At 38.4% G+C, this 144,179-nt stretch overlaps 1 protein-coding gene and 1 pseudogene across 3 annotated transcripts; one reads left to right on the forward strand and one right to left on the reverse strand.

Annotated features, from left to right (window-relative positions):
* Positions 1-3,544: 3,544 nt before the first annotated feature.
* Positions 3,545-106,079, reverse strand: YAF2 (YY1 associated factor 2). Of its 3 annotated transcripts, none has more exons than XM_058307820.2 (5): positions 105,844-106,057; positions 105,322-105,447; positions 81,537-81,608; positions 5,721-5,873; positions 3,545-4,949 (listed from the first exon to the last, which is right to left on the reverse strand). In XM_058307820.2, the coding sequence occupies exons 1-5, from the start codon at positions 105,867-105,869 to the stop codon at positions 4,712-4,714; spliced, it is 615 nt and encodes a 204-aa protein (XP_058163803.1). In that variant the 5' UTR covers positions 105,870-106,057; the 3' UTR covers positions 3,545-4,711. The 3 variants fall into 3 exon arrangements, with proteins under 3 accessions (XP_058163803.1, XP_071074880.1, XP_058163804.1); XM_071218779.1 differs by having other exon boundaries at positions 81,537-81,669; positions 105,844-106,053; XM_058307821.2 differs by lacking the exon at positions 81,537-81,608 and having other exon boundaries at positions 105,844-106,079.
* A 22,949-nt stretch (positions 106,080-129,028) lies between these two features.
* LOC101421724 (gephyrin pseudogene) lies at positions 129,029-129,914 on the forward strand (annotated as a pseudogene).
* Positions 129,915-144,179: the final 14,265 nt, after the last annotated feature.

A 144,179-nucleotide genomic window follows, 5' to 3' on the forward strand; every position in this document is an offset into this window, starting at 1 on the left:
ATATGGAAAAATATAGAAGATCAAGAATAAAAATAATATAGACACGCAGGTCATAGAGCCCTACACATTTATTAAAATTTAGCCCAAAAACTAGTTCTGAGATTTCTTATCACTAAAGCAATAATTGAGGACAATTAATGGTTTGCACTGTCCATAGGGAAAAGTCAAATCGGTTTCTCAGTTGAAGTAAATCTTTCCTAAAATGGGTCTAAACAAAATGTCTCATTTGGATCTTCAAAGAGGGGATATTGAGTGATGTTATATATTGTTTCCTGGATATCTTCCAAAAAAGCAATGGCAGACCTCATTTCTTAGCTTAAAAAAAAAAAAATAACATAGAAAATTTATTTCACATTACCTGACTTAGATCCTGAAAATTTACAAATTTAAGCTGGCATAATCAATTGGTAACTGGCTAAAACTATTGGTGACACCCAACATCATCACCTGCAGTACCAAGATCAGGTCTTAACATTTTCATTGTGGACTTGGAGTGCATGTCTAGGCCTTATGTGAGTTTCTGAAAAAAAGGGGGGCAAGCACTTCCTTTATTCTGCTACATTTGTATCTTAAGCAAATTTATACTATTGCAGTGATCACATTGTAATTATGTATTTATAGATTTTTCCTCTTCAGTTATGAAAGCCTGGAGGGTAGGGTCTACATATTTGGCCTCTTTGTAACCAATCCCTAGTAGAGTGCCTGATCCACAAAAGATACTCAGTAAATAGCCATTGAAGTGTATAATACTGATGTAAAGAAAACCTAGATCAGGTAAATAATACTAATGAAAAGCAAACCTAGAACAGAAAAATTACTAGTCTACAACTCACAATGATGAAAAAAACTATTCAGAACACGAAACCTGTCCCAGAGCTCTACTTGATTTTTTTTCTCTGGAAACATCTGGTCTTACCATGGCATTTCATATACTCCAAAACTGGCCCATTCCATAAAGGCAGAAATGTATGCACTGGCTAAATACGAACCCCAATCAAAACATTAAAAACATAACATTCAAATTATCAGGCTACTGGAATTGCGCATTTTGGAAAGTGTAATGTTTATATAACTCAAGGTAAAACTTCTCCATAACAGTTTCTTAAAGGAATTAGTTTTGATGAAAATCATTCTGATTACTCATATTGCTGCCCTAGTAAGTTTACTAAAACACAACTTGAACTTTAATGATGGAGCATTATTATCATCTTGCATGTTTTAAAAATGTCATCAGGGTCTAACTTCTATTTGCTCTCACTCTTCATTCCTAGTGATTTTTCTTTATCATCTAGATTACATCGCAATGCCCCCATTTCTCATTTTTTTCTTTTTCCTGCCTCCTCTTCCCTCATTTTCTTACTTTCTTTGCCTTTCTTGCCTTTAATATTATTGGGGCTTATTTATCATCGCTCTCAATAACCAGTAAAAGGCATTCTTTTCTTTTGCTTTCACAAAACAGTCAGTCACATTCTGTATTCTGTAACTTTTGTCTTTCGATTCTGCTCAACTATTTTTGGAACTAATGACTTTTCTGCACTTTATTTTTTCTACATTGGTTGTTTCAGACAATCAAGGAGGGAAGGGGTGCCAACAGTCAAAACAAAGCATTATTTTATGGTCATCCTCTCTCTACACACACACTGTTTACAGTTCATTTTCAAAGTACTGTACAAAACAGAAGTTTCTATCAGACTTACAAAATAGCTCAGTTCCTACATCAGGTCTTTGAAAGCTTCCAGAAGAGATGTTACAGACCAAGAAAAAAAGTAAAATAAGGACTTTGGTGAGAACAAAAACTCCTTGACCATTTCCCAGTAATACATTTAATATGCACAAACTACATTCCTTTAGGCAATAAGGATTTTAATATAAAGGAAAACATGTTAAAGCTGAAGTTTTTCTTTTTTTTAATGTTCACCTGTCTACTGTCATTGCTATAATTTTAGGAAAGCATTTAATAAAAATAAAACTTTTAAGTTAAACCAACTATTTCTATTGTATGATACAAAAGTCTTAAGAATATGTATTCTTGTATGCCTCAAATTATAATTTCACTCTTACTTATATCAAAATAAGGTAGTAAACTCTGAAAAACATCCAGATTTTTTTTTTCTTTCTTTTTCTTTTGGTATGGAATTTAGTTAAAAGAACAAACAGTTAAAATGGCAGGATAAATTCATGAAACAGAGCCAAAAGTGTAACCCTTGCCCAGGCCCTGAATCTTCTTGCATATTTTAACATTAGGTGTAAGTATGTATGGAATTTGGGTCTGTCTTCCTAGGGGAAGTGTATTTGAGGTAAAGTGAAATGAAGGCAGGTGAAGATAAAATTGTGATTAATGAAAGGAAAACAAGATTTCAAACAAGTTAGCTCATTTTTCCTGTCTAATTATAGGATAGCTGGTCTGGGATCAAAGAGAACATTTGATGTAGAAAATTCAGTGCAAACTAATTAATAAAACACTATTCTTTTAGGTTATCAAGAGGGCATGGAAATTTTTGTTAGAAAAACACTTTCGTAGTTTTGTAATGGATTTTACCTATAATGACAGTACAGGCTCACATTTATTAAGCATCCAGTACGTGCTGAGCAATTCTTAAGAATTTTACACAGATTGATATTTAATCCTCCCAATAACCCAACAAGTTAAAATGATTATCACTGTCCATTTTATAGATGGGAAATAAGCTTGAGTAATTAACTCAAGCTTATGTTCTACAGCAGGGATTCAAACACCAGATGTCAGTTAGCAATCTTAATCTTTATGCTATACTGTCTTACACCCTAAAGAAAGATGAGTATGCCCCATTCAGGTAAAATCCCACTTTCTATCAAATGTTTCTCTCTGGCAATACATCCTAAAGTACTCAATCATAATCAGAAGACCTATAGGGCCTTCAAATTATAGTTTTGACTTAAAAATTAGAATATTTTCCCTATTACAATTAATATTTGTAATTTTTACTATTTCCAAAAATGAATAAAACATTTGAAATGTAAAGAGAAGACAAAAAATTTCATGTTTTAAAAGAATGTAACTTAATCAGTTACATATTCCTTTGAAAGTATCTTAAATAAAACACAAATTTTAATTTTTCATTTAATAACACTAAAGAATGAGGTATATAAATGTTTTAATCACAGACTTTTACTATATGCAATTAATTGTATTTCACAACTAGCATCTTACAAAAATGACAGTACCATTATGCCTGTAAAAAGTACTGCAATTAAACAGAAAATTACATTACCACATGAAACCACCAAATATCACAACTGTCAGGGTCTACAGTTTTTGTTTTTTTTGTTTTTTTCTTTTGCCTTCAAATGCTATCATGATGTCTTTTATGTGATATTTTGTATCCAAGTTATATTTTTAAGTGCATTGACATTTCAGAAGTCACCTATAAATGGACAGATATTAAGCAAATGGCTAAGAAAAAGCAGGAGACCCTAAGAGAATTTAAGAAGCACTGTGTGGTTTCTAGATTGGATTTTTAAATACAACATAAAACACATTAGTTTTAAACAAAAATGCAAAATCTGAAGTCATAAAAATATTTTATTGGTAATTTTACATAACAGTGAGTGGGGCTGTAAATACTTTTATTTCAGGATACTGATAAATGCATAAACTGACAGTTGTGTCTGAAAATAGGGCACTATGATTTTTCATAAGGATTGTTATATTTAATAAGAGGCCAATTAAACTGATTTAAGATTAGTTATTTCACAGTTCTGTGCAACAGTCTGTATTCCCATTATTGTATTTATTAGATTCATACTTCTATGAATCCTGAATAATTTGGGGGCAAGGAAACAATGATAACACTATTATTAAATTAAAGCTTTTTCAAAATTGCAGCTTTCAAAATATAGCAGGTTGCTTTTCTCTTCTGTTTTTGCCAAATGCTTATAATTATTTGAATTTTAATGTATTATAATAATACAGAAAATACCAGTGTTCAATGACAATAGCACTAAACCTGAATTATAAAGCTAAATAATCAATGCTTTATTTACTAGTCTGCTAGTAAACATTACAATAAATGAATGTCTTTAAAAATAAGCACAAAAAAGAAAAGAAAAAAAAAAAAACGAATAAAACCAGGAACATAATTCAGGAACAATAATTTAGTAAAATGTGTCCAAAACATTGGCAAAGGTTCATACAAATTCTTTATTTAATAACAATTTTCTATTTAACCACACCAAGTACCAGCAGGTGTATTTAAGAGGATAACAATTAAGAAAATCCTGTTGCAGCAATAACTGATTACGTTGATCTTTGACTTGTATACATATAACTATTTGTTTCACAATTCTCAAATAATACATATTTAGGCAGCTTGAACTATGTTATAAAAATTTTAATTCGTTACATGCCAATAGTAGAGAATTCAAGAATTATGTGTTAGAATTCACTAAACTAAAAGTGAAAATAGACTTACCAATAACACTGCATAACGAATAGTTCAACCACATTTTCATGGCACCTTTAAATGTAGAGCCCAAAATATTAAATCTGGAAATGTTTGGTAGGCATAGACTACAATAAACTCTAGTGACTTCTAACAAATTTCTATTTTATGTAAAACTCAAATTATGGATTGTGCATGAATGTTTGTCATGAAAATGTGGTACTTCTTGGCATAATCTGTGTATTTGCATGGTATGACATAAGTGACTAAGAAACTGGAGAAAATAAGCTTCAATGAGATTCTCCATTCAGTGATGAGGCTTCTCCTCTCGGTGAAGATGACCTGGACATTCCCCGCTCAGTGTTATCAGAGCTAGAGCCACTCTGACTGTGTTGATCTGCAGAAGCAGCACTAGATGCAGGTGGTGACTTTGTTTTCTCCTTAAAGTCTGTAATAATGACTGTCAGATCGCCAACGGTAACTTCCAAATGCTGAGCACTACTCCGATCCACATTTTTCAATCTTGGCCTAAACACAAAAGATGATAAAATTTTAAGCTAGCTTTTCCCTCTACCAAATTAGCATAAAATGAATGATAAATTAGGTAAAAGTAACAAAATGAATACAGCTATGTTTAAGCTCTAGATTCATGTATAACTAGCCACAAAAATATAATTGTTCCCAATCATTAACACTGATCAACTAATCAATCACTCATGACAAAAAACTATGGTACTCTGGAAGTAGTGGACTCTTAACTGTGCTGTTATAGCAATCTGATAATTTTGCACACAGCTTCTCAGTTTTATTAAATAAAATTTAGAACAGCAATAGAACAGTTGCTCCACAGAGGACAAAGAGAAAGCTAACAGAAGCTAAGGCCGAGCTATGTACAGGTCTGTTACTCCACTGGGGTGCACTGATGAGGGCATCATAACTGTCTGTCTGTTCTGACTGACACAGGACCCTTTTGATTGGTTAAAGCTCATACAAATACCTGTTACATATTTTGAATATCACTCCTTGCAATATGAATTTAAAAAAAGGTAGCTCTAGCACTAATGCTTTTAGTCTAATAAAAAAAAAAGTATCCTCACATTTAAGCTTATATGCCTGGCCTCTGTGTTTAATTTCTAATATAACTTTCAGACTCAGAAAAAAACTTTCATGATACTTTATCATAAAGGAAATGAAATATTTTACTTCTACTTTGTATATGCGTATATAAATGGTAAAAGAGAATGTTAAATGGTTAATTTTATTATTTCAAAAATACCATAAAACACTCTTCAAATTTACCTGGTTTTCTTATGGCTGTTCTTTTTGCTAGTTGTTTCCTTTTCACTTTTTTCTTTCTCTACTTTATCTTTTTTCTCTTTCTTTGACTGTGTAGGGGGCACAAACTGCTGAGTAACCTGCTGTGCAACCAACTGGGAGACAGGTCGAGGTTTCCTGTGTGCATGTTAAAAAAAAGTTTTTATTATTAGAAATTAAAAATATGTTCTTTATGAGAATAGCTGATATTATGGGAAAATAAATGTATATTACGATGAATTTCAAGTAAAAATTTCCTCATATATAAGGTAAATCAGATGAACAATTTAGCAGATAAATATATATTATTATCTTTCCTGTTATAACAAAAATAGAACAAACTATGATGAGTTAAAATTTATAGCCCAAGATACATGGTCAAACCATTAGAATATCTGTTATATAAATCAACTTGAGAAATTATTAAAAATGTATATCAAACAATGCTCATAGGGAAACATGTATAAATATGGAATTTAAAAACTGAAACTTTACACTGAAATAACATTTATTTCATCCCTTCTCCTACAGAGAAGTAAATATCTATTTGTTTTTTCCTTTAGTACCTTTCATTTATTTATTTAATAAATATTTATTGAGTGTCGAAATTTCTCAATCGTTATTGCTCAAATCCTTGAAGATTTTTCTCTTCCTAGCCAAAATCTCACTGTATATTTTTGACCTTGGAGACCTGCTCAGTCCTTTGGCACTTGTCTACCTACTTACTTGTTCATTCAAAAACTTTGAGATCCTAACACAGGAACTGTACCAGAGTACCTGAAACACTGCGGGGTGCCAACCTCCGGTGCTAGTTCAAGCTGTCACTCACTGTGCTGACCCAGAAGCCAAGGGCCCCTCCATCTCTATGGTGGACCTTGACATGATGTCAAGAATCTACGTAAGTAATCTTTAATGTCTTCAAGGAAGAGAAAAAGGGGACTAGAGGGAGTGACAGGGGAAGGAGGGAGAAAATGAGAGCAAGATAAAAATAAATTCTAACAGAAGGTCTATAAGCAATGGTAACTTTATTGCCTTGAAAATTCTGACCCTATTTTAGTTAGTAAAATTTTTTAAAATTTATTTTTGTTTTTGTTCCTCTAAAGCTAGCCAAAATAGAAAATAATGAAGAAATATTAAGCAATTGAAGATTCAATGCTGCATGGCTGGGAGGAAACAGGAAACATGGTATGCAAAACATGGACAATGAATGTTCTAAGACATACAGAGTCTATACTGGAAGGATATCCAGGAAGGATGTCAAATACACAGTTTAAAAAGCAGGACAGAAACAAACACGGTTAGAGATGTAGATTAAGAGTTACACAAATGAAAGTGATATTGAAAGCAAGGTAATTTAATAGCTGAGCTTGTTAAGGAAATGACATTTTTAAAAAAGAAAAGGATTAAAACAGGATTATGGATTAAGCCAGTTCTCAAATTTAAAGATTCATCACAATCACATGGAGGACTTTTTTTTTTTTTCCTTTTCATTTTCCTGGAGGGCTTATTAAGCTCATATAGCCCTGTCTCCCAGAGTTTGGAATTCTGTAGAACTATGGGTGGAGTCCAAGAATTTGTATTTTCTTACAAATTTTCAGGTTATGCTGAAGCCTCTGGCCCAGAGGCTTGAAAAGAAGCTTGAAGAAGTACAATATATTTGGTGAATATTGGCATTACTGTAGCATAAAGTATGAGATAGAGTTTGGGGAATGGCACAGAAATGACAAAAATCAAGGCAGGTCAGATAGTATGGGGACAGATAATGAAAAGCTGAAAGACTGATTTACTCTTATATGCTGGGAGACCACTGAAGAAATTCAGACTTGAATTTTACAAAGATTACTGGCAGCAGCCTGAAGGGGAAAGATACTACAGTCAGGAAGCTGTCTTTAGGAAGTTACTTTACTAGAACTGGCTTAACAAGGAGGTAAGGCTTAAAATGTACAGAGTTCCTATTTAGAACGATGGAAATGTTTTGGTAATGGACGCTGGTGATGGTAGCACAACACTGAATATAATTAACAGCACTATTGAAATATATATCTGAATGTGGTTAAAAGGGGAAATGTTAGGCTGTATATATAGTAATAAAATAAAAATATTTTTTAAAAATTCCATGGAATTGGACTTCACAGTGAATCCTATGTTAAACTATGATCTAACAGAACTAATAGTACAATTATAAAAATGTGCTTTCATCAACTGTAACAAATGTACTACACTAATACAAGGTGTTAATAATAGGGGGGAAAAACAACAACCAAAAAATAAAATAAGAATAGCTAAAAATAAAATAAAATAAAATAAAAATAATAGGGCAGTATATGGGAATCCTGTACTCTATGCATGATTGTTCTGTAAACAATAAAAAAATAGAACTGGCAAGAAATAAAAACAACTTGCACTAAATAAGGAAGCAGCAGTGCAATTATTTAAGACAGGCTGAAGAAAGAGAATCAAGCTGTGCTTTCCTCACTTTTCAGTCAATAAATATTCCTTACGCAAAACACGTCAAACTCCTTGCCCTCGTGTAGCTAACATTCCGTCGGTGGAATCAAACAAAAACAAACAAAATAACTATACACAGTGTTAGATGTTGAGAAGTGCTGTGGGAAATAAAGCTTGTAAGGAACACAGCAAGTGTTGGGGAGGGGTTGCAATTTTCATTTATCTGTCTCCTCCACTATGACAGGATGGTATCAACTTTATGCATCACTGTATATAGCTAGTACATATCACAATACTAAAAAATCACAAGCTACTCAATGAATATCTGTTGAAGAAGAAAAGGATATTGTTTAATTGGCAAGACAGTATTTAAGAAAAGGGGCATTGCCACCACACTTACTCATTAGCCAGGATCACTCACTCACTACAGAGGAGTAAACAAGCAGTAAAAAAGCAAGAAATGCAAGAATTAAGAATATGGAAAGAGAAATAAAGCTTGAAAGTGTGATAGGATTGAAAAAAGACTTGGGTTATTGGAGTAAGAATCACTCCAAAATAGAAAAATCAAAACAACTGAAGTGTAGTCATCATTTTGTCTCACAAAATATCACAATCTGAGTATCTTCCTTCCATAACATTATATGATTTTGGCAATTTCATTTATTACATTTTGTACTGTGTCACTCCTTCCATCCAAAATTTAATGCAAAATGAATTTACAAAAATGTAAGTGATTTCAACTGAATTACAATAAAATTATAAACATTAGAATAAATCTACATTATTTTTAACCTAGAGTAGAAATCCTGAAGTTTCTAGAATTGTAGTTATTTAGCAGTCTATAGTACTAAATATATGTAAATTTTGTTTATATTGTCTTTATTTAATGCTGCCTTTAAAGTAAAATTTAGTATTTACAAAGGCTTTTACGGGGTTCATTAATGACTTCAGTATACCATTCTATTATTCCACAGGATCTGAAAAGCTCCATCAAGGAGTCTCACACCATGAAAATTTTCAATCACACCGCTACATGCCCAGTATTAGTCTCCTGGTTGGTATCCATTCATTATGTGGCAATGTTCCTCAATATCTCACTCCCAGTTTTATGTGAGAGAAAACCTTAATTCCCCAATTGCATTAGTCTTAAAATCCAGCTGCTGTCAAGTATTTTTTCAAATTTAGCAGATTTTAGCTCTCTAAAACTTCCTTGGAATCATATCCCCTTTGCATCAGGCATAGCACTTTGAAAATAAAAGCACAGTAGGGAAGCGGACTTGGCCCAGTGGTTAGGGCGTCCGTCTACCACATGGGAGGTCCACGGTTCAAACCCCGGGCCTCCTTGACCTGTGTGGAGCTGGCCCACGAGCAGTGCTGATGCGCACAAGGAGTGCCCTGCCACACAAGGGTGTCTTCCGCGTAGGGGAGCCCCACGCGCAAGGAGTGCGCCCCATAAAGAGAGCCGCCCAGCGTGAAAGAAAGTGCAGTTTGCCCAAGAATGGCACTGCCCACACAGAGAGCTGACACAACAAGATGACTCAACAAAAAGAAACACAGATTCCCGTGCCGCTGACAATAAACAGAAGCAGACAAAGAAGACGACGCAGCAAATAGACACAAACAGGGTGAGGGGGAGGGAGAGAAATAAATAAATAAATAAATCTTTTTTTTAGAAAAGGCATAGCAGTAGAGCATGATTTCCTTCATAAAAACTGTAAGGTTGAGTAAATAAATTAATAATTTATTTTAAAAATAGTTATTATAGATCTAGGATTCTTCTTAAGTGCTATACTCTTAGTGGTAAGAACAAAATAATAAATTCTCTCTCAACAAATGCTCAATAAACACTCCCCTCTTATGGGAGGAAAAACCAACAACTAGTTGAACGTATGAGAAGAGAGACTGGAATCAGGAGATAAGCTAGAAGACTACCACATCAAACTAGATATGAAATAGTAGTTATATATATATATATATATATATATATATATATATATACACACACACACACACACACATATATCTATGCAAAAGTTTAATCATGGTAATGAAACTGAAACAGTGACTCTGATGACAGATGAGAAGGATAATAAAACCTGATATGTACATGGACATAGAGGGAGATCCAAACTAGGAGGATAACTGAGAAAAATGGGGTGATTTGCAAGGGCAGTGGCAAAAAGCCAAAACAGGACAGAGTGATGAACTTGGTATAGAGACATGTTGGATGTGTACATTTTGTAAAACATAAGCTTATCCATAGGGCAAGGAGAAATATGAGACTAAGTCTGATAAGCAATCATGTAATTGCTGTTAACTAGAGTTATTCATTGTTGATTTTATTTTTTAAGATTTATTTATTTCTATCCCCCTCCCTCCATTGTCTGCTCTCTGTGTCCATTAGCTGTGTGTTCTTCTGTGTCTGCTTGTATTCTCATTAGGCAGCTCTGGGAACCAACCCTGGGACCTTCCAGAGTGAGAGAAAGGTGATCATTCTCTTGTGCCACCTCAGCTCCCTGGTCTGCTGCATCTCTTATCATCTCTCCTTTGTATCTCTTTTTGTTGTGTCATCTTGCTGCACCAGCTCTCAATGTGGGCCAGCACTCCTGAGCAGGGCAGCACTCCTGCACAGGCCACCACTCGGCGTAGGCCAACTCGCCATACAGGCCAGCTTGCCTTCACCAGGAGGCCCTGGGCATCAAACCCTGGACCTCCTATATGGTAGATGGGAACCCAATTGCTTGAGCCACATTCACTTCCCATGTTGATTGTATTTTTAAGAAAACTTTATTTTTTTCTGTTCTTCAGTACATCGCTCTCATTTTTTATCCTATACAACTATCCCATTCTTTCATTCTTCTTTTAATGATAAGGGTTGATTTTCACCTCAAGATTATGATTTTCTTCCTCAAGGCTAGGATGCTTTAATCTACTGCAATTTTTTAAAGAAAAGAAGCACAAAATATAAATATGTAGCCACTTCTTGATATCTCTTCAGTTACGGTCTATAAAGTTGCTGTGAACACTGAATACTGAAGAAGCATTCCTAGAGGAAATCCAGGGTTAGGTTTCTCCAAGCGCCTCTGGTCACTGCATTTTCATCAACCAATCAATGTATAGCCTTGTTTTATGTGTGTGGCAGTTTAAAGAGACTTCCTTCAATACATACTTTTGACTCATGACTTAAGGAAGCTTACCTAGCACATGGATTTTCTCCCTAAGGCATATCAGAGCCTCCCTTCCTCAACTTAGTATCTTTTATTATTCATGGTGGGCCCCAAACTACACTAGATAGTTCATGCTAATGACATGACTCAGGATAAGGTTTGGGCCACAGCCTCAGTCCTTAAGAGCAGGAACTAGAAAACAAGATCTTGGGAAAATGGTGGAGTAGGAAGTTCCAGGAATCAGTTCCAACACCAGAACAACTATTAAAGAGACAGGTACTGTCTGAAGACTACTGTTAAACTCTGAATTCTAGAAGAACACTGCAGCATCCAGGGCAGAATAATTTAGCAACTGCTAAATTACAGTAAATACCAAAGAATTTCCTTTTCCCTACAAGAGCTACCATTGCCCCATCTCTCAGCCTTCTGGCAGGCAGCAATAAATTGCTCATCTTCAGCCCTAGCGCAGCTTGCTGGTGCCAAGACGGGATATAAAGACCTAGTTCCCCAGGAACTAGAGGTATGTGGTCCAATCACTGACCACTGCTTTTGATTAGATACTTGAGACACTGGGGACTGTTCTTTGAGGGCAGCCATTTTTCCAACCCGCCCTGGGCAAAACTGGCAGAAGAGACCTAAAGGCACTACCCTTCCTCAAAACCACATAAAAGAGTTAAAGGACTGCATTTACTAGGGAAGTGCTAAATCAAGAAAACATAGCTTCAAAGATCCTTCGGAGATGCTTCTAGAACCCTTGCTGGCCCTTCCACTTCCATAAGCCCAACAGGGCCACGCAGAGCCAGCTGACCCTCCCTTTGGGGGTCCTTGGCCTCCGGCCAGCTGGGAAATACTGACCCGAAAAACTCTTCTCCAACCTCCCCCAATTCCCAGAATTTTCCCTCCAAGGAAAAGCAATTTGGGACAGCAAAAGCCTATAGAAAACAACTGTGAGTAGGGCAGTCAGAGGCTGAGCTTTAAGTCCTGTGGTGGAAAACAAGAGTAGAGGAGAGAGAGTAGAGAAGGCATTCAACTCCTAGAGAGTCCTAGAGAGCAGAGGAGGCATTCAACTCCTATAAACAGTGGAACTCTAAGGCACAGCAGGAAGCACTAGTCCAGGACAAGACACAGGCCCAGGAAAGACAGGAAATACCCTGCATTTTGTACTCGATTTGGCTGACCTTCTTGAAAGGAGAGCTGAATCCTGAAGAACACCTCACAATGCAAAATCAACTTGTAAAGACCATGAAACTGTGTTTTTTTTTTTTTACACTGGTTTGATTTTGTTAGCTCCCAGCACTCAAAATGTCTGTCACATCACAAGACGGCTATAAACTCAAGACACAGACACTTTAAGAATTAATCCCGGAGTTACATTTTAAAATGAACAGTATGAAAAGATTATAAGAAAAGCAAAGAAATGGGACAGTATGGACCACTGAGAGGAAGAAGATAAAAAAACAGAAAACATCAACAAAGACCAGACTATGGACAGATTAGACAAAGGCTCAAAAAAAAAAAAAGATCAAATGTTCAAGGAAGATGAAAGAAAATATAGAGAACTAAAGTATACCAGAAAAAAAATGAATGACTATAAGAATGACTATAAAAGCTAACATTTTAAAAAGGAACCAAAAAGAACTACGAGAGCTGAAGACCAAAATAACTGGAATGAATATTTCCAGGGTGGTTTCAACTGCAGACTAGAGGTGGCAGAAATAAAACCAGTGAACTTGAAGATAAGAAAACTGAAATGAGTCAAGCTCAAAACCAGAAAGGAAAAACGGCCTCGGAGACTTGTGGGATATCAAGCATACCAATATCAGAGTGCCATTACATTATACATTATATATTAGAAGAATGCCAAAGGGAGAAGCAGCAGCAGAAGAAATATTCAAAGAAACAGTGACAGAAAGCTTCTCAAACTTAGCAAAAGACATGACTATGCACATCCAAGGAGCCCAGAGAACATCCAACAGGATAAACTTGAAGAGAAATACAACTAGAAACATGGTTGTAGATCCAAATGTCCAATGCAAAGGAGAGAGTTCTGAAAGATGCCAGAGAAAAGCATGTATTATGTACAAAAGAGTACCATATTACATTAAGTGCCAATTCTCATTAGAAACCATGGAGGCAAGGAGGCAGTGAGTTGAAACACTTAAAAGTACTGGGAGAAAACAAATGCTAATCAAGAATTTTAAGTCTGGTGAGACTTTCTTTAAAAAATGAAGTAGAGCCACCCAAACATGGCCACTGCCAACCACCAATGCCTAGTACACAAGACTGGAAATGACAACTCAGAATATTCCTAAGGAAGAACTAACCTGTGATATGGAAATGGAAGGAGTTATGAAGAGGGGTCCCCATTTCTCCCCTCTAGGCAACAATTGGGACTCTGAGAACTGGAAAGGACGTTTGAGGCAAACGGGAGAAGTCAAAGGCTCAGGAAACAATTTGTGGATATTCTGGATTGGTGGAGCACCTGAGTGTGAGTTTAGACCTTCCACCATCTCAGTGAGTTCCTGTAAAAAAGTTTTCATATACACAACTCAGATGTTAAAAAAGTTTAGATTATAAACCAACCTTATACACTTGTCAGAAAAGTTATGCAGCGAAGAGAACTGGAGAAAGTAATGCCTATAGAGAAGCCGTCAGCCATTCCATGGAAGTTGTTCAACTTGGGAAAAATCAAACTTAAGTGAAAACCCTATAAATACCTTGAAAATGTTAAATCTTTTAACCATTTTACTTCCCTTGGTTAAAAAAAAAATGAAAAGAAGCAACAAACTGTATGAAGGTAAAGACTTTGGGGACATCTTTACCATGTTTTCATTAAAACAGGAGTCATTCTTCTGGAGAGAAACATAAATGTACTGAACATGTAAATGCTTCAAATGGAACTCTTCACTTGTTTTGCATCACCGAACTCACACTGAAGAGAAACTGTACACCTGTAACCAGTGTAGTTCCTCCAGGAACCACAACCTGACTGTGCGTCAGAGAATCCACACTGGAGAGAAACCCTAAAAATGCAATAAAGGTAGGAGAGCCTTCAATGATGGCTCAGCTCTGAAGCAGCACGAGAGAACTCACACTGAGGAAAAACCTTACAAATGTCTAGAACGTGGAAAAAGCTTCAACTGAAATTCATCCCTCATTCTGCATCAAAGAAGTCTTTCAGGGGAAAAACCATCCAGATGTCATGAGTGTGAGAAACTCTTCACTGACATCTCTCATCTCACTGTGTGTGGAAAGGCCTTCCGAGATGGCTCATACCTCACCCAGCATAAATGGACTCACTGGAAAGAAGTGCTTTGCATGTGTAGAATGTGGTAAATTCTTTAACTGAAACTCTCACCTCATGGTATATCAGAAAAAAAGTCCATTCTGGGGACTTTACATTCTCTGAATGTAAAGAGTGTGGGAAAACTTTTATTGAAAGTACTTACCATATTAGGCACCAGAAAAGTCATACTGGTGAGAAGCCCTATGGCTGCAACCAGTGTCAGAAACTTTTCAGAAACATCTCTGGCCACATTTCGCATCAGAGGACTCACAATGGAGTGAAGCCCTATGAACGTAATCAGTGTGGCAAAGATTCCAAGGATAGTTCTTGTCTGACCAAACATCAGAAAATTCACACTTAAGAGGCCCCATACTAGTGTCCAGAACGTCAAAAGCCTTCCAAGCAGAACTCTCACCTGGTGATACACTAGAGAATCCCTAACAGACAGGCCTAGCCACTGTCCTCAATGTGGGGAAATGTGCAGGCAGAACTCATCCCTCATCTGACACCTAAGAACATATTCCAGAGAGAAACTCGTGGAAACCTAATGAACTGGACCATACTCTCCTAACTTGTCATAAACCTACATGAAGACGGCATGTCTTCAGCTTTACCTCCTCTACAGTCAGTAGAAAAGAAATTCTTATGCTCTCTAGTAAATTGATGAATGTGACACATTGCTTAGGCACACTGTTAAATCTATACAGTAGGATTAGGAAAATCCTGGAGAAAAACACAGGATGGTAATAAGGGTGGAAAAGGCTTCAGGGATGATTTATCCTATGCCAAACAGATAGTGCACACACTGGAATAAAATGAACATGAGGAAGGTACCTCCTTGGAGACACCTACCCACTTCTGCATCCAAGTGCTTAAACTGGAAAAAAAAAAACTAACATGTGAATGTCTTCAGTAAGACAGTCATATTAAGAATCCTTTAACAGGGAGTTTCCATCCTATTGTACATAAGCAAATTCTTTCTAGAATCTAACCTTACAAGAAATGTAAGTCGGGAAGAAAAGCTTTTGGCAAGAGCAATTACTGTCTTTTCTATATCAGTGAAAGCAAACTGATGAGAAATCCCACAGCAACAGAGATTTTGCTGTCTGAATGTATTTGTGGACAAAGTGTCTGCCTGTGTTATAGGCCTGCCAGAATGCAGAGCAGTCATTTCAGAAGAACAAGTGGACAAGGAAGTTGCTTGTGAATAACCAGTGAAGTCATCCCTCTATAAAGAAAGACTAAAATAGGTTTGTACTAAGACAGAAAGGACTGCTGCCAAGAATATAACATGTTACTTTAGTTGTTGAAAGAAAAAAATATCAAGTCATTATGTTTACATTATCATCCCCTCTTTGCTGTTCCTTTAGGACACTTCTAATTTTTCTGGTGCAGCCACTCTGAAACAGTTAAAAAGATTTTGTTGCCACATTGAAAATACTTTATATTATGGCAGGCAACAAAAAGAAGGCACAAAATACAAGGTTTTGCTACCATGCCAGGCACGTAAAGATGTGTTCACATGTGTATGTAGACCAGAAGTGGATGATGGAGAAATTAATGTCATGGTTTCCTTAGGCATCTGGAATTGTATGTGTTTTTTCACTCTTTTGGAAACCAGACATTATTGCTACAATAAGTTGATGATGAATAAAAAAGTAAAGCAAAAAAAAAAAGTAAGAGATTGACATTCCCATATAAACAAAAGCTGATCATCACTAGACATGTCCTATAACCAATGCTAAACAGAGTTCTTCAGACTAAAAGGAAAGGATACTAGACAGTAGATCAAGAAATGAAGACCTACGGTAAAGGTAATCATATGGGTGATGATAAATGCCAGAACTATTCTCTTGTATTTTTTAGTAGGTAACTCTACTTCTTACAGGTACTAAAATGCAAATGGATAAAAAAATAATAAATCTTTAGCTTAGAATGTATAATGTACAAAAATATAATTTGTAAAAGTAAAAAAAAGTTTGATGGAACAGCTATGTATAGGAACAGTCCACATGTATGCATTGAATTTAAGTTGTTATCAAATCAAAATGGCTGTTACATATTCACGATGTTGAATTGTAACCTCTTGATAACACAATAAGGGAAAATACAAAAAGCAAATAAATATGAAAGAAGGTATTTAACAGAAGAATTGCAGGTCAAGAAAGACTTGTAGAGACTAAAGAACAGAATGTCAAAACAAAGCCCTGCATTATCAGTGATAACATTAAATATAAATGGATTAAACTCTTCATTTAAAAGCCAAAGATTGGGAGAACAGACCAAAAAAGCACAAACTATATACATTCTTTAAAAGAAATGCTCCTAAGTTCATAAGTAGGTTGAAAGTGAAAGGATGGAAAAAATACTCAAGGAGTAACCAAAGAGAGCTGGGGTAGCTATACTAACATCAGATAAAATAGATTTTTTTCTCCCCCTCCCCACTATTTTTGCTGTCTATGACCATTCACTGTGTGATCGTCTGTATCTTTTTCTCTTTTTTCTTCTCTTCTCGTTTTTCTTCTCTAGGATTCACCGGGATTCAATACTGGGGACCTCTGATGTGGACAAAGGTTCCCTGTCACTTGCAACACCTCAGTCCCTGGTTTCTGCTGCACTTCACTTTAACTCTCCCCTTAGCCTCTCCTTTGTTGTATAATCATCTTGCTGCATGACTCACTTGCTTGGGCACTGGCTCACCACACAGGCACTCACTCACGGCACGGGCACTGGCTCTCCAAACAGGCACGATTCCCTTTTTCTTTTTTTACTAGGAGGTCCCAGTGATCGAACCGAGGCCCACATGGTAGGCAGAAGTCCTATCACTTGAGCCACTGCCACTTTCAGGATAGATTTTAAATCAAAACTGTTACAAGGGATAATGAAAATCATGATATAAAGGGATCAGTCAGCAAGGACATATAGTCGTTATAAATAAATGTGCACCTGAAAGCAGAGCCCCAAAATATATGAAGGAAATAACGAAAGGTTTGAAGGGAGAAAACAGTTCTACATTAATAATAAGAGACTTTAATATTACACTTTCCATGGGGGTTAGAACATCTAGCCAGAAGATCAATAATGAAATAGAAGACTTGAACAATACTCTAAAGTAAACCAATTAGACCTAACAGTCATATATAGAACACTTCATTCAACTGCAGCAGAATACAAATTCTTCTCTATTGCACATGGATCATTCTCCATGATAGATGCTATGTTAAGTCACAAGACAAGTTTTAACATATTCAAAAGTCCTGAAATCATACAATGTCTTCTCCAACCACAAAGGAACAAACTAGAAATTAATAACAGAAGCAGAAATGAAAAATGCACCAATTTATGGAAATAGAACAATGTATGCAAAAAACAACAACACAACAACACAATAACAATGGGTCAAAGAAGCAATCACAAGAGGCAAATAAAAATGAAAACACAACATAAAACATATGGGGTGCAGCAAAGGCAGTGCTAAGAGAGAATTTATAGCTCTAAATGCTTACAACAAAAAAGAAGACAGCAAGAGTCCTAACCTCATAACTGGAGGATCTAGGAAAAAAAGAGCAAACTAAACCCAAAATAAAGTAAGGAAATAACAAATATTATAGCAGAGATAAATGAAACAGAGAATAAGAAATAAGTGTGAGAATCAACAAAACTGAAAGTTGGTTCTTTGAAAAGATAAATAAAATTGAAAAACCTTTCGCTAGAATGATAAGTAAAAAAGGAAAGTGGACACAAATAACTAAAATCAGCAATGAAAAAAAGGGACATTACTACCACCCCCACAAAAATAAAAAAGGATTTACAACTTACAAGAGGTTACTATGAACAACTGTACACCAACGAATTAGATAACCTAGATGAAATGGACAAATTCCTAGAAAGACATGAACTACTTACACTGACTCAAGAAGAAAGAGATCTCAACTAACCAATAACTAGTCAAGATACTGAATATGTGTTTAGTTTGCCAAAGGGCTACCAATGCAAAATACCAGAAATGCGTGGGCTTTTATAACGGGGATTTATTTGGGGGTAAAAGCTTACAGTTCCAAGGTTGTGAAATGTCCACATTAGGGCATCAGCAGAGATGCTTTGTCACCAAAGTCAGCTGCCATGACGTGAAACAAGATGGCCCCTGCCAAGATCTCCCAGAGTTCAACGGAGGGTAACCAGGCACAGGGCTGCCTCTTTCTGAGCCTCCTCTGTTAGTGCTCCACTTTCCTCCCAGAGTTCAGCTACAAGCTATCGGGCTCATGGCTTGTCTCTCTCCGGGCCTCAGCTCTTTAAGCCTCTCTGGGGCTTCTCTCTTTACAGCTCAGCTGTGAGCGAAACTGAAGTTCTTTCTCTCACATTGCAGGATCAATATGGCATAGACTTAACCTGAGTCACGCCTCACTAACAGAGTCCAATTGAAAGTCTCACACCCACAAGAATGAATTAGTTCACAACATAATCTTTCTCTTTAGAGATTCATAAAATAACTTCAAACTGCCACAATCAGTAATCAAAAGTCTCCCAACAAAGAAAAGCCCTAGATGGCTTCACAGGGAGAATTTTACCAAACATTTCCAGAAGAATTACCATCAACACTGCTCAAACTCTCCCAAAAAAATTAAGAGGAGGAAACATTCCCTACTCATTCCATGAGGCCATCACCCTCATACCAAAGCCAGATAAAGATACCAAGAGAAAATAAAATTACAGACCATTTTCTCTTTTGAATATGGAAGCAAAAATCTTCAACAAAATACAACAAACCAAATGCAACAGCACAGTAAAAAAGAATTATACACCATAATCAAGAAGAATTTATTCCAGGTATGAAAAGGAGAAACAACCTCAACAATGGGAGAAAATATTTGGAACTGACGTATCGGATAAGAGTTTAATATCCAGAATATATAAATAAATCCTGCAACCTCACAAAAAGACTGACAACCCAACTAACAAATGGGCAAAAGGTTTAAATAGACATTTCTCCAAAGAAGATATACACATGGCCAGAAAGCACATCACCAGCCATTAGGAAATGTACATCAAAACCACAATGAGATACTATTTAATATCCACCAATTGAATGCCTACCATTTTTTTTTAATGGAAAATTACAAGTTCTAGAGAAGACATAAAGAAGTAGGAACACTCAGTCATTGCTGGTGTAATGTAATGTGGTACAGTCCCAGTGGAAGTCAGTTTTGCAGTTCCTCAGAGTGTAAAATATAGTATCACCATATGACCTGGCAATCCCACCTTCTGGGTATATACCCTAAAGAACTGAAAGCAGGGATTTGAAAGAGTCAGAATTGCACTGTACTGGTATGAGAAGTTATTCCAATGGTGTATGTGTGCGTGTGTGTGTATCTTGATAATTGCAATAAAGTCCTCTGGTGTTCTTTATGGGCTGAATGAGCTTTAAAAAGATCTCACTGAAACTAGGAGGAAAATAGTTTGTGATCACCTTTCTATGGTGTCATAAAATTACTCAACCTCACCATGCCCTACTGCAAAACAAAAACAAAAACAAAAAAAAACCCTCCTATCTATAGGACTCTTTTCTACTTCATGAGAAGGACCTGGAGGACAATGGGGGAATTTTAGAGGCAAGAGATAAGTACAGGAAATAAGGGGCAAGGTGTCACTTAGAGAGTGTACCTTTTTATGTACTTTACGTTCAGGGATTTATCATTCATGGTTTTGCCAATACACTTGTAATGCCAAAGGTTCTAGAATAAAGAGGACAGCTGAAATGAGGCCTAATTAGTATATCAGCACTGTCTAGCATATTTCAGCTGCACTCTGTTGTCATCTACTTATTCATCTTAAGAAATGTCATCTTGTGAGATACAGTATTCACAAATATGGAGGCCCCCATAAGTCTCTGTGTAACTTCATAAATAGCCCAAATTGACTGTATAAAATTTGGCAGATCTGTTGATTTACTGCAACAAGAAAAAGGTAACTGTTTCAACAGTTAATAGACATTTATCTTCTATTCATCAGGACAAAATATTTTTAGGAGCCTTTGATCTTCCATATAGGTAGGGGGCTGGTACCTGAGGACTTGATATATGAAGTTTCTCACCTTGTCTCTGCCCACTAACCCCTAAACAAAAATTTGATGTACTAATAAATATAATAATAATAATGCTTTAAAACTTGATCAGCCTCATCACAATTTAGCTTTGTCAAGTTGGGCAGGTAAAATCAACCAATAAATAAGTAAAGATATAAAAACAATCACAGATTATTTTCTAAAAAGTATCACGCATAGTTTACAAAGAAGTCATCTATTCAGTGACACTAAAACATATGGTAAAATAAAGTAATGCAGTGAATCACGACGACTTATAAAGGGCTGAAATAAAAGCCCAAAAATTTACCAAGGCAAAATTTTGTAAGAAACAATCCTATATGACAAACTGATTGAGCACGTACAAGGGTCAGGCACTAGGTAAGGTGGGAGTGGTCAGTCATGAAAGGGAGACAGAGTCCCAGCCCTCATGAAGTTTACTTAGCAGACAGAAACCACAGGAAAGTAAACTAACTAAATAAAAGTAACTGACGTGAAAAGTGCGAAGAAGAAAAAACTGCTTACTGGGATAAAGAAGACAGAGGGAGGACTTAATACAGACATGATAGAAAGACCTTTATAGACCATGTTCAAACTCTTAAAATACCAGGAAAATAACAGCCATCACCATGAGCCTCTTTAGTCTTTTTAAAAATTATAAGCAATTTTATGAATTTACAGAAGAATAAGGGAATAATGAAACAACTTTATTAGAAATTCATGAGGACTTTACATAGCAAACCCATAATAACCCAGTTTTGAAAGTATATAGTCCTGAAATGGACAGGGTTTTGTTTTGTTTTAAAGAGGTACCAGAGTTTGAACCTAGGACCTCACACATGGGAAGTAGGCACTCAACTACTGAGCTACATCTGCTCCCTTATTGAGAGTGGTTTTTTCATTTGTTTTTGTTTTCAGGACGTATTGGGGATCAAATCTAGTACCTCATACATGGGAAGTGGGTGTTCAATCAAGTGACCTACATCTACTCCCGGACAGTTTTTTAATGTAACTAATGCCTCACCACTGCCATACCTAAACTTAGAAACATATCCATCTTGTAAATACTTCCTGATCTCAAATACATCTCTCATAGATTTTGGCTTATCTTTATTTCTGCTTCTTTCACTTGCATCAAAAAATATTATTTTTTGCTAACCTAGACAACTCATAATTTTGTTGAAAAGAAAGCAGCCATTTTATTTGCTCCAAAATTGCTATTTTCATTATTAGATTAGGTATACACACCTACCTTCAGCATCTGTTTGTTCACTTACCAACTGTATCAAGAAAATTCTGGTGTCAAACATCACAGAAAATGAAAAAATACTGTAGCATGTTCTTTTAGCACAAGGTGGTCCAGGTTTTTGTTGCAAAATATGTGATGAAATTTTTCTGTTGAATGACTACTTACATGAAAAACTATTTCTTTTTGTCTTTCACGCATTCTTGAGTTTGAAAAAATTCATCTAGGATACTGTCATTTGAAAACCCAGGGCCAGAGATTTCCCTTGCACAATTTCAACATTATTATTAGAATCTAGAATGATACTATTCTTCTCTTTGCATACATCATCTGATTCATCTAATAACTGAAACATCTTCTTTGACATTATGATGAAAACGAAAACTTCAGAATTCTCAACTGTGTTCAATGAAACCTTAAAGAAAAGACTAGTGTTTTGACTTTTTTACTTTCTTGAAAGATGACATAATAGCAATAATTATTTCACAATTGCATCATCCTTTTAGAAGACTCCATAATTTTTCTGTTTTCTTACTATTTGGGGTACTTCTTTTAACATACCAGGGAATAACTGATTAGTAATGATGATATAAGACTAGGATGATGAAACAAAATCTATTTCAAGATATGGGAAAATAAAATCAACTAAGATCCCATTATATATGTCAGACTTATAAAAGGACTCAATAGACCCACATGATAATTGCAAAACATAAGTAAATTTTTTCTTTGTTCCTTAGAAGACCGCAAAGAGAGAGTAAAAGTCATGAAATATCATTCTGTATAAATAATTAAGAAATGTTCAATAAATACACTCAAAAACTAAAATTGGGTCCTGCATAAGAACAAAAAATGATCTGTGGGAGCAGATGTGGCTCAAGTGGTTGGGCCCCTGCCTCTCACATGGGAGGTCCTGGGTTTGGTTCCAGGTGCCTCCTAAGAAGAACAAAAACAAACAACGAGCAATACAAACAAAAAGCCAACTCAGGGAAACCAATGTGGTTCAGTAGTTGAGCGCCAGCTTCCTATATACAAGGTCCTGGGTTCAATCTCCAGCCCCCAGTACCTCAAAAAAAAATTTTTTTTAATCTGTGAATCAATATACAAGAATAATACACATATTTTTAACTAATTCTTTTAAGTGCTGTCATATTAAAATAACCAATTTTGGTTCTTAGCACAATGTTGAACAATATAACAGCACAAAGCAGAAGGTGAATGAATATTTTTTGTAGATTCCTAATTTCCCTTTTTTTAAATCTCATTATCTGATCATTTTAATTCTCTTCCAATATCAGAAAATTCGTCAGGAAGAAAGAAGTTTCCAAGACTACCAAAGAAAAAATCTGCAATAAGAAGTCATTCCCTTCGGAAGAGGATTTGGCCCGACGGATAGGGCATCTGCCTTCCACATGGGCGGGCCATGGTTCAAACTCTGGGCCTCCTGACCCGTATGATGAGCTGGCCCATGCACAGTGCTGATGTGTGCAAGGAGTGCCCTGCCACACAGGGTGTCGCCCGCGTGGGGGAGCCCCACACACAAGGAGTGTGCCCCACAAGGAGAGCTGCCCAGCACGAAAAAAGTGCAGCCTGCCCAGGAATGGCGCCACACCCACAGAGAGTTGACGCAGCAAGATGAGGCAACAAAAAAAAAACAGATTCCCGGTGCCGCTGACAAGAATACAAGTGGACACAGAAGAACACACAGTGATTGGACAGATAGAGCAGACAACTGGGGTGAGGTGAAGTAAAGAAGTTTAAAAAAAAAAGCCATTCCCTTTTTCTCAACCTACCCCCATATATTTTGACATTTTGTAGCTATAAGGCAGACCTTCCCTCATAACTCTCAATTTCAATTTTTAATGGCTTCCTCACTTCTTTGGGTTTTTTTTTAAAACCTCTTTTGCCCCCTTGAATTTCCTCCCAGTATGAATTTTCATAAGTTGGTACAGCCAAATCATCTCCTGGTTTGTCTATGAACTTTGAGCTCTGCCTACCTCCCACAGTTATTGGAAGGATCAAATAAAATAATGTGTTAAAAAATACAATGTAAACTTTAAAATATGTAAAATGTTATAATAATATGAATTATGAATAATCTGTAAGTATATCTTGATAGCATAATATTGCTAAATCTGAGATTATATTTTACAGTTTGTCTCACACAAATCTCACAACAGTCCTAACAATCTTTCCCATGACTTCTATCTCAGGGACAGAAAGACAGAAATTGTATGTCTTGTAATTTAAGCAGGGTGATTCAATTTGAAGGGGCTTGATTTCTTCCTTATATTATTTTCAAAAAGTGATTATTCTTACATTGTCAAAAAAAATTTTTTTTAATCTAACCTGGCTCTCAGTTACCTTTCCCCAAACCAAAAAGAAAAAATCCCTGAAACATATTCTGTCCTTTAAAATATATAATTTAATGAGATTATTCAGTTCATAAACTATCTTTCCCAAAGTGGGGGCTATAAACAATATCTACTATACAAACTCTAGACCAAGAAAATACTCATAAATGTACATGTCATTTGGTTGAGATCATCTGCCCAAGTTTAAAAAAAGTTTTATAATTAAAATTTTAATTAGAATTTTAATTTAGTAAGTTTTATTACCTTTTAAAATCTTGTAAATAGTGTTTTTCAGGTTTTTTCCCCCTTATGAAAGCATTCCTTTCCCAAGGTAAAAGAATATACCAAAGCCTTTCTCGTTTAAGAAAATACAAAAAACCCTCTTAGACTCTCCAAGCTATTTGTCTTATCTTCTCTTCTCTCTCAGCATCTTGATAACACCACCTACTCTCAGTTATCTTCATGTTTTTCATTTTTACATTTTTTCTAAATCTTTGTCTACCAATATAACCAAACTAAGGCCATCAAGTATGCCAAAATCAAAGGACACCTTTCTGTCCTCATCTTATTTGACCTCTGTGTGATCAAGACTAACATTCTCTTGTACCATAGCTTACTACTCTTCCTCCTTCATTCTCCAGTAAGTAGCCCCTTCTCTTACACTACACTGACTCCTTTTAAGCTTAGCATTTCCTCTTCCAGCCCCTTAAATGTTGGAATACTCTCAAGGCTCTGTCCTAAACCCCTTCTCTTCTCATATAACACTCTCATAGGGTAATTTCATCTAAGCCCATGGCTTTATATTTCCTAATACATCACTGTATCCCAAGCCTTTTACTTAAACTCAGTTTAGTATAGACATCTGCCTACTAAATCCATCTTCTCAGAAAATGCAGATGGTGGCTTGAACTCTACATGTCTATGAATTGAATTCATATATTGCCCCTACAAACCAATTATCTTCAAAGAACCATTTCCAAACTTGGCTCAGAGAAAAACCTAAAAAGTCTGCACTATCCTTATCATCAACCACAGTAAAAGTATAAATTCTTAAGATGTGTTGTCTGACTCCCTTACCCTCCAAACTAAACTTCAAACTAAACCTCCACATTATCAGCAAAGTGATCTTTCTTTTAAAAAAAAAAATCTGCTTATGTCATTCTCTTTCTTAAAATTCTTCAATACTACCTCTATTAGCTATCTGATAAATTACTTGGCATGATGGACACCCCCTTGGAATTCTATCAACTCTAAATACAGCCAAACTGAACTAATAGCCATTCCCCAAACACATTATGCTTTCTCCCAGCCTCTTGCTTTTATAGGTGCTGTTGTTATAGAATAAAATATATATTATGCTATACCTGAATACATGGCTATAAATTCCTGGGGAATTGTTTTTCCTCTTTGTAACATTTGTAGCAAGCTCAGAACCTAATAGTAGGCTTCAGTAAATGTTTGTTGAATGAAATAACCCTTCTCATCTGAATCTTCAATCTGTCCCTCTTAAAAAACTATATATATATATATATATAATTCTTTGCCCTCTCTTAAAACATGCTCACTTATCTCTTATGTCATGATGATAACGATAACAAAGAAGAATGCCTGACATTTGTGTTGGTTTCTGTTCAATTCTCTGCTTCAGAGAACAAATCTCTAAGGGTTTCATCTGTTTCCCCCCTGTAGAAAACTTCTATTATATATATCACTAATACTGCCTTTTCCTAAAATTTAGTTCTGTAGCTCCACCTGTAAAATCATTTTTATCCATCTTCAGCAAGGATAAAATCATATTCCTTGATTTCCCCTATATCAGCTCTAAATGGTGAGGAGGTGGGAGAGAGGACTAAAGGCAATATCGTGCTTAGGAGTTTAGTTTTAACCATAATATTCTAACATTGCAGAAGAATAAACATAATACTTGCATAATTAAAATTAATTTTAAAAATAAGATTAAGTGATTTTCCATAGTTCTTAAGAGTTGAAAAGCAAAAGAGCCAGAACTAGGTTTACTACTCCGGACCCTTTTCTCTGTAAAAATCTCTTGGGAGTGGATGTAGCTGAAGTGGCTGAGCACCTGCTTCCCATTTACAAGGTCCCAGGTTCAGTCCCAAGTATCTCCTAAAAATAAACATACAAGAAAAACAACTCTCATTGGGAAGTGAATGTACCTCTGTGGTTAGGCCTGCTTTCCAAGTACAAGGTCCTGGGTTCAATACCTGGTACCTCCTAAAAAAAAAAATCTCTTACCTGATGTGCTTCCCAGCTTTCCCTATACACTAGTGCCAAATAAATCCTTCTAATGCACTGCTGGAGAACCTGAAATATCTCCCATTTCCTATAGTACACAGTTCACCCTTAAGTACAAATGTTCAATATGCTGATTCCCAGGCCTTATTCCAATAAAAAGGAAATCAAATCAATGAGAGCAGGGTCTGGGAATTTGCAAGTTCCCTAAATGACTCTTAAAAATAAATAATTAAAAAAAAAAAAAAAAGGAAACAGAGTATTTAGGGCCCTCCACTAACCAGCATCTAACTGCATTTCTAGTATTAATCCTATCCATCTTTCTGCTATAGCTAAGCTAGTTGTTTCTTGTTCCTCCAATGCACCATGTACCTTCTGTATTTGCTTTGGTTGTACACTACTGAGATAATCTGAATTCACACAGATAAGAAGTTATAAATGACAATCTTTTAACTGTTCATCTCGAATCTTGGAAAGCTATTCGATTACAATTTAGAAGCCTGAAGGAAAAATAGAGGGCCTTTTTGATTTAAGGTTGAAACTTATTAGCAGTAGTTAATAACCACTCACATTCCTTATCATAAAAAGGAGACAAGAGTCATAAAAAATTCCAATATTTTCATGATTTGAAATGTTTTATAGCCATCCACTACAGTCCACCTGGCTATGAGACCACAATGAGAGCATGTGCTGGCATATGTCATCTCAGCTATCAGGCTCTAAAACTTAAATGGGAAAATACCACACCTTACATATTTTTGCATCCACAGAAACTAGTACAGTAGATCTTACATGTATTAGATGCTCACTAAACTTCTCTTGGTACTGATGATCATTATAAAATACAGTTAAATATAATGCATAAAGACAGCTTTTGATCGGTTGAACACTGATTTGACTAAATGCCAACTTCCAGGGATTTGCTTTCTTGAAGAGAAAAAACGAACTGCTGATGTAACCTGCTTTTGAGTCATTTCTTTTTTAGAAAGATGGAATGGGTACGCATGTCTATGAACGTGTCTGCCTTTCCGTAAAAACTGATTACTAAATTAAAGGATAAAAGAGGTTTTTCTAAGTGATTTCACCACCTACAAATAATGAAATACTCTTCTCTCATATCAGTATTATTTGACTTAACAGCAAAATTCAAATATTACCTATGGCAGTGGTATTCAAAATGTTTTGTTTTTTGCGGTGTTTTTGGTTGTTTTAGCAGCAGAATCATCATGCTAACAAAAATTGTACATGGAATCTCGATATATAAAACTGGAAAAACAACAACTTCTATCTGAAGTTGAAGTACAGACTCCTGAGCCCCTATTTGCTCAGTCAGTTCTCATCCTGGCATCATCTAGTTGCCCCTGAAATATGGTTCTGAGTAATACAATCTGAAAAGAGCTAACCCAAGGTTTCTACACTATACAACGTTCTCTTCTTGTCACTTAAATTTAAGTGTGCTTACAACTGCAAGGTAGAATTATCCTACACCATTTCAAGAAACAGTGCTGGAGTATTCAGGAGATCTTTCACTCCAAAGTGTGTGTGTGTATTTTTAAAATTTTCAACATCAAACACCTCTGGAGAAGACCAGAACACAATATTTCATAAACTCTAGGGAAGTGGTGGGAGATTTGACTCCTTGGCAGCTACTAAGATAGTACTTGTAAGCACAGAAAAATTACATTACTTACATCAGCTTTATAAAAACTGGGTTAGACTGTTCAGCAATGAATTATCTGAAAATTCCCTCAAATCATTAAACATCACAGTTATGTCATCCTCAACATCCTTCTTCTTAGCCAGGTACACATCGTATCCTTTCAATTCTTCTTGCTTATTATTGGAACTGTTCCTCCTACACTACTACAGCCTAACCCAACAGTAAGTAGTTTCCTATGCTATCAACTTGACTCCTTGCCTTCTCCCCTCCAATTCAAGAGTATTCTTCCTTACATTTATTTAACAAATATGTACTAAGTACCCACTATGTGCCAACTACTGTTCTAAAAACTGAATAAACTTACTTTTATTACATATTTGTTTTAAAATTGAAACTAATACATTGAGCATTCGTTTTAAATAATGAGCACAGTCCCTGTAGGTAATGGAGTGACCCTGATTCTTATTTCAGAGAAAACAGAAGCTATTAGCTTAATATTCTACTAGCTTTCTTCCGTACCCAAATACTCAAACTTCCCTATCTATATTAAGTCTAACCCTCTAACCACTGAATCCCTTCTCTCTTTTTTTTTTTAAGATTTATTTATTTCTCCCCCCCCCTTCCTCCCCCCTTGTCTGTTCTCTGTGTCTATTTGCTGCATCTTCTTCGTCCACTTCTGTTTGTTGTCAGCAGCACGGGAATCTGTGTTTTCTTTTTGCTGCATCATCTTGTTTATCAGCTCTCCGTGTGTGCGGCACCATTCCTGGGCAGGCTGCATTTTCTGTCGCGCTGGGCGGATCTCCTTACGGGCGCACTCCTTGCGCATGGGGCTCCCCTACGCGGGGGACACCCCTGCGTGGCAGGGCACTCCTTGGGCACATCAGCACTGCGCATGGGCCAGGTGCACATGGGTCAAGGGGGCCCGGGGTTTGAACTGCAGACCTCCCATGTGGTAGGCGGTCGCCCTAACCACTCGGCCAAGTCTGCTTCTCTGAACCCCTTCTCCAAGACACCACTTCTTTCTCTTGCCTTCAACAATAATTCTTTCTCTACTGGATTTTCCTGCATACAAACACATTATAATACTTCTTATTTTAAAAAAGAAAAAAACATTCCCTGAGTCCATAACCCTTTCTAGCCAATGTCCCATTTCTCTCTATTCTCTTTTACAACTAGAGGCCTCAAAAAAGTTGTCTATACTCATTCACTACACCTTTTTTTTTCTGCAATTCTCTCATGGGCTTCTGTCCCAGTCATCCTACCAAAATTGTTTCTTTCAAGGTCACCAACAATCACTTCACCATATCGAGGGGTCAACTGTCAGGCCTCTCTTTACTCTTTCCCACCTTGAAAAGCCTTTTTCATTTAGCCTCCAGGGAGCCACACTCTTCTGATTTTCCTCCTGCTTCACTGGCTAGTCTTTCAAAAGTCTCATTTGCTGGTTCCTTCCTCTCTTAACAACTTAGAAACTTTGGAGTGTCCCAGGACCCAGTCTTTTGATATCTCTTTTATCTATACAAACCTTCTAGAACAGTAGAGACCACTAACCAAGGGCACCAAGAACCTGGGAGCCTGTTAGAAATACAAATTACCAGGCTTCACAGCAAACCTAGGCAATCAGAATCTCTCAGGGCAGGGTCCAGGAACATGTGTTTTAAAAAGCTTCCCAAATGATTTGTTCTAGGTGACCTCACTCGGTCCTTGATTTAAAATAACCATCTGCACAATGGTTCTCAACACTAGCTCTATGTTAGTATCCACCTTGGAAGATTTTTTTTTTTTTTTGGCTTCCAGAATAATTTATTGGGTAATTCAGAGTAATTTGTCAGCCACATTTTCCCTCACTCTGGGCTTTAAAATCTAAGATAAACAGCATTGATATGACTATAAATTGGTGCAGGCAACATAAAATTTAAATTAGTATGAGTGTGTGTATATATATATATATATTTTTTTTCTTTCCATAAGTTTATCATCCTCACTTATCAAAGAATTTAAAAATCAGAACAATAGACATTATACTATTTCATGCTCCTTTTGGGAGGTCTTTTGGCCTCAGGTCTGTAACTGACTTATCTGAGAAATAAGCGGTACACTCTAAAAAATCATTTGGAAAACATTAAGCTAATAAAAGGAAATTAAGACTGAGGCCTACTTGAAGTGACAGTTAAAACAAGTAAAAAAAATGCATGGCTTGTTTCACATGTTATTTTACATCAGTTTATTTTAATTCTAAAATTGATTTTTCAACATTGCTACATGGGAATTTAAAATGATTTCCAAAGATGGGAAGATTGATAGCATATATCTATCTGGTTAGAGACAATGTCTTTACAGGGAGTCTAGTAGCTTTCTCTTGATAAAATGAACCCAGTATTTGTGTTTTTTCCTTTAGGCTATAAACAAGGAAAAATAGCAGGAAAGATGCAATATAAGAAAGTAGTAAATTATCATGTTTAATCTATCAGTCTCAGTGAGATGAACCAAAGGATGTTTCTAAGATCAGAGATTTATAGCAGCCACAACCCAATAGAAGGATTTAGGAATCATGACAAACTAACATGAGCTAACATGGCATCCTTGACCACATTTACACCTGGGAAGCTTTTTATAATTACCTATGTCTAGGGGAAAAAAGTTAAATTCAGCTAAATTGTTTAACTACAAAAAGACTTTTTAAAATGAATAGTTAAGATAAAAATTAATTTTAAAATGGAAACTAATACATTTAATATTAATTTTAAATAATGACAGCAGTCCCTGGAGAATATTTTCTGTGCACAAAAGGACACACACACATATACACAAAATCCCTATGCTGAAACATGGAAAAAATATGATTCAAATGACCTAGCCATTCTATCCCAATGTATTTATACAGAAAGAAGTACATGTCCATGCAGTGACTTGTCAACAAATGTTCACAGCAGCTTTATTTGTAATAGCCAAAAACTGAAAACAACCCAAATTTCCACCAAAAGGTAAATGGGTAGAGATATTGTGGTATATCCATACAATGGAGTAATACTCAGCAATAAAAAGGAATAAACTATTAATATATACAACAGAAGATTATCAAAACAATTATGCTGATTTAAAAAGCCACACAAGGGAAGTGGATTTGGCTCAACACATTGAGCGTCCACCCACCACATGGGAGGTCCAGGGTTCAAACCCAGGGCCTCCTGACCCATGTGGAGCTGGCCCACATGCAGTGCTGATGCACGCAAAGAGTGCCATGTCATGCAGGGGTGTCCCCCGCATAGGGGCGCCCCATGCACAAGGAGTGCACCCCATAAGGAGAGCTGCCCAGCGTGAAAAAAGTGCAGCCTGCCCAGAAGCGGCACCACACCCATGGAAGGTGACACAGCAAGATGACACAACAAAAAAAGAGACACAGATTCCAGATGCCGCTGACAAGAATACAAGTAGACAAAGAAGATACACAGTGAATGGACACAAAGAGCAGACAAATGGGTGGGGAGGGGGGGGCGGAAAGGGGAGAGAAATAAATAAAAAATAAATCTTAAAAAAAAAAAAAAGCCACACAAAACAGCAGATACCGTATGATTCCATTTGTAAAACTCTAGAAAATGCAAAAACTAATATATACTGAAAGCAGATCAGTAGTTGCCTATAAAACAAGGAGAGGAAGTGAGGAACACAGGAGGGAGGAATGGGAATGGAGCAAAGAAATTTCTGGGGATGTTGCATATGTTCACTATCTTGATGGTGGCAATTACCTAGTTACATGCATAAGAGAAAACTCAAATAATATACTTTAATTATGTGCAGGTTATTACGTCAATTATACCTCATAAAGCTATCTAAAAAAATGTTTAACTTATCACCTATTTGCTAATAAAATTAAAACAGGAATGCCTGGGCTCCACTCCCAAGTTAAATCAGAATCTGTAGGGGTGGAGCCCAGGCTCAGAAATTTTCTCTAAGTTCCCAAACTCACTGTAACGTGCACCAAGGCTGAGAACAAGTGATCTATACACTGAAACTCCCAAATTTACATCACCAGACCTGACGTCCTCCCTAAACTCCAGACTTATTTAACCAAGTGTCTACTTATCATTTCTACTTGGGTGTCTATTAGCACCTGAAACTAACTTAATTTGTTTAGCAGCATATCTTGATTCCTCTCTTCTCCCCACCTTCCATTCTTCAACAGTCTTCATATCAGTAAATAGCACTCCATTCCTCCAGCTGCTTAGATGGAACACTCAGAAAAAGCATTCATTCTCTCTGTCTCTCATATGCATATCTTATTCACCACAAATCCTTTCCACACTACCATCAAAATCTATCTAGGATTGGATGATTTCTCATCACCTCCACTGATGCCAGCCTTGTAATAACCTCATAACTAGTATCCCTGATTCCTTAAATGCTTTGCTACAGACTATTCTCCCACAAACCTTCCAAACATATATTATCACTGCTCTACTTAAAACCATCCAATGGATTCCTCTTCTCCACTCAAACTCCTTTCCTTGTACATTCTGGCAACCTGGGTTACATGGCACTCAAGAATAAAATCCATTATTCTTACTCTAGTCCACAGGCCCCTATATGATTTAGCCTCTCTCCCCACATCATCTTCTACACTCTCCCCTCTGGAATCCAACTTCAATCTCACTGGCCCCCTTATACTCCTACCTGGCAGTGTCCATTGCTGTACCTGAGCCTAATCACTCCCTCACTTCTGGGCCTCTGCTCAAATGCCAATTATCAGGGAAGTCTTTCCTAACTGAAATAAAATAGCACTCTCCTCTTTGACCCCATGCCCATACTACCCATTACTTTGTTCCCTGAATTCTTTAAAGTACTTATCCCTACCTCTTGCATTATATATTATTAGTTTACTGTATGTCACCCCCCCACACCATAATAGAATTTAAGCTCCATTCACACCCTAAGTTTTAGCAGGAACTTTTTTGTTTTTTTTGTTGTTGTTAACTCCTATTTTGCCAATGCCTATATTTCTGGCATAAAAAAACATACTTAATAAATGTTTTTTAATGGATTGGTAAATGTTAAACCCTCTTACTCAAAATTTTCCAGGCACTTTATATTATCCTATAGCAGCTGTTTTCAGCCATGGTTGCATATTAATATCATAGGGAGTCATTTAAAAATTATAATACTTGGGGCCCGCCCAGACCAAATGAATAAAATTCCCCAAGAGTGAAGCCTGATAAATTAATAGTTACTCGGTTGCTCCTACAGTGCAGTCACTAGCCTATGGAATCAAGATGAAATTGCTCAGTAAATTGTCAAATCTCTCTAAATGAGATTAAAGGAACAGGACTTGATCAGGTTCTGTCAGGTGGTGCAAATAACTGCCTTTCACCTTTCTTTCCTAATGCCCCTCAACACCAATCTTTTCCTAATAGCCTTCCATATCTACTCTCATCAATATTTATCTCTCCCCTGGCTCTAAAACCCAAAGCACAGGTGGACTATGACAGGAAATCATAGTAAATACACAACTGTATCCTGAAGTATAGTTTACTAACATATTTAAACTACTTACATCTCTTTATCCCCCACATAAAGTGTTATGCACATAGTAGATGCTAAATAAATATAGGTTGAATGAAAATTGCTGCTCATGTAATTATTTGCCTTTTCAATTTCATATTCATATTGAATTTCAATTTCATATTATGATCTTTTCATTAAGAACTACTTAAATCAGTGGTTTCTAACACTGACTTCGCATGGAATTATCTAAGGAGCTTTTTGGGAAAAAAAAATACCGTTGTGTAACCCCACTTGGGGACTCTGATTATTTAGCCTGGGACAAGGCTCATGCATCCTTTGAAGATTTGGATTTTAAGTTTCCAAGGTGATTTAAATGTATAATGAGTTGAGAACCAATGACTGAAATACATCAAATCTGCATGCTCTAACTTTTCTATATATTAATACAAGGACTGACAGTATTAAAAAATGTTATTTGATTAAAGGCTACAGAAAATTACACTCATTTTCCTTGCCTTCTTTTCATGATATGGATGAATGCATAGTCTACTTACTAATCAAAACCTGCTTATTTTTAACTAACAATTTCCATTCTTACAGCCTATATTTATGGAGGACTAACTAATTCAAGGTATCTTTCCTAAGTCCCTCTCCTTTGCTTCATTCATCAGCTCATTCACTAAATGTTCCGTTCAGGTAGGCAGCATTCTAAGACCGCCCCCAATAAGCCCTCCCTTGGTATTCTTGCCCTTGTGTAACTGCCTCCCTTTGAGTGTGCTAGACCTAGTTACGTGTTTCTTCTAACAAACAGAATGCAGCAAAATTGACTGGATGCCACTTCCAAAATTAGGTTAGAGAAAGACTCTAAAGAGCTCCCATCTCGTCTGCTCTTTCTTACCTTGTTGTAAGCTGACCCAAAGAGAGGCTCGCGTGGCAAGGAACTGTAAGAGACCAGCAGTTAACAGGCAGTGAGGAACTGAAGCCCTCACTGCCTGGACTTAAGCCCGCCAGCAGCCACCTGAGCAAGCCTTGACATAGTGCCTCCCCCAGTGGCACCTGAGAGGACTGCAGCCCTGAGCAAAATGCTGTACACAGCCCTGTGGGAGATCTGGAGTCAGGGCACCCAGCTACACTGCACCAGGATTCCTAACCCACAGAAAATGAAAAAAATTAATGCTTTTTGTTTTAAGAAGCTGTTAGGGTAATTTTGTTTTACAGCAATGGATTAATACATTTACTTATTATGTCTATTATATTCCAGGTATTAAGATGCCAGTCTTCATTAGAGAAAATGTGGTACCCCTGTTAGAGGATGGTGTCTTTAATAGACCTAGTTGTAGTCCACTGCATCTTGATGTGGTACACAGAAGTTAGGGTCCTCACACAGCTCACCACTGCACTGCAACTATTCACCTTGAGAACAGCTGCACCTTCAGTGTAGGGTAAGCTGTCCTTTTCTTGAGGTTACTGAAAGTAACACTTGATTTGCCCTTTACTTAACATACTCATACAGCTCTTCTCTTTGGTATTTCTTTTCATTCCTTTGTAATGGTCACCTTGATTCTCTGCTGTCAGGTATTCCTGTCACAAAGTTCACTTCGTGCTATCTCTCCTTACTCGTTGCCCTATTCCTTTCCTCTACTTCTTGGCCTGTTGTATGTAAGACATTGGTTTTCAGAGTCATCACCAGCCAACAATGCTGCCCTTTACATTTTACCTCTCCTTTACCTTTTACCATGAACACCTGTTACTGTCTGTGTAATCAGATCTTTGTTTCTTTTAATAACTGCTCTTGAAACAGCTTAATTCAATATTCTTAAAACATGGTCTATGGACTACTAGTGGACTCTGTCTTTCAAGTGGTCCAAAGCAGCCCGGTGTTATTCATAAATTTAAAAGGTAACATTATTTATGGTTTTTCACAAAATACCAATATCATTGTATAATGTATATACAAATTCATGAAAGTTGTTTTACCTTCTAAAAATGAGATGAAAATAATCCTGGAAATGTCACACAATTCAGAGTATTGATGTAAAAGAAAAATAAACACTAACAGGATTTCAGTGGAAGATAGACTGTCAATCAGCATGAACAGGGTTAAATGAATTTGCAATTGTGATAACTATGCAGTTCCTGGGAAACAAAACTGAAAATATGAAGTATACTGGTAAATATCAGATAAATGTGTTTTACTTTATTTTTTTATCTCACGTATCTGTTAGAAAATTGCTTTTTTGTTTCTTTTTTTTTTTTAATGTATCAGCCTATTTTTGCCTCTAGGGACCACTCTGTTATCTGGTATAATCCTTTGTCAAACAGTGGTATGAAGTATCAAAGCTTTCAAATAATTTTCAAAATATAGTACCGCCCTGGTAAACCAAGTAAGTTTTTACAAAACAAGGACAAAATATGGTCTTCTGTTTAAAAAAAAATAACCAGAGAGAAGTCTAAAACTAAAAGGCATCACAGAGCTGTACTTAAAATAGCAAAAAAAATTATGAAGAGAAGCTTGCAAAAGAAGTAATAAAGTTAATGATATGTTTGAAGAGAAAGCAGACAAGACAAAATTCTTTCAATAAATGATGTTGTAGGGCATTGTATGATATTAATAGCATACAGTGTAGGAGGGTTAATACCACCACATGTGAATGATAGCATATATTTTTGCTTCATAGCGCAGCAAAACCATGGATGTGGGAAAAAAAAAGCAATCAGCTCCTCTTATATAACTGTCAAGAACCTATTTGAAAGAGAAGTGCTCAAGGTTTGTTGTTTGGTTTATCATTAAAATCCCAAGTCACAGCAAAGTGGCTTTTTTTTTTTTTTTTTTTTTTACAGTAGAGTGAAACTGTACCCAAAACTGTGAACTATGATGTCAACTAGAGAAGGTAGGTTGGGATCAGTATTGCTAGAATATCACTATTTGTATACATGCTAAAGTATAAAAGAGGTTGCAACCGACTGCCTACAGTCCTCAGTATATACCGGCAATCAAAAATATTCCTGATTTTGATTCACTGTGATAAAAAATGGTGATAAATATCTCTTTAAGATTCTATATGAAGAAAGGATTATTGGATATATTGAATTTCCCACCTTAATATGAACTTGCTGTTGCAAGAAAAAGTGTTAACATTTCTTCATTACACTAGTAACATCTGAAATGACTTTTATGATTTTTAGAGACCAGCTCAAGCAATATGCCTAGCTGAACACTATGTCTAGGATTTTGAATAACATAAATATATTGATGTGGAGCCCAATACAATAAAATGAATTTTTAGTTAAAAAAAAAGTCAAATTACGGTACATAAGGTTTGGTCACCAAGAGATTGACTTCCACTAAGAGTAACTACAGAGTTAATTACTATTACAGTTGCAAATATTTGAAATATTCAAACCACTGAAATATTTAAATATTCAAACCCTATTTAAAACATTCAAACTTTTAAAATTTTAGTGGGAATGTAAAAGCAGAAGAAATAGTTTTCAGTAAGAAATTATAATTTTGGGGTCATATTCAATCTGAATATCCAGAACAATCTGAACAAGCCACCAAAATTGCTATTTACAGCAACCAATAATTTTTTAATAGCAGTTTTATTGAGATATAATTCACACAATACAATTTATCCATCTAAACTATACAATTAATGATTTTTAATACATTCACAAAGTTGTACAACCATCAGGACAATCAGTTTTAGAATAGCCTCATCATCACAAAAAAAAACCCTATACCCATTAGGAATCATTCCTCATTTCCTCCCAAACTCTCCAGCCTATGCTTTGTCTTCTCCTGTTAGGGATAATTCATATAAACAAAATCATACAAGATGACTGGTTTCTTCTACTTTGCACAATACTCAAAGGTTTCATCTATGTTTTAATATGCATTAGTTGATATATCACATTTTATTTATCCATTCACCAGCTGATGGACATTTAGATTGTTTCCACATTTTGGCTATAATGAATAATTATGCGATGAACTTTCACATACAATTTTTGTGTGAACATATATTTTCATTTTTCCTATGTGTATTACGTGGGAGTGGAACTGTTGGGTCATATAGTAACTATGTTAACATTCTAAGGAACTGACAAACTGTTTATCAAAGTAGTTGTACCATTTTATATTTCCACCACCAATGACCAAGGGTTTCAATTTCTTAACATTCTCACCAACATGTTATTATCTGTCCTTTCATACATACATCCTAGTATCTTGTGGTGTTTTTATTTGATTTTTTATTAAAGAAATTGTAAGTTTACCAAAAAAAAAAAAATCATGCATAAAATGTAGAATTCCCATATACCACTTATCCATATACCACTCTGCCGAAGGCACGCAGATGCAAAATACCAGAAATCTGTTGGCTTTTATAAAGGGTATTTATTTGGGGTAAAAGCTTACAGTTACAAGGCCCTAAAGAGTCTAACTCAAGTTTGCTTTTTTACCAGTCAGGGGCCACATGCTGAAGGAAGCTGGTGGCTGGTTTCTGCTTAGCCTCTCCTTCCTGGGCTTCCTCTTCCTCTTGAGGCTCCGTGGCCCGGCTTCTTCCGTCTCAGCTGCAGGCTGCACGGGCTCACCTCTCAGCCTTCCTCCATCAGTCTGGATCCTCTTAGCTGCAGGCTATGGGCCAAACGGCTCCTCTCTCCTCAGGACGCCAGGATCAAACATGACAGAGCTCTCTGTCTTCCTGCGTGTCTTCTTGAGTGAGTGCCCGTTTATATCAGCCCTCCAAGAGGGTAGGGACTCAGTCTGAGCGATGCTCTACTGACACGGTCGAATCAAAAGCTCTGAACTGATTTTATCAAGTAAATTAAATCCTTTTAATTTAATACAATCAAAGGGTATCACATCCTTTACAAACATAACCTTTCTCTTTTTGGATACACAGACATAATCTCAAACTGTCACAACCACCCTATTAACACACCATGCATTAGGGAGCTACATTTGTCACACAATAATAAGAAATATTATTCTTATAATTGTACTAGTAAACTATAGTCCATGGTTTATGTTAGGGTTCACTGTGTTGTACAGTCCTATGAATAGTTTCAAAAATTTTTTTCTAGTAACATATATAAAATCCTTTCAACCACACTCAAATATATATTTCAGTGCTATCAAATATATTCATGGAGAGGAGATGTAGGTCAGTGGTTGAGGGCCTGCTTTCCATGTATGAGGTCCCAGGTTCAATCTCCAGTGCCTCCTAATACACACACACACACACACACACACACACAATGTTGTGCTACCACTGCCACCATTTATTACCAAAACAATTTAAGTATTACCCCCCCGGTTCCCACCCTGGCCCCTATATTCTAGTTTTTTGACTCTATGCATTTGCTTATTCTAATTAATTCACATCAGTGAGACCATACACAGTTATTTGTGCATTTGTGATTGTTTTCTTTCAATTACCATGATGTCTTCAACGGTCATCCATACTTTCTCATGTATCACAACTTCATTCCATATTATGACTAAATAATATCCCACTGGATGTACAGAAAACACTTTGTTTATCTGTTTATCTTTTGAGGGACACCTGAGTTGCTTCCATCTTCTGGCAATTGTGAATAATGCCGCTATGAGTGTTGGCGTGCAAATATCTGCTCAAGTTCCTGCTTTCGATTCTTTCGGGTATATACCTACAAGTAGATTACCAGGTCATATGGAAATTCTATGCTCAATGTTCTTAGGAACTGCCAAGCTGTCTTCCACAGTAATTGCACAATTTTACATTCCCCAAAACAATGAATGAGTGTTCCTATTTCTCCACATTCTCTCCAACACATATAATTTCCATTTAAAAAATAGTAACTATTCTAGTAGGTGTGAGGTGGTATCTCATTGTGGTTTTGATTTGTATTCCCTTAATGACTAATGACATTGAATGTCTTTTCATGTGCTCTTTGGCCTACTGTGTATCTTCCTTGGAAAAACGTCTGTTCACATCTTTTGCCTGTTTCTTAGTTTGGCTGTCTGCCTTTTTGTTAAGTTGAAGGATTTCTTTAAATATTTTGGATCTTAAACACTTATTAAATATGTCATTTCCAAATATTTTCTCCCATGGTATAGGCTATAATTTTACTTTCATGATAAAGTCCTTTGATGCACAAGTTAATTGTGATGAGGTCCCATTATCTTTTTTTTTTCTTTTGTTCTTTGTGCTTTGAATGTAAAGTACAAGAAACTAATGCCTAACAAAAGATCCTGAAGATGTTTCCATATGGTTTTTTTTCTAGGAATTTTAGAGTGCTGGTTTTTTATACACAGGTCTTTGATCCATTTTGATTGATTTTTAAAATATGGTGTGACGTAGGGATTCACTTTCATTCTTTTGGATGTGGATGGCCACGTTTACCACTACCATTATTGAAGAAACTATTTATTCTCAATTGAGTGGACTTGGCACCCTTGTCAAAAATCAACTGGTAGGGAGCAGATGTGGCTCAAGCAGTTGAGCACCTGCTTCCCACATGGGAGGTCCCAGAATCGGTTCCCAATGCCTCCAAAACACAAAAACAAAAAACAGCAAGCAAACAAAAAATTCAACTGAGGGAGCCAATGTGGTTCAGTCGTTGAGTGCCAGCTTCCCACTTACAAGGTCCCAGGTTCAATCCCTGGTCCCAGTACTTCACACACACACAAAAATCAGCTGGTGTGGAACAGGTGGAGCTCAGTGGTTGAGTGCATGCTTCAGATGTATCCCTGGTACCTCCTAGAAAAAAAAATCAGTTGGCCATAATTTTGAGGGCTGACTAAGTGTCCATCAGCAAGGAATGGATAAACAAAACGGGATATATACATACAATAGAATACTATGCTTCTGTCAGAAGAAATGAAGCTGTGCTTTCTTTTATCATTTTTTTCTTAAGGAGATACCAGGGACTGAACTCAGGACCTCATACACGGGCAGCAGATACTCATTTACTGAGCTACACCCGCTCCCCCCTTAAGCTGTGTTTTCTTGTTTGAGCACTTGCTAGTAAATGCAGTTCTTTAACTGTTTTCTGTAGGTATGAGGAAGGATAGCATCTTTAAGATTCCGCTGCCACTTCTGTCTGAGGTGGATTAAAACAATGACCACCCTCAGAGCCAGGCCCCTGGTGATCTGAAGTAGCTGATCAAAAGCAGTGATCAGTAACTGGACCACATACCTCTAGGTTCCGAGGGAATTAGTTCTCTATATATCCTACCCAGGCACTGAGCAAGCTGCACTAGGCAACCTGCACCAGGCACTAGGGCTGAGGATCTCCCTGCTGTCTGTGGCGAGTCTAAGGGATGGGCAAGAGTAATGAAATTCACTGGTTTTCATCCAATTTATCATCACTTCCTCCTGCCCTTCCCTTGATGCTGACACAGTGTTCTACTAAGTTTTAAAATAGTTAACTCAGACAATTCCTGCCTGTTTTGACAGTTGTTCTAGTAGAGGGAACAATTCCTGGAGGTTCCTACTCCACCATCTTCCCACAAACCTCCCAATCTATGATTTTAAGTTAGCACAGTAAGTAGAAGAAACTATGAGCAGAAAAAGAAACATATTGTAGAGGAAACTTGAGCTCTTGAACCGTACAGAGAACCTGGTAAACAACAGCTCTTTCACAGATGTAGTTCATTATTTTTAAAAATTGATAGTTATTTTAATAATATTTTGTTATTACTTTAGATATTTTTTTAAAGATTTTATTCTCCCTCCTTCCCCCTCCCCCTTTTCCCAGTTGCCTGTTCTCTGTGTCCTTTTGCTGTATGTTCTTTTTTTGTCCGTTTCTGTCGTTGTCAGCAGCACGGGAATCTGTGTCTCTTTTTGTTGCATCATCTTGCTGTGTCAGCTCTCCGTGTGTGCGGTGCCATTCTTAGACAGGCTGCACTTTCTTTCGCACTGGGTGGCTCTCCTTACGGGGCGCACTCCTTGCATGTGGGGCTCCCCTATGCAGGGGACACCCCTGCGTGGCAGGGCACTCTTTGCGCACATCAGCACTGCACGTGGGCCAGCTGCACACAGGTCAAGGAGGCCCCGGGGTTTGAACCACGGACCTCCCATGTGGTAGACAGATGTCCTAACCACTGGGCCAAGTCTACTTCCCAAGATAATGTTTTAATTTACCAAAATCCAGTGTGGTATGCTTAGATCCTTCATGTTTCAAGGAAACCAAAAGATCAAAATTCAGTGGTATAATGTTTAAGAGCTTGGCTCTGAAGTAAAACTGCCTCGATTCTAATTCTACTCCAACACTTACTTAAAATCTTAGTTCTCATTTATAACAACTGTGAGGAGAAAAAAAGATACGGCATGAAAATACTTAGTCATTTTCAAACAAAATGACAATGCTATACTATAAAGATCCAACTTGGAAAAAACTGTGAGTTATTTGGTTTCTCCATTTCATCTTTGTGTATCCCAATATCAGAGCAGGATCAGGCACTGCAGTTTCTATTTCTCACTAAGCTCTCTGCGCAGTGCTAGCCTCCAATGAACGCCATACCTCTCAGCATTCACGCCCTACGCAGCCCTCCCTCACACACTGAAAACTGCTGACTTTCATAACCAGGAGGACATCACAGAAACGATGGAGTGGGACTTCTGAGACTAGTCACAAAAGACACTGTGACTTCCATCTTGCTCGCTCCCGGATCACTCCTATCTGGAGGAAGCTAACTGCTGTATTCTCAGGAAATTTAAGAGAAGCCCTACGGAAGAGTATACATGACAAGGAACTGAGGCCTGCCAACAACACTGGTAGGAGTGCGCCATCTCGGAAATACACCGGCTGAGTCAAGCCTTCAGGTGGCTTCAGCCTCATTTGACATATTAATTGCAGCCTCATGAGAGACCCCAAGAGCCGAACTATCCAGCTAAGCTGCTCCCGAATTACTTACCCAGAGAAACAGTGAGAAAATCAATGCTTGGGGTGATTTATTACATAGGAAGAAATTTAATAATCTACTACAGAATGGTTATCAAAAATCCACATGAAAAGACAATGGTTTCTAATGTGGGAAAGGAAAATGTGGACAATGAATGAGAAAAGAGCTAAACAAAGTAAATATAACGTATCAGTGCAAAGTGTTCAAAAATCTTTAGGCCACTGCAGTAGTTTGATATTGTTTATGAATTCCAGAAAAATATATTTGATTATGTTTGTAAACTATCTGTTCCTTGGGCATGATACCCTTTGACTGTATTAGATTCAGCTGAGATGACTGACTTTGATTAAATTATGTTAAGATTAGGGCTTTGATTTTACCACATCACTGGGCAACTCAGTTTGAGTCCCTGGCAGCATGGTGGGCTATATAAATGAATACTCAATCAAGAACAAAGAAGCAGATATGCAAGAAGATAGGAAAGGAGCTTCATAGACATGGAAGAAGATCCTGCAGGCCCAGGAAGAGAGATGAGCCATTCACCTGATAGTTTGCAGCTAAAGAGAACAGAGCAGCTGAACCCTATACCAGCCTACAGCTGAGAGAGAAAGAAGCTGGGCCCACAGAGCCTTAAAAAAAAAAGGGTAAACCCTAGCAGACTTTGCCCGCCATCTTGCTTCAACACATGGCAACAGACTTTGGATAAGAAAGTACCTCTTATGGTACCTTGAATTGGACTCTTTAGGGCCTTGTAACTGTAAGCTTCTACCCCAAATAAATACCCTTTATAAAAACCAACAAATTTCTGGTACTTTGCACCAGTACCCCTTTGGCTGACTAATACAGCCACCATTATTTCTAGATTTCTAAAATCATTTTAATTTTCCTCTTTGTGCTTAATATTTTTTCAAACTTTTAACAATACATTTTACTTTTTTAACAATAAAAAAAATTTTTAATAAAAAAACTGAGCATGCACATGTATAAATTCTATTATGCAACAATCTACTGGAAAATAACTGCAAATGAATGGCTGAGATTGTTACTTACTTTAAAGTTCTGACTAACACACAAGGCACTACGCTGAATGCAAATGCAGGGGGAGGGGTGCAGGGGCAGGATTAAAGATGAGTTTCCCAACTACAAAGAACCTCAAATGAGTAGATCTAATAACAGCCTAGAACACAGTATACTCTCAACAGATATTTATTGAATAAATGAGACAGAAAATGCTAAAAGAACACAACTACAACAGGGACAGTCAGAATGACGGGAGAAAACATGTCTTCTTGAAGAGCTGGTACTTAAACAGAGTCCTGAGTAATGTGCAGAATTCCAACAGGTGGAGCTGAAAAGGAGGATAATAAAGCCAGCTCCATAAGCAGTCACAGTGAACAAGATGATCATGAGATTTCCAGAGCATTTTCAGAAAACATGTAAGGGAAGCAGATGTGGCTCAAGCAATTGGGCTCCCGTCTACCATATAGGAAGACCAGGATTTGAAACCCAGGGCCTCCTGGTGAAGGCAAGCTGGCCCATGTGGCAAGCTGGCCCACAAGGAGTGCTGGCTTGAGCAGAGTACTGCCCCACACAGGAGTACTGGCCCATGCAGGAGTGCTGGCCCACGCAGAAAGTTGGCGCAGCAAGATGACACAAGAAGAGACACAGAGGAGAGATAATAAGAGACGCAGCAGATCAGGGAGCTGAGGTGGCACAAGAGAATGATCACCTCTCTCCTACTCCAGAAGGTCCCAGAATAGGTTCCCAGAGCCACCTAATGAGAATACAAGCAGACACAGAAGAACACACAGCGAATGAACACAGAGAGCAGATAATTTGGGGGGGGGGGGGAGGGATAAATTTTTAAAATCTTAAAAAAAAAAAAGTAGTAAGTAATCCAGTAGAACTGTAATACTGAGATATAATAAGTGACAAATCTGGAAAAGCAAGTTGGAACCAAGACAATGGATTGATATATTAAGTGGTCTACAGTCTGGATTCATTCAGAAAGAACAGGGGCTATCATAAGTTCAATATTTATGTTTGTAAAGAAATTTCATCCAGAAATCTGAATGGATTTGGGGGGGCTGAGACAGAAGGGAAGAATAAAAAATTACTTTAAAGTTTAAGGCTGAAAAAGAAAAATTAAAAAATAAAGTTTAAGGCTGGGTGCCTGAGAGTATGATTCAACAAAAGCAGAAACATTGTTACAGTATGCCATTTGGCCTTGTGTATGTGTATATAACTGTGTATGGAGGAGACTGTATGTGTTTGCACACACATACACACACACATAAAATCTATGTATAATCCAATGTTTCAAATGTGGTACTGCATATTATTATGCATTACAAAATATATATAACATTTTTACAGCCTTAGAAATGTTACAATCCTGTTTCCTGATTATGTTTCATTCAATAATGAACGACTATAGTATATCCCGTCTATATTTAATTTTGAAATGTACTCTATATTTAATTTTTAAAGGGTAAACACAAATCTTGATCAAAACATCCTCAATTTTAATATATTGTAAAAGGCCATAGCAATTTACTTTTATCATTTTCTTCACTGTTATTTTTCTATTTAACACATTTGAAACTCTATAATGTCTTTAATCAGAGATTTAATTCAAATTTAAAGTATACTCTTCTAAAGATAGCTATGAAGATTAAAAAATATTTAGCTCAAAAATATCAATCACTGCTATTCTAGTTTATTTCCTGTTGATTAGACTACATATCCATTAATTTTTCACAGTGTCAAAAGAAATCAACGTAAGGGGGCAATGCAACAGCGGACAAATTAAACTTATTAATATTGTAGCAAAGGAAGAACATCTAACATTGATATAAAGATAGAGGTTACCAGAGGTTCTCAGGGGAGGAGAAGGAAGTAATAGATGGAACACAAGGAATTTTAGGGCACTGAAAATAAGTGTCAACCACAAAGTAAACTATAGACCTTATTAGCAGCAATGCTACAATATTTATTCATCAACTGTAACAAATGTACTATACCACACAACTGTTAAGAGTTTATTTATAGGGGAAGATGTGGGATAGGAAGAGGGTGAGATATATGGGAATCTCTTAAACTTTTTTTTTTAATCGATTTTGTAATAATATTACATTAAAAATATATATATATGAGGTCCCTTTGAACCCTACCACCCCCACCCCGCCTCTCCCCCCCCAGCAACACTCCTTCCCATCATCATGACATATCCATTGCATTTGGCAAGTACATCTTTGGGCACGTCATGGTCAATGGTCCACATCATGGCCCATACTCTCCCCCATTCCATCCAGTGGGCCCTGTGAGGATTTACAATGTCCGGTGATTGCCCCTGAAGCACCATCCAGGGCAGCTCCATGTCCCAAAGACGCCTCCACCTCTCATCTCTTCCTGCCTTTCCCCATACCCATCAGCCATCATGTCCACTTTTCTCAATCCAATGCCACCTTTTAGGAATCTCTTAAACTTTCGACATAACTTTTCTGTAATCTGAAACTCTTTAAAAATAAAGTTTATGCTTGCTATGTCAAGTTTAGTGCTAATCAGTTAAATTATATTAAATTATATATGTTTTATTATATCACAAGTTAACACTGACCAACTTGGGTTGTATAGATATAAACTAAATTCATTTAGAATGCATGGGTCATATGATAAATTCCAAAATAATTGAAAAAGGAAAGCTAAGGCTTAATAATAACATCATATATTTTAAAACATGTAAAACAAATATGAGACAGAGAGGTTTATCTAAAATCAGAAAAATATGGGGAAGGAATTCTGTTGACGGACAGAAGAGTCCTCATTTAGGAAAGACAAATGCTCCTCTACCCTCAGATTTACTCAACCAACACAAGTTAACTCCCAGTCTCTCTTTCCAAAGAGAGGAACTATTTCAGGAGCCTTTATACTTAATGAGCCTAAGGAATTTAAGTCAAATTTACCTTCTAGAAGAGCCAATAAAGAAAGAGTAGTGATTTTAGTGAATTCCCTGCCTCCCATCCCACCCCCATCTGGTCTATGCCAGCTAAAAATTACTTTAGGACACAGAGGTAAAACCCACAAATGCATAACTGAACTGACAAAATCAATAAACACATAAGAGCAGTAGGTCAACCAACTAGCAGGCAAAAATGACCACTTCAGATCTTTGCTTTTTCATAAAAGAGAAGTATAAAGAATGGAAGTATATTAGGCTCTCCATGTGAGAAAAATAAAAAAGAAACCTGAGACAACAAACTTCACAATCTTACACAAGATCCCTCCTAACATTATGTGCCAATAAATGGAAGCTAAATGCAGATAAGGCCACAAATAAATACAGTTTACTAAAAACACCAGTACTGACTTATAGGCCAATACCAACTACAAACACAACCCAGTTTTTGTTTAAATAAATTGTACAAAAGAGCTTTAAGAGAGAATTCTATTAAGTTATCATGTTAACTATATTTGGCAATTCACTACCAAGTAATTTCAGTGCAAATAAAAAATACTGTCACATTAATTATGAAAATTAAATACAGTTGAGTTGAACACATACGATTTGTACATTTTCTTATGTTAATTATACCTTAATTTTAAAAGTTAAACACAGCAAGACTTCAGTTTATCAACAACAGCTGAGAATGAAATATTTACATAAAAGTGATTTTATAGGTAATTTATATACAAATGAAATCATCTTATTTTTGTTTCTAAAATGTATTACATGCTTCACTGCCTTAGTAAACAGTATAACATATAAACCCTATTAGTTGTGGGGTTTTTTAAAGATTTTTTTTCTGCTCCCGCCCTGTTGTTTCTTTGCTGTCGGTGTCCATTCGTTGTGTGATCTTCCGTATCTATTTCTCTTTTTTTGTCTTCTCCTTCTCATCTTTCTCCTCTAGGATTTCCTGGGATTCAATCCCGATATGGACAGAGGTTCCCTGTCAATTGCACCACCTCAGTTCCTCGTCTCTGCTGCGCTTCACCTTGACTCTCCCCTTCGTTGCATCATCATCTTGCTGTGTGACTCACTTGCGCAGACACTGGATCACCGCGTGGGCACTAACTCACTGCGCAGGCACTCACATGGGCACTTGGCTGACCATGCGGGCACTTGGCTCACCGCACAGGCATGCTTTCTCTTCTTCTTTTTCACCTGGAGGTCCCAGGGATCGAACCCAGGTCCTCCCATATGACAGGCGGCAGCCATATCACCTGAGCCACATCCACTTCCCAAAACCTATTAGTTTTTCAGGGTATCTTACATATGCCAAAGATGCTAAGCTCCCTACATTCAGTAACTCATTTAACTGCAAATTCCTTTTTACATGACCAGGAAACCGAGGCTCGGGAAACGGACTTGGCCCAGTGGTTAGGGCATCTGCCTACCACATGGGAGGTCCGCGGTTCAAACCCCGGGCTTCCTTGACCCATGTGTAGCTGGCCCATGCACACTGCTGATGCGTGCAAGGAGTGCCATGCCACGCAGGGGTGTCCCCCACGTAGGGGAGCCCCACGCGCAAGGAGACAACCGGGGGGAGGGGAGAGAAATAAATACATAAAAATCTTTAAAAAAAAAAAAAAAAGGGAAACTGAGGCTTAAATTGTTAAAGACACCTGCCAGGGTCACATTCCAAGTCACACTCAATTCCAGGTCTGCCCAATTCCAAAGCCCATACTTTCCATGTCACAACACTGAGATTTCTTGATGACTAAGAGCCATAATATGAAACCTTATACAACAGGCTCTCTGGAACCATTAAGATGTATTAAGCCATCTGCCCTTATCTGAAACGGCAGTTCCATAATGTTGTGTCACTCTATCTAGTGATTATTTCATCTCCTGTCTTGTTGTCAATTTCCACTTCTCAGTAATCTGCTTTTGGCAACATTAGTGATCCAACTCATAACTCCAAATCCCCAGCTGCTTTTAATTTTACATCTACCATAACCAAAGAAGAACTGAAAGTTGCCAAGAATAAGATCTTATCAAATTAGTAATCATGCTTCATAAATTAATTGTTTTATATTCTGTATCACTGTTCAAGACGACAACGGGGAAGACTGAGTACAACAGAAGAGTGCGGCGTGCAGCACACTCAGGAGCTTGTGGGGGAAGGGGGAAGGGACGACTGAGGAGCTCCCTGGTCCCTTTACAATCAGAGGAGCGCTGCTCCTGCCCACCACTTGGTGCTCCAAACAAAATTCTGTAAAAAAAATGTTTAATGTGAAAACTATTAAACTAGCCAAAAACAATGTAACACTCTATGAGGTACTAGATATAGACTGGGTGCTACTGGAGAATGGCTAAAAAATACAACACGCCAATACATATTGGGAAAATGGGGTGTATGGGAAAAAATAGACCAATTCTAAGCTATGGACCATAGTTAGTTGTTATAGTCTGATCATGTTCTTTCATAACCTATAACAAATGTTCCACAACAATATAAGGTATTGGTGGAGGAGTGATGTATGGAAATTCTGCACATTATACATGATTGTTTTGTAAATTCACAACTTCTCTAATAAAAATACATATTAAAATACATAAAGAAAAAATTTTAAAGCAGGCTAATGACTGTAGCTAATAGGGACAAAAATATATATTTAAAAGGTTAATTTTTTCAAAAAAAAATTCAACATGCCAGATAGTTCTTGAAAGCACAGTTAACTAAATGCCCAGAAGAAAGCACCAGAGGTTATCCAAAAGGTCTGGGGGGTTATTTCTATGTCATGTTCTCAAATTTCCATTAACTTCTAGAACATCTAGAACCAAATTAAGTAATAATTATAAGAAAATTTCCTTGCCTTGTTCCTAATATTAATTTCACTTAACTTTAATTATGTTAAGATTTTACTAAAGACATTTCTCAATAATGCTCAATTTTATTTCAAAATCCTAAAATGATCACATAACTTTTCCTCCTTCATGTTCTAATATGCTAAATTTCATTAAAAGCATTCCAACACATCTTTGCAGTCCTAAATTCTATTTAGTCATTAGTATATTTTATTTTTAATACACTACTGGATTCCAGCATCAGTATCCTTAGATAACTTCTCAGCAACCATAAGTGGCAGGGTCTCCTATTAATTTATAAAACTAATAGGAAGACTGATTTCTTCCTTATTTATTTCTCTGGGTCAGTTTAGGTATCAATGAAATTATCTGTTTGAGATTTGAAAGAAATCACTTGTACCATCTGGACTTGGTAAGCTCAAGTATCTACAGAGACGAGATAATATAAAAGAAAAAATAATATAAATGAATATGGTGTAGAAAACCCAGGAAGAGGGAATCGGACATGCTCAACCAATAGAGCGTCCGTCTACCATATGGAGGGTCCAGGGTTCGACCCCCAGGGCCTCCTGACCCATGTGGTGAGCTGGTCCATGTGCAGTGCTGCAGCAGCAAGGAGTGCCGTACCACGCCCCCTGCGCAGGGGTGCTCCACACGCAAGGAGTACACCATACAAGTTGAGCCACCCTGTGCGAAAAAAGCGCAGTCTGCCCAGGAGTGGCGCTGTACACACGGAGAGCTGACGCAGCAAGATGACACACACAAAAAAAAAGAGGAAAAAAAGAAAGAAAAGAAAACCCAGGAGTCAATGGGGAGTGCTGAAAAATCAGCAAAGCCCAAAATCCAATAGAAATTGGGCAAATTGTTGCAATGAATAAATGTGGCTTGGTGTTGCTACATTTTCAATTTTTAAAAAGAAGCTGGAAATTGAAAATATCAAAAGAAATCACCTCATTTTTTTAAAAAAGATATGTTTTATTTATTTAACTCCCTGTCCGCCCCATTGTATGCTCTCTGTGTCCATTAGCTGTGTTTGCTCTTCTGCGTCCTCTTGCATTATCTGGTGGCACTGGGAAACTACATCTCTTTTTTGTTGCGTCATCTTGCTACGTCAGCTCTCCGTGTTTGTGGTGCCACTCCTGGGTGGGCTGCACTCCTTGCGCGTGGGGCACCCCTACGCGGGGGACACCCCTGTGTGGCACAGCACTCCTTGTGCGCATCAGCACTCCACGTGGGCCAGCTCCACACACAGGCCAGGAGGCCCTGGGTTTGAACCCTGGACCTCCTATGTGATAGGCAGATGCTCTCTCAGTTGAGCCACATCTGCTTCCCTACTTCTTTTTAATAATGGCAATTCAATCCCTTTTAAATATGGTGCAGGTCAACATGAGGGAATCAAAGAAAACAAGATTATGAGCCAAACTGGTGCTACCGGTCACCAGTTTCCAGTCTCTGGTCTGGGAACTCAAAGACTAAGTTGAAGAGTTTGAACTTGGACCTGAAGGCAGTGGCTAGTTACTGGAGATATTAAGAAGGATGACAAGTAACCACCACTTGATAAGGCACAATATTTGTCTCATTCACTGCTATATCCCCAAAGTACTTGGAAAGTACTGGACACTTAGTTGGTCTCAGTAAATATGTGGTGATGAAGTTACAACTGGAAATATTAGAAAAATTAGTGTCATGGCAATAAATAGGAAAAATTGGAGGATATAATACTAGAAAACTAATAGTTTTCCTTTACACCAACTAGTCTAGTCTTCTACCAGTTTTCAGTTTTGCTCACAGTAAGCTGCTACTATAAGCTGCCTAGAGTCCCTTCTTTGTCTACAAAGCTGCTTTTAACTGAAAATTTGGGCAAATGCAATAGTGACAGTTAACAACTATCAACTTTTATCTGGCTAGGGGCAACAAAATTAAAAGGATAAGTGATATGAGATTAGAGAATGAGAATATTTTTTGCTTCATTTCAATACCAAGCTAGATCCACCAATGATAATTCCACATCCTACCCTAAGGCCATATACTGTTAGTAAAACTGTACCTTGAAATCAGGGATACACAGCAGTAAAACGCTGTACTAACTGTGCTGTGCAATATCCACCAAAAATAATGGGCATGTCTGGGTAACAGGACTGGGAAGGAGATGGTAGGAGGTTTGATACTCTGGTACAATGGGAAGTAGGGTAGCAAAGAGGTAGGGTAAGAAGAACTGGGAAACTAAGAACAAGTATGGAAAATTAAACAGTAATCAACACAAAGAAAACAGGGAGCACAGGAAATCTCAGAATCTGGACATTTACACATTCAGAGCCTAACTAATCTCATTTTATTTGAGCAAAGCTGGGCACTGTTGGATATAAATTTTAGAATTCCAGGGGCGGCGGACTTGGCCCAGTGGTTAGGGCATCCGTCTACCACATGGGAGGTCCGTGGTTCAAACCGCAGGCCTCCTTGACCCATGTGCAACCATGTGCAGCTGGCCCACGCGCAGTGCTGATGAGCGCAAGGAGTGCCTTGCCACCCAGGGGTGTCCCCACGTAGCGGAGCCTCACGCGCAAGGAGTGCACCCGGTAAGAAGAGCCACCCAGCGTGAGAGTGCAGCCTGCCCAGGAATGGTGCCGCACACACGGAAAGTTGACACAACAAGATGATGCAACAAAAAGAAACAGATTCCCGTGCCGCTGACAACAACAGAAGTGGACAAAGAAGACACAGCAAAAGACACAGAGAACAGACAACTGGGGTAGTGGGGATGGGGGGAAAAATAAATAATGTTTTTTAAAAAAAAATAAATTTTAGAATTCTGATGGTCTTAGGAGACAGGGATAACCAATATTAGAGGTTATAAATTCATTTATTGAGAAAAATCTTCATAAATTTCCCTCATCTAGGAAAGATGAAGACAATAGGCTATCAAAATGTTGTTAGGCATTGTACCTTAGATATAGACCTACTTTACAATATGTTCATTCTTGGATAACAGCTACTAAGGAAAGAAGAGATATACAGATTGACTTGAAAACCTCTAAGTAATTCCCATGAAGTGAGATGTGGATCTCACTTTATAAAAAGGAAATCATCACATAAGGATCCCTTCCGGTTCAGAGCAATGACTTGAAAGCAAGAAAGAAAAGATTTATTACCCAGCAGGACTAGAAGAAGGAGAGGACAATAATGCATAATTCTACCAACTCTAGCCTATATAAAAGGTCTGAATCTAAACTACAGAAGCTGATCTTCTGCTGAAAAGCTTATAGGTAGAAAATGTGACACTTCATCTAAAGAAATTAAGTAACCCTAGACATCAGGGAGCACCATAGGACTAAATGTACTGTCAAATTTAGGAATGAATAATAGGGTTTCAAGTTACCAATGACAAAGAGTAAAGCTGAACATCTATGAACAGAAATAAAAGAAAAAGAGATACTCAAAGCAGCTTTAATGAGAAGTAACAAGAATTATACAAAATCAAATGTTGTTTAGTTGCTCTAAATCAGCACTGTTCAATACTGTAGGCACATGTGACCTCCAAGCACTTGTAGTGGGTCTAGTCCAAATTGAGATGTGCTATATGTGTAAAATACACACCAGATTTAGAAGGCTTAATATGAGTAAAAGATTGTAAATATCTCATTAATAATTGAATGGATAACATTTTAGATATATTGGGTTAAATAAAATATAATCTCAATTTTGGTGATAGTATTGATGGTAGTACAACACGGTAAATTTAATTAATGCCACTGAATTGCATACTGCTTATAAATGGTTAAAATGGCAAAGTTTATGTTATATATATGTCACCACAATTTTTAAAAATGTAACATTAAGACACATGCCCCAATCAAGATGGCAGAGTGAGACTCTTCACGGTTCCATCTCCCCATTAAAGCTTCTAACAACCACCGAGAAGTGAAGATAAATCTTGCTCAAAGCTCCAGAAAAAGAGTTAAAGGACTGCAGGAACAAAATGAGAGCCACATTGTTTTAAAAAGACGTAAGACTTAAAAGCGGTAGGCTCTTGCAGTGCCTGGGCTCATCCCCCCCCACCCCTGCCTCATGCTCCCGGCGCAGACGCCTGGCATCATGTATGTCTGGCCTAGTCTGCTTGGTGGTGGCCTGAGAGACTCACTATCCAGAACATTCCCCGTGTGTAGAAGGCAATTCACAGAGCTCTCCAACAGAAAGCTGTGGGAGGGCAGTCAAGTGGTGTGCCTGGGGCAAGGGAGCGCTGGCTGCAGCATGCAGTAGAACAGAGTGCAGTGCCCAGGACTGTGAGTAAACTCTTTCCTAGGCAAGTGGGGAAATTCATATCTGTGTAAATGGGGAAATCCCTAGAGCCAGACATGCATGCCCAAGACAAGATATCTGCACAGAAGGAGGCCTCTATATTTTGGCCTGGAGCTATAGTCCAAACTCATTATATGGCTAAACCCTGACAGAGAGGAAGTACACAAGCCAATATGCAGACTGGGAAAGGTGTTCCCTTTTTTCTCTCCCTCTTCTTTTTTTTTTTCCCCAACTGTTAACTCCTGATTATTCAAGGGAAGTTTTTATTACATATACTGGATACAATCTTAAGGAACAGATGCCTCAGCATCTAAATTCCAATGGTAACACAATAAAATATCAAAATGTCCAGGTTTCAACAAAAGATTATAAAACATATAAACAGGAACCATCAACAAGGAGAACCTCACACTTACCAAGGAATTTTTTTAAAATGGTCCTTAAATATGCTGCTCAAAGAGCTAAAGGAAAGCATAGACAAAGAACTAAAGGAAGTCAGGAAAACAGATGAACACAAACAGAATATCAATAGAGAGTTAAAAATTATGAAATGGACCAAATGGAGCTGAAAACCACAAAAAAAGAAATTTAAAATTCACTGCAGGGGTTCAATAGCAGATTGGAGGTAGCAAAAGAATCAGAAAACTTTTGAATATAAGATAACTGAAATCATCCAGTGTGAAGAGGACAAGGAAGAAAGGAGAAAAGAGTGCAGAGCCTGAGAAATCTGTGGGATACTATTAAGCATACCAACATATGCAATGTGAGAATCCCAGAAGAGAGAAAAAGGGGTAGAGAGACTATTCAAAGAAACAATGGCTGAAAACTTCCCAAATTTAACAAAAAGCATGACTGTATCCACACAATATGCTCAAAAAATTCCAAACAGAATTCCCAAATAAATTCATGCTGTGGCAAATTGTAATCAACTGCTGAACGCCAAAGAAAAAGAAAGAATTCTTCGGAAGCAGATGTGGCTCAGGAGACTGGGCTCCTGACTACCACATGGGAAGTCACTGGTTCAGATCCTGGTGCCTCCTGAGAAAGACAGCAAGCCGGCTCAACGGGCAGGCGCAGCAAGCTGATGGAACAAGATGACACAACCAGAGACACAGGGAGGAAAAATCATAATGAGAGATACAACAAAGCAGGGAGTGGAGGTGGCTCAAGCCATTAGGTACCTTCCTGTCACATCAGAAGTCCTGGGTTCGGCTTCCAGTGCCTCCAGTGCCTCAGTTCATCCAAGGAAGATGAACAGACACAGCAAGTGAAAAACAACAAGGGGTGGGAAGAAAGAAAATAAATCTTTTAAAAAAAGAGAGAGAATTCTCAAAGTCACAAGAGAAGTAATGTGTCATGTACAAGGGAGCCTTGATAAGATTAAGAGCCAATTTTCATCAAGAAACTGTGGAGGCAAGAAGGCAGGGGGATGACATATTTGAAGAACTGAAAGCAAAACCGCCAACCAAGAATTCTGTATCCACCAAAGCTGTCTTTTAAAATCGAGGGAGGAAACAGATGTGGCTCAAGTGATTGGGCTCCCATCTACAATATGAGGTCCAGGGTTTGAATCCCAGGGCCACCTGGTAAAAGGCAAGCTGGACCACATGCTGAGCTGGCCCATGTAAGAGTGCTGGTCCACACAGAGAGCTGGCACAGCAAGATGATGGAACAAAAAGTGACACAGAGGAGAGACAATAAAAGATGCAGCAGACCAGGGAGCTGAGGTGGAGCAAGAAATTTAGCGCCTCTCTCCCACTCCAGAAGATCCCAGGGTCGGTTCCTGGTGCCACCTAAAGAGAAGACAAGCAGACAGAAGAACACACAGAGAGCAGACAGCAAGTGCAAAACAATGAGGGAGAGGGAAAAAATAAATAAATCTTAAAAAATAAAATAAAATTGAGGAAGAGATTAAGACACAAATAAACAAATGTTGAGGAAGTTGGTCACCACCGCACCAGCCCTCCAAGAGATGCTAAAGACCGTTCTACAGGTGAAAGGAAATTTCAATAGACAGGAAGAACTAAAGGTTTCCAGGGAGGTTATGTAAATACAAATGTCAGTACCATAGTATTCTTAGTTTATAACTTCACTCTTTATATCCTACAGGATCTAAAAGGCAAACACTTCAAACGTAATGATAAATCAGTGGTTTTGGACTCAAAATGTACAAACGTGATTTGTGACATAAACTACATAAAGGTCGAGGGATGGAGGGGTACAGGAACATAATTTGTGTGTATTACTGAAATGAAGTTTGTATCTAAGCAAATGAGACAGTTATAGATTTAGGATGCTGAATTTAAGCACTATGGTAACTACAATGAAATTATGAGAGAATATGCAAACTCACAGAGATAGAAAATAGAGTACAAAATGCCAGGGGTAGGTGGCAGAGGAAATGGGGAGCTAATGCATAATAAGTACAGGGTTTCTGTTTGGGGAGATAGGCAAGTTTTACTAATGAAAGGTAGTAAGCGTCCTGACATATTGTGAATGTGATTTATCTCACTGAATGGTATGCTTGGGAATGGTTGAGATGGAAAAGATTAGGTTGTATATATGCTCCTACAGCTAATAAAAAAAAATTTTAAGAGAGCAACCAAAGAAACAATGAAAATTAAACGCAACATGTGATTCTTGATGGGATCTAGCAAGGGAAGAGTAAAGGCTCAAAGGGACATTATTGGGGCATATGAAGAAATTAGAATACAGACTATAAGCTTTATATCAATGTTAAATTTCTTGAATTTGATAACTCCACTTCAGCTGCCCCAGGAGCTACTCTGTGGCTGGAATTTGAAGGTCCGCGTCCCCAAATCAGGGGAGGAGGTGGCGGTTGGCCACCGATTTCAGCTACTGATAAGTAAATTTAGCTGGCTAAAGTATAACCCTAAGAACAGCTAGAGTATGAACCTGTCCAAGTGGGAAAGAGGTGAGTAGCCTCCATTTTGACCCCACCCCCAGCATGAGGGCAAGCTGGGCAGACTAAAAACCACAGTGACGGAAAGAACTGGTTTCTATCACCCAGATGGGCCGGTAGCTAGAGCCTAGGTTTCAGCCCGCCTCTACGAGGGAGGAGCTGGCAGGCCCTGCACCAACCTAGGTAACTGCAGGTACCTCTGGCTGGGAAAGACTGAATAATCGGAAATCTACCAAGGCAACTGTGGTCATCTTGGACCCACACTGCATAGATCACACCTGCAACTCCATCCCCACCCCAGGCAGGGAGAAAGGGGCACAAAGCTTCATCAGTCTCTCTGGGCAACTAAGGTTTAGGCCTGCATGACTTGGATTATTCCACACAGCTGTGACCTGGGGCAATGAGGGCAGCTTGAGCCTCCAAAGCTTATAGCACCAACTACATCCTTAGTTCCTACTGCACAACCAGCAAGGGAGATATGGCAGGATGTCCCAAACTAAAGAGAAAAACTGTACCCAGAATAAATATTCTAGTATGCCAGATGCCAAAGACACCAACAAAAAATTACAATCCACACCAAGAAACAGGAAGATATGGCCCAGTTATAGGAAAAAGATAAGCCTCCAGATGACAGAAAGGAGTTGAGACAACTAATCATAGATGTTCAAACAAATCTCCTTAAAAAATTCAATGAGATGGCCAAAGAGACAAGGATATTAAGAAGACATTAGAGGGAAGTGGATTTGGCTCAATGGATAGAGCATCCACCTACCATATGGGAGGTCCAGGATTCAAACCCAGGGCCTCCTGACCCGTGTAGTGAGCTGGCCCACACGCAGTGCTGATGCATGCAAGGAGTACCGTGCCACACAGGGGTGTCCTCTGTGTAGGGGAGCCCCACGCGCAAGGAACATGCCCTGTAAGGAGGGCCGCCTCACGTGAAAAAAGTGCAGCCTGCCCAGGAGTGGTGCCACACACATGGAGAGCTGACACAGCAAGATGATGCAACAAAGAGAGACACAGATTCCCGGTGCCGCTGACAAGAATACAAGCGGACACAGAAGAACACACAGCGAATGGACACAGAGAGCAGACAACTGGGGAGGGGGAAGGGAAGAGAAATAAATAAAAAATAATCTAAATTAAAAAAAGAAGACATTGAATGAGCACAAAGAAGAACTTTAAGGCATACATAGAAAAATAGCAGATCTTATGGGAATCAAAGGTGCAATAAATGAAATTTAAAAAAAAAACTGGAATATATAATAGCCTATTTGAGGAGGTAGAAAAAAGAACTGATGAGCTTAAAGAAATGGCCTGCGAAAGTGAACATACTAAAAGAGCAGATGAAGAAAAGAAGAAAAAAACTGAACAAGGTCTTAGGAACTAAATGACAGCAAAAGACATGTAAACATACATGTAATATATGAGAAGGGAAAGATGGGAAAATGAGAAGAACGAATATTTGAAGAAATAATGGTAGAAAATCTCCCAACCATATTGATGGACAAAGATATCCATGTCCAAGAAGCACAACGTACTCCCATCCCAAAAATTCTGAATAGACCAACTCCAAGACACATACTAATCAGAATGTCAAATGCCAAAGACAAAGAGAGAATTCTGAGAAAAGCAAGAGAAAAGTGATGCATACATATAAGGGGAACCCAATAAGATTAAGTACTGATTTCTCACCAGAAACCATGGAAGCAAGAAGACACTGGTCTAATATATTTAAGATACTACAAGAGAAAATCTTCCACCAGCTAAGAATCTTCTAACTGGCAAGACTGTCTTTCAAAAATTAAAAAATGAGGGTGAGTTTAGAATATTCATCGATAAACAGAAACAGAGAATTTCTGACCAGGAGACCAGATTTTCAGGGAATTCTAAAGGGTGTGATAGAACCTGAAAAGACAGGACAGGCCTAGAAGAGAGTCTAGAAATGAAGATTATATCAATAAAAGTAACCAAAGAGTCAAAAGAGTGGTGAAAATAGAATATGACAGATAAAACTCAAATAGTCAGGAATAAACTTAAGCAACGATGTAAAGCACATGTAGTCAGAAAACTGCAACTCAATGTTAAAGAAATTTAAAAAGGCCATAACTGGAAGAACATTCCATGCTCAAGGATCGGAATATTAAAAATCATTAAGATGTCAATTCTACTCAAATTGATATACAGATTCAGTGCAATCCTGATAAAAAAAAGTCCACCGGCATTTTTTTTTTAATTGAAAACACAATTATCAAATTCATTTGGAAGGGTAAGGAGTCCTGAATAGCCAGAAACATCTTAAAAAGGAAAAGCAAACTCTCTTCTCTAGACTTTAAATTATATTACCAAGCTATAGTGGTAAAAACAGCATAGTACTGGCATAAACACAGACACTTAGACCAATGGAACCAAACTAATGGTTCAGAAATAGACTTTTACATGTATGGTCAAGTGATTTGTGACTAGCCTGTCAAACCCACTCAGCTCGGGCAAAACAGTCCATTCAACAAATGATGCTGAAAGAACTGGATATCCAAAGCCAAAAGAAGGAAAATGGACCTCTCTCTCACACTTTACCCAAAAATTAACTCAAAATGTATCAAAAACCTAAAAATAAAAGAACCATAAAGCTTCTAGAAGAAACTGTAGGAAAATATCTTCAAGACCTGGTGGCAGGGAAGCGTACTTGGCCCAGTGGTTACGGTGTCCATCTACCACATAGGAGGTTCGCAGTTCAAACCCTGGACCTCCTTGACTCATGTGGAGCTGGCCCATGAGCAGTGCTGATGCACGCAAGGAGTGCCCTGCCACGCAGGGGTGTCCCCACGTAGGGGTGCCCCACGCGCAAGGAGTGCACCCCGTAAGGAGAGCCGCCCAGGGCGAAAGAAAGTGCAGCCTGCCCAGGAATGGCGCCACACACACGGAGAGCTGACACAGCAACAGAAAGAAACACAGATTTCCAGTCCCACTGACAACAACAGAGGCGGACAAAAAGAATAACACGCAGCAAATGGACACAGAGAACAGACAACCGGGGGGGGGGGGGGGGAGGAGGGGAGAGAAATAGATAAAAAAAAATAAAATAAATCTTTAAAAAAAAAAGACCTGGTGCAGCATTCTTAAAGTAGGTGAGGAGGACTGAGATGGACTACTGATGTTTAATGTATATGTAAGTTTTAATTAGCTTTACTGTAGAAGTGTGGAAATGTATACCGTGGTGGTAACACATATTAACAGCTAGTTTATAAATGGGGATGTGGCTGAAAATGGTAGTCTAGGGAGGTAAATGCCAACTGGCAGAATGCTAGAGAATAATCTAGAAACCGAAAAGGACAGAAAACCAAGAGGTAGATGACAATTGTAGTTGATGGTACAAATGCGAGAGTGTCCTTTGTTAGTTAGAGCAAATTTACATCACTATTGCAGGGTGGTGGGACTATGGAGGAGCATGGGAAAGATACCACTGGAGTGACCTATGGACTGTGTATAATATAATATTCTTCCATCTATGCTAAAGATGTACTGTGTTGATAATGGAACAGTGTGGAAAATGTGTGCCAAATATATACTATGGACATGATAACAATCAGATGATATTATATTATTTGTAACAAATGTTCCACCACAGTGTGGTATGTTGAGAGAGTGGTGTTGCTTGGGAATTTTGCACATATGCATGATTGCTTTATAATTTTCCAACTTCTGTCATAAAAAAATATATTTAAAAATAATAATAAGGTGGGTTGGGGGATAAACACACCACATGTAAGATAAGGATTATGATGAGTAGTTAAGATTTTGACAATATTCTTTCATAATTTGTAACAAATGTCTCATGACAATGCAAAGTGTTGGTGGAGGGTTGATGTAGGGTACCCCTGTATGATGTTATGCAGGTTTGCTTTGTAAGTTCACAACTTTTACGATACACTTATTGTTTATGTATATTCAAATATAAATGATATAAAGATAATAATAATAGGGTGGGTTGGGTGAAAAATCCTTTGGTTAGTAGCAAGATTTTGACAATGCTCATTAATCATTAGATAAAGATTTTTAACAACAATGCAAGGTATTGGTGGTAGGGTGAGGTACGAGGGTCCTGTATGTTATATGTATTTGTTTTGTAAGTTCACAACTACTACTATACACTTATTGTTTATGTATGAGTGATATACTTCAATAAATTAAAAAAAAAAAAAAAGCTGGCACAAAGGCTGAATCTCTCTCTCACCCTTAGACCCCTATCTGGCTTTCTTCTGCTCTGCTTAGATCACTATGCAATTAAACCTGAGGATTTATAATCTATAATTGGAAATTGTAGTCTGTAAATCAGTCCTCTTGATCGCTTTTCAGCCCCTTCCTCTCTACCTGGGACCGATGAGCTGTTATTTTCTCCCATTTCTCCTCCCTCCCTACCTTAATAAATTACTGGCCGAACTCACCCAACATGCTCTTGAAATTCATTTCTGCAGCATAGCCAAGAACCTAGATAAAATTCGGTTACACAACTTTCACTATGATGTATTTATCCATTCTTGCCAATTTTCAGATACTTAAATTTGCCTCTCTGTGAAGATTATCATGTAACGCCCACTTGCCACCAAGGAAAACACCCCTCTCTTGCTAGGATGAAAAGAAAAAATAGCACTACTTGTTATGAGAGACCACGACAGAATTTGAAAGGTACTGCTCTCATATTATGAACACTAATACCATCTGGAAACAGTCCACAACCCTCCTGGAAACTTTAAGAGAGAGTGATTTTAGCACACTAAGAATACCACAAAATACAGCACATAAACACTTTTTAAAAGAGAGCACTGGCAAAGACGGTAAAACTGAGAAAAACAACTGTACTATCCCAATATTAGAAAACTACAATTTAAAAAAATGTCCTGGACTCAGCACAATGAAAATAAAATGGATTTTTCAGACCTAAAATTCCCTACAGATTAAAATATTACTCAATTCAGATTTCTTTGGAATAAAACAGTTTCCAGTCAACAGTGAACTGTATGTAGCCTTTGGCAAGTGAACCAATGGAAGCAATCCTAGATAGGGTAAGGAATTGGGTTGAGGTGCTAGTTAATTTTGACAGTAAAGAGTGAAAATGTGTCTTTGTTATTCACTTAAACATCTAGGATTCTACTAAGGATAAGGCATTATCCTAAATTTTGGAGATACAATGGTGAATAAGCAAGAATTATTCTATGGTAGTTTTGTAAAAGTACAGGTAGTGGTACCACCATCAGTATTTCGTTTCCTGTTTCCCACAACCCAAATCAAGACATTTCCCTTTTCCTGTTTGTATTTAGAGGAAAAGATGTGGAATGGAGAACCAGAAGAAAAGAGATCTACACATAGCACACTGAATTAAACTTATTTTTCCTCTTTTCCTATAAAACTCCAACCTCCTTAAACAGAGAAACAAACCTCTTCACCTCTGTATCTCATAGCTCCAGCACCTAAACCAATGTCCAGGACTTTGCTGCTCATATCTCTGAACAAGACAATACTCATTGTGCTAGGGCCACTGATTTCTTTTTACAAGCCACTATCAAGAATTAGTGAAGATAAAACAATAAGGGTTAATTCTTTTCAGAGTTTCTTTTTGGAAAAATAAGTATATACAAAATAGAGGTATTTTAAAAGCTATAAAAGTGATATACATAATCTTTAAAGGAAAAGAAATTCAGTTATCCAAACTTTTCACCACCATTACCAAACTTCCCTTACCTACTATTCAGGTCCAGAGGCAGCAACTGCCAGGAATTCAGTATAAGATGACACTATACACAGCATTCTGCAACTAACTTTTCTTTACATTCAGGAAGTTTCTCCATATTTATGGACATCAAAATGCAGCATGGCATAGTGGACTCTGGAGCCACATGACTGGGATTGAAATCTAGCTCTGAATCCCAGGTCTGTTGCTTACTAATTACAGATAGGTCATTTATACGCTCTGTGCTTTAGTACCACTGTCATTTAAGATGGAGATAATGGCAGTACCTATTTCTGAGTTCTTATGAGGATTAAAAAAACATTCACAGCACGCTTAGAACAATTCATGATCATAGTAAATACGATGTATTTTTTAAATAACATCTTACATTATTGTGTATATTTGTTACAACTGATGAAAAAATACTGAAGCATTGCTATAAACCAAGGTCTATAGGTTTACTTTAAGGTTACATTTTTCACTGTACAGTTTTATAGGATTTAAAAAATCCTTAACTGGGTGGGCCTTTCAGGTCCTTGGCCACCTTGCAAGACAAAATTCACGGAAGTGCCAGTTTAAACAAGCAAGCAGTGTTTATTGCAAAGTGAAAGTAAAAGTGACAGTACACACCCAAGACGGGAGTGAAGGCGTGTTCGAGAATGAGGCTACAATGTATTTAATTTTAAAAAATAATAATTAAAAATAATAATTACCAATGATGATAACTAAACATAGATTTACATAGTTCTCCATATATGATTAATCTATACTTTATTTATCCTTGCCTTATTGATAGGCATAGCTTTTTTTCCCCCAATGAATATCCTTACACAAATCTCCTGGGACAAACATGCAAGTTTCTTTATACTAATAGTAATCGCTGAATACTAGGGTATGCACATTTTCACTTGTATAACCTTTATCATATTCTGAGCGTTTGTAATTTGATGGGTGAAAATTCATGACTTGTAATTTTAAACTGTATTTCTCTACAAATGAGACCAAGCATCTTTTCAGTTCATTAGCCAGTCCAATTTCCAGTTTCCTTTGCTGCAAAGTGCCTATTTATATCCACTGCCCATTTCATTTGTACTGTTTCTTTTTCTTTTGTTCTCTACATACTCTGGAAACAAATCCACTACATAGTACAAACACTGCACATATTTCCTCCCAGCCACTTATTTTTTAGTTGATTTTATTTATAACTTAATGAATGAAAGCCATCTCCTCAGTCTAGCTTAATTTTCCCTAGCTATAAAATGATTATTTCATCTCCTTGGTCTGTTTGTCAAGGGAAAGCAATAGACAAGCTAAAATAAACTGTATATGAAGATGCATTATTATGTTTTCCCAAATACATACATGAAAGAACTTTTCTCCTTGAAAGAAAGACCCCAAGGCCTCCATTATACCTTTATTTGAATGTAATATTTTGGGACAAATTTCCAGAAGGGCCAAAATTTCCCAATTTATCTGAGGTCATAATAAATATCAACGAAGTAATATTTGGGATTTCAGTTTCTCACTCTTGTCATTAAGACTCACTGCCTCCCAACATCAGTATTTATAGAGCATTTAGTGTACCAGGCACAATAGAACACGTAGAAAACATTGTCCCTGCTCTTGAGGAGCTTACATTCTAAAAGAAAAAAATATACCTCTTTTAACATGGTATTTTTGTTTGGTGTTTTCTGCAAAGTACTCAGGAAATAGTCTATAGGGTGAAATTTGGGTATAACTTAGCCCTGTGGTTATTCAGAGAACAGAGGAAGAGGAAGGATTTAAAGGCAGACAATGACAGACCTTTCAAGAAAGGTAAGACTTAAAGGGAGATAGCTAAACACAATCTTATCAGCTAAGGAGAGATGAGTTGCAGTTACCAGGATGAGGGAAACAGTTTGTGGGATGCAAACAAAGGAAGTAGGATAGTATCTCAGATATTGATTGCACCAGAAAGATCCTCTGGCCTTTTTCCAATGCACGGCCACCAAATAGGAATGGTTGGGGACAAGAAAGGAGAAGGTCAAAAAAAGGAAGGTAATCCTGTACACCTGACAAATAGAAAGAATAAAGGATCTAAATCAAAGGCAGGCTACGAGAGTATCAAGAAATTCTTAAAAACAAAAAGTAGAAGCATAAAATTTACAGTTAATGCTACCCAACATCATGATGGGCCAAGAACATTGTGACTTGTGACTTCCTAAGTTAGAAAATGCCATATCAAAAATTTAAATAGAACACATTACTTTACTTTCATTGACAGCCCCCTCCCCCAACAGAAACTAATTTTTGGAGGGGCAGGGGGAGAAAAAAGGTAGGAAAGGAAAAAGGGACATGGTTGGGAACAGTAGTTACATGAGTAGTATTTTTGTTGTTATGATAAACTTTTGTATTTAAACTTGCTAAAAGCCCATTAGCTGCCAAAAGGGAATAAAAAATAAATTTCCAAATATATACAATTTGTCTTAGAGAAGTTTCAGAACCAAAAGACCAATTTACAAGAAAAGCCGTAGAGAAAGTAATTGAAAAGTCCATTCATAAAACTTTTATTCTACCTACAGCAACTTAATACATGTTCCTAACAATTATCCTTGGATTGTTCATGAAAATTTCATAAAACATTAAACAAAGTTAGCCATCATCAAGTTATTTCCCTGTTAAACTATTTTTACAGCACACACCTGTTAGTTAGGCAAGTATCCAAAAAGAAAAGTATACCACAAAAGCAAAAGACCTAAAAATAAGTTAATATATTTTTGTTGTTGTTGTTTTGTTTTAATGCTGTGCTCAAGAAGTAATGGATATCAAGTAACTCATTTTTTACTGCATCGTTTCTTGTACATTTGTTCTTAGGTTGTCTAAAACATTTAAATACCAATAAAATGAGTGTAGCAAAAATAAGGAAAGCAAAGATAACTTTACAAATAATGGAATGTGAACGTTTCTGCCCCTCTCCAGAGTAAACTGGAGCTGTAGTCTGAAGTGTACAATTGTGTATTCCAGACACACGTGTATTCCACACAAATGTGTATTCCACACAAATGTGTATTCCATAGACACACATAGTTCAACATGTAATATCCATGGGATATGTTTCTACCACAGCCTCGAAAGTGCTCCAAACCTTAAAGTACCTACAATAACTACACTGCAACTGGAACCAATTATCCCCTTTACTCCCACCAGGAAAATCCAGTATGTAGGCAGTTTTCCTTGCTTAGACCTGGAAGCAGTTTTAACACTGGTCCTTGTAAAGCTACAATGTATCCAAAGTACTAAACCAAACATTTACAACTTGTATAAAAATTTCACACCCCCATATTGGCCACCTCGAAATGAAAACAGCTAATTCCCTAAATGTTAACTGACTCTATTCTTCTAGTATTAAACATAAAAACCATATGGGAAATACACAAAGTCCAATAGAAGTAACATAAACCTGTCATAAATTATACACAAGAAACTATTTGTGGGACAACATGGATGACAAATGGACTACTGTAAATTTTAGAATGAGGCAGACAAAAGCTGGAAGGTCAGGTAACTTTCCCCTCCTTCTCCTGCTTCAGATTCATCCCCTTGGGCATCTAATGCCCACAATGTCAAGTGATCTCTCCATAATTTCATTATTAGCATACTGTCTTCTATGATTCTTCACTTAATACATCAAGTTCAGCAATGGCGTCATCAAAAGTTGTCTTTGCAAGAGAGGAAGACTTTCTCTGGGGAGTTCAGGATCTCAAAATAGAACCCAGAAATGTTAACGACATGCCCAATATGATAGGATGCGTTCACTGCATCTTCTTTTTGCTGATTTCAAATGCTTCTTGGTATGCTTATTGTGACTTATCCACAGTCCCTTCCTCCTCATCATCACCAGTAGCAGCCTCAGCCAAATAACGATAGTAGTCTACTTGCATTTTTAAATAGAAGACTTTGCTCTCTGTTTGTGAGGCATTGGGGGATCGAGAACTTTTTCAAGAGACGTACATCATTGCAGGTATCTCTGGGCTCAGGCTCAATTTTCTCTTAAGAGCCATTTGCTGTTTCTTCTCAGCACCTCCCGTCTTTTGCTCAATACTTGAGATGACCCTCCAAGATGACCTACAAGCTCCTTCAACATTTTTATAAGCAACATTTTTATAAGAGAGAAGATTCCTCTTTTCAAGATAATTCAGCTCCTTCCTCAGTTACAGACTTCATGCAGAAATTATCCTTGATGGTATTCTTTTTATTGGCTTGTTAAAGAAGCCCCTCCATATCATAAAATTACATATTCTTCAATATTCTTAAGTTTATTTTTCATGTTTAATGTTTAATTCAACTGGAAATTATTTTTGTGTATAGTTTGAAGTAGAGATCCAGTTTCCCCCTCCATATAGAAAAACAATTCAGCAGTCCACTCTTTCTTTCCCTCCTTACAGGAAATGCCATCTCTAGCATTTTCTAACTTCCTATATATGCATGGATCCATTTGTGAACTCTCTATTCTGTTACATTAATTTGTTCTCATACTAATACTACACTGCTTCATATATATATATATAATTGAAGTATAGCTTACATAAAGTATACAAATGCTATGTGTAACATTTGGTGAATGTTTAAATATAGTCCTCATGTGACCCAACCTAGATCTATATAAAAATCTCTCATGCCCCAAAAGGTTCCCTCATTTGCCTTCCCAATCAGTAAGATTAACCACTATTTTGAGTGCTATCAACACAGATTAGTTTTATCTGCTTTTGAGCTTCCTATAAATGCAATCATACAACATGTAATTTTTTATGCCTTACTTCTCTTGCTCAACATTGTATATGGGAGATTAATTCATGTTATTAGGTCTTGCTGCTTTTTTTCCCATTCCATTATAAATATTCCATTTTAAATACCATAGGTGAAATCCAACAGGTTGAGTTCCTCCTTGTTCTTTTAGAACAACCTCAGTTATTCTTACACCTTTAGCTGTGGACATGAAAGTCATTTTCACACACAAACACAAAATCCTACTGGGATTTTTGTCTGGGACTACATATAATTCAGAGAAGTAACTTTTGGGTAATACCACAAATATAATACATCCTTTTTATTCACATTTAATTTTATGTCTGTCATTAAAATGCTCTAATTTTCTCCTTACAGGTCTTCTATTTTTGGTCGGGTTTATCCATGGTACTTTACAGAATTGTTGTAATGGGAATCTTTTTTATTTTCTAACTGGTTATTGCCAATTAGAATATTGATCTCGTATGTGGTAACTCTTATTTCTCTCTTATTAACACAAATCATCTGTTGATTTTTTTTTCCCAGGAGAATATTCATTCTACTTGGTACTATTTCATACCAACTAAGATAATTAAAAACAAAAAGACAGGTGATAATGGTTGGTGAGGATACTGAGAAACTGGAAACCTCAAACACTGCTGGTGGGAATGGAAAATTGCAAACAGTCTGGCAGTTTCTCAAAAGTTAAACATAGATTCATTCATCTATGCCAAAGATGTACTGTGTTGATACTGGGAGAGTATGGAAAAAGTGTGCCAAATGTATGCTATGGACCATGGTTGGTGTAATAGTCTGATGATATTATCCCATAACCTGTAACAAATGTTCTACCACAGAGTGGTATGTTGACAGAGGGGTGTTGTATGGGAATTCTGCACATGTGCATGACTGTTTTTGTAAGTTCACAACCTCTGTAATAAAAACATATTTTAAAAAATAATAATAGGGTGGCTTGGGGGGAAAATACACCAAATGGAAGATAGCAGTAATATTTTGACAATATGCTTTCATAATTTATAACAAATGTCTCACAATAATGCAAGGTGTTGGTGGTGGGTTGATTTATGGGACCCCTGTATGATGTTATACATGTTTGCTTTGAAAGTTCACAACCTTCACTATATACTTATTGTTTATGTATGTTCATATATGAATGATATAAACTAATAGGGGAGTGGAGGGAAAATACACCAAATGTAAGATACTTTGGTTAGTGGTCATGAACCAGCTAGTAAGACAGGGAATCAATAGATGGATCTGGAACCTGGCAAGAAGTCCACATGGACATCAGTAACCCCAGGATGGACATCAGTAATGCCCTCCACAAGATTCTGCCATTCACAACCAAGACTTCCTCTGGAAGCCAGGAGAAGCCCTGGGTATTTCCCAAGGGCTCTATCATCAAACCCACAAGAGGAATTGATGGGTGGGGTAATCATCAAAACAGTAAACAGCTGGCATTCCTCCCCACCATTAGCAAAGGGGTGGGATAATTAACAGTTCAGAAAGCAGCCTGAGAGGTCTGAACACGCACTCTCTCGCCTTTGGACCCCGCCTCAGGCTGCCTTCTCCCCCGTGTGGATCACTACCCAAGTAAAACCTGGGCATTTATAACCTATAATGAAATAATGGAATCTGTAAATCAGCCCGCTTGACCACTTTTCAGCCCCTTCCTCTCTACCTGGGACCCATGATCTGTTATTTTCTCCCATTTCTTGTCCTTCCCTGCCTGAATTAATTACTGGCCTAACTCACCCAACATGCTCTTGAAATTAATTTCTGCAGCATAGTCAAGAACCTAGATAAAATCCAGTAAAGGTAATATTTTGAAGCTGCTATTTCATTATTAGTTAAAAGTGTTTCACAACAATAGAAGGTATTGGTGGTAGGGTGAGGTATTGAGAGTCCTGTAAGATGTTATGTATGTTTGTTTTTTGTAAGTTCACAACTATTACTATACAACTATTGTTTATGTAGGTTTTCTATATGGATGATATACTTCAAGAAATTTACTTTAAAAAGTTAAACATAGAGCTATTATATCACACAGAAATTCTACTTGTAGGTTTATACCAAAGAGAAATAAAAGATCCATACAAAAGCTTATCTACAAATGTTCACAGCAGCATTATTCATAGTAACCCAAATATCCATTAACAGATGAATGCATAAACCAAATTTGGTGCACACATACAATGGATTATTATTTAGCAATATGAAGTACTGATAAGTATGAAAACATGGATAAACCTTAAAAACTCTATACTAAAGTTCAGAAGCAAGACACCCTCTACACCTGTACAGTACAGGAGTTAGGATCAGTGAATTCTAAGATCCCTTCTAAGTCTAAGACTCTTCTTCTACTCTTCTCCAGAAAAATAGCTAGAGGATAGGCTGAAACAATCTGGAAAAGGATCTAGGGTTTAGGACAGAGGCAAAGGCTAGACACCACCCTGAGGAGAAAGGGACAAACTAGGGGAATCATGACTTCAGAACCAGGAGCTGAGACCAGCGGCGGCTGCTGCCTGCACCCTCCCCCACAGTAAGGGCACTTTAGAACTCTCAGGCCTCTGGGCCTGCACTACAGACAGACAGACAAACGGGGCTTCAGGGCTCTGCCACCCCAGAGAACAGGAGAGAAAGGGACACAGCCCAAGGCTGACTCAGCTTCTGACTCACAAATTTGGTCTGCTGTGTCCTGGAGTCCTTCCAGAGAGGGGCATGCCACTGTTGGCCTTGGAGCCCACAAGGGGTTAAAGATATACAACCCTCCTGATCTCCTTCTTTACTAACTGGGACTGATTGTTAAGGACTCAAAGGCAAGTGGAAATATACTCTACCCCAGAAAGGAGAGGGGGCTGTCAGAGAAGGCTGGTGAACCATCTCTGAGAAAGGCTGAATTACAAGGCTCTTAAGCTCCAGGCTCTATCACATTGATCCAGTATGTGTTGCAACAAATAACACTCCTACCAACCACTGAACTGAGAGCTGCCAAAGAACGCCATCTGCTGGAAGACCAAGGAAGTGCATGTAAGAAAACTAAATTTGAGTGAGAAAGGCTTTTCTGGCCTTTATTGCTTCTCTCCCCAAGGCCCTAGGAAGTGGTTTGCAACCAATTACCTGGTCCACAGTCCAGTTTTGAGCAACTAGCAGGGACAATCCTAACAATCCAGGTCGAGCCAAGAATCCAAGAGCAGTGGAACACATAGCCTCCTGCCACTAATTCCCTACAAAAGAGAAATTGAGCATCTGTGTAAACTACATGCTAATCAGATGCCTAGACACCAGCAAAAAAATGACAAGCCAGACCAAGAAAATGGAAGACATGGCCCAAGAAAAGGAATATATCAGAGTCACAGAAGAGATGTAAGAACTGATTAGAGAGATGAGCTCAAATTTCCAAAATCAAATTAATGTTTTGAAAGTCAGTATGGTGAAAAGATAAAAAAGACATCAAGAAAACACTGAGCAAGTACAAAGAAGAATTTGATATCCTTAATAGAAAAGTAACAGAGCTCATGGGAATGAAAGACACAATAGGTGAGATCAAAAACATATTACAGGCATACAACAGCAGACTCGAAATGACAGAAGAAAGAATAAGTGACACCAAAGACAGAACAGCTAAAATTGAAGAGAAAAGAACAGAGGGAGAAAAGAATGGAAAAAGCTGAATAGGGGCTCAGAGAATTGAATGACAACATGAAACGCAACATACGTGTGATGCAAGTTCCAGGAGAAGAGAAAGGAAAAGTGGCAGAAAGAGTATTTGAGGAAATAATAGCTAAAAATTTCCCAACTCTCATGAAAAAAATGATCTTACATGTCTAAGGAAGCACAACGTACCCCAACCAGAATAATCTGAGCAGACCTACTCCAAGACACACAACTCAGAATGTCAACTGTCAAAAATAAAGGGAAAATTCTCAGAGGAGCAAGGGAGAAGCAAACCATCACATACAAGGGATGCCCAGTGAGACTTAATAACAGATTTCTCTTCAGAAACCATGGGGAAAAGAAGACTGGTATGATACAATTAGGATACTGAAAGAGAAAATCTGCCAGCCAAGAATTCTTTATCCAGCAAAACTATACTTCAATATGAAAATAACCATAAAATATTCACAAACAAATGGAAACTAAGAGAGTTTTCAAAAACCAATCCACCTTCGCAGGAAATACTAAAGGAATCCTTAGAATCTGAAATAAAAAGACAGAAGAGGTCTGGAGGAGAGTATTGAAGAAAGAAAAGACAAAGGATAACCAAAGGAATAAAAAGAGGCAAAAATATGATACAAAATATGAAAACCTAAGAATAAGACAGACAAAAATATGGTACAAAATATGAAAACCCAAGAATAAAATGGTGAAAGTAAATAATGCATTTACAGAAATATCACTGAATATGAATGGATTAAACTCCCCAATCAAAAGATACAGGTTGACAGAATAAATTAAAAAACATGAGCTATCCATATGCTGCTTACAAGAAACTCACCTTAAACCCAGGGATATAAACTGGCTGAAAGTGAAAGGCTGGAAGACGATACTTCATGCAAATAATAACTAAAAAAGACCAGGGGGAGCTATATTAACATTAGACAAAACATACTTTAAGTGCATAATAGTTATAAGAGATACAGAAGGCCATTATAAATTTAAAAAGGTACAATCTACTGGGAAAATATAATAGTCATCAATATCTATGCACCTATCCAGGATGCCCCAAAATAATGAGGCAAACTCTGGCAAAACTGAAGGGAGAAATAAACATCTCTATAATAATTGTTGGAGACTTCAATACCTCACTCACATCATTAGATAAAACAACTAGGCAGAAGATCAACAAGGAAACAAAGAACTTGAACAAAATGATAGAAGAATTAGACCTAACAGACATACTTTCACAGCATCCAAGCTCAGCAGGTTATACATTGTTCTCAAGCGTCCAAGGATCTTTCTCCAGGATATACCTCATGTTAGGGCCCAATGCAGCTCTCAATGAATATGAAAAGATTGAAAGCACCTTCTCAGATCATAATGGAATGAAACTGGAAATCAATAATAGACAGGAAAAAAGTAAATATGTGAAGGCTGAACAACACAATCCTAAATAATCAGTGGGTCAAAGAAGAAATTGCAAGTGTAATCAGTAAATACATTGAGACAAATGAAAAGGAAAACACAACTTATCAAAATTTATGGGATACGGCAAAGGCAGTCTTGAGAGGGAAATTTATAGCCCTAAATGCCAATATTAAAAAAGAAGAGCAAAACTCAAAGATTTAACTGAAATAAAGAAACTAGAATAACAGTAAACCAATCCCAAAGCAAGCAGAAGGAAAGAAATGATAAAGATTAGAGCAGAAATAAATGAAATTGAGAACAAAAACACAACAGAGGAAATAAACAAAATCAAAAGCTGGTTCTTTGAAAAGATCAATAAAATTGACAACCCCCTAGCTAGATTAACAAAGAAAAAAGAGAGATGATGCAAATAAATACAACCATAAATGAATGGGGGAAGTAGCTACTGACTCCACAGAAATAAAAAGGATCATAAGAGTATATTATGAGAAACTATATGCCTACAAACTAGACAACCTAGATGAAATGGACAAATTCCTAGAAATACACAAACAACCTACACTGACACTACAAGAAATACAAGAACTTAATAAACCAATCACATTTTTTAAAAGATTATTTATTTCCCTCTCCTTCCCCCCCACACCAGTTGTCTGTTCTCTGTGTCTATTTGCTACATCTTCTTTGTCCGCTTCTGTTGTTGTCAGCGGCATGGGAATCTGTGTTTCTTTTTCTTGCGTCATTTTGTTGTGTCAGCTCTCCGTGTGTGCGGCGCCACTCTTGGGCAGGCTGCACTTTCTTTCACGCTGGGCGGCTCTCCTTACGGGGTGCACTCCTTGCACGTGGGGCTCCCCTACACGGGGGACACCCCTGCGTGGCAGGGCAATCCTTGTGCACATCAGCATTGCACGTGGGCCAGCTGCACATGGGTCAAGGAGGACTGGGGTTTGAACTGCAGACCTCACGTGTAGTAGGCGGATGCCCTATCCACTGGGTCAAGTCCTCTTCCCCCAATCACATTTAAAGAGACTGAATCTGTCATCAAAAATCTCCCAGCAATGAAAAGTCTAGAACAAGATGGCTTCACAGGTGAATTCCACCAAGCGTTTTGGAAAGAATTAACACCAATCTTGCTTAAACTCTTCAAAAAAATTGAATAGGAGGGAAAATTAACCAACACATTTTATGAAGCCAACATCACCTTAATACCAAAGCCAGATAAAGATACTACAAAAAAAGAAAATTACAGAACAATCTCTCCAGTGCACTGAACTGCAAAATTCTCAACTGAATACTTTCAAATAGAATCCAACAGCATATCAAAAGACTTATACATCACAACCAAATGGGATTTATTCCTGTTATTCAAGGCTGGTTCAACATAAGAAAATCAATTAACGTAATAAACCACATTAACAAAATGAAGAGAAAAAAACACATGATCATATCAATTGACGCAGAAAAAGCATTTGACAAAATCCAGCACTGTTTTTTTGATAAAACACACTTCAAAAGATAGGAATAGAAGGAAAATTCCTCAGTCTGATAAAAGGCAAGTATGAAAAACCACAGCCAACATCATACTCAATGGGGAAAGGTTGAAAGCTTTCCCTCTAAGACAAGAAATAAGACAAGGATGCCCACTGTGACCACTGTTATTCAATATTGTACTAGAAGTTCTACCTAGGGCAATTAGACAAAGAAAAATAAATTAAACACATCCAAATAGGAAAAGAGAAAGTAAAACTGTCTGCAGATAACATGATCCTGTATTTAGAAAATTCTGAAGTTATCTCTGATAAAGCTACTTGAGCTAATGAGTTCAGCAAAGTGGCAGGATACAAAATCAACATGCAAAAATCAGTAATGTTTTGTACACTAGTACTGAACAATCTGAGGAGGAAAAGTTCATTTACGATAGCAATAAAAAGACTAAAATACCTAGGAATTAATTTAAACAAAAATTACAGGACCTATATGCAGAATACTACAAAACAATGCTAAAAGAAATTTAAAAATACCTGAACAAATGGAAAGATTCTGTGTTCATGGATTATAACAATAAATATCGTGACGATGTCAATCTTACCGAAACTGATTTATAGATTCAACGCAATATCAATCAAAATTCCAACAGCCTACTTGACAGAATTAGAAATGGCAATTACCAAATTCATTTGGAAGGGAAAGTACACCCGGATAGCCAAAAGCATTTTTAAAAAGAGAAGCAATGTGAGAGCAATTTCACTGCCTGAAATTGAAACATATTACAAAGCTAGTCATCAAAACAGCATGGTACTGGCATAAAGATAGACACATCAATCGAGTCCAGAAATAAACCCTCACCTATATGTTCAACTGTTTTTTTGACAAACCTACCAAGTTAATGTTAACAGTCAAAACAGTCTCTTCAACAAATAGTGCTGGAAGAACTGGATATCTATAACCAAAGAATGAAAGAGGACCCCTATCTCATTCCCTATACAAGAATCAACTCAAAATGGATCAAAGACCTACATAAAAGTCAGGATCATAAAACTACTAGAAGAAAATGCAGGGAAACCTCTTCAAGACCTTGTAGGAGGTAGTGGTTTCTTGCACCTTACACCCAAAGCATGCACAACAAAAGAAAAAATAAATGGGATCTCCTCAAAATTAAACACACTTGCACCTCACAGGACTTTATCAAAAGGGTGAAAAGGCAGCCGACTCAATGGGAGAAAATACTCGGAAATCACATGACAGATAAGGGTATATATCCAGGATATATAAAGAGATGTTACAACTCAACAATAAAAAGACAAATGACCCAATTAAAAATTGGCAAAAGACTTGCATAGACATTTGTCGAAAGAAGAAATACAGATGGCAAAAAAATACGAGGAAATGTTCAACATCACTAATAATTAGGGAAATGCAAATCAAAACTACAATGAGATATCATTCACCTATCAGAATGGCCACTATTAAAAAGATGGAGAGGGAAGTGATGTAATAGGGCCTCCACCGACCATATGGGAGGACCCAGGTTCAATCCCTGGGGCCTCCTGGTGAAAAAAGAAGAGAAAGCATGCCTGCACAGCAAGCCAGTGCCTTCGCAGTGAACCAAGAGCCTGTGTGCAGCAAGCTGAGTGCCCACGTGGGTGCCCCAGTGGCAAGCTAAGTGTCCAAATGGTGAGCCAAGTGTTCGTGTGAGTGCCCGCGTGGCGAGGTAAATGCCCACATGGCAAGCTGAGTGCCCGCATGAGTGCCGGCGTGGTGAGCCACTGCCCGCGCAGTGAGCCAGTGCCCACGCAAGTGAGTCATGCAGCAAGATGATGACACAACAAGAGCGAGACGATGGGAGAGTCAAGGTGAAGTGCAGCAGAGACCAGGAACTGAGGTGGCACAGCTGACTGGGAACCTCTCTCTACATCAGAGATCCAATCCTGGTGAATCCTAGAGGAGAAAGATGAGAAGCAAAAAAAAAAAAAAAAAAAAAAGAAACAAAAGAAATAGATACAGAAGATAGCACAGCAGAATGGACACAGAAACATAGATAGCAAAAACAGCAGTGTGAGGGTAGGGGGAAAGGAAAAAAAAAAGGAACTCCAAGTGTTGGAGAGGATGTGGAGAGACAGGAACACTTACTCACTGTTGGTAGGAATGCAGAATGGTATGGCCACTGCAGAGGACTGTTTGGCACTTCCTAAAGAAGTTGAATATAGACTTGCCACATGACTCTGCAGTACCACTATGGGGTATACCCCAGAAAACTTGAGAGCAGTGACATGAACAGGCATCTGCATACCAATGTTCATAGTGGCATTATTCACAACTGCCAAAAGTTAGAAACAACCAAGGTGTCCAGCAAATAATGAGTGGAAAAACAAATTGTATGTTTATTCACAGGATGGAATACTATGCAGCTGTAAGAAGAAATAAAATTGTAAAGCATATGACAACATGGATCAACCTGGAGGACATTATGTTGACACAAAAGGACAAAATACTATATGACTGCATTACTATGAACAAAATATATTGTATAACACTGTATGATTTTAAAAAGAGTATTCAATACATTTAATTGAGAAATGTTTTTAATTCAAATGTTTTTTCTTTTTTAATTGTTGTTTATATTCTTAATTATTAAATGTACAAAGTATTGTTTAAAAAAATGACCACATATTATATAATTCCATTTATATGAAATGCCCAGAAGAGGTAAATCAATAGAAACATAAAAAGTCGATTAGTGGCTGCCTAGAGCAGAAGCGTTTGGGGAGAATAGGGAGTGACTGAAGGTAATGGGGGCAGGATTTCTTTTGGAGGTGATGAAAATATTCTAAAATTGACAGTGGTGATGGTTACGTGATTGCAAATATACTTAAAAATACTGTAGAGGGGAAGCGGACTTGGCCCAATGGATAGGGCATCCGCCTACCACATGGGAGGTCCGCGGTTCAAACCCAAGGCCCCCTTGACCCGTGTGGAGCTGGCCCATGCGCAGTGCTGATGTGCGCAAGGAGTGCCGTGCCACGCAGGGGTGTCCCCCACGTAGGGGAGCCCCATGCGCAAGGAGTGCACCCGTAAGGAGAGCCGCCCAGCACAAAAGAAAGTGCAGCCTGCCCAGGAATGGCGCCGCACACATGGAGAACTGACACAACAAGATGACGCAACAAAAAAGAAATGCAGATTCCCAGTACCACTGATAAGGATAGAAGTGGTCACAGAAGAGCACACAGCGAATGGACACAGAGAGCAGACAACTGGGGGTGTGGGGTAGGGAGAGAAATAAATAAAAACAAATAAATCTTAAAAAAAAAAAACTGTAGAGTATACTTTAAATCAGTAAACTGTATGGAATGTGAATTATATCTCAATAAAGTTATTTTTTTTAACTCTTCTTTTTGTGAAAATTTACTACAGCTTCAATTTCTTTAATGGTTTTGGTTTCTTCAGATTCTCTTTTTCTTCTATAGTCAATTTTGCTAATATTTTTTTCCTAGGAAACACAATCTCACCAAGTTAAATTTATAAATATAAATTAGTGACAAGCCCTTGTAATTTTAAAAATCATTATTATATTTGTATATATTTGTCCCCTTTTAAATTATTTGGCATCATCTCTGTTTTCCTTGATGAGTACTACCAAAACTTGATCAACTGAAAAGAATCATCTTTGATTGGGTTGATCATCTCTAATGGCTTTTATATTTTTTATTTCCTATTCACTAAATTCTTTTTCAATTTTATTTCCAGTCTCTTCCTTTTTCCCTTGGTTTTACTTTCTTTTTTGTTTTTTTTTTAGTTTAATACCTGGCTCATTTATTTTCAATCTTTCAAGCTAATACAGCCACATAAGGTTTATAAATTTATCGCTAAGTACCACTTTTGCTGCATCCCTCTCATCTGAGACAATGTTTTAGTTGTAACTCAGTTCTAATTATTTAGAATACTCAATTTTTTTAATTCTTGAAAATTCTTAGTCATTATTTCTTCCATATTATTTCTCCACCATTCTCTGTATTCTCTCTTCTGGATCTCCAATTAGACATTATGTTGGAGTTTCTCAATCTATCCTCTAGGTATCTTGCTTTGCTTTCTTACTTTTTCCCATTAGATTTCATTTACTGTTTTATTGGTCAGATATTCCTAAAGACAAGAGTTTCTCAAAATCAAGCAATGCTTTTCTAAGATACTCAAACCTCAAACAGGTAAATTTAAGGAGATGGTAAAGTTTTAGTAATAGAAAGTGACAGCAGTACTGCAATATTGTGACTATGATGAATCCCACTGAATGGAAGTCTTGGAAGTGGTTATGATGGGAAAGTTTAGATTGTATACATGTTTCCACAATTTAAAAAAAAAAAAAAAAAGCAAGTAAAGAGTCTATGAATATTAAATGCACCACATAATCCTCGCTGGGATCAAACAAGGGAGGAGAAAAGGCTCCAAGGGAAATTACTGGAACATATGAAAAAACTGAAATATGGACTTCAAGATTTATATCAAAATGTTAAATTTCTTAAACTTGATATGACACTTAAGGTGGCCACATAATTGAATATCCTTGTTATTAAGAAAACATACATGGAAATGTATGTGTAAGCATGCTAAAGACATGCTTCAGAATATTACAGCAATACCATAATATTCTTGCATTAACAACAAAGAAGGTACTATATCAATACTAAGAGTCAATAATGGGGGGATATGGGATTTTTACTATTGGAGTGTGTTAGTCAGCCAAAGGGGTGCTGATGCAGACTATCAGAAATTGGTGGTTTTTATAAAGGGTATTTATTTGGGGTAGGAGCTTACAGATACCAGGCCATAAAGCGTAAGTTACTTCCCTCACCAAAGGCTATTTCACGGGCTGGAACAAGATGGCTGCCGACATCTGCGAGGGTTCAGGATTCTTGGTTTCCTCCCTTCCTGGGGCATAATCTCTTTCCTCTGTGTGCTTACTTCCTCAGGGCTCCAGCTTAAGGCTTCAGCATCAAACTCCAGAATGAAAACTCCAACATTAAGAAGCCTTAACTCTGTCCTTTACCATGCCTTTTTTCCGGCACAAGAGGTTTACATAATTACTTAATCAAGTAAACCTACGAATCCAATATAATCTAATACACCCAGAGGAAAAGATCAGTTTACAAACATAATCCAGTATTTCTTTTTGGAATCCATCAATAATATCAAACTGCTACATGGGATAAGAAAAATGTTCTAAAGGTGACTGAGGCAATGATAGCACAACTCTGACAAAACTGAGAACCACCAAGTACACACTTTGGATGGAATGTACAAGGCATGGATGGGACTGTATAACACAGTGAACCACATGGTGGATGATGGACTGTGGTTAACAGTGCAAATATGAGAGCCTTCTCTCATGAACTACGACAAATGTATAATACTAAAATATAGTGTTAATAATAGGGTAGTTTATGGGGAAAAAACCACCAAACATAAGCTTTGACCATAGTTAGCAGTAATATTTTGATGATGTTCTTTCACAATGTGTAACAAATGTTTCACAACAATGCAAAATATTGGCGGTGGAGTGATGTATGGGAATTCTGCACATTACGCCTGATTGTTTTGAAAGGTCACAATTTCTCTTAACAAAAAAAGGAATATTTAAAAACTGTAATATAGATTGTAAGCTTTATATCAAATGTTAAAGTTCTTGAACTTGATAACACTTAAGGTGGTTACATAAATGAATATCCTTGTTTTTAAGAAACGTACATGAAAACATGTATATAAAATGTTCAAGGAGCATAATATATACAGCCTACAGTCAAGTGCTCAGAAATGGATTGATAAAATAGACTGACAGCTAGAGACACAGACTGATTGACAGAATGTTAGAGAAAATTAGGCAAAATATTAAAACTGGTAGATCTGGGTATCTGAAGGGAGAGGGTATACCAGAGTTCTCTGTATGGGGTTTCATTATGTTTGTAACTGACCTAAAAAAAGTTTAAAAAAAGAGTACACTGGATTTCCAGCTTTTCTAACACTATACATCTGTCTTAATATGAAGTCATTCTAATTAACACTCTCAAAACTATACACTCTAACATTATATGTCTAACATGAAGCCGTTCTAATTAAAATACACTCTCTTTTATTATGTGCCACAGAGGGTGGTATTATACTAAACAATTATAATTTCACTATACATTTTAAAGAGGGAAAAAGGATGTTATTTATAAAGGAAAAAAATACAATCCAAATAGAATTATTGAGCCAAATCCTGTCTTATAATGGAAAAACAAGTACAGTCACGCATCTACATTAAAAACAAATTGTTTTCTTGGTATGATTTAATCTCAGTCACTGATGTTAGGAACTGAATTAGGTCAAAACTATAAAACCCTATCTCTGCTCGGAAAGAGCTTACGCAACCCTGTTTAGGAATTTTATATAGGAGAAAACAAAGGTACAAAGCTAGAATTTAAGAGCTAAACTGTGTCATAGATATGTTACTTCTACAAACACAGAAACTCTTAAGATCAGTCTACACTTAAACTCTAGAGTGTTTACCATTTGCCACTAGGCACTATGCTAAGTGCATGCCATGAATTAATTCAATCCTTGCAACAATACCATAACAAAGATTCCAGCATAAAAGGACTTCTGAAAAGGGTAGAATTTAGCCTCAGTCTTAAAGTATAGAAAAGAAGACAAAGGCAGTTCAAGAAAACAGAAAAGCACAAGTTAAAGCATAAATCTGACAACTACCCAGGTAAAATGGAAACAAAGTTTCAAATTAAAATTAAGGCTGGACAAATAGGATGGGATTAGATGACAAGAGGACTTAATTGCCTCGCAATTAAATTAAAATTTTATAATATAGGGACAGTAGGACAACACTAAATGCTCTTTATGTGCTAAAAATGCCCATTTAAAAGTAGTTACCTGGTAACAATGCTGAATGAAAGAAAAACAAGAAGCAAGGAACTCTACATGCCAGTTCAATAAATTAGCAGTACCTAAGAGACCAGAGCTCAGATTGAACCAATTCTGCCACCCTTTCATATTAATAAACCCATCCATTCCACATAAGTGGTAAATATAATTGCAATACACCTAAATTATTTTTCAAACATATCTTTAAGAAGTTAAAAGTATACTGAAAACTGTATCATTAAGGCAAGTTAATTTAGAACTATTCTCATTATTCACTACTGTGTCAAAAGATATTGACCTAATTTGACATGTGCATACATTTTATAGTAAAAGTATTTACTTTAATAAAAACATCATAAAAAATAAACAAATTTATAAAATAATTCAATACACAGCTTCCCTACATTGTTTTAGAATTATTACACTGTTTACCAAAAATCAATTAACATTAAATTTTTAGAAACAGCTATTATTTCAATTACATAAAACTTTAAAATTAATGTCAAACTTTTACTCATAAACACATTAATCATTTAGGTATTTATCACCCAAACAACAAATGAGATAATCCATATCAAACTTATAAAAAGAAGCTATCTCAAACAGCTTCCTTTGGTTGTAATGAAACAATCTCCTTCCAAAATGAAGATATTTGAGAAAAAAAATCTCAAGTTTGTGCAAACTAGCTTACTTACCAGTAACTTGAGTTATCCTATTGGGTCTTTTGCCCCACAGATCCACCTCTCTTGCCCTTCTGTCCAGCATCAGAATCTTCCTGATGGGCATCCACTGGAACTGAGGGGGCATGCAGTACAGACGTATACGTAAGAAAGTTGGGGGGAAGGGATTTGAGAGATGCTAGAGACATGCTTCAGTGCACTTGCTTACCTTCCTGAAATTGGAAATTTCAACGATTCCTTGGTCCTCGAGGCATTCACAATAACTTCAAAGAATGTGGATCTGTGGAGATTACCCAATAGGAGAACTCCAGTTACTGGTAAGTGATCCAGCTTTTTCTTCTCTATTAGAATAAGAAGATTATTTAGTTTTGAGATTATTATTCATGTAGAACTACAAGGGAAAGGGTTGTAAATTCAGCAGATAACTATATATACATACACCAAAACAATTACAGAAAACAATTTGCTAACTATAATGTCAACAGAAACTTCTAGCATTATCAAAAACACAAGGATAAGAAAATGATTTGAATGGTTTCATTTTTAAATTTCCACGATAATGGCAGCTATATTTTAACATACAAAAATAAGAGCTGTAAGACTCTTCTTCCTTTCCAATGAACAATATCATTTTTTAATATTAGTACAAAGGTAATTAGTTGATCAAAATCTGCCATTTCTTAACTAGCCATTGTCATTACATTAACCAGATTTTGGTATAGAAGCCAGCATTACCCAATGGGTAACAATCTGTAAGAGAAAAAAAAACTATCAATACAATTCCCTTTTATCACTCAATAAGTCTTTAAAAAGACCATTTATCACCTATAACAATATACATATATACATATATATACATATATATATACATAAGAGTATGCCAGGCTAATGATAAACAATAATACTGATTTTAACTTAAATACTTATACAAAGGAGTATAATACAGTAATAATTTTGATAAATTGTTGTATTTTAAAAGTAATCATCAAAAAATGGAACTGTCATTTTTAAAAAAGAAGCTATTTCTAATCAAAAGAGGAAATTTTAAAAACCTCCTCAAAAGAATTTTATCTTCAAGCTCACATGGAGAAATTCTTTTACCTTTAACTCAATACATATTTCATCAGGTACATGTTCATTTTAATTTGCTACAGCAGACTTCAAACACTCGTTCCTATTGAAGATATAGATATGTCTCAGTATTACCCCTTCCTTTACCATTATGCTCCTAAACACTCATCCCATACCTTTGAGAAGCTGACAGTTTCATGGTTCTTCATTCCATGGAAACAAATTAGAGAAAGTGTACTGCTTTTCCTTTAAGAGTTAATAGGATAAAAAGGACTATAAAATCTTTATTCAATGAAAAAATTTAAATTGAATATGAAATTCTACTGAAATTCTTGCATTTCAATCTTGTTATGAGATAATAATTCTATTTAGTGAAAGTTGGCAACAAATACATCAAGATTTCTGCAAAACTCCTATTTAAGATACAAACTGCCTTGGGTAAATTATATCCATTTTTCTACAAATCTGAGTTTTAAAGTATAATAGGAATAAATGCTTTAGTGTTTTTTAAATGACCCATTCATTGAAACAGGAGTACTCCACAGGCCTCTATTTCTAAATATAATACAGAGAGATAAATACCCAAAAAGGGTCATATACAAACATTAATTTTTATTTATTGAAGAAGAAGTAACCATATGGCACAAAGGTCTTACATGTTTGTACAGATAAAATAGGTAACAGAGCAACAAACAAAATATTTTACTCTAACACTATATACTAGTATAAAAGATTTAAGAACTAAATAATAATTTCCAATTTTAATTGATAACAAACGCATTTTCCATTTAGACTCAGGTCTAATCAACTTAAATAGAATCAAATACATTTTTAAAATACTGTAAAATATCTTTAAAATATTTTATGGTAACCAAAGGGTCATTTAGAACCTAGCATTGAAAGCTATGATTTGTTGTTGTTTTATCATGCCATAAACTCAACTAAGATGGATTTTACCAGAATAGTTTTAAAAAGAAATTCCAGGGACTGGGATGCTTTACTCCAAAAAATCCTGTGAGAACTCTAATTATAATCCCCATCCACAGAAAGATGCTCCTTAGTAATTAAGAGCCAAATAAGCATTTTACTAATGAAAACTTCTCTATAAAATCAATTTCATGTTACGAAAAGACTACTCGAAAACATTGGTTTTAAGTAACTTTCACTTCCACTAACAGACCCTGTTTTGGACATTATATTTAAAAAGAACTTAAATCACAACTGGTTTTGATAATACCTAATACACTATTTTCTAACTTTAATTTAAATTTAAAATTATAATGCTACGTATTATGGTGTGGAAAGTTGTTCTTTGTGGTAAATCTTAGACCTGGAATCCTGTAACAGTGCAATAAATTTTAATACTATATATAAACACAAATATACACACACAAGTGAATGTTAGTTTATATATAAAATATTATTTTATATATAAAAACAGCTAGCTGAATATCAATTAACTGGGATTACTATCCTCAATGATAATTTTAAAGATAAAATTCAAAATTCAAAATCAAGAATTAAACAAAACTAGTCAAAGTAAGGTCAAAGTCAATCATAAACTACTTGCTCTATAAACTGATCATAGGAAAGTTGAGGTTAAGTATAGAATCTTGAATTATCAGCTTTTTCTAACTATGCCTTCCCTCTAACTATCATCCAATAGGATAGGGCTCTAGAGGGCACGGGAGTTTTGTTCTTGTTTTTTTTTATTTTTTATTTTTTTAATTGTTCTTTTAAAAAGATACATAAATCACAAAAAATGTTACATTAAAGACAGGACTTTTAAATAGAAATTATGAGATTGGCAGTTTGTCTTTTATTTATACATGTCACAAAATTTCATTGAGAGTCTATTATGTCTTCTTTTCCTCCTCATCTCCATAGTATACTTCACTGTTCTCAGAGCCTTCAATTTTACAATAACTACCACCTCATTTCCTAAACAAAATAGTTCCCTCAGTTTTATCTACTACTTCCCCTATACCATCCCGTAAAGAAACAAACAAGCAAACAAAAACAATGCTAGTTTCCTGTTAACCCAAAATCGTGTAAAATCAAAATGGCAAAAATAATATTAAACTGTAAAGTAGGATTAATACTTCACTGGGCAGTTGTAAAGATTAAGTGAGTTAATGAAAGTAAAGTGCTTGGAAACAGTGCTCAGAATCTAACCATATAGCAAACTGTTAAAAAATTACTCAGAACGGGATTATTCTCAAGTGACTGACTGTACAGTTTTAGAGGGAGCTAAACTAAGGACTAAAACAACTATAAAGAAATTCTAAATTCCATTCAGATTTTGACTATATTAATAGTGGTACCATTGTTTTGAAAACTAGATCTATATTGTATGATAAAGTAAATATGCAATTTGTATTAATGATATTGGGAATCTCAGTTTCCAGCACAAAAGTAACGAGCTAAAAGAACGTGTTCATATTATCAAATTACAAATACCATGATATACTTGTGACTTAAAAAAAATATATGGATATGTGATTTGGAAATAGTTAAAACATACTGGACAGTAGTTAGAACATAAAACACTCTTAATATCATCACACCAATACATGAATTATACCTGCTAATAGTACAAAATCAGCCACTATATCAAATTTACTTTAAAAAAGGAAGCTACTCAGACGTTTAAACGTTGCCAGAAATGTTTACAAGCATTGTTTTCTATGTCCCAATACCCGACTTTTACAGTTAGAATTTCAGAACTGCGACTGCTGACAAATTCTAAAATGAAAATAAGAAAAATAGTATATATTCATGTTCTTGGTATTTTATATTTAAGGTAATACTCAAACTGTTCTAAAGGGAGAGGGGTGCTGAGCAGGTGGACTCTAGTTCCCTACAACCCCTGCCTTAACCAAAATAACTTGTTAATCTATTTTACATTTTGGATTTCCCCAATAAGCTTCCCTTTGAAAAAATAATTCTGCGAGAACAAAAACAAAATAGTTTTAAACCATTTGACTAAAGAATGGTGTGGTAGGCAGCCTCTGAGCTGGTCCCCAGTGATCCCCAACTCCTGGTATTCATTTACTTTTCTCTAATCCCGTGCCCTTCCTGCATTTAGTGCTCACTTCTAAGGAACAGAACTAGGCAAAAATAAAGGGAGGTCATTTCTGAAATTAGATTATAAGAAGACTTTGGCTTTCATCTTAGGGACTCTCTCTCATGCTCACTCTCTCCCTAGGATCCCTTTTCTCTGAGAGAAGCAAGCTACCATGTTGTCAGCAGCCTTACGGAGAGGCCCATACAGCAAGAAACTGATGTCTCTAGCCCACAGCCACCAAAGGACGTGAGGCATGCCAGCAATCATGTGAGGAACTTGAAAACAGGTGTTCCAAGGCCTGCTGAAAAACACATAAGGGATCTGGAAGCAGATCCTCTATCAGATGAGCCCTGAAATGACTGCAGTTAAAGCCAACTCCTTGACTGCAGTCTCAAAAGAGAAACGGAAGTGGATATGGCTCAGGCGGTTGCGCGCCTGCCTCCCACATGGGAGGTTCCAGGTTCAGTTCCGAGTGCCTCCTGAAAAAAAACAAAAACAAACAACAAGCAAATCAAGCAAAAACACAGGGAAGTCAATGTGGCTCAGTGGTTGAGTGCCAGTCCCACATACAAGGTCCCAGGTTCAATTCCCCACACCCCAGTACCTCAAAAAAAAAAAAAAAAAGAGAGAGAGAGGGAGAGAGAACCTGAGTCAAAATCATACAGCTGCGTTGTTCTAAGTTCCTGACTCACAGAAAACATAAGATAATAAGCATTTGTTGTTTTCAGCCACTAATTTGTTGGGTAATCTGTTACACAGCAATGAATAACTAAGCTAGGTAGCTTCACAAAGTAATTAGCACTGAGCTAAAAGTGTCAAAGGAATGCCTAAAAAAGGATCTCATATTAAAATAGTACCTTGATGGGGAACCAGTTCTGAATTGGGTGATCAGTGTTTCAATCCAAAAATTCAACCTTGAAGAAGGAGGAATAAAGGCAGAGGGATCACTTCTCTCCCAGAAAAAATAGCTGAGGACAGGCAGAGACTGTCTGGAGGGCTGCTCTGGGGTCAGGACACCAGGGGAAGGTGAGACACCACCCAGAAGAGAGCGCAAGGAAGGAAGGAGTCTCAGCTGGCTGAAAAATCCTATGAGGAGAGCTGCAAAAGCAGCAGAGAGCACCCTTCCCCCCCACCTACGGAGCAAACAGCAGCGTGCAGACTGCAGCGCCTGTGGACTGCAGTGGCTGTGGACTGAAGGGGCTGCAGGGGTCCTCTTCCCCAAGGAAGGGGAGAGGAAGGGACAAAGGCTACAGAAAATTCAGATTTGGACAGCAAACTTGGTCTCAACAAACCAATGAAAAACAAAGAAAGCAAATCAGTCATCAAAAATCTTCCAACAAAGAACAGTCCAGGATCAGATGGCTTCACAGGTGGATCCTACTAAACGTTTTGAGAAGAATTAATACCAATCCTATTTCAACTCTTCCAAAAAATTGAAGAGGAGGGAAAATTCCCCATCACATTTTATGAAGCCACCAAAGCCAGAAAAAATACTACAAGAAAAGAAAATTACATACCAATCTCTCTAATGAACATAAATGCAAAACTTCTCGACAAAATACTTGCAAATAGAATCCAACCACATGTAAAGACAATTACACATCATAATCAAGTAGGTTTTAACCCTGGTATGCAAGGGTGTTGAATGTTCAACATAAGAAAATCAATTAACATAATACACTACATTAACAAATCAAAAGGAAAAACTTACGTGATCATCTTGACTGATGCAGAAAAGACATCTGGCAAAATCTAGCATTCTTTCTTGATAAAAATGCTTCAAAAGATAGGTATAGAAGGAAAGTTCCTCAACATAATAAAGGGCATATATGAAAATCCCAGAGCCAACATCATACTCAATGCAGAGAGGCTGAAAGCTTTCCCTCTAAGATCAGGAACAGGACAAGGATGCCACTGTCTCCACTGTTAATTCAATATTGTGCTAGAGGTTCTAAGCAATTAGGCAAGAAAAAGAAATAAAAGGCATTCAAATAGCAAAAGAGGAAATAAAACTCTCACTATGTGTAGATGAAATGATTCTGTATTTAGAAAATTCCAAAATATCTACAACAAAGCTACTTGAGCTAATAAAATGAGTTCAGCAAAGTGGCAGGATACAAGATCAACACACAAAATCAAGTAGCAATTCTATATACTAGTCATGAGCAAGTTGAGGAGAAAAATCAAGAAAAAAAAATCCATTTACAATAGCAACAAAAAGACTCAGAGCTTGGAATTAATTTAACCAGGAATGTAAAGATGTGTATTCAGAAAACTACAAAACACTGCAAAAGAAATCAAAGACAAACAAATGGAGGACATTCCATGTTCATGGATTAGAGACTAAACATTGTGAAGATGTCAATTCTACCCAAATTAATTTATAGATTCCATGCAATACCAATCAAAATACCAACAGGGTACTTTAAAGCAATAGAAAAGTCAATTATCAAATTTATTTGGAAGGGAAACAGGTCCCCAGTAGTCAAAAACTTCCTATAGAAGAAGAAAAGAGTTGGAAGACTCACGCTTCCTAACCCAAGTGTACTATAAACCTACAGTGCCAAAACAGTATGTATTGGCATAACAATAGACACAATGATCAATGGAATGAAATTCAGAGTTCAGAAATAAACCCTCCACCTCTATGGTCAACTGATTTTCGATAAGCCTACCCAAGTCCACTTTTCTGGGACAGAAAAGTCTCTTCAAAAAATGATGCTGGGAGAACTGCATATCCATAACCAAAAGAATGAAAGAGGACCCGTATTTTACTCCCAATACAAGAACCAACTTAAAATGGATCAAAGACTTAAACATAAAAACCAGGACCATAAAACTAGAAGATAACGTAGGGAAACATTTACAAGAAATTTAGTTAGCGGGGGTCTCTTAAACTTTATGCCCAAAGCACGAGCAACAACAGAAACAATAGTTAAAGGGGACCTCCTCAAAAGTAAACACTTCTGCACCTAAAAGGACTTTGTGAAGAGAGTAAAAGGGCAGCCTACTCAATGGGAGAAAGTATTTGGACAAAGGTCTAATATCCATGATATAAAAAGAGATACTACAACTCAACAATAAAAATACAATACAAAGGACCCAGTTAAAAAATGGGCAGAAGACCTGAACAGACATTTTTCAAAATAAGAAATACAAACAGAGAAAAAACACATAAAATAATGCTCAACATCACTAGCTATTAGGAAAATGCAAATCAAAGCAAAGATATCATTTCTCACCTACTAGAATGGCCGCTATTAGCAAAACACAAAACTCCAACTGCTGGAGAGGATATGGAGATACAGGAACACTTATTCACTACCGGTGGAAATGTAGAATGGTACAGCTACTGTGGAAATCTGTTTAGCGGTTCCTAAGGAAGTTAGATATAGACGTACCATGTGACCTGGAAATACTATTAGGTATATACCCAGAAGAACTGAGAGCCGTGACACGAACCAATATCTGCACACCAATATTCATAGAGACGTCATTCAAAATTGTCAAAGACAGAAACAACCCAGGTATCTATCAACTGACGAATGGATAAACAAACTGTGGTATATACGCATGATGGAATATCATTCAGCTGTAAGAAGAAATGAAATCATGAAGCATATGACAAAGTGGATGAACCTGGAGGACATTATGTTGAGTGAAGCAAGCCAGGCATAAAAGGACAAATATTGTATGACTTCACTATTTTAAACTAAATATAATGAGCAAACTTATGGAGTTAATAGCTAGAATGTGAGTCACCAGAGAGAAGAATGTGTTAGAGAATGGAAAGTTGAGGCTTAATCTGTGCAGAATTGGTGAAAATGGGGGAATGGATGTAGCTAAGAGGTTGAGCACCTGCTTCCTATGTATGAGGTCCTGGGTTCAATCCCTAAAAAAGTAAAATTAAAATTAAAAAATTATTGGTAAAAAGTTGTTGGTAATGTTTTGGAAATGAATAGAAGTGGTGAAAGCACATCATAGTATTTGTAATTAGTAGCACTATGGGTATGACAGTGGTTTGTTTTTTGTCAGTTTTTTTTGAGTACTGAAAATGCTCTAACATCGAAGTGATGAATGCACAACTCAGTTATACAAAATGCACTTTAGATAAATTATATGGTTTATGAACAAAAAAATAATAAGTTGGATAGAGGGAAGAATACACCAAATGTTAAGGTACAGACTATAGTTAGTAGTAGTAATACTTTGACTACGCTCTTTCACCATTTGTTACAGATGTTTCACATGACAATGCAAGGTATTTGTGGTGGGGAGATGTATGGGTGCCCTGTATGATGCTATGCATGTTTGTTTTGTAAGTTCACAACTTCTACTATACACTTGTTTATGTATGTTCATGTATGAGTGATATACTTTAAAAAGTTGTTTTTAAAATGAAAAAAAAAAAAACCTCAATTTAGACAAAGCAATTGTCTTCTTTAAGACAAGACTCAAAGCCTGAATTATACTAACCAAATTTACCAAACTGATTAATCAATCAGATGTCACCATTGATGGCATTCCCTTCCCAGTATCAACACACCTGAACAAAGCCGACATGCAGCATAATTTCAGGAGCTACCAGCCACACAAGTCTAAGTGCATAGCAGCCCTGGAAATTGGATGATGTAGCCAGTCTATAAATTACTTTGAAAAATATTGGATGGTATTAAGATATAATTGATCTAGAGATGCAGAAATCTAATTTACTCCAACTCCAGAATAAAATACCATTCTAGTAACCTCCAAATAGCATCTCTTTCTCTCCCACTACTACCTCTTGCACTATGCTAAAACACTGACCAACTGTCCAGTGCTGTAATCCTGTGCAGTTTATCTTTTATTTTGTGTTCTAGTCATTCTTCCTAAGGACACCATATTCACATTAGTTGATCTTCAGCAATTTTTGGTCTTCCTAATTTGACCTGACATATACCTAGTTCCTTAATTAAAGCATCACATTTGTAAGACATATATTAGAATTGGATATTTCTGTAGACAGTTAATATCATGTACTCTTAAGTTTCTAGTTCAAGAAAACATCTTCCTGATCCTAGCCCAGAATGTGAGAAGCATTATATGTAAGTCCCTTACTTAATAACTACAGTATCCAAATTAATATACCAAAAAAACACAGAACAGCAGCTAACAACACTCTCAAAGCCAACAATTATGCCCACACAATAAGAGAGTCATGACCTTTACCCTGTTATTATGTTGTTGTTCTCATCTTCTCTATTATATTAAAACTAATCTGACCAGTTTCTAAAGCCCTGCATTAGTTTTCAGATCATGTGAATAGTCATCTCTAAAATATAAGCACACATTTTCCATGTAACACTGATTTTATAAAACAATGACAAATTTTTCTAACATAATACATTTCAATATCGTCTCGAGTCAACAGTGATAAAGTTATTATGGCAGTCGAAGACTAGCTCTAAATGTCTCTCTCTCCTTCCTAAAGGGAAAGTTATTCCCTTTTTTTTTTTAATTTCCAATGAGTGAATTTTAAATTCTAATTTAATTTAAATTCTAATTCTTCTACTATCTTTGCACTATGTTCCATGTTAATCATCCTCCTTTAAAATAATTAATTTCACTATCACTTCAAAAATGTATTCATAGGTTTCCTTTTGCACTTAGAATAAAATCTAAGTATATTTATAATGAAATGACTATAACATGATACGGTGTTTGCCTACTGCTCCAGTCTCCTCTGAATTCTCTTACCTCATACCTTCACACACACTAGATAGTCTTTGCTCAGTATAAAACAAATGCTTTTCTATTGAAAGGGCTTCAAGCTTATACTTAATAGGAAGTCTTTTGTGAACATCTTCTCATCCTTCAGCTTTCAGCTTAAATGCCAGCTCCTTAGAGACACCTCCTCTGGTGACATATTTCAATTTTACTCCCCTTATTTTTCTTAATCACAATCTACAATTATGTCATTATTCAGTACTCATAACACCTGAACTCTAAGCATCATAAATTCAGATAACTACCACTTTATAGAACAAATACAGTTTTATCAAAAGTGCTGTAATTTGCTTGGTTAGTAGATCAATAAAGAGCACTCTGGGGAAGCAGAGTTGGCCCAGCGGTTAGTACGTCTGTCTACCACATGGGAGGTCCGCGGTTCAAACCCGGGGCCTTCTTGACCTGTGTGGAGCTGGCCCTCGCACAGTGCTGATGCGCACAAGGAGTGCCTGTGCCATGCAGGGGTGTCCCCACTTAGGGGAGCCCCACGCGCAAGGAGTGCGCCCCGTAAGGAGAGCCGCCCAGCCCGCCCAGAACGACAGAAAGTGCAGCCTGCCCAAGAATGGCGCCACACACACGGAGAGCTGACACAACGAGATGACGCAACAAAAAGAAACAGATTCCTGTGCCACTGACAACAGAAGAGGACAAAGAAGAACACGCAGCCAATGGACAGAGAGAACAGACAACCGGGGTAGGGGAAGGGATAAATAAATAAATCTTTTAAAAAATAAAGAGCACTCTGATTGATTCCTCCTAAAAAGAGAAGATAGGGACGGACTTTTTTTTTTAAGATTTATTTATTTATTTATTTCTCTCTCCTTCTCCCCTCCCCCCCCCCACCCCAGTTGTCTGTTCTCTGTGTCTATTTGCTGCGTCTTCTTTGTCCGCTTCTGTTGTCGTCAGCAGCACGGGAGTCTGTGTTTCTCTTTGTTGCGTCATCTTGTTGTGTCAGCTCTCCGTGTGTGCGGCACCATTCCTGGGCAGGCTGCACTTTCTTTCGCGCTGGGCGGCTCTGCTTATGGGGTGCACTCCTTGCACATGGGGTTCCCCTACGCGGGGGACACCCCTGCGTGGCACGGCACTCCTTGCGCGCATCAGCACCACGTGTGGGCCAGCTGCACACGGGTCAAGGAGGCCTGGGGTTTGAACCGCGGACCTCCATGTGGTAGGCGGACGTCCTAACCACTGGGTCAAGTCCGCTTCCCAAGGGACGGACTTCTTAACTTTGCAATTTTCAAAGAGTCTTCCAAGTTATTATACATTTACTTGCCCCTTAAAAAAACTGAGACTGAAATGGACCCCATGTTTATATTATATTCTTTTAAATTCTATAGCTACAATCAAGAACCACCTTTAGAAGTACAGCTTTAATGATGATAGACATTATTTGATAATAGTAGCACTATTCCTCAGGAAAGAAAGCTATTTGCTAACATAATTTTACTCATCTTCCTACCTACCAATATTAATCTCCTTTATTTAACCCACAGATAAAACTCAGAAATATAACTATCTTGAAAAGCTTAGTGCAGGCATTACACAGGATTATTCCCTTATTATAACTTAAAATATGAATTATAATGTCACACTTGTTAAAACAAAAATTACATGGGACTTGAGGGAAAAAAAAGGATTCTGTCTGATGAAGTGAAGGCGATGTGACAAAGCTGACCGCACTCTCTCCTTTCAGAAACACCTTCTTACCTTTGTTTCTGCAAGATTATACTCTCCTGGGTTTCTTATTCCCCATTGTTTTGGGTTTTTTTCTTTTTCTCTCCATTTCATTTTTTGGGAGGGATGCTCTTCTACCACCACAAAATAACAGTGATATTTCTCAGGGTTCCTACTTAGGCTCTTTTATCACACCATGCAGTGAATTCTCTCCCTGATTTATCTTACCTGCTCCCATGGTTTCAGCACAATCATATATGCTGACTACCAAATACGGATTTAAAGCCCTGCTCTCTTTCCTAGCCTTAGCCCCACATATCCAACTGCATATTAGATATCGCCTTTGGACAGGCACCTGAAATTCAACAAATCTAAAAGTAAACTATCACCTTTCCCCAAATCTAACCTTCTTTCTGTTCATGATCTCAGGGAGAAGTAACCACCATTCATATCTAGCTGCTTAATTAAGCCATTATCCTGGGATTCTTCCCCCTCTACAAATCAACTTCTCACCACCCACACCCATACTCCATCAACCACGAAGTTCTCCTAAAGTATGTAGGATCCATTCATTTACCTTTCACACTGACGTTACTCTTTTTCAGGCGACTACTATCTTTGGCCTACACTATTGCAATGGCTCCCACTACACATTCTGACTTAGTTAAGATTCAACAAACAAGTAAGCATGATCTAAACTGGAATAAAATGCTATCAACTGGTATCAATCATGGCTAAGCAAAACATTTTCAATGCTGCTGAAAAAGTAGAACAGGCAAGTAACTTAGTTTGACTTAAACTCTCTTAGCAAGTAAAATGGGCATAATTAAACATACCCATCTAAATCACAGGTCACAAAATGAAATGAAATTATATGGAAGTTCTTTAAACAAAAAAAATGGAATACAGATTAAAGTAGCAGCAGAATTAAATGATAAAGGGCCTTTGCAGTTCAGTTACGCATTATCAGCACCTATGCAAGATATTGGAAATCATTACCCTTATTACAATTAATATTATTAACTAACATTAATCATACTTTCATTATGTGCCATACACTATGTCAAATTCTTTACATCATTTATCACATTTAATCCTCACCAGAAAGTCCTACAGTCATAATGGCTATAAGTGGTATGATGGGAATTTAAACTAAAAATGTGACTCCAAGATCAAAGGTCCTGCGCTCAAGGAGACTACAGTCCAGTGAAGGAGAACCAAAAAAAGAAGTATTTCCAATATACTATGTAAACAGAATTAACACAACTTGCATAAAATGCTTTAAGAGTATTTAGAAGGGCATTTATTCTGGTCTACGGAAAAACAATGCTTATTGAGAGAGATGATGCCTGAGCAATCAAAAAGAACAAGGAAGAAACTATGTTCAGGAGTAGGGGTAGGGTAGAGGTAGGAGGAGGGAGCACGGTAAAAGAAACAGCATTATATGCTCAATGGCCTGAAATAACCACATCCATGCTCTCCGACAATCCGAACTTTGAAAACACTTACTCTTCAACTATGGCAACAGTAAAGTGATGCTTTAACTGTTCAATTCTTAAATCTATATTTTCACAGCTTGCTACCACACTACCAAAGTATTTCCTAGAAGTTAAAATTTTTACTGGTAAATCCCAAATGTTTATGTGATAGTCCACATCAGGTTACTAAAGAAAAACAAAAACATATACATAGAGAGAAAGAGAATATGGTCAAAGATAGAGCACATGTTCAAAAGTGAGCAAGAGAAAAAGAATATATGAAGGAATCCCAGAAGCACTTGGTGGAAATGTTATTTTCAGTAGAAATCACTTATTCTTCTTATGCTTTGGTTTTGTCAGCTACCCCACTGGAACCCCACATTCAATAGTAGTTGTTATACCCCGATATGGAAAACTATTCCTTGATCACCACCAGTGTATTTGTTTTAGCTTTAACATTTTTTGAGGACTACTATGTGCCAGGCACTGTGCCGAGTACTTTATGAGGATTTATCAAACATAAACTTTACAACAACCCTATGAGGTGGTATTATTATCTCCATTTTATAAATGAAAAAACTGAGGCTTAGAGAAATTTTGTGGCTTTCACAAGGTCACACAAAAGGTGGCAGAACCTGTATTTAAACCTAAGCATTTGAGCTCCAAAGTTCAAGCTCTTAACTACTAAACAACATAACGGCAGGGAACTCTTAAAATTAAAGTTTTTTGCACTTTTGCTTTCTATAATCATCCTGAATACACATAAAAATGTAAAACAAAGTTGTGAAAATAAAACTATATATGCTTTCCTACACTAAAAATATGAATATATTAATACAACGAAACCCTATACAAGTGGATGATGGCAAGATTACAACGAAAATGTATATTATCAAGAAATGTTACCCAAAAATGTCATGTAATAAGGCTAAGTTTATGAAAAATTGAGAGCAAGGGAATTCTGACAAAATTTCATATACACAATGCAGATAAGCCCTACCAAAAATTATATTTTGATGACATTATAAACTTAACATACTTGTATCTATAAATTGCACTGCTCATTACTCGTCTAATAAATGATTATCTCTGAAGCTTACCAGACTTAGTCTTCGGAAAGAAGCAAGTGTCTAGAGAAGATGGGGGTGAGAGTAGGGGTGACTATGAAGACAGAAATAATCAGGGAAGGAGAGAGGTAGACAAGGCCTATCAAGAGAAAAGTTTTAAATCTCCCCTCTACCATACAGAAATCATTATTAGCCTTTGGATTGTGAGGCTAAGAAATCCAAACATAATTAATCCATTTACTGTGCTTATACAGAAGAACTCAAAGGGATAGAAGGCCAAATGAATTTTTTTTTAAAATTTTGGTAGCAAAATACCTTTATGAAGCAAAAATTATGAAAAATCCCAATAAACAGAATAAGAAAGGACAGAGAGGACCTGGCGGAGGTGGAGTCAGAGCGCACAGAGCCCCAGTTGCTTGCTCCTATTGGCAGCCAGCGAGACTGCAATTCAGGACTCGAGTCATCAATTCAAAACCTCTGGGTCTTTTCTGGAGGGAAGGCCAGTTCTTTTCTACTTATTACTTCAGTCTGACAAACCCATCTCCTCTTTATCCCTATTCCTGCAACTTGCTCCCTCACAGGAGGCTTCCGAAAGATGGCCGTGGTGAGCTCTATGGTTGAAGGAATGCACGGCTGTGTACGGGTATCTGGGACAGAGGGAGGAGATGTAATAACAGAATGCATTTTGGGACAGAAGAGTTCATTAAGGTCATTGAGAGATGGGTCTAGTGAAGACTGAAGGGGCCCTAGAGATGGCAACAGAGAGAGACACGGGCCCACAGGCCCACACATTCACACACCCACAGGCCCGTATACATGCACGTCTGCACTCATTCCCATCCCTACACGCACACCGAAGGAGAAAAAGCCCTTTAGAAAATGCAGCTCAAGTGGAAAGAACGCCTTCGGAGCTCTGCCCACCTCGTTTTCTTATGAAAAACCTCGTCAGGCTCAAACTTTATTTTGTATATTGATAACCTAAAGATCTTATTAAAATACAGGCTCTAATTCACTAAGTCCCTGGTGGAGCCTGAAATTCTGCACGCGATGCCGATGCCACTGGTCTGTGACCTCACTTTGGATAGCAAGAGCATCAGAATACATCAGTATTTTCCAAAGTGTTCTATATTAGACAACAAAGAACAAGAGCAGCAAAGAACAATAACGAAGGTTCTCTAAAGAAAAGAACGACTCAAGTAAAGCTAAAACAAGTTGGAGGACTCCTCAGAGTCTTTAATTTATTAAACTCCAAGGGAAGAATATGATATATAGTATTTTCCAAACTTTCTTGATTCCCTTTATTTCAAAGAATATTCCCAGGAACCAGTGTTTGTAAAACATTATTCAGCCAGAGAAGATCAAAGCAATGTAAGACAGTCATGTGAAGTCAGAAACACTCTTAACTAAAAAGTCTCCTCTTTTTTTCCATTATTCCATTGATACACCAAGTTCTACTTTTAAATGCAAATATCTGCACATAAAACACCGACAGGACACACAATATTTTAGAAGTAGCTATCTTGGACTGGAAAGATGTTAGAGTAACAGGCATTCTTATATTCCTCTTCTACTTCTTTAGGGTCTTCAAAGAACAAGTGATATTTTTACATCAGAAAGAGTTATATTAGCTTAAGAAAAAATAAAACTAAACTGTAACTTCTATGCCCAGTTATTTACAATCACACTTGGAACAATTACTTTACCCAGACTTACATAGAATATAATAGATTTTCTAGTAAAGGAAGACCCATTGGTTGAATGAATAAACCAGAGGAATCAGAACATTTTAGAATTTAGACAAAGACTGAATATTAGTGAGAAAAGTTTGCGCTAGAGGAGACTAAAGATTAATAGCAAAAAAGAATAGAAAGAAGAGGAAAGAAAAACAATTTGCCTACTCTGCAAATGCCAAGTAGTCCTAGGTCTAAAATTTCCAGTAATTCTATAATTTTCTATAATAATACTACAGAATGGAATGCATACTGGTTTTTAAAAATCAGATAATTATCAATCACAAATCATACAATAAAAGGTGGATTTTTACAAATTGGTACTAGGAGAGTGAGGTCGTGCTGCTGCAATTACCAAAAATGCTGGAATGGTTTTATAAGGAGGTAAGAGGTATTTTTTGAAGGAATTGTGAGATGCTTGACAGAAAAGGCCTAGGTTGCTTTGAAGAGACTGTTGGTAGGAATACAGACCCTAAAGTTATTTCCAATGAGGCCTCAGAAGGAAACGATGAAATCATTATAGGAAACTGGGGGAAAGGTGATCCTTATTTTAAAGTGGCTTGGACATTTAGCCGAGGAGATTTTCAAAGTAAATGTGGAAAATGAGGCCTGGCTTCTCCCTGCAACTTATAGCAAAATGCAAGAGGAAGAGATAAAATGAGAACTAACCTGCTGGGCACAAAGAAACTAGCAGACTGATTTGGGAAAATCTAAGGTTCCAGAAAACAGAAACCCAAAGGACAGTGCTCCATGTGAAGATTTAACTAAATCTGGGACTTGGAAATCAGGATTGGAAATGCAGTTATCCAGGAAGGATCTGTGGAAAGTCTTATTGTCTGATGATTTGGCTCCCCATTTCCTGCATGCTAAGCCAGTAAGCCTTATGCAAGAACAAAACCACTGTCAGCCTAGACTAAAAGGGACAGGGAGGGGAGGGGAAAGATTGAAGGAAAAACGGCTTCAAGTGGAAGCTGAGGTCTGGAATTAAGACATCTCATGCCAAGAGAAGGGTCCTACCCATGCGTGAGGAAAGGGTCGGCTGCCCTAGTATCTGAAGAGGGTGGGTCTTCCAGGCCATTTGTCAGGAAGCATATGGCTGCCCCGTGCTACAGAGTGTGTGGAGCTCACTCCCAGGCGGCTGAGGACAATTAGGTCATCAGCCCCCACCCCCCACCCCGCTCTGAGGGGGCTGGGCCTATTCCCCACAGATTAGGAAGAGTCAGACCACCACCCCACCCTTCTAGGGAGAATGGTACCACCACCTCCCTGTACTAAGGGGGTTGAGACTGTCCCCAGAGATTGGGGAAGTGTGGCGATCGCCCCAATGTTCTTGGAGGGTGAGGTCTAGAGCTCAGTTACCACCTGATGCTTGAAGAGGGTGTAACCGAAAGCATGACCCTTGGGCAAGGCTGTGGAAAGGGTGGGCCCCCACAGGGCCCTGAGGAGAAAGAACCATCTTTCTAAGGATGACTCCCAGATTTTGAAATGTAAAACCCTGCAGGTTTTGGGGGATTGGCTATTTCATCCCAATCTCTCTTTATGGTAATGAAATATTTATCCTATGTCTGTCCCTCCTTTGTATACTAGAAGCAGATAACTTGTTTCCAAGTTTCACAGGTCTTCAGCCAGGGGAGAACTTTGCCCCAAGACAAACTGCATGCCTTTAAATGATTTATATGAGATTTTGTACTTAGCATTGCTACTGAAATGATTTAAAGATTTTGGAGTATTGTGATGTAGTCAATGTATTTTGCATACAGAAAGACAGAGGGTGGAGAGTGCAAGTTTGAAATTATTTTATGAATCCGGAATAAACTTTTAATTTATTCCTGTGGGTGTGACATCCTTTGACTGCATTAAATTCAGCTGAGGATCCTTTGAATAGGTCACTTTAAGGGCTTTTGATTGGACTCAGGTAGAGTCTCCACCCCCTTGCTGGGTCTGATATAAATGGAGACAAAGAGAGACATAGACACAAGAAAAGGAAGCCGCCATATCGGATTCTGCCATGTGAGGGAAAGGGTTCGCCCAGAGTTGAGTTGTAAGGAGAAAAGCCCCCAAGAGGCTCAACGTGCTGAGGCCCAGGAAGCAATGAACCATATGCCTGATAGCTTAGAGCAGAACCTGGAAAGAAAGTGGAGCCACTGAGGCTGAAAGAGAAGGCCAGGTAAGAGACAAGCCCTACGCCAGGTTAGCTTTGGTGAGAAAGAATTTCTTACGGTGCCTTGCACTGGACTTTTCCGTCTTGGAACCATAAGCTTTCACCTCAAGTAAGTCCTCTTTATAAAAGCTAACGCATCCCTGATACTTTGCATCGGCAGCCATTTGGCAAACTAAAACAATATCCTTTTTACTTCAAATAACAAACTGATCATACATTAACATAAATAATCTATAATAAAAATATTATTTTTCAAAACAAAGATAATTCAGTGTGAAGACTCATATTTTTGCAAATTTCTCACATCACTTAATAGAAGATATCTGGATTCTCATATCTGTTTCTCCATTCATTCTGCTGCGGTATGTTGTTCTGGTTGAAGAATATGAAGAAAATCTGAACTCCCACAGATACATAGTTGAAAAAGGGAAGAGTATTTTAATAGTCTTTTCACATAATTATGGATATTCTTCATTGACACTACATAAAAACGCTAGTAATTTTTCAAAGTTGCAATGTGGAATGTGAACTACATCAATGAACTTTTCGCACCGTTTTCCCTTAAAAACCACTGGTTTAATTCACACTTTAAATTAACTGATTTAGTACCATTATGCATTGATCACTGGGAAAATACTGGTTCCCTGAGTTACATACATCTTCCAAATCTGCATAACAATTAAAGAATCAAAAAATCACATTCATTAGTATCACCAACAGTTTCCTGAGAAAAGTTTTTAAAGTACTGGAAGCTCTCATGCTCGTTGTAGTAGTTAAAAGTTTTGTGAACTTCTAATTTTTACTTGAAAGCTCAATTTTTATCATAAGCAACAAATACTATCAATTATTTGCCTTGAACTGGCAGGTTCACTGTGTTTGCTTTCAAGAAAATATCTATTAAATAGCCGAGTCTGAAAAACCATAGTTTACCAGTTATTCTTTCAAGTTAAAATGATGTTTCATGGGAAACGGACTTGGCCCAGTGGTTAGGGCGTCCGTCTACCACATGGGAGGTCCGCGGTTCAAGCCCCGGGCCTCCTTGACCCGCGTGGAGCTGGCCCATGCGCAGTGCTGATGCGCGCAAGGAGTGCCGTGCCACACAGGGGTGTCCCCCGCGTAGGGGAGCCCCACGCGCAAGGAGTGCACCCATAAGGAGAGCCGCCCAGCGCGAAGGAGGGAGCAGCCTGCCCAGGAATGGCGCCGCCCACACTTCTCGTGCCGCTGACGACAACAGAAGCGGACAAAGAAACAAGACGCAGCAAAAGGACACAGAAAACAGACAACCGGGGGAGGGAAGGGGACTTAAAATAAAAAAATAAAAAAATAAATCTTAAAAAAAAAATAAAAAAAAAAATAAAATGATGTTTCATGAAAAAAGCAGCTAGTTCTGTTTACAATTCAGATAACTGCACAAGAGTTTTTATTTGAATCCACTACTTTGGTATGCCGCAGAGGTGCATTAGATGATTAGAAATACTTCCTATTTCATCAGAAAGGCTACTAAAAGAGACCTAAGATTTAACAAAATTAGTAATTTTTACTGCTTCGTCAAGAATACTAAGTGAAACTGGCACTGTTTTTAACTGCAAGGGCATAGTGGTGAAGAATACAATGAACTCAGCAATTTAGTGCTACTGCTTTGATTCATGAGAAGGTGCCAGCAGTTTTACCCACCATTGCTTCTGCACCGTAAGTGCAAATGTCAACACTGTAAAAAACAGCAAATAACATCTTAGGAGTATTATGAAAATAGTTGAGACCACACAGATTCTCTTAAAGGGATATTAGGAATCCACAGGGTTCCTCATACCACTCTTTGAGAACCACTTCTGTAGACTATATCCAAACACAAATTATCTTCAATATTTCTCTATAAAAATGAAATTGCAGGAGTATTCAAACCCAAGAAGTAGGGAGAAGGAAAAACAATTAAACAAATAAGGAGTCCCTAAACAACAGCTATGTGGTAACTAAAGAAGGTCTTCAGATAAGTAGGGGAGGCTCACGGATTCTATATTTCTAAAAAAATGCACTAATTTAGATGGTCCTCAACTTTTTTCTCCCATTCTCACAACCAGAGTCTAAGAGAATCAACTCTGTGCTAAACCACACATTAGAAGACATAAAGCAATCATGACACAATAACAATAATACTGAAAAGATTTCATCAGAAAATACTTGGTTTCTTAAAAATGAGAATCCTATATAGTTTATTCCCATTTTGTAGCAGCTGAAATACTTCATCTTATTTATCAGTAGTAACATCTTAAACATATTACTGGTTCCATTATAAACTTAAAAAAATTTTAATGGGGAAATCTCACCTCTTTAGGTCACACATAAAGGAAAGATTTACTACAAACTCGTATATACAACTTGATACAGTTCAAAGTGTTTCTGATTTGACAACACTCTAAAATTTTACAGGAGAAACAAAGAAATATCTAATTTGCTCACCACTGTTATGTCCAGTACCTAAAGTAAGATACTCAATAAACATCTGTTGAATGCTAACTGTTGAAGTGGTTGAAATGAGATATGAACTCAGGTTCCCAGACTCCTAGTCCAACTCCTAGTGCTATTTCTACAGTGTGAAACCTTTTTCACAGTTCTCTGAAATTACACTTATGAGCAATCTAAACAAAAATTCACCTGCAGAAAACAGGTAAAGAGGAAATTATACTTGCAAGCCTACTATAAACCAGGCATTTTAGACTACAGGTTCTTATTTAAAATGACTACAGTTCAAAACCAAAACCAATAACTTTATCGCTTTCATTTCCAAATTTAAGCTCTCTGAATTAAACAACAAAGTGATCTGCCATTCACAAACAAAGAACTGTCGATAAGATGCTAGTCTGAATCAACCATCATACGTTGATTACTAGCCTAAATTTTCTTTTTCTCTGAGGTTTATATTTGTGACAATGATTACCTTATAAGAAGCTATAAACATGAAAAGAGACTCTGTGGCCCTGACAACAATCATTTATCACTATAGATTTTTCTTATTTTTTCTTTTTAAAAATTTTTCAGGTTGACATTTATCAGCATTTCTCTCACATAAACACAATGTAGAAAACTTCAGATACTTATCTGGTTACTGAAGTTCTGGATCCATAAAAAGTTTAATAGATCAAATAAAAACTCATTAAGGCCAGCAAGTACAAAACTTGAAATTCAATCATAGAAACAAATTTAAAGAGTATGGTTTATCAATTAAGAAACTAAAACTACCTCAAATCACATTTTCTTTTGAAATACATGCTATGAATGTAACCTCATTTCATTCCATATAAACAGTTTTCTGCAGAAAAACATGACCTACCAAGGATAAAGTCAAAGGAAACGGTCTTCCGTTAGAATAGAAAGGATTTGAACCATATAGTCTTAAAAACAAAAGGTCAAGACTTCAATGGGGGATGATGGATTCACCTTCTCTGGCAGTTTCAAGAAAAGGTTTTCAAACATCTAGGATGGCTTAGACTTGGCCTCACTTTTGGACACTGAGACAGAATCAGTTCTAAGGTCAGTTTGACTGAAGGGATTCAAATCCTGTCTGTCGGTCACACAAGTCATTAGCAAACTGCATTCTTCTGCACTGCAGTCAGTTATTCCTTGCTTTGGTACTCTGCAGCTTTTCCCTTCAAATTAACCTAACTACTAATTAACATGTCAGTTGTAGAGAATTATTTCTTCCAACTACTGCAAGCTTTTGCTTCTCAACACTATTCTGCAGTCCTTTAATCCTGCTGTTCTCATATCACCAGCGAGGAAAATATTTTGTGGTGCAATCAATATCTGTCCTATTAACAATGCCCTGTTCTATTGTTCTATCCAAACATGGATTCCACTCTGAATTTCAGAAACAGCAGTAGGAAAATAAAAGATAACAGAAACTAGAGCTCCTGGGTTTAACTGAGGGCCAAAATCAAAAGAGAAGAGACAATTCAGAGAGAAGGAAGAAGCTGAGAGGGTCGCAGTGTAGAACACTTACTTTTAGGAACAAAGTGTTCCTTAGACTTCTGGTGAGTTGCCCAGAGCCTCTTCAGTTTCAATCCAAATGACAATGCTTCTCTGAGTCCTCCTCAAGTAATGTTTCCACCACTAAAAATTGGATCTACAAGAGCTCAGAAGTACTGGTAAAAAAAATGTCGGGGGCCCCCCATGTGGGCCTCACCCCTCTTTTAAACGAGGCCCACTTCTCTGTCCTGGGCAACTTCCCTGTGCACTCTATTCCTTCTTCTTCCAGGTGCCAGGTATTCGGCCTGTTTCTTCTCTTCTGAGCTGCTACCACCTACTCTATTTCTCAGGGCTCCTCTAACCTCAAGACTGGCTGTGAAGTAGAACACCAGCTTCCCCCCTTCCTTGCTGTCCCTGCAAATAATCATATAGGCTCTTCTAGTTTCCGAATTTTTCCAATGGCTAAAAAGAAAATAGAGAGGGAACAACAAAAAGCAACAACATAGTACCAGGGATTATAATAATTGTTTCCACTTAAAAATTCTTGCCTCAAAATAAAAAGATTTTCTAAAAATTACTACTGAACATTTAAAATAGTACAAAGCGCTAATACAGATATACAACTATAATCTAAATTAAACCCAACCTTATGTACCCATAAAGATATAGATACTCTACTTTTCAAAATACTTAAATCACAGGTCAAAAAGTGGTTATTAGCAAGTAGATACTTTTTTTAAATTTTGAATTTTCTGTGATTTTATTCCCTTGAATTTAGATGTTTGAAACTTTGCTTTATAAAGGATATTGTGAAAAATGTTCAACGTATTGTAGCCAATGTAAATGGAATATGCTAAAAGATATTATGATCTACAAAAAAAAGATAGGCATGCCAAAAGAATATCTTTAAAATTAAAATTTTTATAACAACTTGCCCGTACATTAAAAAAAATTAATAAAATTCTCTAAATGGTTCTTAAAAATCGGGATATGTCATTTTTAGAATCTAACCCCTACTGAATATTTAAATCTTACGTCAATTTAATTCCGGTCTTCTTTTTTACAGCAAAAGTATACCATATTAGTATGTTTATATCCTTATTGTGATCATTTAATTTCTAGCAGGTTATGAAATCGGAGTACAAAAGTTATCTAAATATTAAGCTATAAATCAGGGAACTGCAGTGAATTAAATCAAAGGCAACCTTCCTGTAAAAGCAAAGGAATTTTGTAACTAAGAGCTGGCGATAACGAATGTCATACTTTGAAGATCCCGGATGATTTCCTTTACCCACTTAATTCACCTAAGTGGCGTTTTTGAAAAGACAAAATTATTAGACTGCAAGCCCTCAGTAAAATAAAGTTAAAACTTTAAATAGGCAGAGACCATTTTATCTCATTTTAAAGTCTCACAGAATGCCATTGAATCCAACTCAAGATATTCCGATATTTTCCGTGAAAATGTGTTCCTATTGACTGGGCTCGCCTCCAACTGTTTATTTATAAAATAGAAGAGACACGGAATAAAAACTCAACCAAACCTTGATCTGACCCTTCCTGGCATCCAGTTACAGAAAAGAAATCTGATCTATTGCGTAGTCTGCAGACACTTTTCTTTCTGTTGAGCAACGAAATTCAACTACATCCCTTGCGCCTCAACTGGATTTCACGGTTTTCCCTGGATCCCCACGGTGGCGCGACCACGCAGCCAGCACTCTTCCACCCGGGGGAGGGGAAGGGCAGCACGCCCCGCGAGACGAATTAAATCGCAGGAGCTAAGGTCTCCCTTGAATAATTCATTCTCTCCTGGCGGCAAAGGGAAAACAAACAAACAAACAAACCCGTTCCGGGCTCTCCGATCACCCCACCCGCCAACCGTCGCCGGGGGGCGGTCGGCGTGACCCAGCCGGGACCGCGGCCGCCGCCTCGGGCTGGCCGCTCCCGCCCGGGTCCGCGCGTCGCCGGCGCCGCGGAGGGGGCGGCCTGCGCAGGCCGGCGCGGGCGGGCGGCACTCACCGGGTGGAGGTGCCCTTCCGCACATCGCACATCATGCACTTGAAGGCCTCGGCGCTGTTCCGGAAGGTGCAGACGCTGCAGTCCCAGTAGCCCTCATCCGAGGACGGCTTCGGCTGCCGCTTCGGCCTGCAGGACACAACCCGGACACGACGCGGCGCGGGGTCACCAGCAGGCCGCGCCCGGCGCCCCGGCTCCGAGGCCGCCCCCGCCCCGCCCCCCGGCCCAGGGCCGCGACCCCCGCCCCGCCGGCCCGCGCCGCGCTCGGGCTGCGAGGGGCAGGGGGCGGGGAGTCCGGAGCGGGGCAGGCGAGCGCGCGGCCCCGGGGGCTGCCCCCGCGCCCGCCGCCGCCGCCGCCATCGCGGCCCCATTGTGGGGCGGCCGGCGCCGGCCCCTCACGCGGCAGCGCTCGCGCGGCAGCGGCGCCGCCCCCGTCCTCGCCCCGGTGCCCGGGCGGCGAGCGAGGCGGCCGCCCCCGGCCCCGGCGCGAGGCCCGCGGCGTCCGCGCGGCGCGGGCCCTGTTACCTGGTGGGGCTCTTCTTGTCTCCCATGGCCTGGCTCTCGGAGCACGCCGAGGGTCGCGGCGGCGCGAGCGCTGTTTATCAATAAGGAGGCGAGGAAGCCGGGCGGAAGCGGGCGGGGGACGGCGGCGGAGGGGGCGGGGACGGCCGCGGCGCTCGGGAGCCGCCGCCGGAGCCCACGCAGCCCCCGGCTGTCGGGGAAACTCCGGCCCGCGAGCACGTGACGCGCGCGCGCCAACCAGCGGCCGCGCCCGGCACTTCAAACGCGGCCGGCGCGGCCCGCCGCCCGCGCCCGCCGCCTCCCCGCCGCGGCCCCGGCCCGAGCCCCGCGGCCCCGGCCGCGGCGGCCGCCGGCCCGCGAGGGTGCGCCGTCCTCCCGCGCGCGGCGCGCCCGGCTCGCGGCCTGCGGGGCGGTGCTGAGCCGCGCGGCGCCCCACCGCGGGCCACCTGAGCGAAGGCGGGAACCGGCCGTGGGCGCCGCCGCTAGGTGCCCTCCAGCTGGCCGGGTCCCCGCAAACGCCCTGCGAGGTGAGGGCTGTCGCTGGGGCGGCGGAGGAAGCGAAACCGGGGTTCGGGGGAGCTTCGCAGACTTCCTCTTACATAATTAGAAACTGGCAAAACCGGGAGTGTAGCCGTGTTTTAATTCCAGATGCGCCCCTTTGGCCATCCAGACCACTGCAGTACAGGCTTTGAAAAGAAAATGAATGCTTAGAAGCCTTAAAAAAAAAAAAAAAAAAAAACCTGTTTGCATATGCCCTGAAAGCGGTTGGTTGCCTAAGAAAAGAACACTTTCCTTCCAGGTCTTACTCTCTCAGATACTGGCGGCCGCATCTTCTTGTACTAGACTCTAGCAGCAAGCATCTCACTAGTAGTCTCTGAAGCTCCAGCCCCACCATCCCAATCTATTCCGTAAATTACAATCAGACTAGTGATAAAATGCTGTTAACATTATGCCACCACTCTGCACGAAAAAACCTAGCAGGTCCCAGACTCCTTAGCCAGGCCTTCAGAACCTTCCCACATTTCTCCTCTCTCCCCCTTCCACCCACCCCCTTCAGGAAAGCTGTCTTATGGCAAGCTGTACGCGATACTTACTCATTCCCTTCCCAAAAACCTTCCTTCGTGCACCTGACTTACCTCTACATAAAATATTTCCCTCCTCCCTCTGACTGTATTATTTCTGCCCATCTTTCTAGGTTCGCATCAAGTCTGAATTCCCATGAAATAATTTTAGAAGTAGAAGGGTCTTAATGTCCCAAAACAAAACAACAACAAACAAAAGAACAAAAAATTTAAAAAATAAAAAAAACAGGGCAGAATCCTGGGTTTTTCTCAGCCTGATTCCCTCTTATATAACCGATGGACCTGGGAGAGCTTGCTTAAATTTCTGTAATTCTTAGCTTCATCTGCAAAAATCTATATTTATGAAGATGTGGGATTAAGAATAAAACAACCATTTTTGAGCACCTCGTGCCGGGCGCTTTGCAAGTCTCTTTACACAAATGCATACTTTAAAGAGCTCAAAGTACTATGCAAATGTTAGTTCTCACCTCCTAGGGGCATCCCTTCATTTTAAAGACAAGGAATTTAGGGCCTAGCTAAATGGCTTCTCTTAATGAATAGACCAGGATTAGAGCTCAGGTATCCCATTAGCCACCCACTAAACCATGCTTTCTGATTAGCCGTAACACTCCAATCTACAGTGGTGTCTGAGCTCGTAGCCCCGTCTGTTCTTTTTGCACATGTCATTTCTCTCCACTCAGACTCTAATTCACAAACGCCAGAAAGGGTGACGAATATGACTGAGGGAAGCATGGATCTAAGGTCTAGTCTTCCATCTGTCGGTAATGCAACAGTAAACATTGTTAAGTAGCTTCGTTTTTCATCTGCAAAATAAAAAGTTACAACTATTATAACAACTAAGGTTCCTTCCAAGCCTAAGACTGACTAGAACTGGTCTACTTGCAAAAGTAATGGCAACAATCTATTTTTTAATCAAAAGAAAACCAAATCAATCATTCTAAAAATCCCCAATGTTATAAATCACCATTTTACTAGAATATAAACTCCACCACTAGAAATTAAACCTCACCTCTAAATAATGAGCTCAAGAAGGGCAGGTACTCTAGCTGTCTTCATCACTGCCTTTCCAGCTCTAGAACAGTTTGACACATAATAGGCACTCAGTAAATAGTCTGAGAATGAATAAATTCATCTGTGTCACATTTTTGAATGAGGTGTTTTTTCCTACTGGGTTTTAACATATTGGCATGCAGTAGATACTCAGTAAATGTTGACATTTACAGCAAACAGGCAAACTGACCTTGACAACTGTGCAAGGTAGTTCTTGTAAAAGAACCAGTATTTGGACCTATTTTCTATTGAGCACAAAAGCAAATGCCTCTCACTCTACCAGCCTCTTAAAAAAATCCCTTCCTATTCTAAGCTTACATGGAGGCACAGATACATGGAACTCTTCCTTCTGCTTCACCACAAAAGTCACACCTTTTTCCTAAAATGGTTTCCCTACTATCTGGAAAAGTGGCTGTTGGAGAATAGGAAGATCTTTGTCACCAGAATGGCCCAGGTTCTTACCCATTCAGATATCTCTTCGTTGCAATAACAGAGTTCTATCATTTAGAAATGCAATCTTTCACTGTATTAGGCAACCAAAGGGGTGCTGATGCAAAGTACCAGGAATCTCTTGGCTTTAAAAAGGGTATTTATTTGGGATAAAAGCTTACAGTTACAAGGCCCTAAAGAGTCCAACTCAAGGTACTATAAGAGGTACTTTCTCACCAAGGTCAGCTGCCATGTGTTGAAGCAAGATAGCAGGCAGTCTCTGCCTGGTCTCTCCTTGCTTCTGCCTCTTAAGGCTCCATGCATGGGCCCAGCTTCTGATCGCAGCTAGCAGCTGGCGTAGGGCTCTTCTCGCACGCAGTGCTTCCTGGATCAGTCTGGCATAGGGCTTGCTCCTCAGGCTTTCTTAGCTGCTCAGCTGCAAACCCTCAGGCTAATGGGGCATCTCTCCCAGGGGATCCAGGATCAAAACCAACAAAGATCTCTCTTCTGTCTTATTGAGTGAGTGCCCATTTACGTCAGCCCACCAAGAGGGCCGGAACTTAACCTGAGTCACGCCTTACTGATGTGGTCAAATCAAAGACCCTAAATTGATTTAATCCAGTAAACGTAAAACCTTTGAATTTAATGCAATCGAAGAGTATCACACACAGAGGAGCCGACCAGTTTACAAACATAATTTTTCTCTTTTGGGGGGGTTCATAAATAATCTCAAACTGCCACACTCATAAGATAGCATGAGCACTTTAACAATACTTTTAATAATTTAACAGTAAAGTGCTAACTTCATCTAACAAAATTCCTTTAAAATTTTAAAGTAACCGCACGATCTTTGCTCCAATATTCATTTCCATTCTAATATGCTTCCTGGAATGGGAGCGGCTGGAGAAGGTCCTGAAACTGAGCAGGATCACGTGGGCAGGTACGCAGTAATCTATCTGTTGAGGTGGGGAAAAGGTCAAGAACCTCTGTCTTAGATCACGAGAGACTGACCACGGGATCCCAGGGAGCCAGGCTATTCTGCTTAGCCCTGAGTTTATGCCCATGAGGAAAACGCAACAATTTTTTAAAAACTGTGCATCAAAGCTGAACATAGTTATTAGACAACAGGAATTGTCTGAAACGGGCAGTGCTGTCTTGTTTACTAACAGGAATTTGAAAGAAAATGGGCGTGACTAAGAGAACATGAACCACAAACCTTCCCTGAAAATAAAATGCAAAATGAAATAAATCAATAATAAGCTACAATTGTAAAACCGCTCACATTTTAAAAGGTCGATTGGTTTGCATTTTGTTTGTTTGATGGTACTTTGTTTTTGAAAGTGAAAATAGCATTACTGATTTTGCTTGTTACAAAAGTTACATGTTGCCAGCATAAAATCATCATCAAAGACTGTTAGTATGTGTGTGTGGCAGACTGACTTTTTAAAAAATCTTTTAGAGCAGTTTTAGGTATTTAGAAAAAAATTGCAGAGTACAGAGTTCCAATGCACCCTCTTCCCCCACCACACACACAGTTTCTCCTATTATGAACATATTGCATTAGCATCATGCATTTGTTAAAACAGATAATGAACATTGGTACATTGTTACTAATTATTATTAACTAAAACCCATAGTTCCCTCTTTGTTGTACATTTCTATGGGTTTGGACAAGTGCATAATGTCAAGTATTCATCATTACAGTATCACACAGAATAGCTTCACTGCCCTTAATATATGCCGTGCCCCACCTATTCATCCCTCACCCTATTTCCTGAGCCTTGGGCGTCCACTGCTCTTTTTTTTTAAAGTTGGTGCTCTTTATGAGTGAGGAATTTTTTTTTAAGATTTATTTTATTTCTCTACCCCTCCCGCCTGTTCTCTGTTCTCTGTGTCCATTCACTGTGTGTTCTTCTGCGTCCGCTTGCATTATCCAGGAGCACTGGGAACTGTGTCTTTTTTGTTGCGTCATCTTGCTGCGTCACCCTCCGTGTGTGCGGCGCCACTCCTGGGTGGGCTGCACTTTTTGCATGCAGGGCAGCTCTCCTTACATGGCACACTCCTTGTGCGTGGGGCTCCCCTACTCAGGGGCACCCCTGCGTGACAAGGCACTCCTTGCACATGGCAGCACTGAGCATGGGCCAGCTCACTACACAGGTCAGGAGGCTCTGGGGATCGAACCCTGGACCCTCCATATGGTAGACAGATGCTCTATCAGTTGAGCCATGTCTGTTTCCCTCACTGCTCTTTTTATTGTCTCTATAGTTTAGTCTTTTTCAGAATATTATATAGGTGAAATCATGCAGTTTGTAGCCTTTTCAGACTGACTTCTTTCACCTAGCAATATGCACTTCTTTTCATGGCTTGATAACCCTTTTTAAAAAATCCCTGAATGATGCTCCTATTGTATGAATATACTACAGTTTTTTTATCCACTCACCTATTGAAAAACATCTTGGTTGCTTCCAACCTTTGGAAATTATGAATAAAGATGCTGTAGTAATTTGATATAGTTATGAATTCCAAAAATAGGTACTGGATTATGTTTGTAATCTGGTCTGTACCTGGGCTTGATTAAGTTATGATTAGGGCTTTGATTAGGCCACATCATTAGGGTGTTGAGTGCCCACCCCTTGATGGGGGGAACTCACAGATAAAAGGCATGTTCAAGGACAGAGTTGGAGCTTTTTGATACTGGAAGATTTTGATGTTGGGGTTTTGATTTGGAGCCCCAGGAAGTAAGCACACAGAAGAAAGAGAAGCAAGTCCTGGAAAGAGAGGACCTGAGCCAGGAGAAGAGCACAGAGGAATAGAGACGCTCCTTAGGCACAGCAGAAACCCCAGGGAGAGAGAGACAGTGTCATTCACCTGATAGTCTATAGCTGACCTCGTGGAGAGAGGCAAAGCCTAGAGAGCCTCATAGTCTACAACTGACCTTGTGTAGAAAACAGAGGAGCTGAGTCCAGAGGAACCCAGGAAGCCTGAACCCTCACAGATGTCAGCAGCCATCTTGCTCCAACATGTGAAAATAGACTTTGGTGAGGGAAGTAACTTATGCGTCATGGCCTGGTATCTGTAAGCTCCTGCCCCAAATAAATATCCTTTATAAAAACCAACCAGGAAAGTGGCTGTGGCTCAACTGATAGGGCGTCTGCCTATCATAAGGAGGGTCCAGAGTTCAACACCCAGGGCCTCATGACCCGTGTGGTGAGCTGGCCCACACGCAGTGCTGCCACACACAAGGAGTGCCGTGCCACGCAGGGGTGTCCCCTGCATAGGGGTGCCCCAAGAACAAGAGTGTGTCCCGCAAAGAGAGCCGCCCCATGAGAAAAAAGCACAGCCCACCCAGGAGTGGCGCCGCATACACAGAGAGCTGATGCAGCAAGATGACGCAACAAAAAAAGCAACAAGTTTCCCGGTATCACATGACAAGAATTCAAGTGGACACAGAAGAACACACAGCAAGTGGACACAGAGAGTAGACAATAGCGGGGAAGAGGAGAGAAATAAAAAAAATAAATCTTTAAAAAAATTAAAAATTAAAAATTTTTTTTAAAAAAAACAACCAATTTCTGGTATTTTGCCTCAGCACCCCTTTGCCTGACTAATACAGGTGCTATAAACATTTATGTGCATGTTTTTGTGTGGACATGGCATGTCAACTCATTTGGGTAAATACATAGGTGCAATTGCTAGATCATATGATAAGCCTATGTTTAACTTTCTAAGAAACTGTGGAACTGACTTCCAAAGAGGTTATACCATTTGTCTTCCTACCAGCAATGGGAGTTCCTGTTGCTCCATACCCTCATCAGCATTTGGTGGCGTCCGTGTTTTGGGTTTTAGCCATTCTAATAGGCAAGTAGTGGTATCTCATAGTTGTTTTAATTTGCAATTCCCGAATAACATACAATGTTGAATATCTTTCCACATGCTTATTTTCTATTTGTGTATCTTCTTTGGTGATATGTCTGTTAAGATCTTTTGCCTACTTTATGACTGGGTTGTTTGTTTACTTATATTGTTGCATTTTAAGAGTTCTTTGTATTTTTTGGATACAAGTCCTTTATCAGATGTATGTTTTGCAAATATTTTCTTCCAGTCTGTGGTTTGTCCTTTCATTCTCTTAACAGTGTCTTTCACAGAGCAAAACTTTTAAAATTTTAATGAAGTCCAACATATTAATTTTTTCTTTCATGGATCATGCTTTTGGAGGTGTATCGAAAAAGTCATTGCCAAACTTAAGGTTGCCTAGGTTTTCTCTTATGTTGTCTTTTGGAAGTTTCATAGCTTTGCATTTTACAGTTAGGTCTATGAATCATTTTGAGTTGATTTTTGTGAGAGATATAGATTTGTTTTTTTTTTTCTTTGTTTGCATGTATTTCTCCAGTTGTTCCAGCATCATTTGTTGAAAAGACTATCCTTTCTCCATTGAAATTCCTAAGCTTTCCTGTCAAAGATCAGCTGACTATATTTGTGGGAGTCTATTTCTGGGTTCTCTGTTCTGTTCTGTTAATCTATTTGTCTTTTCTTTCACCAGCACCATACTGTCTTGATCACTGGAGCTTTATGGTAAGTCTTGAACTCAATTAGAGTCAGTCCTCTGGCTTTCTTCTTCAGTATTGTATTAGCTATTCCAAATCTTTTACCTTTCCATATAAACTTTAGAATCATTTTGTCAATATCCACAAAATATTATGCTGGGATTTTTATTGGGATTTCACTGAATCTATAGACCAAGTTTGGAAGAACTGACATCTTAATAATATTGAGTCTTCATACTTGTGAACATGGACTGTCTCTCCATTTATTTAGATCATCTCTAATTTCTTTCATCAGAGTTTTGTGGTTTTCCTCATATATAGTTCTTAACATTTTGTTAGATTGATAGCTATGTATTTGGGTTTTTTGGTGCTAAAGCAAATTGTGTTATGTTTTTAATTTCAAATTCTAATTGTTCATTGCTGGTATATAGGAAAGCAGTTGATGTTTGTATATTAATATTGTATCTGGCAAACTTCCTGTAATTACTAATTCCAGGGAGAGTTTTTTTGTAGATTCTTTGGGATTTTCTACATAGTCAAGCATATTATGTGTGAACAAAGACAATTTTATTTCTTCCTTCCCAATCTATATACATTTTTTTCCCTTTTCTTGTCACATTCCCCTAGCTAGGACTTCCAGTATAATGTTAAATAGAAATGCTGAAAGAGGATATCCTTGTGTTGTTCCCATTTTAAGGGGGAAAACACCTGGTTTCTCACTGTTAACTATGATGCTAACTGTAGGGTTTTTGTAGATGTTCTTTGTCAGGTTGGGGAAATTCCATTAATTGATTTTTGAATGTTTAACCAATGTACCTGGAAGAAATAACACTTCACTGTGGTATATAATTCTTTTTATACATTGTTGGGTTCAATTGCTTAAAATTTTTTTAGGAGTTTTGTATCTATATTCATGAGAGATATTGATCTGTAATTTTCCTTTCTTTTGTTGTCTTTGTCTGGTTTTGGTTCATTTTTTAAATTAATATATCTAGTTCCTTCTTGTAGCATTATTGGTACAGGTTCATAGTCCTCATTTGAAACTCTTAGGACCAAAAATGTTTAATATGAATATTTTGGGAATTTTGAAAGGCACCTGATACAAATGTTATGTATTGTTTAATACCCTGAGTGGGTTTTGAAGTAGTGCCCTGTAATCAAATGAATTAATATTCCTGTGACAAGACATATGAATACTCATATTAAAGTGGAAAAACTAAAGTCTATAAATTCCCTCACATCAGTTTCACTCAGGTTTTACTGTCAAATGAGTAGGGCAGGTAAAATAAGAAAGAATTTCAGTTTTCACTGCTTTTTGGATTACAGCACTGGAAAAAGGAAGCTGAGTCTAAAAGAATTTTGAGGAAGAATTAAAATTAAGAAGATTAACACTCTGACATAGTAATTACACTTTCAAGAACTCTTCCTAAGGGAGCAACCTGAAGTACAAAAAAGCTTTTGCACAGAAACAGTCATTGCAGTTATTTTAATAAACAATGGAAGTAACCTGAGTGCCAGTCAAGAAGAAATAGCTTTAAAAATTCATGATCTAACCAAAGGACTGGATATTAAACAGTAAAAAAATTTGTTGATGAGGAATTGTAATAAGAAGCAATGCCTGTGTGGTAATATTAAGTGAAAACTTCAGAATATAAAATTAAATATAGAGGAATGGATGTGGTTCGAACAGTTGAGCTTCCTCCTTCCACATGGGAGGTCCTGATTTTGGGTCCCAGGGCCTCCTGAAGAGAACAAAAATGAAAAGCAAGCAAAACAAATGAATAAACCAACTCAGGGAAACTAGTATAGCTCAGTGGTTGGGCATTGGTTTCCCACATATGAGGACCCGGGTTGAGTTCCCAGTACCTCAAAAAAAAAAAGCAATATAGACTAGAATGTTTTTTTAAAGCATAGGAAAAAAGATCAGAAAGAAACACTTCAAAATATTTTAATAGATTTTTAAAAGATACATAGATCATACAAAAATGTTACATGCATCCCACATCATCAACCTTTTTCATTGGTGTGGCCACTTCAAAATATTAATGGTAGTTTACCAGTCTCCCAATTTCACTTCAGCACAATATAATCCTTTCTCTACAGTTTGCTCCTTGTCTTTTATTCCTCTTTACAATTTTCTTGCTTCCTTTAACACTTTCTAACAGTTCTCTATTTCATCCCATGTTCTGGCCCTAATTAATGGCACCACCTATCAGGGCTCCATTCTTCCTGAATTTCCTCCAAACCAGCCCAGAACCAGCTTCAGCATAGCCTCCCATTTCTACACATTGGCTCTCCTCACTTTCCCAAATCTAGGAAGTAGGGTAACAGGGGACAGAAGATGCATTAGAGCGGGACAACCTTGACCCTTGACAACTAGGGACTTGAGAGACCTTGATTCAAGACTAGTGCTGGTCTTGATATCACTAGCACTGGTATCTCTCTTGGAGTCTTGTAAAGCTCTTTCTATAAGTGTTGGGAAAACCACAAATTGAATTCAGCTTCTACTACAGAAAGGAACCACTTTTTCCTGCTGGGATGATGTTCAAAGGAGCAGGAAGCAGACTAGAAGTCAACAAAAAGCCAAGCAGAGGCAGATGGAAAGAAGCAAGTCTCTTCTTCCTCTATCAGCCTCGCAGGCTCCTGCTGGCACTCCCTATTGGCAGAGGCAGCTGGAGCCAGATGACAAAGCAGAAGTGTGGTTCTAGGGTATGGCTGAGTCCCAGCTCCAGCATCACAAAGTAGTGTATGGAGAGGTGGGTTGGGACTGAGAGAGAAAACCTAATGATTGACACAGTGACTCCTTTAAGTGCTCAAAATCTGCACACATTCTACACATATTTGAACTTCCATACAATAGCAAAACAATCTCTTTCCCCTATATACAACTATTCTTTGTAAAAACAAATACAATCTCACTTATTCCCCAAACTGAGGAGATGAAATATCCCAAGAGTAATTATCTCCTTCTCAGGGAGGCAATCATACAGGAAGTGGATGTGGCTCAAGCGAATGGGCTCCTGTCTACCATTTTGGGGTGTCCTGGGTTTAGTTCCTGGGGCCTCATGGTGAAGGCAAACTGACCCGCACCACGGAGAGCTGGCCCACACTGCAAGCTAACGCAACAAGATGATGCAACAAAAAAGAAACACAGAGGAAAGACAATGAGAGACACAACAAAGCAAGGGAACTGAGGTGGCTCAAGAGACTGAGTGCCTCTCTCCCATGTTGGAGGTCCCAGGATCTGTTCCCAGAGCCTCCTAAGGAGGAGACGAGAAGAGAAGACAAGCTGACACAGAAGAATGTGCAGTGAATGAACACAGAGAGCAGACAGCAAGTGCAGGAGGCAAGGAGGGGGTGGACTAAATTTTAAAATAATAATAAAAAAGTTTTAAAAAATGTTTTAAAAAAAATTAAGTCACAGTCTTCACTGATTTTCTGTTGCCTAAAGACTAAATTGTAAAGTTAACCCTTAACAAAACTGTATTAAATAATGAGAGAAAGAGAAGGAATAAAATAGTTAATATTTACAAATACACACACACACACACAAGCAATGAATAAAATATGTGTAGCTGCCACAGTCTTTGTTTCTGTTAACCGGTCAAGGGCAATAGTTAGTATTTATAAACTTTTCCACAAGCCATTCTGTCTTTTCTTTTCCCTCAGTCAAGACCTTTCAGCTAGGCCTAGTTGTTTATTTGGTAGGGTGACCCGAACCCTTATTCCTGAAAAGTCTGAATTATTAGTGGTCTTGCCTTGATTTGTGTAGCAGTTTGATATGGTTATGAATCCCAAAAATAGGTATTGGATTATGCTTGTAATCTGATCTGTACCTGGGCGTGATTAAGTTATGATTAGGGCATTGAAGGGGTGGGGACTCACAGATAAAAGGCATGGCAAAGAACAGAGTTGAGGGTTTCTGATGTTGGAGTTTTGATGCTAAAGACTTATGGTAGAGCCCCAGGAAATAAGCACGCAGAGGAAAGAGAAGTAAGCCCCAGGAAGAAATGAACCTTGAACCCAGAGAAGAGCAAGCCCCAGGAACGTAGGAACCCAGGAAGCCTGAACCCTCGCAGACGTCAGCAGCCATCTTGCTCCAACTAGACTGTGGTGAGGGAAATAACTCATGCTTTATGGCCTGGTATCTGTAAGCTCCTACCCCAAATAAATACCCTTTATAAAAACCAACCCATTTCTGGTATTTTGCATCAGCACCCCTTTGGCTGACTAATACAATTTGGTTGCTGAAGTTTCCATTTTTCCTTTAATTTTTACTATTGGAAGTTGAAATACTAAGAGGCGCTCTTAAAAATATCCTGGGTTGCAGATGTAGTCCTCTCTATCTTCACAGAATATCAACGTCCCAATTGGCCCTTGGTAATCGGGATCAATCTCCCCATCAAAGAGAGCATTTCCCTTACGTACCTGGTGGTTCAGTGCATGAGGAACACTAACTAGCCAAGGGACAGTCTCATCTTCCAGTTCAGAGCATTTGTTTCAGTTTGCCAAGGGCTGCCCATATAAAATATCAGAAATGGGTTGACTTTTATAATAGGAATTTATTGGGATAAAATCTTACAGTTGCAAGGCTCTGAAAATGTCCAAACCAAGCAATCTTAGAGTGGCAGGCTCACAGAATTGAGCTGTGGGCAATCAGCACATAGTGGCATCATCTAAATATGCTTTCTCTTGGAGCTCAGCTGTACACACTCAGGCATATGGCTCCTCTCTCCCCTCTCCTCCTTGCTTCAGCCAGTCTGCTGATCCCAGACTTCAGCCTCTCTCTCTTTCTGTCTTCCTGCAGCTGTAGGTAATCCTGGAATCCTCTCTCACATGGCAGGGTAAATTTGGCAGTTCTCTCTCTCTCTCTGTGTGTTCCTGCATGTTTCTCCCATTTATAAAGGCCCCAGCAAGAGAGCTGAGACCCACCCTCGGTCATGACTCACTGAAGACCTCCAGACAAAGGCCCCGACTGAATTCAATCCAATCCAATTAAAGTTTCCCACAGTCTAATCAAAGGCCCTTAGCTGAAACAAGGTAATCAAAAGTGATCTAATCAGGGAAGCGGACTTGGCCGTGTGGTTAGGACGTCCGCCTACCACATGGGAGGTCTGCGGTTCAAACCCGGAGCCTCCTTGACCCGTGTGGAGCTGGCCCATGCGCAGTGCTGATGCACACAAGGAGTGCCCTGCCACGCAGGGGTGTCCCCCGCGTAGGGGAGTCCCATGCGCAAGGAGTGCTCCATAAGGAGAGCCGCCCAGTGGGAAAGAAAGTGCAGCCTACCCAAGAACAGTGCCACACACACGGAGAGCTGACACAACAAGAAGACACAACAAAAAGAAACACAGATTCCCGTGCCACTGACAACAGAAGTGGACACAGCAAATAGACACAGAGAACAGACAACCGGGGTGGGGGGGGAGGGGAGAGAAATAAATAAATAAATCTTAAAAAAAGAAAGGTGATCTAATTAAAAGGTCCCTTAACTGGATCTAAACAAAAGATCCCACCACATAAAATAGGCTTACAGGCACAGGGATGGGTTCACTTAAGAATGGGTTCCCGGGAAAACGGACTTTGGCCCAGTGGTTAGGGCGTCCCTCTACCACATGGGAGGTCCATGGTTCAAACCCTGGGCCTCCTTGACCCGTGTGCAGCTGGCCCATGCGCAGTGCTGATGCGCGCAAGGAGTGCCCTGCCATGCAGGGGTGTCCCCCACATAGGGGAGCCCCACGCGCAAGGAGTGCACCCATAAGGAGAGCCGCCCAGCGCCAAGGAGGGAGCAGCCTGCTGAGGAATGGTGCCGCCCACACTTCCGTGCCGCTGACGACAACAGAAGCGGGCAAAGAAACAAGACGCAGCAAAAAGACACAGAAAACAGACAACCGGGGGAGGGGAGGGGAATTAAATAAATAAAAATAAATCTTAAAAAAAAAAAAAATGGGTTCCCGTTTTCATTCATAACATGGCATACTCTTTGGCACCAGAGGCCTGGTTTTCAGCTCCTCTAGGCTTTCAACATGCCTTCTTCACTAAGCTTAATCATTTCCAGTTTTTGATTTAAGACACTGTGAGGTTTGAGTCTTCTGAGGACCCCAGAATATTAAGTTCTTAAACTAATCCACTCCCGATGGGTGTGGGACCCTTTGATTGGATTAGAGTCAGTTCGGGGTCTTTGATTGGATTGCTTCAGTGACGTATGAGGCAGGGTGGGTCTTGGTCCTCTTGCTGGAGTTCTCTGTAAACGGAGGACTGAAAGTAGAGACACACAGAAAAAAGATCGCAGAGATGGAGAGAAGGGACCCAGGCGATCAGAGAGGAACCCAGGAGAGAGGAAGCCACAGATGGAGCAACCAGAAGCTGAAGTAAGGAGACCCAGAAGAGAAACAGGTGCCTCCCTGTGCTTACCATGTAGAAGGAGTCCTGGATCGCCAGCAGCCGACCTTCAGTGAGACAGCATCTCTGATGACGCCTTGATTTGGACATTTTCACAGCCTCAGAACTATAAGATTTTAACCTAAAAAATTCCTAGAAATCAATCAAACAAGCAAACATAACTTAATAAATTCCCAGCATAAAAGCCAACCCATTTCTGGTGTGTTGCACTGGCAGCCTTTAGAAACTAAGAGACTGAAACTTTTCCTTTCACTTGGACACTTAGAGGCCATTGAAGGGTTATTAATTGGCCTGATTTCAATATTGTTGTGACTCAGAGAATGGTGAGACCTAAGGAGAGGGAGAGAGGTGGAAACTGTTGGTTGGTGAGTAGTCAGAAGATATAAAACATTTATCGATTACGCTCACTGTCTTTAATCGGTGTGATTCATGGTGCCCCTAAACAATTAAATAGTAACGTCAAAGATCGCTGATCACAGATCACCATAGCAGCAATAATAATGAAAAAGTTTGAAATAAATATATTGAGAGAATTACTGAAATGTGACAGAGCAAGAAGTGAGTACATGCTGTTGGAAAAATTGTACTGATGGGCTTATTCAATGCAGAGTTGCCACAAAACTTCCATTTGTAAAAATAAACTGCAGTATCGCTAATGTCCAGTAAAATGAGGTATGCCTGTAATGGTGAGAAAAGCCACTCTTACTTTCATTTATTGATTCCTGTATTCTGGCTACAGGGAACATCACACCGCATATTGGTTTCTAATTTGACACATTTATTGCATCTTGTAAGATAGGATCCCATTCTTTCAGGGTATTGTCTCCCAACTGAGTCTTTAGGCCTGGTTCTATTAGGCCACATGCTTCTGGGAATTCTATGGGCATGAGCTCATTTCTGCATTTCTTTCGCTGTGAAATCAGTTCCTTCATAGGAAGATATTGTTGTGCAGAATACATGAAAATAAATAAGGCATTTTATGACTCCACAGATGGTGGTAGCAGTAGAAGCATTACAAGAAAGGAAGGTAAGTTCATATTCAGAATATGTATCTACTTTGGTGAAAAAATCTCTTTCCCCTTCCATGAGGAAAGCAGTGCAATATAATCAACTTGCCTCCAGGTGCCTGGTATCTCCCTCTGGGAATGGTGCCAAATCCATTCCCAGTGTTTCTCTGTGCTGTCGGCTAAGTTAGGCACTTGGCAATGGCATTAGTCAACTCAGCCTTGGTAAGTTTACATGGCTAAGCCCGTGCAAAGCCTCCATTCCAGAAAACATGGCCATTTTGTTCATTAGTCCACTGAGTAAGCGCTGGAGTGGATGGGGAAAGGGGCTAACTGACATCCAGGGAGCGGATGATTTTTCCCAACTTATTATTGAAAGCCTCCTCTTCAGGTGATGTCCTTTCATGAGGATTTGCACTGGACACAAATATTTTCACATTCTGTGCCCATTTTGAGAGGCCCATCCACGCACCTCTTCCTCAGACCTTCATGTGTCAGTCTTTCCCTTGTGTCTTCTTCGAGTCCCTCCTCATTCAACCGAAGCATCAGTAACTGTCCGTGAGGTAGTGCAGATCCGTGCTTGAGGCCGTCTCTCACACCAGAAAAACGGGCAGTCAAATACGTTGCTTTAGTTTATACCTCTTAGGAAGATTTCCCTCCGTCACTGCCCTTCAGGGTCACCTCTGAGTGGGACTGAAATGATGCAACTAGCATATTGTGCAGAACTGTTTGTAAACCGGCCTCGTTGATTCCTCCTCCATCAGCTGGTCCCAAGGGACTCCTTGTAGAGCCATAGGTATGGATTAAGGGAGAGAAAGACAGTGTGAAAGAATCTTCTCGTGTAATTTACTTAGAGCTTCTATTTTTTGCTCGAGTCTAATATCTTACATACTATTAAATATTTCTACTTGATGGTCGATTCCTGTCACGCACATCCAACCTTAAGACTTGGTGATCCCCAAAGCACCCAGTTCATAAAGGGAAGATCAGCTCACATGGTCACTTGATAGCCCATGGTTAGGCCTTCAGTCTCTACCAGAGCCAGGTAGAAAGCCGGTTGCTCTTTCTGCAAAGCGACAATAATTACCTGCAGGAGAGGGCAGGGCAGGGGTTTACTGCCAAACCCTAGTGCTCTGCACTGTGATTTTCCTTTGGTGTAAAGCCTATCTTCTCGCTTTAACATGGAATAAACATTTTTAATGTATAGCTATTTGAATATTAAATATCACCACTTTTCTTATTTAAAATTTTGACTAAAATATATTCTTTGATCTTTTGGTCTTATTCAATATTTTATTTAATATTTAATAAATATTATTATTGTTAATTTTTCCTTCATTTTCCTATTATGTTTTTACTCATATGTTCCTCCTTTGCTTTCTACAGATATTACATTTTCAATTGATTTTTCTAAGTTTTCCTCTTTTTCCCTCTGTTCTTTGAATTTACTATTTGATGTACTTATTTTCTTCTCCTAGGTTCCTTATTCTTCAGTCTCACCTCCACTCAGCTCTATATTTTTGAACCAATTCTATTTAATTTCTGTTGGTTCTTATTAGTACCATTATAAGTGTTGTAACACATGCATCTAGGAAGGACTCTCTTACTTATTCTTTTAGAACTAATAAGATGCCAATGGAAAGGATGCCAATGGGAAAACTTGTACAATATATGTGAATATTTAATATAGTAGGGTTGGATTTGTTGTTGAGAAGGCCAAAGTTATAAAGTTGATATTCTAAAAACAAAAGAGCGTTCTCAAATAAAGAGTCTTTGTTCTCTTTAGTCATACTGCATCACTAACTCTGAGTTTCCTTGTAAATCTACATCTTTAGATATCAAAGGAGTGCGAAGAATTCCATGTGCATATCACATGGCCAAGTAAGTTACTAGTGTGTATTTATTATAAAACACAGCATGGTAACAAACTCCACAGTTATAAAAATTTCACCCCCAATCATCTATTAAGTGATTTTATAAGCTTCCAGTACAAAATGTAAATATTGTAAATAAAATTAAAACCCCTATTGAGCCAAATATATTTTAAACATTCTTATATGAATATAGGTTTGACTCAGAAATGTCTACTGTTATATTTGAAAATTTTATGAGTATCAAAATCTTTCTGCCAAAAGCACAAATACAATTGTAGTAACAAAAATCTCAGTAGTGAAAATAATGTTTCCCTGGGATATAATCTTGGAGGGAGATGTTTAAGGAGAAATTTCAATTCATTTTTATATTTCTTCATAGAAAAATGATTAAACTATCTTCAGTTTTGCAGTAATATAAATAAGATTCCAACAAGGATTTCTACAGTAAACATACATTAACATTTAAATAATACATTTCAGTGGTATTATATAGTAACTTCTAGAATATATAGTAATATACATTAATGTACTTCACATGCTATACATTAATTGGCATGTCTCAGATTAAATGTGTTTTAAATTTTAATGTGAATATATTGTGGCAACAATCAAAACAAAACCAGTGGTTAAGGGCATGATTCTGCAACCAGATCGCCTAGATTTGAATTCTGCCACTCTGCCACTTATCAGCTGTGTAACTTTGGCAAATTGCTTAACATTCTGTGCCTCAGTTTTCACCTCTATAAAATGGGGCTAATAATAGGATTATTGTGAGGGTTAAATGAATTAATATAGTAAAACCCTTAGAAAGAGTGCCTGGCACATGTAAATAATCCTTAAGTGCCAGGTATTTTTCTGAGATAGTTCAATAGAATGGTTTTAAGGACAGACTCTAGGGATAGATTGCCAGGTTTCAAATCTCAGTTCTACCATTTAGTACCTGCACAATATTGGATAAGTTATTTAACCTTTCTATATTTCAGTTTCCTCATCTATAATATAAGGTAGGCAGGCTACAAACCAGGGGCTCTGATGAAGGTCCTTGATGAATTCCCAGGAGATGTTGTCTGTTTGAAATCAAGCTGGAAAATTCTCTCTGAATACTGAAATCACTTCCCCTTTTAAGGCATTCAACTGATTGGGATAAAAGGTCACTCATTGCTGATGGCACTCTCCCTGGTTGATGTAGATGTAATCAGCCATCTGTGCAATAAACTCACTGATGACTAAAGTCCATAAATGTCCTTGTATTACAATTAGCCCAGTGTTTGCTTGATCAAATAACTGGGCACAATTACCTGGCTGAGTTGACACATTAACCTAACCATCACAGTCCACACCTTGTTAATTTGGCAACATACACACCACCGTAAACCATTCTTAGTCTCTAAATAAAAATAATAACAGACATGCATATATGTATTTCCACCTAACAATATTCAACTGTACTGTGTACAACCAGGACAACATTAATTCCCTACAGGGTAGGGTGAAAGTCCTTGGGTAATATTCACTCTTCAACTTGACATCCTTAAATATTATGACATGAAACTAATACAACCTGTCATACGATAAGGAAAAAGTTTAGGGAAGAAAGCAAAGTTATTCATTTTATGTACATATACAATCATACTCATAACAAGGAAGAAAGATTCATGGCCATTACAGTCCTCATTTCTGTAACTGGTTACATGATTGAAATTCATATTTGTCATTGCCTTCTTCCACTACCCATTCGATGTTCCCATCACCCTCAGGCAAGCAACTCAGCTGGCTGTGGTTCATTTGCCAGGTGCAGTGACCCAAACCTTCATTCCTGAAGATTCTGGGCCATCATTAGTCCTGCTTGGATTGGGCTGACGCAATTTTCCATTGACTGTAATCACAGGGCATGGCAGTACTAAGAGATACCCTAGTGGATCTCCTGTATTCCAGGCAAACTCTTCTTTATCCCCATTATGTAGATGCAGTCCTATTTTCCCTTGATAGGTCAGGATCAATCACCCCAGCCAGTACAGTAATTCCCTTCTTTGCCTGTTGATTCAGAGGCACGAGGAGCCTTATGAGCAGTCTTAACTTCCAGTTCAATAGAATCATTGTTGTGTTCTCAGATAGAATCACTCCTCTTTTTGGAACTAAGACCTGTAGACCAGCAGACCTTAAGGTTGCAGGGACAGGAAGCAAAAATTTTCCTAGTGGATCACTAGGGATAATAGTGAGTGGTGTCACTCCCATGGATCCTTGATTCCTGGATCCATGAATCCTGGCTATGGGAGAAACAGCACCATAGAGTAGATGCTGATTTAGCGCATACACAGCCTCCTGGAGAACATTGCCCCAGCCCTGCAAGATATTGCCACCTAGTTGGTGAGTCTTCGAAAGGCCATTCCACCATTCTGTCAATCCAGCTGCTTCAGGATGATGGGGAACATGGTAAGACCAGTGAATTCCATGAGCATGTGCCCATTCCCGCACATCATTTGCTGTGAAGTGGGTTCCTTGATCAGAAGCAATGCTGTGTGGAATGCCATGGCAGTGGATAAGACATTTCTTAAACCCACAGATGGTAGTTGTGGGGACTTATTGTAATTCAAAGGGTGGAATGTGGCAGGTTGAGATCATTTATGGATTCTGAAAAGAGATATTAGTTATATTTGTAAACTTGTCTGTTCCTTTGGGCATGATACCCTTTGATTATGTTAGGTTCAGCAGAGATGTCTTTGATTAAATGATGTTAAGATTAGGGCTATGATTTGACCACATCATTAGGGTATGCAGGGTTGAGTCCTTGCCCCCATGGTGGGCTACATAAATGGACACTCAATCAAGAACACAGAAGTTGGATACACAGTAGTAGATACATAGAGAAGATACACCACGGGTCTTGCAGCCTTGGGAAGAGAGGTGAGTTTGATAATTTACAGTTGACCTTGTGAAGAGAACAGAGCATCTGAGCCCAGAAAGAAATGAGCCCCAGATGAAGAGAGAGGAGCTCTATGCTAGCCTACAGCTGAGATTGGAAGAAGCTGGGACCATGGAGTCTTAAGAGGGAAGAGAAAGGCTGAACCCTTGCAGATATCACCCACCATCTTGCTTCCTCACATGGCAACAGATTTTGGGTGAGGAAGTACCTCTGATGGCACTTGAGTTGGACTCTTTAGGGCCTTGTAACTGGAAGCTTCTACGCCAAATAAATACCCTTTATAAAAGCCAACATATTTCTGGTACTTTGCATCAACACCCCTTTGGCTGACTAATACATGCATGTTTTGTCCTCAGTAAGTTCTATACAAATGTTTTCTTTTACCAGAAGCCCTCACTCATTCTTAGTGACCACAGGACTTGAAAAGAGGTGTTGCTGCTTATTATTTTTACTATTATTGTTTTTTGGCCTGAGTCTTGAAAGCCCAAACAGCTCAGTGAGATTACTAGGTAGCCCATCCTTTCCCTAGGCAGTGAATACTCCAATGGAATTGTGAGACCAACCACAGGATTCCTTCTGTCCAGGCTTTCCTGTCCCCTTCTAGGCTACTGGAAGTTTGCAGATAAAAAGAACAGTGTAATTATTTATATTTTTAATTAAAACAAGGAGAGATGGGTAGAATCAGCTGAAGATAGTAACATATTTGAGTTGACTCTGAATTCTCCTACTCTGGAATTATTTTTTAAATCTAACTAGTTTTTTGGTAGCTAAATATTTATCTTAGTATTTATCTAAGTATATACCACTTAGCTTCTCTGGCCTTCTATTTTCTCACTTGTGAAATGAATGGGTTGTGCTAAAAAAAAGTCTCATGTAGCTTCTAGGTATAAAACTCTAAAATTCTAGCATTCTATTCACATAATACATGGTATTTGGATGTGGTGTGGCCTGAAGAGAGAGAAATGGAATCTTAATTGCTACTTGAATCAAGGCCATAGCTCAAATACCACTCTTGCTGGCAGCTGCTTAAATGCGAGGTCTCTACAAATCCTATTTCTTGTTATTATGAAGAAAAAGGACTAAAATAAATATACTGCCTATAATGATATACATCTATGACTAAGTTGATAGAAAACTCCTGAACTCTGAAATAACAGAATTTTACAGGGCTGAAAGTTTCTGAAATCCTTACAAGTTCAAGTATAAATTTTAAATTTAAATAAGGAAAGTTATGTCTACCAAAGTTCTTTGCACAGTTAATACATTGCACAAATGTGACACGTGATCATTTATAAAATAAATGTGCTAAACTTATTGTAACAGAAGAGCTTTTTTTTTTTTTAAATGCATACTCGGTGCCAGGCACTTTTTTTCATTATTTATTTTTAAAATTTATTTCTCCCCCTCCTCCCCCATTGTCTGCTCTGTGTGTCCATTCACTGTGTGTTCTTCTGTGCCCCCTTGCATTCTTGTCAGGCGGCACCAGGAATCTGTGTCTCTTTTTGTTGTGTCATCTTGGTGCGTCAGCTCTCCGTGTGTGCGGTGCCACTCTTGGGCAGGCTGCACTTTTCTCATGCAGGGCAGCTCTCCTTGTGGGGCGCACTCCTTGCCAGGGTCACCCCTACGTGACAGAGCACTCCTTGTGCCTGGCAGCACTGTGCATGGGCCAGCTCACCACACAGGCCAGGAGGCCCTGGGTACCGAACCCTGGATCTCCTATGTGGTAGGCAGATGCTCTATCAGTTGAGCCACATCTGCTTCCCAACAGAAGAGCTTTGTAATAATAATTTGTGAAGTTAGAAATCTCTGGTAATATAGCAAGCACATGGAAGTCCTTGATTCTAAACTGGACATCAAAGCATTTCTCTTTGCTAAGATGTCCCAGTAAGATTATGTGTATATGAAGGCATGCCAGTTACTAGGAGGATAAGCAGCTTTACTTTGATTGTTTTGAGTTTCCACATTTGCTTTAGCAACTCTTCCAGAAGCACATACTTGAGGTTTTTTTTCCCATGGATAAATTTCTATAATGTTTTTAATAGCAAGGCATTTTTTCACTGCCTTTTTACTTTTATCAGATAGACAAATGACTACTTTATTGGCAAGGTTTTAAAATCTATTATTATGGTTCCCAGTACATGACATAGTAGTTAATTCTAGGATATTCTTTAAAATATACCTTGGGTTTATCTTTGTAGTGATCCATTTATCAATCCATGTATGAAAGTTAATTTTTGGTGCATAATGGTGTAAATCCTCATTGCCATACCTGGCATAATGTTTACAACATTAAACAATGCTTTGTGTACTCTGCGGCAGCAGTTTTGGTGTGTTTCTTAATCATATGTTCATAGTTTTACTAATCACCCTAATTGGTCTCCAGAACTGTTATCAACCAGGCTCTTTATCATCATATATTTGTGGTTATTTTTTAAACTTACTTTTTCAGTTTACCCACAGTAAAATTCTCTCTTCAGTGAGTTTTGACTAATGCATACCGTCATGTAACCACCACAATCAAGACGTGGAAAAGTTCCATCACTCCAAAAAAGTTCTGCTCCTTTGCAGTCAACCCTTCACTCAACCTCTAACCCCTGACAACTACTGATCTGTTTGCTGCTCCTGTGGTTGCCTTTTCCAGAACATCATATAAATGGAATCGTACAAAATGAGGCCTTCTGAGCCTAGCTTCTTTCACTTAGCCTAATGCATTTGCGATTTATTGAAGCTCTTGCTGGTACCAATAGTTAATTCCTTTATGCATCTGAGTAGCATTCCATGTTATTTATGTACCAGAGTGTGTTTATCCATTCCCCAGGTGAAGGGCATCTAGGTTGTTTCCAGTTTGGGACAATTATGAATAAAGCTTCTACAAGCATTTGCATGTGAGTGTTTAAGTGAATATACCTTTTCATTTCTCTTGGGTAAATACCTAAGAGTGGGATTTTTGGGTCATAAAGTCACTTATTTTAAAATTTACAAGAAACTGCCAAACTTTTTTCCAAAGTGGCTGTAACATTTTGCATTCCCATCAGTCATGTGTGAGAGTTCTCCTTGCTCCAAATACTCAGTACTTGGTATTGTCAGTGTTTTGGGGTTTTTTTTTTCCCCTCTCTTTTTTTATTAGTATATGTTGGAACCTCATGGTTTCAATTTCCATTTCCTTTAAAATGAACAATATTGAACTTTTTTTTTCATGGGTTTATTAGCTTTTCATGTATCTTTGGTGAGGTGTCCTTTCAAATCTTTTACTCATATAAAAAATTGATTTATTACTGAGTTTTAAGAGCTCATTTTATATTCTGCTTATAAGTCCTTTATCAGACACATTCACAAGTACTTTCTCCCAGTCTGTTACATCTTTTTTTTTTTTTTAAGTTTTAAAAATGTATTTATCCCCCCACACCTCATTGTTTGTACTTGTTGTCTGCCCTCTGTGTCCGCTCATCTTCTCTTTAGTAGGCACTGGGAACTGAACCTGGGACTTACCATGTGGGAGAGAGGCACTCAACATCTTGAGCTCCCTGCTCTGGTCTCTCCACAAGGTCAGCTGTAGACTATCAGGCTCTCTCTCTTCCGGGGCCTCTGCCGTGTCAAGGAGCTGTCTCTATTCCTCTTGTGTTCTTCTCCTGTGTGTTTACTACCCAGGGCTTCAGTATCGAAAGTACTAACTCCTACTAATTCCTCTATCATGTCATTTTCTCAGGTCAGTGCCCTACTGACATAGCCCAATCAAGGCCTTAATCATTATTTAATCAAGTATTAACAAAAGTGAAACCTCTGAATCCAATCCAATCTAATATGCCCAGAGGAACAGACCAGTTTATAAACATAATCCAATATCTATTTTTGGAATTCGTAAACAATATCAAGCTGCTACGCCATGGCACACAGTGAGCAGCCTATCCCTGGTCTCATCAATTATTCCAGTCTTCCAACAGGCAATGAAGATGAACAGATTCCAGACTCCATCATTTCTCATGGTGTTCAGGTGCTTCCACAAGATGCAGCATCCCTCAGTACTACTTCCAAATCACCTCATGTTCAGGCTACTTCTTGCCTCTACAGCTTCTTGCTGTAGAGTCGGTGGAGCAACAAGGAGAATATTCTCAGAGCCAGTCACAGTGATGTTGATATCACCAAGGTGGCTAGGAGACACCATATGTCTCCATTTCCCCTGACATCTATGGACAAAGCTTTCATCACAGTCCCAGAAATGACAGAAATCATCAACTACTGAGATGGAATGGGGTAAGTCCTTGCTCAAGATGTGTATGCAAAAGACAACCTACCCCTCTTCCCCACATCAGTGCAAGATGGCTATGCTGTCTGAGCTGCTGCCCATTTCATCACTGGGGAGACCATTTCGTCATTGGGGAATCCCAAGCTGGTAGACAGGCAATTCAAACAGTAATGCCAAGACAAGTCATACGGGTTACAACAGGTGCTCCAATCCCCTGTGGTGCTGATGCAGTGGTACAAGTGGAAGATACCAAACTTAATCAGGGAAGCAGATGATGGCACTGAAGAAACTGAAGTGTGAATTTTGGTGCAAGCTTAGCCAGGCCAAGACGTCAGACCTATTGGCCATGGCATTAAAAGAAGGGAACATGTTCTCGCCAAAGGAACCCATATGGCCCCTCAGAAATTGGTTTTCTGGAAACTGTAGGTGTCACAGAGGTTGACATTAATAAGTTTCCAGTGGTTGCAGCCATGCAACAGGGAATGAGCTGCTCAATCCCAAAGATGACACCTTACCATTTTGGTAGTGTTTTTTAATGAAACTAGGCCTGCCAATGACATTTGCAACTTTGGATATTGATGGTGCAAGAAAAATAATCTTTGCACTACCAGGGAATCCTGTGTTAGCTGTGGTCAATAACAATCTCTTTGTTGTGACTGCAAGGCATCTTGGATCCTTGGCCAACCATCATCAAAGCCAGGTTATCACGTGATGTACAACTGGATCCTCCCCCAGAATTCCACTGGGGTATACTGACTTGGCATCACCAAGAACCACGACCTTGGGCATGGAGTGCAGGTAATCAGATGAGTAGCCATCTAAGGAGCATGTGCAGTGCCAGTGTCTTGTTGATGCAGAGACTGAGCAGTACATGGAGCTCCACAAGGGTCACGTGGTGGATGTCATGGTCATCGGGAGGCCATGAAGTTACCAGTGGAGAAAGCTCTGATGAAGTCCACATATCATTGACTCTTATCCTGTAATATGCAACGGCACAGCTTGTTTTTCTGATTTGTATAAAACTTGATCTCTATAGTCAACATCTTGAACTATATTTCAAATGAATTTAAAAACCTTTAAAGGAAAAAAATCACCTAAAAATAAATCATAGCAGGCAGCTCTATTCTGATTACATCAAAGCAAAATATTCCTTTCTTGCAAACTGCTTTGCGTGTTCAATGCTAGGTCTGATAGCAATAACTTTTAATAGACAGCAGCAAGTGTCTGCAGAACTTGTGTATTTCTCATCTATTTCTCACCTTTAAAATACAGCTACTTATGCTCTTAATTAAATCAAGGCTGTCTGCTTATTTATACTAGCGTAGGCAACACTTGGGTTTCTCTTCTTAGTATGCTTCATAACCACTTTTCAGAGAGCTTTGGCTTGTTCTTCTTTTTATTATTTTAATTTTTTCTTTTTTTAAAAAAATGTTACATTAAAAAAATATGAGGTCGCCATACACCCACCACCGCCTTCACCCCAGTCCTCCCACATCAACAACCTCTTTCATCACCGTGGGACATTCATTGCGTTTGGTGAATACATTTTGGAGCACTGCTACACCACATGGATAATGGTTTACATTGTAGTCTACACTCTCCCCCAGTCCACCCAGTGGGCCATGGCAGGACATACAGTGTCCAGCATCTGTCCCTGCAGTACCACCCAGGACAACGCCAAGTCCTGAAAATGCCCCCACATCACATCTCTTCTTGCCTCTCCCTACCCTCTTTATCCTGTGTCTCGCGTTTATTGCGCAGTGCTGAAAGAAGATTGACTGGTGGAGCCCTGCCTGCCACTAACAGAACCACCCAGGGAGGTTCTGACCCCAGCAGCCTCACTGCACAGTAGTCTTGGGCAGCAACTGGATACCTTTTATGTGAACAAACTGGGGGTGGTGGGGATGGGGGAGGAAGCTTTATGTACTGACAGCCTTTTTCAGCCAATACATTTAAAATTGTACAGAGCAAAAAATAAAATCAAAGACTGATCTTGTACAGATATCACTGTTACCAGCCTTCATGAGGAAATCAAGAGCAAAGAAAAAAATAAGGTTAAACAACTCTGTACCATAACACTTTCTGTAATGATATTGAAGCTTAATGAATAATAATAATAATAAAAACCTTGGTCATTATTTTTTAAAAAAGAAATCTATTGACCTTATTTGTAAGGGTTTATTTCTGGGCTCTATTATGTACAACTGGTCTATGTGTCTATCCTTTCATCAAAACCATACTGTTTAGATTACTGTAGAGCTACAGTTAGTCTTGAAGTCAGATAATGTACATCCTCCAACATTCTAACTTTTCAAAACTGTTTCAGTTAGCCTAGTTCCTTTGCTTTTACATATAAATTCTAGAATCAGCTTGTTAACTACAATTAATCCTGCTAGTGTTTTGGTTGGGATTGCATTGCATCTATAGATAAGTTTAGTGAGAATTCATATCTTAATATTTGCGATTATTTTTTAATGCAACTATCTGATTCTACATTTCTATAAGAAATCCTTTGCTTTTATTAAAGGAAACACTATATTGTTTTATTTTAGCTAACATAATATACACATTTAAATGTGTTCTTTATCAATTGGGTTGTTTGCAGGTGATTTTTTTTTATTGTAATGAATTACTGTCTGCTCTTAACCGTTAGTGATATAAAGGTATGGTCATTTTAAAATTCATTGCTTTAGTTATTATTATTAAAATGATGATGCTTTTCCCTTGAATTTTGAACTGTTTAGATCTTTACATGAGCTAAAATCTTAAAATAATGATTTGCTAATGGCAGTTTATGTATATATATTTTACCACAATAAAATTTGTTAAAAAGAGGATGATTTACTTAACATTTTTTCATATGTTACTGCAAGACTTTTGAGGCATACAGAGAAAAGAAAATAGATTTTAGATATTAATGAACAGTATTGTGGATGGTGTGGAGAGTCAGGAAGAACACACTGAAAGGAGATACATTTCATCAAAGAAATTCTAGCATCCCCTTGTACTTAAACAATGGCTAGAGCTGCAGTATGTTCACAGTATCATCATTTGCTTTCTAAAATTCTAATGTCAGAGGTATATTTGGAAACTGGCTTTTAAAAATTTTTACTGGTATGCAAAAAGATATTTTGATATCCCAAACTCTTCAGCTCTTGAGGTAGCTTTTATACCAGATTTTAAAAATACTTTATTATATTAATAATTTATGTAATAAGCCCATTTTAATGGCCACATACAGAACATAAATGTTGCTTTAAAAGTTTTATGAGAAGCAAATAAAAGATACAAAAACTGGAAAGAATTAAATGTCTATTAAGCAACTAATATTGTTCAGGCATTGTGCTAAATGCTGGAAGTTTAAATATAAGAACTGCAGAGGCTTTTGTTTTGTTTTGTTTTGTTTAAGATTTATTTTATTTATTTATTCCCCACCCTTTGTTATTTGCATTTGCTGCCTGCTCATCTTCTCTTTGGTAGGCACTGGGAACCGAACCTGGGACCTCCCATGTGGGAGAGGGGTGCTCAATTGCTTGAGCCACCTCCACTTCCTGTTTTGTTGTCTCTCTCTTTGTATTTCTCTTTGTGTCTCTTGTTGCTTCATCTTGTTGAGTCAGCTTGCTGCGCCAGCCCATTGTACCAGCTTGCTGTCTGGCTTGTCTTCTCCAGGAGGTACCAGGAAGTAAACCAGGGACCTCCCGTGTGGTAGGTGGGAGCCCAATTGCTTGAGCCACATCCGCTTCCCAGAAATTTTAAAAGCACAGGTAAATAAATTTTTTAAAAATCATGCTTTAGATGCAATAGTTCTTATATTATTACCACATATGGAAGTGGTGCAAAATGACCACAAACTTCTGTTTGTGGAGAGACTGTTTTAGGGATGTGGTTGCCACTTGGACACTGAAAATAATTTCAAATTTCATTAACTGCAAACCGTAGCCTTCAAGTTACGTTGGGCCCCAAGCTACATTGAGAGGTGAGCATCCTTAGAATTAACACAATTTCCTGCCTCTTTTCATCTTGGCCATTTAGTGAGAAAATGTTTCAGGACTCATGCCACTCTCTTCTGGCCAGATACCTCTTTAGGGGCTCAAAACAACTACCATCCAACACTCCGTTTAGAATCCTGGTAAGAACTAAAGACTCAGACAGAGCCTAGACTGGACTCGATCTCCCTAAGCTGATAACACCTGATACCTTCCCTGGGGCGGTTGAGAACCTCAAAGCCAGGCAATCCTAAAATGCTTGTAATCTCTTTCATCCTCAGTCACTGTCCAAATTGCAAACCACAACCGCCCTCCCCCCGCCAATGTTTATACTCTCCTTTTTTGTTTTTGTTTATTCTTTTTATTAGAGAAGTTGTGGGTTTACAGAAAGACCCTGCATAAAATAGGGTTCCTATATATCACGTCTACTATCTCTTTTTAAAATATTGTTGCCATGCTTCTCAATGCTTTTTTTTTTAAGATTTTTTTTTCTCTCCCCTTCCACCCACCCCTCTGTTGTCTGCTGTCTGTGTCCATTTGCTGTATGTTCTTCTGGATCCGCCTGTATTCTTGTCAGCGGCACCAGGAATCTGTGTCTCTTTTTGTTGCGTCATCTTGCGGCGTCAGCTCTCTGTGTGTGCAGAGCCATCCCTGGGCTGGCTGCGCTCTGTTCGCACAGGGCAGCTCTCCTTGCAGGGTGCACTCTTTGCATGTGGGGCTCCCCTGGGTGGCACAGCACTCCTTGTGCACATCAGCACTGCGCATGGGCCAGCTCCACACAGGGTTTGAACCCTGGACCTCCCTTGTGGTAGGCGGGTGCTCTATTAGTTGAGCCAAATCTGTTTCCCTCTCATTGCTTTTTGTTTCTTCCCCAATAGTTTACTCTCCCCACTGCTTGCCCATCTGCCCCAGCCCTCTTTACTACCCTTCTGTAGTACCTAACCTATCCCCCAAACAGTTTATTCATGAACTGAGTTTCCTTTAGTGGTTTTTCCTTCTGAATTGGCCCATAAAAATCCTGGAGCCAATTTTGTGAGTGAAAACTTCTGCCTTCACCTTATAGCCTTATTCTTATTTCTCCTTTGCTTTAGCTCTAATACTTTTCTTTTAATCTTGCCGTTTTTTACCATCTTTGGAAAACCTCCTTAAGTACCTTTTTTAAAAAAAGATTTATTTATTTATTTCATTTCTCTCCCCTTCTCCACCCCCCCCACTCCCCCACAGTTGTCTGCTCTCTGTGTTCATTTTCTGTGTGCTCTTCTGTGACCACTTCTATCCTTACCAGCGGCACCGGGAATCTGTGTTTCTTTTTGTTGCATCATCTTGTTGTGTCAGCTCTCCATGTGTGCGGCACCATTCCTGGGCTGACTGCACTTTCTTTTGCACTGGGCAGCTCTCCTTACGGGGCACACTCCTTGAGCATGGGGCTTTCCTGTGCGGGGGACACCCCTGTGTGGCACGGCACTCCTTGCATGCATCAGCACTGCACATGGGCTGGCTCAACACGGGTCAAGGAGGCCTAGAGTTTGAACCACGGACCTCCCATGTGATAGACGGATACCCTATCCATTGGGCCAAGTCCGCTTCCCTTAAGTACCTTTTAAGAACCAAATGAGATTATAATATGTGACTACTCTGGTACTCTCTGCTAATTGACTATCTGATATTTGCTAACTCTCCTTCTTTATTAACAGAATACCAATTTTGCTTACAGCATCATTGTGCCTTAGATCAAATGATTTTTATTTTTCAGGCTCCCTTAAAGCTAACAGTGGTCACTTGATACGATTTTAGCCAATGTTTAGTTAAATGTTTCCAGGAAAACTGCTATTTAACTATTAAAAGGGGGCAGACTCAGGCTGGCATGCACTTTTGCCCTTCTCCCCTTCTCTTTTTCCTGCCTAGAAGTAGAACATGATGCCTTCCCTTACAGAAGCTGTCTTGGTACCATGAGGTTGAAAGCTAAATGCTAACAATGGTGTCACAAGAAACAAGCAGGATCCTTCCTTGACGATCTTGTGAAGCTACAATACCAACTATGAAATATTTAAACTTGTTTACTTTCATAAATGCAATAAATTACCTATCTGATTAATCTGCTCTATGTCAAGTTTCTGTTACATACTACCAAATGCAATCCTAACTCTTACATGCTGTATCTCATTTTCTCTGCTGAATATACCTTCATCCTTTGCTTCCACTAGCTACCTTTAAAAAAAAAGTTTTATTTCAAATTCAAAAAATAAAATAAAATAACAGAAAAAGTCAGCTAAACAAGTTATGGAAGGATTACTCCTAAAAATTCCTTTAAAAAAAGAAAGAAGCATGGTGACAATATTTCAGAAGAGAGGTTATCGGTAATATATGGTGTTATTAGTCAGCCAAAGGGGTGCTGATGCAAAATACCAGAAATTGGTTGGTTTTTATAAAGGGTGTTTATTTGTGGTAGGAGCTTACAGATACAGCATAAGTTACTTCCCTCACCAAAATCTATTATCACGTGTTGGAGCAAGATGGCTGCCGACGTCTGTGAGGGTTCAGGTTTCCTGGGTTCCTCTGGGCTCAGCTCCTCTTTTTTCTTTACAAGGTCAGCTGTAGACTATGAGGCTCTTTAGACTTTGCCTCTCTCCACAAGGTCAGCTGTAGACTATCAGGCAAACAGCTCTGTCTCCTTCCCCAGTGCTCCAGCTTAAGGCTTCAGCATCAAACTCCAACATCAAAACTCCAACATTAAGAACCCTCAATTCTGTCCTTTGCCATGCCTTTTATCTCTGAGTCCCCACCCACCAAGGAGTGGGGACTTAACACCTTAATGATGTGGCCCAATCAAAGACTCAGTCATAACTCAATCACACCCACGTACAGACCAGATTATGAACATAATCCAATATCTAGTTTTGGAATCATAATGATATCAAACTGCTACATATGGGAACCCTAAAATGTTCTGTCCAGGCACTTGTATCTCATCCAGTTCCAACTACTAACTCAATTGTACCTCCCACATTCAAAGAGATACACAGATGAACACAGATTAGTTAAGGATGTAGTCGAGTTCTCCTTATTAACAACAAAAAAATGAAGAGAAAAATGTTTAATCATAGTCATATCTCGCAAAACCAAGCTCCATATTTATTTATTTATTTATGTTTTTTTTTTAAAGATTTATTTATTTATTTAATTTCCCCCCCTCCCCTGGTTGTCTGTTCTTGGTGTCTTTTTGCTGCGTCTTGTTTCTTTGTCCGCTTCTGTTGTCGTCAGCGGCACGGGAAGTGTGGGCGGAGCCATTCCTGGGCAGGCTGCTCTTTCTTTTTGCGCTGGGCGGCTTTCCTCACGGGCGCACTCCTTGCGCGTGGGGCTCCCCCACGCGGGGGACACCCTTGCGTGGCACGGCACTCCTTGCGCGCATCAGCACTGCGCATGGCCAGCTCCACACGGGTCAAGGAGGCCCGGGGTTTGAACCACGGACCTCCCATATGGTAGACGGACGCCCTAACCACTGGGCCACAGTCCGTTTCCCTATTTATGTTTTTTAAAGATTTATTTATTTTTAAAATTTTCTCCCCTTCCCTGCCCCCAGTTGTCTGCTCTCTGTGCCCATTCGCTGCATGTTCTTCTGTGTCCACCTGTATTCTTGTCAGCAGCAACCAGAATCCGCATCTCTTTTTGTTGCATCATCTTGCTGCGTCTGCTCTCCGTGTGTGCGGTGCCACTCCTGGGTAGGCTGCACTTTTTTAGTGCTGGGCAGCTCTCCTTACGGGGAACACTCCTTGCACGTGGGGCTCCCTTACACGGGGGACACCCCTGTATGACATGGCACTCCTTGTGTGCATCAGCACTGAGCATGGGCCAGCTCCACAGGGGCCAAGGAGGCCCTGGGTTTGAACCTTGGACCTCCCATGTGGTAGGCGAATGCCCTATCTGTTGGGCCAAATCCACTTCCCCCATATTCTTTTAACTAATGTAATTTATAGACTATCGTTAACAACAACGTTGTAATGTTTTTGTAGCAAAAGCAAAGTTGGCACTATATTAATGCTAAAGATTAAAAAAAAAAAATAACTCTCAGCCTAGCACTTTTTTGCCAGCAAACCCATTGAGAAGAGGTAATTTCTCCTCTCATCCCATGAAGCAAAGGTTTAGGAGGAGGTGCCATCATTCCTTTCCTTTCTCTTTGCCAATTTTGGACATTTATTCTATCACTTTTGTGGAAAACACTTTCTACTTCAAGGGTCATGCCACTGATTCCACTCTTTGACATTCCTCACTGCTGTCATTACCCCACCTCCAGGAATACCACCCCTCAATCTTTCCAGGACAAATCCCATTATCATTCTAGACAATTCCAATAATGATATTCAGCATCCTAATTCTGAAGTTCCCTGACTTCTTCCAGTCACTCCAAAAACCCATTTCCAAAGCCACATTCTGAATCATGTCATTGCTTTGAGCTCCTCTCTATATTGTTTTTATAAACACATCTCTTAGAAATTCAGTATATACCTAATTTTCAAAAGACAGTTTCTGTCCTTTAATAGACAAATTTAATCCATTTACAATGTCCACAATTATAATAAGTTTGAACAAATTTTGCCATCTTATTTTTTATTTACTATACTCCATGTTTTCTTGTTGTTTCTTTTCTTCCCTAGTTTGCCTTTTGTTAGATTAATTGGATTTTATTTATTTCACTTTTATTTTAACTGCCTAGGGCATATACATTCTATTTCCATTTTAGTAATAACCCATATCATTCAGATTTACAGTTTATTGAGGGCTAATATACAATTCATCCTTTGTAAGTGTAAATTTTTACTAAAATATTTTTAGTAAATATGTACAGTTATACAACCATTATCCAGTTTTAGAACTTTCATCATCCTATAAAGTTAAATTTTGTCCATTTGCAGTCAATCACCCTATTAATCCCAGGCAAATCCTGATCTGCTTTCCATTCATAATTTTGCCTTTTCTAGAAATGGAATCATACAAAATGTTGTATTTTTGTGTCTGCCATCTTTCACTTAGTATAATGTGTTCAAGTTTCATCCATATTCTTGTATGTATCACTAGTTGGTTCCTACTTATTGCTGAGTAGTGTTCATTGCATGGATATACCATTTTTGGTTTATCAATTCAACAGTTGATGGACTTTTGGATTGTTTCCAGTTTTGAGGTGTTAGGAATAATGTTGCTTTGAATGTTCACGTACAAGTCTTTTATAGACATAGGTTTTCAGTTCTCATGGATAATATTTTATAGTGGAATGTCTTGGTCATATGGCAAATGTATTTAACTTTGCAAATGTATTTAACTTTGCAAAGTTAAAATGTATTTAACTTTGCAAGCAAGTTTCCAAAGTGGTTGCACCATTTTACATTTCCGCTAGCAATGTATGAGGGTTCGAGCTTCTCCACATCCTTACAAACATTTGGCATTATCATTATTTTTATTTTAATTATAGCCATTTTTGTGAGTTTGTAGTAACATTAATTTGCATTTCCTTAATAACAAACAATGTTTAATATATATCTCATGGACTCAGCCATTTGTATGTATTTAGTTAAGCACCTACGCAAATCTTTTGCTCAATTTTAAAAATTGGATTGTCTTCTTTTTAAAAAGTTTTTTATTATACTAAAACATTTATGACACAAAATATCCCATTTAAACCCTTTTATTTGCATACTTCAGTATCACTATTTACATTCAAAATCCTATGCTACCATCACCACCAACCATTACCGAAACTTTTCTTTTCTTTTTTTTTTGCATTTTTTTAATTACCAAAACTTTTTAATCACCCTAAAAAAAATTTTGTACCCAATAAACAATAACTCCCCAATCTCACCCCCTACCACATCATAACCGATAATTTACTTTCCATTTCTCTGAATTTGTTTATTCTAGGTATTTCATTTAAGTGAAGTCATATAATAGATGTCCTCTTGTGTCTGGTTTATTTCACACAACATACTGTCATTAAGGATTACTGATGTAGCATGTATCAGAACTTCATTCCTTTTTATGGATGAATAATATTCCATTGTAAGGATATACCATAATTTTTCAATCCATTCGTTGATGGACACTTGTGTTGCTCAACTTTTGACTACTACGAAAATGCAGCTATGAACATTGCTGTTCAGATCTCTGTATTCCTGTTATCAATTCTTTCAGGTTTACATGTTGAAAGAGAATTGCTAGGTACATAGTAATTCAGTATTTAACTTTCTGAGGAACTGCCAAACTATTTCAGAGGATACCTGTTTCTCCACATTTCATCAGTACTTGTTACTTTCTGATTTTTAAATAACAGCCATCCTAGTGGTTGTGAGGTGGTATCTCCTCATAGTTTTGATTTACATTTCCCTAACGGCTAATGATGCTGAGCATCATTTGTTGTGCTTATTAGCTATTTATACATCTTTGGAGGAATGTCTATTAAGATACTTTGCCTATTTTTGGTTGAGTTGTTTGTTGAGTTTTTGTTGTTGAGTTTTAGGAGTTCTTTATGGTTTCTGAATATGGTTTCTCTTATTAGATATAACTATATTCTCCCATTTTGTAGGAGGCCTTTTTACTTTCTTGGTAATGTCCTTGAAGGACAGATGTTTTTAATATTGACGAAGTCCAATTTATCTACTTTTTTGTTATGTGGCTGCATCATTTTTCTTCTTATCTTTTTTTTAAAGATTATTTATTTCTCTCCCCTTCCCCCACCCCAGTTATCTGTTTTCTGTGTCCATTTGCTGTTTATTCTTCTTTTTTGCCTATTTCTGCTGTTGTCAGTGTCATGGGAATCTGTGTCTCTTTTTGTTGCGTTATCTCACTGTGTCAGCTCTCCGTGTGTGCAGCACCATTCCTGGGCAGGTTGAAATTTCTTTCACGCTGGGCAGCTCTCCTTATGGGGCACACTCCTTGCATGTGGGACTCCCCTACACAGGGGACACCCCTGCGTGGCATGGCACTCCTTGCACGCATCAGCACTGCCCGTGGGCCAGCTCCACACGGGTCAAGGAGGCCCGGAGTTTGAACTGCAGACCTCCCATGTGGTAGATGGACGCCCTATCCACTGGGCCAAGTTCACTCCCCTCTTATTAAGTTTTAACAGCTTACCTTAGTTCTGCTTACAAATAATTACTAGATAGATGATTTGTAAATATTTTCTCCAGTTTGTGGCTAGGCTTTTCTTAATGATGTCTTTTGAAGAAGGAAAATTTTAAATTTCAATGAAGACCAACTTATCAATTGTCATTTGGGGTCATTAAGAAATCATTGCTTCCTATTAATTGAATTTGGCAATATATTAGGATTCATTGTTGAAGAAGTTTTGGATCACAGAGAGGTTCAATTATGGCAGGGGAAGAACTCTGGTGTGGGGTGTTATTGATGGGGGGGCACATGGGTCGGGGGGAGATCTCCAGGGCAAGTATATAGGGAACATAAATATGTTAGGATGTATGTTGGGTATTTTTATAGTAGTTACAGTTACAAACATCAACTGAGGGAGTGCTGAGTTCCCACCCAAGGGAACTCTGTCACATTCCACAATCGAACAACAATAATCCCCCAAGGGCAACGGCAAAGATTTGCAACAAGGAAGGATGGTCCAATAATGAGCCCTTGATACTGATGACTATGCTTAGGAGCCTGTGTGTCTGAAAAATGAACTAGGTCCAGAGCTGCAGGGTGCCTAAGAGTTACCTCCTGAGAGCCTCCACGTTGCTCAAATGTGGCCACTCTCTAAGCCAAACTCAGTATGAAAATGCATTACCTTCCCCCCAACGTGGGACATGACTCCTGGGGATGAGCCTCCCTAGCACTGAGGGATTACTACCAATTAGTAACTGGAGAAGCAACTAGAAAGAGACCTTGAATAAAAGGGTCACCTCAGACCAGCAGAATATCTCAGCCTACATGTTGGATCAAGTGTTAAAAACTGCTCTTTGACCTCGAATAAAAGGGGGAAATGGCAAAGGCAAATGAGTTGACATGGCTAAGAGTCTTCCAAAAAGAGTCGGGAGGTCACCAGAGGGGTCACGCTTATGCACACCTCAGCAGGACCCCAGAAAAAGCCAAAGTAGATAAAACCCTAGGTACTGGTTCTCCTGAAGGTTATGGAGATCCACAGGGTATATGGTCATGGCAGATGGATTTGGAGCTCTGTGCCATATCAGAGGGCCCTACTTTGGAATTTGTGCTCCTGAGTGTGATGGAGCTGGACTCAGATGTGACTTTTCTACACATGCCTCTTCTTTCACTTTCACTGAACCTGTGGTTGGTGCTAGGGATGGTCCATACTCAGGAGACTTAAATATCTGGACTGCCCACATGCCAGGTGGACCCTGAGCCTCAGCAGAGTGGCGACTCCTACTTTTTGGTTCTTTGGTTTTACCCAGGTCAGCTAACAGGAAGGTGAAGTTGGTCAACCACCACACCAGGGAATCTAGAGTGCCTACGACTGTAAGCAGAGGAATTGCATCTATCGTTCATGTGGAATCTAAGCCTCCTCTTGATCTAGAGGTAGAATAGGACATTGCCATCCCAGGGTCCACAGAATGGAGGAATAAAATATGGACTAGAGTAGACTTACTGATATTCTACTATAAAACTATTGTGAGTAGTAATAGAAGAAATTTTAGCATCAAGGTGGAGAAAGTGGCCATTGCTGAGGGCAGGGAGAGGGTAGAAGAGATGTCATGTGGGGGCATTTTTGGGATTTTGAGTTGCCTTAATGATATTGCAGGGTCAGATGCTGGACTCTATATATCTTGCCATAACCCACTGAATGTACTGGGGGAGAGTGGGAACTACAGGGTAAACTATTATCTATGTAGTGCAGCAGTGCCCCAAAATGTGTTCACTGAGTGTGATGAGGGTGATGCAATGATGAAGGAGGTTGTTGGTGTGGGAGGAGTGGGGTTGGGGGGGGTGGAGGGTTTACAGGAACCTCATGTTTTTTAGTGTAACTTTTTTTGTGATTTATATATCTTCAAAAAAATACAATTTATAAAAAATGATGTGGTGGGGAGTGGGGAGTGGGTTATATGGAAACCTCTTATGTTTTTTATTTTTTATGTTTTTTAATGTAACATTCCTTGCGATCTATCAATTTGAAAAAATTTTAAAAAAATAAATTTTAAAAATTGAAAAAAAGAAAGAAATCATTGCCTAATCAAAAGTCAGAATGAGGGAAACGGACTTGGCCCAGTGGTTAGGGCGTCTGTCTACCACATGGGAGGTCCGCGGTTCAAACCCCGGGCTTCCTTGACCCGTGTGGAGCTGGCCCATGCGCAGTGCTGATGCGCGCAAGGAGTGCCCTGCCACGCAGGGGTGTCCCCCGCGTAGGGGAGCCCCACGCGCAAGGAGTGCGCCCCGCAAGGAGAGCCGCCCAGGGGGAAAGAAAGTGCAGCCTGCCCAGGAATGGCGCCGCCCACACTTCCTGTGCCGCTGACGACAACAGAAGCTGACGAAGAAACAAGACGCAGCAAATAGACACACAGAACAGACAACTGGGGGGGGTGTTAAATAAATAAATAAATCTTTAAAAAAAAGACAAAGTCAGAATGATTTTTCCCTTCGTTTTCTCCCAGAATTTTTATAGTCTTAGCTTTGCTTTGAGTTAATTTTTGTGCATTGTGTGAGGTAAAGGTCTAAATTCATTTATTTTGCATGTGGATGTACAATTGTTTCAGCACCATGTGTGAGGAAAAACCTATCTTTTTTCCATTGAATTGCCTTGGCACCTTTGTAAAAAATAAGTTGACCATAAATGTGACCATTTATTTCTGGATGCTATTCTGTTCTTTAATCTATATATCCTGACTTTATGTAAGTATCACACTATCTTGATTTTTGTAGCTTTTTTTTTCATGTGAAACTTTCTTATATTTGCGCTATTAGCCATATTCATCATCTACACCAAGGTTCACTATGTCATACAGTCCCATGTTTCATCCTCTAGATTTCCTTCTAGTGATATACACAACACCAAACTTCCCCTTTAAACCACAACCACAAGCACAATTCAGCATTGTTAGCTACACTCGCAATAATGTGCTACCATCACCTCTATCCATTTCCAAATATTTATAATCAACCTTATCAAAATTTCTGCACAAATTAAACATCAGCCTCCCATTCTCGATTGTCATTCTTTCTCCTGGTAATCTATATTCAAGATATTAACTCCATGAGTTTACTCATCATACTTAGTTCATATTTGTATAGCTTTATAGCAACTCTTGAAATCAGGTAGTTTAAGTCTTCCAACTTTGTCTTTTTTTAAAGAATTGTTTTGGCTGTTTCTGGTCCTTTCTATTTCCGGGTAAGTTTTAGGATCAGGTTTTCAACTTCTACAAACAATTTTGCTGGGATTTTGATAGGGGATACATTGTAAATTAATTTAGGAAGGAATTCCATCTTAATCATATTGAATCTTCCAATCTGTGAATACAATAGATCTTCTCCATTAATGTTGTCTTCTCTAATTTCTCTCAGAAAACCCATAACTTCCTTTGTTTTGTTTTGTTTCATTGTTTTTTCAGAGGTACCAAGGATTGAACCTGGGCCTCATATATGTGAAGCAGGCACTCAACCCCTGAGTTATTTCTGCTCCCAAACTCATAACTCCTTTTTTTAAAAATATTTATTTTATTTATTTATTTCTCCCCACCCCCTATTGTTTTGCAGTTCATCTTCCTTGTTTCTTTGGGAGGCACAAGGAGCTGAACCCAGGACTTCTGATGTGGGAGGAAGGTGCCTAATCACCTCTGCTCCCTGCTTTTGTTGTGTCTCTTGTT

The sequence above is a fragment of the Dasypus novemcinctus genome, chromosome 12 (genome assembly GCF_030445035.2).
Source record: "Dasypus novemcinctus isolate mDasNov1 chromosome 12, mDasNov1.1.hap2, whole genome shotgun sequence".
NCBI lineage: Eukaryota > Metazoa > Chordata > Mammalia > Cingulata > Dasypodidae > Dasypus > Dasypus novemcinctus.

Excerpts from the sequence above, each read along its gene's own strand:
- YAF2 (XM_058307820.2), bottom strand. The coding sequence starts at position 105,869 with ATGGGAGACAAGAAGAGCCCCACCAG. Across the intron at positions 105,448-105,843 it reads GACAAGAAGAGCCCCACCAG|GCCGAAGCGGCAGCCGAAGC; the intron begins GTAACAGGGCCC and ends TGTGTCCTGCAG. Across the intron at positions 5,874-81,536 it reads AAATTTCCAATTTCAGGAAG|GAAACCTCGACCTGTCTCCC; the intron begins GTAAGCAAGTGC and ends ACATGCACACAG.